This window comes from Crotalus tigris, unplaced genomic scaffold, assembly GCF_016545835.1.
Source record: "Crotalus tigris isolate CLP2741 ecotype Arizona unplaced genomic scaffold, ASM1654583v1 scf7180000024362.2655971311:6658466, whole genome shotgun sequence".
Classification (NCBI taxonomy): domain Eukaryota; kingdom Metazoa; phylum Chordata; class Lepidosauria; order Squamata; family Viperidae; genus Crotalus; species Crotalus tigris.
In genome coordinates, this window is record NW_024100530.1 from 2,293,124 (window position 1) to 2,432,717 (window position 139,594).

Genomic DNA, 139,594 nt, shown 5'->3' on the forward strand with positions numbered 1-139,594 from the left:
CTGAATTAAAAGATGGAGAAAATAACTACACAAAAGGAGAAAAGCAGTTGTGGGAATCAGCCGGATCACACCACTTTGGCAGAACGGGTAGCTAATTTTTTATTGCCCAGGCCCAGAACGGACTTCCAGAAGCAGCATCCGGTTGTTCACATATTTGAATCCCACCACTGCAGAAAAGGTTTAGTAATGTTTTTCAGGTACCTGGATATATTGTACAATTTTGCATGGCGATATGGGCATATCATGCCGTGATGATGGTAATTTACAAACTCTGTAATCCTTCTCTTCTTTAGACTAGGCATACCCAGTTCTTGCAATCATTCATCGTATGGTTTAGCCTCCAGCCCCTTCATCATCTTTGTTGCTCTTCTCTGCGCTCTTTCTAAAGTCCCAACTTCTTTTTTTTATCATGGTGGTACAATTGGACACAGTATTCCAAGTGTGGCCTCACTAGTGCAACGCGGCACTCTGTACTGTGGTATGAAGTACTGCAGTGGTTCTCAACCTGTGGTCCATAGAACGGGGGGGGGGGCTTTCTAATCACAGGGGGTCCCCAAAGGCTTGAAGAAATGTTAGTTTAAATCTTGAGTTACGTCTTGGGGGTCCGTGGCCACAAAAGGTATTTAAAGGGGGTCCACGGTGGAAAAAACGTTGAAAACCACTGAGGTACAAAGCAGTAACAACCAGCCACAGCGTTGCCTTAAAGATGTGTTTGATTTTCAGAGGCAGAATAAGAAGAGAGGTCCTCCATTTGAAACTTGGCAGAAGCTTTACAACAGCGTTTATGAGTTTCATAACAGGTGGTTGGTAGCAATATTTTTTATACCCGGTAATCTCAACTTGCACGCAAAATGCATCACGAAAAACAACCCACTAGCTCATTTTATTTTTATTTTCCTCCTTTTTTTGGGGAAAAAAAAGAGCTAAATACATTTAGGTGTCTCCTAGAGTTGTCCAAATGACGGTCCTCATTTCTTACAAAAAAAAAAAAAAATCCCAAAAAAGCCAAATCAAGGTTCTTTCCTCCCCCAGTGGAAAAAAAATGCCATAATGTAAACAAAATCTACATTATGTAAAAAGTATAATTGTTTTTTTTAAGGTCTTTTGCCTTCTTGAGAGGGATAATCGGTGATAGGTAGATCGTCTTCAGGAGATTCCTTCTGAGGGTAGACAACAAAACAGATCTTCTGACCCCAGTGGGTTAAAGATTCTGAAAAAAAGATCAAAGAGATAGGTTGTCATTCTATTTTTGAGACTAGAGTGGGCATTATTAACTGGGAAGGCATTTGAACTCAACAGAGGAATAACACAATAACAGTTGAAAGGGACCTTGGAGGTCTTCTAGTCCAGCTCCCTGCTTAGGCAGGAAACCTTATAATATTGCAGACAAATGGCTGTCCAGTCTCTTCTTAATAGCCTCCAGTGATGGAGCACCCCAACTTCTGGAGGCAGGTTGTTCCACTGATTAATTGTCCTCACTGTTAGGAAATTTCTCCTTAGTTCTAGGTTGCTTCTCTGCTTAATAAGTTTCCATCCATTGCTTCTTGTCCTGCCTTCTGGTGCTTTGGAGAATAGCTTGACTCCCTCTTCTTTGGGGCAGGCCCTCAAATATTGGAACACTGCTATAATGACACCCCTAGTCCTTCTTTTCAACATCTGCTTTGCATACAGAGGATCCAAGAATTCAGTCCCATGCCTAAAATGTAAGATTAGACATTTGGGCCTGGCCCAAATTTTAATCCAGCATTTTGTTTCTCCCAGATTGCTCTGGATTATGCAAGAAATGGAGACCTCTCTCTCTTGCACCAATCTTCTCAAAACTAGCTTTGGGACCGATGTTGCCACAACGTGAACATGAACGTTGAAGGCCCATAAGTCTTAATAAGCAGGTCCTTCATCAATTTAGAAACTTCTCTGATTAGGATAATCAGGTGATGAGATGGCTCTTCCCTTTCTGACCTTGTCTAAGGCAGATTTCTGCACACCTGTAATAGTAGTCATTCGAGGAGCTACCTGGGCAACCAACCTTGAGTTCATGAGTGGATTATCTTTTATTTATTTATTTATGAGACTTATCTACAGCTTTAAGTGCGAGCACTCTCTAAGCGGTGTACACCAATAAGCAATGTATATATATATATATTTACATTGCCCCCAACAATCTGGGTCCTCATTTTACCTACCCCGGAAGGATGGAAGGCTGAGTCAACCTTGAGCCGGTGAGATTTGAACCGCTGACCTGCTGAACACATTCAGCTAAAGTGGCCTGCAGGACTGCACCCTAACTGCTGCGCCACCTCGGCTCTTGTAATCAATAGGTCTACTGGATGCTGCCTCCAAGGCTGTTTTCTTTTTTTTTTTTTCTTACCTGTTATTCTATTTACACACTTTGGTTTGTTTTTCCAGTACACTCCAAGAAAAAACACTGGCACTCCAGTTAAGATGATAACCAGTCCAATGCCACAGACCACTGGCTCAGAATAAAAACTGAAGATTAAGAGAAAGGCCCAAAAGATCAGGTAAGTGATTGGAACCAGAAGATTTACCTAAGAGGAAAGAAAATATTGGAAGGGTACAGAGAGTTGTTGTTTCTGCCCTAATTCCCTTGGTGCTGATAGACACCATTGGACCATCACTATGGACTCAGCTAGCCCAGTGGTTCTTAACCTTTTTGAACGAATCGCCCCCTTGAGCCAACGAGGAAGTTGTCATCGCCCCCCCCTCCCCCAACCTAACCTCTCAATCACAACATAGGAAATAATTCTTCAATTTATGCAAATGCTTTTTTTTGTTTTCTTTAAAATTGTCATCAGGACATATCGATGCAAATAATTTATTTCCAGTCTTTTCCCCATATCTCCCATATTCTGGCCAATGGCATGCCACTGTATGGGTAGAGGCTGCTGTGCAACGCGCATGAAGATAAGCGATGCGTCTTCACATGTGTACGGCGTTCTGTACTGAAGCTAGCTGGAGGGACATTTGAAAACACAGTTCAATCCACGAATAGAGATCATCTGATGTTTTTGTACGACAGATATACAGCGATTCACTGTGCGAAAAAATCTCAAAAGTGTCCCCAAAACTTCTCGTTCCATCGCCCCCATATTGCCCCCTTTTCGTTCTTTCACCCCCACGTCGCCCCTTTTCATTCCATCGCCCCCTTGAAAAACAAAATCGCCCCCTGGGGGGCAATATCGCCCAGGTTAAGAACCACTGAGCTAGATCACCAGGCAAATCCAAAGGCCACACCACTAGACAACACCCTACCCCACATTGATACCCTTGGCCAACGTGGCCACAAGGATGTAGATCTGGAGATGATGGAGTCTGTAGTCCTACTCATAAAGGTCACCAGGATCAGGAACGCAAGCTCATTTCTGTTTTTTCTTAATTCCTGAGCATACCTAACAATCTGGCAGGTACAAGCTGGAGTAATTTGACCTCAGAGCTTCCAGGCTGTTTAACGAGTGATGGTTATAAACGTGAGAATCAGTGGTAAGTTGTTGTTTTTTTTCAATGCCGTGCTAACTTCAAACGGTCGCTAAATGAATGCTCGTAAGTCGAGGGCAAGGAGCAGAAGAGGAATCAGACTGCCCCGCTATTTTTCACCTTGATGGGTCTGAAGATCTGAGGCTTCTTCCATCGTAGCACAAGCAGGCCTATGATTGTCACTCCGTAGCAGAGGTAGTTGATGAAGGACACATAGTTAATTAAGGTGTAGGTGTCTCCAACCAGCATGATGACCACAGTAGCCAGGCACTGGGCAGGGAGAGAAAAAGGAGGGGGGGTGTTCTTTAAAGGGAGAATTTCTGGAAAGAAAACGAAGGCAAAAACTTTCTCAAGTTAAAAATGCAGACCTCAAAGGATTGGGTGCACGATAAAAGGACTAGGAGAAGCTCACCCATTCAAATAGCTTAAGCCAGGGGTTTCCAACCTTGGCGACTTTGAGACTTGTGGACTTCAACTCCCAGAATTCCTCAGCCCGCCCAGAATTCCCCAGCCAGCCAGGAGAATTCTGGGAGTTGAAGTTCACAAGTCTTAAAGTTGCGAAGGTTGGAAACCCCTGGCTTAAGCTATTGCGAGGATGACAGAGCAACAATGCAAACCAGATGTATGGGAAAGTAAAAGATTACGGCTGTAACGTTAGTATCTTATTCTATTTTGCTAAAAAAGAGTTGGATGTCAATGCTTTTCTTGTCTTTTTCCCCTTTACCCTACACTTCTTTCTCTTCCCTTTCTCCTTCCTCGTTTTCCCAACTATTTTCACTTTCTTTTCTATTTTATATCTTAGCAATAGCAATAGCACTTAGATTTACATACCGCTTCACAGTGCTTTACAGCCCTCTCTAAGTGATTTACAGAGTCAGCCCCCAACAATCTGGGTCTTCATTTTACTGACCTCGGAAGGATGGAAGGCTGAGTCAACCTTGGGCTGGTCAGGATTGAACTGCTGAACTGCTGGCAGTCAACAGTCAGCAGAAGTAGCCTGCAGTACTGCATTCTAACCACTGCACCACCACGTCTTGATAATAACATTAATAAAGGAAACCAAAATATGACTGGGCAGCATACAATAATAAATCGCTATTTATAAGATTAGCTGCCAGTGGAGTCCTGTACTATTTCTTGATTGTTTATGTCCATTCTCTCTTTCATTCTTTCCCCAGCTACTTTGGGATCGCTTGGCTTTCAACATCTTGGGTATGTCTAGTTTAAGGAAGAGAAGGACGAGGGGGGACATGATAGCAGGGTTCCAGTATCTCAGGGACTGCCCCAAAGAAGAGGGAGTCAAGCTATTCTCCAAGGCACCTGAAGGCAGGATGAGAAGCAATGGATGGAAACTGATCAAGGAGAGACGCAACCTAGAACTAAGGAAAAACTTCCCGACAGTAAGAACAATTAACCAGTGGAACAACATGCCTCCAGAAGTGGTGAATGCTCCAATGCGGGATATAGAAAAGGTTGGGAGCCGCTGCACTAGAGTAATACAACTACACTTTGGCTACTACTGAGCTCAATGTGGCTGGTCTTACAAGATGTATTTTGTATTCAATTAAATCAAAAGCATTTTGATTAGCTACGTTAACCAATTCTACGGGTACCGAAACACCTACGCAGACAAGGAGAGCCGGAATTGGGGTGCAGTGTTTGACATGGATCATGGCCAAGAGACTTGGTAAATGACCTTCTCGGGCACCGGAGAAACACAGCCTAGAAAAAGAGAAGAAGAAGAAGAAAAACACTCCTAAGCCTGTTTTATTTTAGGCCCTTTCAACAAACACATAGTTTAACTTTCTTAGTGGAAGAACTGAAACTGGTGGAAGATACTGAAACCCAATGGGGAATATTTAATACTTGGGGGGAAAGATTCAGTCTATTACTTAAGAGTGACAAGTGACAAAAATGGGTATTTCACACCTCCAGTGTTCTGCTTAGAGGGATATTTTCTTACCACATTCTGGTATTTTCCAGATGTGATGGATTTCAGCTTTGGGTAGCCACTCCACTGTTTCATGGATAAAGTGGAAGAGGAGAACATAGATGTTGGCTTAATATACTTTAAAACATTGGGATGAGTAAGGAGGAGAAGAAAAGTCAATGGTTTCTAGATGGTTCTCAGTCGTGTGATATTTCTCCCAAGTTTGTTGAATTTCTGGACCCCCTTCCCCTGTTTTATCTTCACAAACTCTCTGATACAATTTCTACCAAGAATGGTTAGTCCAAAATCCAAGCTCCCCAAGAATGAATGAATGGGATTTGAATGTTCAGTCACGGGCATCTGTTAAAAACCACGGTGATGTCACATGATATGATTGAGATGAATTATAAAATCCACATAATTGGTGATATGATATGATGTACTGTATATGATATCACTCAGGCCTGCTCTGCATGCTCATAAGATTAATATTCTATTACACTAAGTGTTTTCAAAAGAAGTGGCTCAAAACAAAATTAAAATCTAATCAAACATGCTGATCCAGCAATTGCCCCAAAGATTTTGCTCTGAACAGTTCACACAAACAGTACCATTCTCCTGTTCATGTTAGCACAATTACTAGCCAACTGGTAATGTATATTACCCCTGATGCTGAATATATAGCCATTCACTGCCTGCTCATCTCCTCATACTATGCTGATTATTTGCTGATGATGATCTTAACCTCCTTACATTTGTCAAATTTCTTTTTAAAATGGCTCCAGACATTTGGCATCACCTTATCAGGACAGCACACACAATCTTACATTCATATTGTCCCAAAATCTTAACTGCAGAATTAGCACCATGGGGACTACTTGCAACTTGATGGCAGAACATGAACATGGCAACTTGCATGGCTAACTAAGTATATTAAGAGTGCCATGTCCTAAAACTCTGTTCAGCATGAAACACACCAGAACATTCCAGCTAGGAAAGCAGAGATGTTTCCCCTCCCTCTTCCCAAAGTAAATAAATAAAAAAAAATGCTCAGGAAAAATAAGCAAACAAATAAATCGTACTTTATCTAACCTTGAGGAGGTAAAAAGGTATCCATTTATTCCTCCAAATGTAGACAATGCCACAGACACTGGCATAACCCAGGAAAAATAGCCCAGTAACTTCTCACCAAATGTCTAAAGCAACAAAAGGCAGGAGGAGGGATGGAAACGAAACATAAATTGCAACGCACCAAACAAAAAGCAGAATGATTCCCTTCAACGAATCCCAACCTGAAGTCAAATCCCAGGGTATGTTTTACTTACTACCGCCACAGCATTGGAAGACAGGAGTTCTTGGGGTGACATGGCCGTGAAATAAGCAACATTGGTGAAGGTGTATACAAAGGTCACCAGGGGAATGGAGATGAATATGGCACGGGGTAGATTCCTAATTTCCAAAACAAAAACGGGGGGGGGGGGGGACTTGATCAGCGTTGATAAGCAAAGCCCGAGAAGCAAAACCCAACATGGACATGGATTATGGTCAACAGGCAAAATAGGTATAATGTGAACGAATTGTATGCAACAGTAAGTTGCAGGAACGTTAAGCTAAATCACATCCACTGTGTACATGCCGAAAAAGGTGAACAGCCAGAGCACAGATTGGCATTCTTATAGGACAATGTCTATCTCCTCTTTCTGATGCTGCTGCAGTTCAGTGGATGGCTAACAATTGGAAAAATCAGTAAATATGTTGTCATGGTTGATCATATTCCCTAGAAGCCGGAAAGTCGGGCAATTTTAAGGTGCCAGTCTGATTAAGTATAATGACCATTGAAAACCCAGATGCTGAACATTTGCCTTGGTTAGAAGTTAGCAGAACAGGCTTGTTCTTAGCAGCACGATTCCCTGTCCAGCTATTCTAAACCAGGCATGTCCAACCTTGGCAATTTTAAGACTTGTGGACTTCTATTCCCAGACTTTAATGTGGACTGTGGATTTCAACTAGCAACTTTAAGACCGGTGGACTTCCAACTCCCCAAAGTCCCCAGCCAGCCATGTCAAGGTTGTAGCTGAAGTACACAGGTCTTAAAATGGCCAAGGTTGGACACCCCTGTTCTAAGCTTTCCCATCTTGTCTACTTCTTCCCTCTCTTCCTATTGGTATCATCTCACCTTCTTTCCTCAAGCCATAAGGAAACCAATCACTGGGATCCAATGATGCAGTAGGACAACAGTTGGGCCAAACCTTGGCCAAAGCGCATAGAAACACTTACCTGCGTGGCTCAACCAGTTCTTCTGTCACATAATTTAGGAAATTCCACCCACTGAATGCGAAGGAACCTTGGAGAAAGGCTAGCGCCAAATGTCCCACAGACGGGGTCATCCAGAAGCTAAATGCATTGCTCGGTATTAACGGTTCATAGTTTCCTATAAGGAGAGCAGAGTTTAGTGAAGGCATCGCCAGTTCACACAAGCACATCATGTAGAGTCAAAAGAAATCAAGATGGCAGCTGGTCCTGTGTGATTGAAATCCTGTCCCTTTTTAATGTAGATCACATGAAAAAAGGATGGGGTTCACATAATGGAGCCCCGGCTATCCTGTTGAGTTTTTGATTCTAGCACACAGAAAAGTGAGGGAATGACTACAAGAGAAGGCACCATTATTGCCTCTGGACACAACCATTTTTCATCTTCCCTTTTAAACAAGGAACTCTCTCACTGCTGGAGAAAGGAGAAACATCTGGAGAAGCATCACAAAAGAAGATGGCTTCCTTTCTCCAGTGATGAAAAGCACTACTCATTTTTTCTAACCTCCCTCTGTTTTTTCTAGAGCAGAACTCTCTGGAATCAAATCATTTGGGGAAAAAAGCCCTCTTTAAAATAAAACATTCATGCCCCGTAGTCAATTCAAATCTTTTGGCAATCCTAGTTGCACGATGCCTTCTACTTTTCCCCTTCTTCCTGTCATTCTTTCCTCTACCCTCATTTTTACTCTTGTTGAGCCAAATTAAACTCTGGTGATTTTTTGGGCAAACATCCCTGTTCTTTGCAACATGTTGGTGACAATATAAAAGTGGTTTTCCTCTTTTCACTTCCTAGTCTAGTCCATCACCCTGGGGTTGATGGTGAGTTTCCATCAAGCAACAATCTTAGATCCAACTTAGCCCTTCCAAGACCAGCTAAAGTCAGGGAGATGCTGTCATAGCCTCCAAAAAACTGTTTATGGGGATTCTCCGTCATCCAGATCATGGTTGTCCCAAAGGTGCCTTTTTCAACTGGACTTTGTTTTTCCTTGAAGATGTTTCACTTCTCATCCAAGAAGCTTCTTCACAGAACTGAAGAAGCTTCTTGGATGAGAAGCGAAACATTTTCATGGGAAAACAAAGTCCAGTTGCCTTTTGAAAAAAAGCATCTTTGGGACATCCTCCAAAAAACTATTTTATCAAACGGTGTGACCTTTTACATCACCCAATTGTCCTGTCCCTTTTGTGGAAATGAAGGTAGAATGATTAGCAGACATAAATTGCTCCCAACAGTTGATTACATATGAAATTCACTGCCCAAGGCACGCCTTGGAGCCCACCATGAAGCTTATCACAGATGTTTTCAAATATCACTCATTATAAAAACACTGGGATGCAGGAGTTTTCTAAAAAGTGTTGAATTTCATGCAGAAGACCATTTAAACACCAGGGTTTTTGCATCAGTACCTTTGAAGATTTGCACAAAGCCAACAGTTATGATAAGACCCAAAGCCAAGAGTTTTCCTGCTGTGAAGATGTCCTGGATTCGTGTGGCCCACCGAACGCTGGAGCTGTTCACCCAAGTCAACAGTGCTAGAGATCAGAAAGCAGAGTTCAGTTCCTCAAAATGGAAAGCAAAAACAGGGGGATCTGCAGGGAGGAGTAAAAAAAAAAAAAAAGTCAAGATGGCAGCTACAACTACATGGTTGAAACCCCGCCCTTTATGTAAATGCATGTAAATAGGGAGGGTGGTTTTGGTCCCACAGCCACAGTTGCCACCATGATTTTTTTTTTACTCCCCTGCAAATACATCTCAGCAAAAGCCACATCAATGTACAGGCTTGAGCATCACTGTGTATTTCTAATTATGACCTTAACATGATCGCAAAGATAAATAAGGTTTTTGGTATGTCACGTCATTACGCTTTTCTCCTCCTTTTCCATGGAAATCTTTCAGTTTTGTTTTCTACAAAGGGTGTGGTCAATGACATGTCTATCTAATCACAGTGGGTAAGGTCAAACTTGTTAACCTCTTTTGGGAAGCCTGGAAGAACAGATAAATGGGCCTGTGTGAATAGATATACTTAACCCTCTTTAAGTCCAGTATTCCAAATGGGTCCAGCTACTCCAGGGTTACTTAGTACGTGACAAAAGAGCGGCTAGGCTGCCTGCCTGCAGGTCAGGAGAGCACTTTGGAAACTGTTGTAATTTTATCATGAAGCACAAGAGTCTCTCTGTGCTCCCCCACCTCCCGTGGGACACTAGGAGAGGTGATAAAATATCTACCTTCTATGCCCATCCCTGAGAAAGTCCAGTTCAATTCTGAAATGTCACCTCCAAGTACTTGCAGAACAAAAGGCTCCTCTTTCAAGATGCTTCCATTGCCAGGACTTAATACAGGTTGTCCCCAACTTACAACCATTCTTTTAGAGACCATTTGAAGTGACAGGGCACTGAAAATGTGTCTTATGACCATTCCTTGCATTATGGCTGTTGCAGCATCCGCATGGTCATAGCATCAAAATCTGGGTGTTGGCAGGTGTTTACAATGGTTGCAGTGTCCTCAGGTCACGTGACCGCCATCTGCAACCTTTCCAGCCATCTTCTGATGAGCAAACTTAAGGGTGGGGGAGGGGAATCCTGATTTGCTTAATGACAGTGTGATTAACAACTGCAGCGATTCCGGTAAGAGCCACGGCAAAAAACCCCGTAAAACTGAGCTCAACTCATCAAACAATTTTGTTGCTTAGCAACGGAAATTTTTGCCCCAGTTGTGGTTGCAAGTCAAGGACGACCTGCATACCAACAGGCAGAGGTGTGTTTTGCTTCCCCATTTCAGAGAAAGGCAGGGCTATTGATAGCCCCGAGCCCAATCAGAGTCTTACAAGACAAAGAAAACCGATGATCAATCCATACTTACACAAACACACCATGGAGAGAACTCGTGAAGCTTTGTAGGGTGGGATGCAATTGGGGAAAACTGGCTGTAGCACATAGTTAGAAAAAGTCAGCGCAATGACAGCCAGGCTGGTTGGGTACATGATAAGGACTGCGCTCCATAGCAGTAGAAATCTGCAACCAACGGAAACAATTCAAGATCTCTTGCTCAAAACAAGACTGCCGGGCAGAAAAGCACGTATAGGCCAAGTGTTACAGAGAGAGATTTGAGGGGAAAGGAGTAGAGGAGTATCCTGCTGTTCATCTGGTTTCAATCTACTCTCTGAAGGAGAAGGGGAGGCAGAGTTAAACAAGTCATCAGCCTAGAATTCTTACATTCCCACAAAGGATCTAATTCCAACCCCTCTTGAATTCCACTGACTCCTATCTAGATCAATTTAGTGTTGAATTTAGTTGACTAGATTTTTGTGTATAGGCTTGAGCAAAAACTCTTCTGAACTGCAACTTAGCGTATTGTCATGATTCTTCATGCCTGACACTGTCATCCCACTGGCATGGTTAAATGAATATTCCATAAGGCTACTGAAAAATAACACGGCAGAACAACACGTTAGGAACATGTTCTCAAAAGGCATCAGGAAAACATTCGCTAAGGACTGAGTAACAGGGATGATCCACTGGAGACCACTGGACTGGGAAGCGAATGGGAGAGGTAATGTAGTGTTGCAACTGCACAGTCAACAACCCATCCCTTTTGCTGCATGTGCCACAATGTTCACAAAAGGAGTAGGGCTTTGGTCCTGCAATTATTACCATATTTTTTCCGTGTATAAGATGCTATTTTTTCCCTGCAAACACCCTGTTCAAAAATCAGGTGTGTCTTATATAAGTGCAGTGTCTTATACATGGAAAAAATAATGGTATCCTCCACAGCCCAAGGCGTGCCTGTGTGGGTTGCCATGCCACCTGGTGCAGGGGTCAAGCCCCTATAGCTTGCCACTAATGGGAGGGGGAAGGGGGCAAGATCATCGGCCGCCCGAACTTCTGGATTTGCCAGCTCAGCTGTTCGGAGCTCCGCCAAACAGCTGATCGGCGCAGAGAAACTCGCATGCCAGAGCGTCTTATACAAGCGTGCGTCTTATAGACGGAAAAATAGGGTATTATGATTAATTTGTATACATTAGCCATCCAACTCCAGTGGATTCTGCAGCAATCCCTTCACCTCCTTTTCCTCTGCTGGTGCCCGCTGTTGAAATTGGATCATTTGTCTGGATAGGTTACACGCTTGTGGTTATTGATAAGAAATTCCTACATTTCCAATTATTGCCATATTTGCTCTAACGATCACCTGAAAGGTGGCACGTGGTCAAACTATTCCTTCCATTGTCCATTACAGGGGGAGCAGGAAATCTGCATTTCACTTAGGGAATTTGCTATTGTAAGATTGTCTGAAATGCTATAGGGTTTCCTGCTTGAGCAGGGGGTTGGACTAGACGACCTCCAAGGTCCCTTCCAACTCTGTTATTTTGCAGGATTCACTCTGGGTCGGTCACCAGGACCAGAGGTTTGTCTTCCGAGTTTTTGGACTTGTGCTGGAACCCATTTTTCTCTCTCCAGCAGCTAGAGAGAAGTTCCCTGAGGATGGCCTTCTGAACGCTAGGCTGCATTAACAGAGGGATAGAATCAAGAACACGCAAAGTATTAATACCACTCTACAATGCCTTGGTAAGGCCGCATTTGGAATACTGCATCCAGTTTTGGCCACCACGATGTAAAAAAGATGTTGAGACTCTAGAAAGAGTACAGAGAAGAGCAACAAAGATGATTAGAGGTCTGGAGGCTAAAGCATACAAGGAACGGTTGCTGGAATTGGGTATGTCTAGTTTAATGAAGAGAAGGACGAGGGGGGACATGATAGCAGTCTTCCAGTATCTCAGGGGCTGCCCCAAAGAAGAAGGAGTCAAGCTATTCTCCAAAGCACCTGAAGGCAGGACAAGAAGCAACGGATGGAAACTAATCCAGGAGAGAAGCAACCTAGAACTAACGAGAAACTTCCTGACAGTGAGAACAATTAACCAATGGTATAACCTGCCTCCAGAAGTGGTGAATGCTTCAACACTGGAAGTTTTTAAGAAGAAACTGGACAGCCATTTGTCTGAAATGGTATAGGGTTACCTGCCCTAGCAGAGGGTTGGACTTGATGACCTCCAAGGTCCCTTCCAACTTTATTATTATTATAAGATTAAAACTCTGGTCCCATGACCAACCCAGATTGGATCCTGCAACATTATCCTGGGACATATATATTCACCTTCATTAATTTATTATTCTGTAAGATGTGAAGCTGAGGGCCAGTAAGTTAGTAGGCTGTTAACAACAACAACAAAAAAAGCTGACACCATTTCACAGAGGATAAATCTGTTAATATTAGTGGAACGTCCTTGTTCAGAAGCAGTCACCCATGAATAATAAATGCAGGGGGTAAACCACCACTTTCTCATTGATTATTCCTTGAACCTGGATTGAGTCTCCTAATGTTAACATATTTGTCCCCAAGTTACACATTTTCTGAGCTCAGTTACAAATCAGATGGAAAACCTTTCCCATTTTATTAGGGCCCATGTTTCTCTGTACTGCTTCTTTCGAATTTTGAAAAGATGATTTATATTTATATATTTTATATTTATATTTAAGTGTTTTAAAAGCTGCAGAGCCCATTTAACTAGGAGCCCATGCTTGGCTACCCCAAGAGCAACTGTAGCTCTCGCTGAAAATAGATTTGAGTCCTGCATGGCAATAAAAACAGGGCCCCGTAAAGAAAGGCAAGATTAAGGGATCTCCCATTTGAATTATGGTTGGCTGAAGGAGGCGTTAATTCCTCCATAAAGCTGAATTTTCAAATGCTGCAGATTTCAGTTTTTATATCTCTATTTAAAACTCTTGATTCGGTCCCTTCCTTTCCTGCAATAAACATGGATTTCTAGAGCTTTGGAATTTATCAGATGTTGCAGGAATAAAGTCTTTCTTTTTGTAGGCGTTTGTCATTTAATCCTGGAGCTTGCAAACCATCTTCCCCAAAGGCAATCTGGCTTATTGTGCCCCTATAAATACAAGTTGGCTCCTGCTTATCTATCAGCACAGACCTGCCCTCCTTTCCCTTCCCAAAATCCAATCTGTATGCAGATGTTTTCTGCTTGTCTGCACAATACCAGCACTCCGAGACTCTGCTGTAGCAATATTGCACAGTCCATCAGTCAGGCATTCAATAAACGTTCTTCCTTTGTAAACAGATGGCTGGGGATGCTACTGAATCATGGGCCGTAATAAGTTAGGTTTAAAGCCTGGGTCCTCGGCTGGAGAGCCCTGATGCGGGGGTCCCTCAAAAAATTGCTGTGAAATTGGAATTTAAGTTTGAAAGAAGAGAGGAAAGGTTCAAATACTACTGCTCCCCCCTTACAGGTGCCTCTAGTTAGAGTAAAGGATTGCCAGGTGTTTTTTTTTTTTGCCATATTATCAGGCACAAAGAATCAGGCCATACGTTAAATTGCAGTTCAGAAGCTTTGTTGCTCAAATCTGTACTCTAGAATCTAGTCAACTAAACTTCAGTAGTAGATTTGCACCAGATAAGGGTCAACGGAATTCGAGAGAGGTTGGAGTAGGACCATTTGTAGGAACATAATGATTCCAGGTTGGTGACTTACTTAACTCCACCTCTCCCCAGCTCTGTCAGCTTTTCTCCTACCTAGATGAATCTTTTAAGAAAATCAACAGAGGACACAATATAAGACACTGCAATGTATTTATTTCATTTCCACCTTGCCTTTTTTCCTGCAAACCTAAGGTGTATGTGTGTGTGTGTGTGGGGGGGTCTTCCCTAATTTTGTTCCTATGACAACAACCCCATGAAAGAGATTGTTTGGGGAGGAGATGTTTGAAGCAACCAATGGATTCCAAGGTCAAATGAGGACTCAATCTCAAGTCAGTTCCTAGTTTTGTATCAGAAATATTACACAGATCTGCTCTGTGGGAAGAACTAATGAAAGAAAATTCACGGCTGTGATTTTAGACCCTTATGACAACATAGCTATCCACCCTTATCCTGAAGTCACACTTACCCAGCTAATCCACCGAAAATGTCAGTGACGTAGGAGTAGTCGCCTCCTGATTTAGGAATGGTAACTCCTAATTCAGCATAACAGAGAGACCCAAGTGCTGAGATCCCGCCACCAAGTATCCATATTATGAGTGCGAGTCCCACTGACCCAGAATGCTCAAGAACTCCTTTGGGTGAAATAAAGATGCCAGAACCAATAATATTACCTAAAAGAAAAAAAAAGGTGAAAAGATATGGTTAATATTCACAATCTGCACCAAAAGGCAGCATCAAATAGACCTTGGCTGACCTTGAAAAATCTGTGCAATACTTGGACAGAAGACCATCTTGGAAGCTGTCAATGACATCTACACTGCAGCTGAGAAAACAATAACAGATGAAGAACGGTTGCAGGAATTGGGTATGTCTAGTTAAAGAAGGAGTAGAGGTGACATGATAGCAGTGTTCCAATATTTGAGCGGCTGCCACAAAGAAGAGGGGATCAAATTATTCTCCAAAGCACCAGAAGGCAAGGCAAGAAACAATGGATGGAAACTAATCAAGGAGAGAAGCAACTTAGAATTAAGGAGAAATTTCCTAACAGTGAGAACAATTAACTTGTGGAACAGCTTGCCTCCAGAAGTTGTGAATGCTCCACCACTGGAAGTTTTTAAGAAGAGATTGGACAATCAGTTGTCTGAAATGGTATAGGATCTCCTGCTTGAGCAGAGGGCTGGACTTGAAGACCTCCAAAGTCCCTTCCAACTAGGTTATTCTGTTAATTCTGTCTTGTGTCATCATCAGCCCTTGAGTTTGACACAAGGGAGGCTCAACTGCCAATTTCATTTCCTTACAGGATTTTGATGGCCAAATTCACACATGATGGCAGGCCAGATTAATTGAAAAACCTCTAGTGACATGTTCTACCATCACGTATCAAAAAGAAATAAACCCTCTGTGCATATAGCTATCAAAAGGTTGTCTGCCTCTTAGTGTAATATGCAGCCTATTATGTTTATCTCATTTTACGGCTGCGTCTGTTCTTGGTCATCATTAGTGCCAACAACAGCCTTCTGAAACTTGGCAACTTCAGATGTCTTAGACATTATCCCAAGCCAATAAAGGATTCTGCTCATTTGCTTGCATGCTCCACGTACGACCCTCAATTATATGCAAGTGTTAGACTGAATTATTTCCCCTTCAGTGTGATAAAAGATTAGAATAGGATTGTGCTGGAGACCTATTTGTCTTTTGCTTAGTGCAAGTAAAAAAACAGTGTTTCCAAACACCATTATTTCTACACTATTTGAAGAAGAATAAACAAATATCATATGGGACCACCAAGCCATCACTCCCTAAAACTTGAATCCATAAAACTAAAATGTCTAAGAAATCTACACATTAAAGTCATATTTTAAAAAGCTCAAAAACCAGGAGCACAATTATACAAAGACAATTTAAACCATTGTGAGAATACCATTTAAAAATAACCGGAGGGCTAGCGCATTCTTCCAATCAAAACCTCTTGAAAACTGGGTTTTCAAGTCTTGCTTAAAAGCCAGAGGTAAGGAATGAAACTGCTTTGGGGCCACCATGGAAAAGACCCTGTCAAGAGTGCCATAAATAGATTTGCATAACCGATGTTACAGCTCATGTTCATCAAAATGTAGGTGATCTTAAATGTATATATCCTTTATACTAGAGGTGTCAAACTGCCGGCCCACGGGTCGGATGCGTTATGCCAAAACCGCACCCACCCCATTGCCAGCAATGGAAAAAAAGACATGATATGTCACATCACATGACATTGCGAGTGTGACACCCATTGTCTATGAAGTACAATTGATGGCCACTGCAAATAACCGATAACCACTGATGCTTTTTGAAGAGAAGTCACAGGTCAGCAATAAATAAGAAAATACTGAACATTAAGAAAATATTTCTGCTTTCCCCAAGAACAAAACAGTGTACAATTGGAAATACGTCAGAGAGACCATAGAAAAGTGTTCTAAAGAGAATTTTAATCTTGTAACTAAATGACTTTTTTTGGTAAAGACTTTAGACCCAGCCAAAGATGAGTCTAATTAACATTCAAAAGAACTTTCTCAAAGGAAAGCGGTCATCTTGGTCAGAATGCTAAACTAGTCAGAGAAAACCTGACCTTTCCAGAGCATACTGCAAGGGCCGCAATACGAAATAAGTGGGATCCTGAAAACAAAAACAAGAGATGGACCAACTGGTTTGGATGTTTCTTTTCAAGGTCACGGATTATGTAAGGAGATGCTAAGGAAGCATGAGAAAACTTGGCTGGCCTAATAATGGTCTTTTAATAGAAATGTATCAGGTCAAAGCTAAGTAAAAATCATGCAATCTCGTTTTCCAATTTTGTTTGTAACCTGTTTGTTGCCCCTATGGCAGTGACTCCCCACTGAAGGAAAACTTTTAGTTTTCAGAAGAAAGCCAAATGTCAAGAAAGTGAGCAGCATCAACAATTTTATATGGGCCGGGAAGAAACCAAGGGTTAAGTTTAAGATATTATAGGATGCTCGAGAAAGAGGGGGACTTAAGACACCAAATTTGAAATTATATTATGAGGCAGCTGCCTTAACTTGGTTAAGTGACTGGCTTAATTTAACAAATATGGATATTCTTTTTTTGGAAGGCTGGGATTTAATATATGGTTGGCATGCATACTTCATTTTTAACAAGAAAGTCGATCGGACTTTTAGATCACATATTTTGAGGAATGCCTTACTTCGTGTCTGGAAAAAGTATTATTATAGATTAAATTATAAAATACCTATCTGGGGGATTCCCAGACATGCAATTGAGGGAACTTCTAAGGGGATAAATTTTGATAAAATTTTGTATAAAGAATTGTTAATCTGGTCTGGTTTGAATTGGCATTTGAAATCCCTAGATGTATTAAGGCAGGAAAATATTCTACAGTCATGGTTTCAATACTTACAAATAGTGGATAGATGGACTGTAGATAAGAAATAGGGAATAACATTAGAAGATAAACAATTGGTTATTCACATTAAAAATCAGAGCCCGGCTCCTATAAAAAGAATTTACAATGTGTTATTAGAGTTAGATTCGGAAACAGAATTGGTTAAAGATTGTATGATTAAATGGGCTCAGAATATACAGGAACTGATTTCATTGGACTTATGGGAGAAAATATGGACTAGAAATGTTAAATTTACACAAGCTCAAAATTTGAGAGAAAATTATGTAAGGATGGCTTTCAAAAGCCAATAAAATAAAAGGGAGTAGCACGGCTAAGGAAAAGGGGGGGGAAATGGTGGACTGCATTGTTTGGCGACCCCCATGAAATGGTCGTTTGACCCCAAATGGGGTCCCGACCCACAGGTTGAGAACCACTGGTTTAGACACATATGTCCATTTGTTTTAATTTAACTTACTATCTCCACGTCTTAAAAGAAACATTCACCATTACTGATTATTGAAACAAACAAAAATAAAACAAACATCTTTTTTGCCTAAAATACTTTGATAATGTTCTCCAAAGCCAAGATGGGTGGGTATGGGTAGCATTGGCAAACACAGCAGTTGGACATATTTGATCTTAAAGAAAGCTGTTTTTGTTCCCAACAACTTTGAGAAATTCCGCTGTAAATCATTCCAGACCCAGTCATTCATCTGTCAGCATGACTCGCTGTGAAACTGCCAAGGTGGAGAAGACCTTAGATGATCTCCCACAGAATGCCTAATTGTCCAATACAGTACAGCCGCTTACAATAAATGCAAGATAGTCCAGCGAGTGATACTTTGTTGGGGAAAAGAAAACAGAAGTAGCTTGAGTTTAGTTCCGTTTCACTGAATGAGCATGTTTTTTATTAAGACATCCTTCAACTACAGCTTGGAACGATTAGCCTCTGCCCTGGTGAATTTTGAAACATTTTCATCAGAGTATTTAAAATGTAACTACGCTGTATCATCCAGCTAAATGGCTTGTCACCTCTGTCAGAAAAACCTTAGTGAGCAATTCTATTCACTTGCTAAAGTTTGGGACCGAAGACAATATTTGATGGCAGAGAAGGGTGACAGCATGATTATGGAGATTCAACAATAATTAATAGCTAATAAGTACATTCAACCTTGTAGCCTGGTCAATTGTGAGAGAAGCTATGAACTATAGTGCAGTAAATCTGGTAGACTGACTTTTCCTATTTCTACATCTATAAACTTGTTTGGAGAAAATGGTTCTGATTGAGCTCCATCCAACTAGAGCTTTGGTTCTGCTCATGTCCAATTTTCAAACACAGACAAACAATTCCACACTTACAATCACAGCGGGACTGGATTCAAGGTAGGAGGATCCTGCCATGACCAGTGTATGGTCCTTAATGTACCAATGACAACAATGACCTTGAAGATTATCTGCAGGTTTGAGAGATCACCAAGTTAATCAAAAATACAGAGATGCCTTCGAGCAGGGGTGTCCAACCTTGTCAACTTTAAGACTTGTGGACTTTGACTCCCAGAATCCCCCAACCAGCATGGACACCCCTGCTTTAGGAGGAATGTTAGATAAGATCCACCAGGACTCAACGCTCCCAAGCCATTCTGATTTGCAATGAACTATTGCCCTTCCCCTGATTGACTCTTAACCATGAGCTTCATCTTCTTATTGACAATGGCCATCTTCTTGATTCCTTTACACAGGAAGACTCTCAGCATTTGAGTATATAGGATTCTAGCCAGTTGTGGGATTCAAATATGTGAGCAACCAGTTCTCTGTTTGGATGCCACTTCCGGAAGTCCATTCTGGGCCTGGGCAACAAAAAAATTAGCTACTGGTTCTGCCGAAGTGGTGTGAACCGGCTGAATCCCATCACTGATTCCAGCCTTAAAATATTACCTATCATTCAATCTTTTGATATATGCAGTTGCCTTCTCACAGCTGCTTTTAAAAGCTGTCTCCAGAACTTCTGCATGGATGTGTAAAGTTGCTTTGCTTCGCTGGTGATCCCAACAAAGTATTTTGTGTGTACCATACTTAGGGACTGGATACGTGGAAGCCTTCCCCAAAAATATGGCTGCTTTAAGCCTTGGAGCTTCATTCACCCCAACGTGCTTTGAAAGCATCCCCGTCCAAGGTTTTGCACAGCCCTAAACCTCTTTTGAATTTAGCAATGTGGAGGCCTCACTTTGTTTACAGTCAGGAGAAGTATTTTCCTGAGTAAGATCTAATTTTAAATTATCTTCTGTCCACTTTGCTTATAGACAGTTCTTAAATAGTTCCTTCCTTTTGCTATGGGTCATCGTTCATTCTTTGGTTAGAAACGCATATATTCTGTGATGTGTGTGTTTAAGCTTCTTCCGACTCCTCTGCCTTTTCTTCTTTTTCTGACATCCTGCTGCTCACATCTTGCCAATGTTAGGTGCTGCGGCTTGCATTTTATTAGGTGGTTAAAAGAAATGTTGCACAGCTAGTCAAGGCGGGATACAGTCTGGACAGTTATGCAAGGGATTTTCTTGAGTTCAAATGGGAAAAGCAAATCACCAAGGCAGGTCTGGCAAAGCAAAATAGGATCACCTTTCAGCAGGTCACAAATGAGAGTGAACAAATATGCTGCCAATGTTCCATTTTCATCAGATCAGTGGTAATCTCCCTGGAATCCATCCTTCCCCGTTTGATTATTTTGCTATTTATTTTAAAACGCTGCTCTTACAAAAAAAGGACTGGGAAAAAGAAACAGGACTAGACAAAACAGATTCCTTCTTCCAGAGCAGTGGTTCTCAACCTGTGGGTCGGGACCCCATTTGGGGTCGAACGACCATTTCACGGGGGTCGCCAAACAACGCAGTCCGCCATTTTTTCCCCCTTTTCCTTAGCGGTGCTACTCCATTTTATTCTATTGGCTTTTGAAAGCCAATAGAATAGACTCTCTTGAATAGAGTCTAATTCTATTGGCTTTCAAAAGCCAATAGGAATTGTCCAGGCTGTCTCTGCCCTGCTGAGCCCACCAAAAGTCCCATTCTGCAAACGGTGCTGCACCAGTTGAGTAGTCCTCGACTTACAACTGGTTGGGGGTCGCAGCATTAAAAAGGTTGAGAACCACTGTTCCAGAGTGTTTTAAAATGATTCAAACTAGCAAGGTATATAAGAGGAGGCCATCCCGAAATAGAACATTATGGTTTAGCTTCTGGAAAATTATCAGCAATGAACTGAAACATTACTGAGAGGACTTCAGTACTTGCTAAAGGGTAAACTAATCATCATCATATTTTCTTCTTTTTTTAAAAAAAGAAACTATACAAGTTAGAGGATCTCTTAATGATATACCTGAGTCGGAAGAAAGACAGCAAAGAAGATCTGTTGAACTTGGGGAGTGAGAGGATAAGTTTAAAGTTCTCAAAATGTTGCATGATGGCTGTTAGCATCCTTCACTATGGACTGCTGAGAATTGTAGGGTGCCAGTTTGCCATTCCTGGTTTACCACTAAAAAGTGTGTTGCCTCTTTTGCATCAAGAGCCTCATAGAATATTGCAGAATATGGTGATGGTGAATTTGTGGCGGAGAGAAGGATGAGGAGAGCAACAGCTCCCCTCTAAAATGAAAGTGAAAGCAGGCCAAGGTGCTTTGCAGGGGGCAGATCCCTCCAGAGAAGAACCATTCCCATCAGGCATCATCTGTTGCCATCCTGCAGTGAGTTGTTTTTGTTTTACTTAGCCCGATGGATGCACTCACAACAATACTTTGAAATGTAATGTGGCTTGTTCAGCAGAGACCGGTGAAAACAAAACCTACATAGAGTAATGAATCATTTGGGGGAAATTAATGGTGCAAAAGAGGTAAGGATGCACCTTGCTTTTGGGGGAGTAGAAGGAGCTACTCCTGGCAGACTCCTTGGACATGTCCCTGCACTTTTTTTTGACAAGATTTCAGAAGGGATTTGTCATTGCTTCCTTCCTAAGGTGGAGAGAGATAACTAGCCAAAAGTCACCCAGTTGGCTCCGTCCCTAAAGTGGGACTAGAACTCACAGCCTCCCAGTTTCTAGCCTAAGAAGTTCTAATCATTATAAGACCAAAGATGTAAAAAATTAGTACCAACAGAAGAGAATATTTGTAGCTCAGGGTTAAACTGTGGGGTCCTTGGTGCTTGGCCTATAAAGAATTCTATTCTATTCTATTCTATTCTATTCTATTCTATTCTATTCTATTCTATTCTACTCTACTCTACTTTACTCCTATTCTATTCTATTCTATTCTATTCTATTCTATTCTATTCTACTCTACTCTACTCTACTCTACTTTACTCCTATTCTATTCTATTCTATTCTACTCTACTTTACTCCTATTCTATTCTATTCTATTCTATTCTATTCTATTCTATTCTATTCTATTCTATTCTATTCTATTCTATTCTATTCTACTCCAATTCTATTCTATTCTACTCTACTCTACTCTACTCCTATTCTATTCTATTCTATTCTATTCTATTCTATTCTACTCTACTCTACTCTACTTTACTCCTATTCTATTCTATTCTATTCTATTCTATTCTATTCTATTCTATTCTATTCTACTCTACTCTACTCTACTCTACTCTACTCTACTCTACTCTACTCCTATTCTATTCTATTCTACTCTACTCTACTCCTATTCTGTTCTGTTCTGTTCTGTTCTGTTCTACTCTACTCTACTCTACTCTACTCTACTCTACTCTACTCTATTCTATTCTATTCTATCCTATTCTATTCTATTCTTATTCTATTCTATTCTAATCAGAGCTTGGTGGTTTTCTTGCAGACGTTTTATTACCAAATTAGGTAACCTCAGTGCATTGATGATGTTACCTAGTTTGCTAATGAATCATGTGCAAGAAAACCATGAAGCCCAGAGAGCACCAAGGACTCCACAAATTAGTTCCTTAAAAAAATAATCCCTAAAAGTGTGTCCACGGCCCTTCCTCCTTTGTATCTTCTTCCATTCAAATGGGATCCCAAAGCTACACCCTTCTCCCAAAGAACTCAAATCCTTGGCTTTACACAAAGATCTGCTTTAGAGTCTGATTTCTGGAAGTTCAGCTTCAGCCTTCAAGCACTGAGCTTGAAAAGCAAAATACCGCCAGCGACTGCCGTGCTTTTCAATCACATGGGCAACATGAGATTAATTAGTCTTAAGGCCAAATTTATTAATTTCCTCCAAGGCTTCACCCGGGGCCAACTGGCTTTGCTTCCTTCCAGTTGCAGTGGCATTTGAGGGCACTGTAAAGAGTTCTTGATTTTTTTATAGGGCACCGAATCCTGTAACATTACAGATCTGCAATGAGGCGGGGGGGGGGGAAAGTGAGCCCAGTTTGTATTTTCTAACAGTAGTCCTGGAATTTTTGTAGCAAATATTTTCATCTAGAGCGCAAACAAGTTGTTCCTCCAAGAAGCCAAGGTGTTTAAGCTTGCCAGGTTCTGGGCAAGATGACACCTGCACATTCACACAAAACGTATCACCCTGTTCTAACTGTAAGGAAGGCAGATCTTGCAATGTGCAGTGACTTCATTCCTTTAAGAACAGACTTCATGTTGGCTAGGAATTTGGAGTTGAAATGTGACCTTCTCCACAGCCCTGGTTTGGGATGATGGAGACGGCACAGCAAAATATATCCAGGGCATGGCTGAACGTACAGATAGTCCTCAAATAACGACCACAATGGAACTCAAAATTTTCTGTTGCTAAGTGAAACATTTGTTCAGTGAATTTTGCTGCATTTTATGACCTTTTCTTTCTTGCCTGTTAAGTGAATCATTGTAGTTGTTAAATTAGTTAAGGGAATCTGGTTCTCCCATTGAATTTGCTGTCAGAAGGTCGCAAAAGGGGATCACATGACAGCAGTGGTCATAAAGATGAGTCAATTGCCAAGCATCTGATTTTTGATCATGGGGATGCTACAACGGTTGTGTGGTCATAAGTCACTTTTCTCAGCGCTGTTGTGATTTGGACTTCGATTCAGTAGAATATGACTAGAGTCCCATTCCAAATCTGAGAAATGGCTATTTTTCCCCCAATGGATTGAAAGAAGTTGTAAACATTCTCCAGTAAATAATGGTCTACGTTCCTCCTTTTAAAACAGAGCGGGGGGGGGGGGGGATGAACGGTTCAATGCAAACATTTATTCTTCTTCTTCAGACTGGCACTACTTTTACTTCCAAATATATCGTTGAGGCTCTGCATCTGCTCAGTTTGCATTTGAGAAAAAGTTTTTGGATGCTATGTGAAAATTAGCAATTGCAGGGAGACCTAGGAGTGCATTAACAAATTTGTTTTCTGTACCCACAAGGGCTCAATTAGGAACACCGTGGTGTGTGTTGTTCTGTTCTCTTCTTTCCTTTTGCCAAGAAAATTCTAATTAGAGCCCATTATTATTTTTCACATGGACTTCAGTTTTGTTTTTGACTCTTTGGAATCATACAGGTGAGCTGGTGAAGAGAGCTTAGAGCAGGGCTTTTCAACCAGTGGTACGGGTACCACCTGTGGTACATTGACACCTGGCAGGTGGTACACGGCCATCCTAGAAAAGTGGTAGCTGGGGAGGGGAATGAGCTGAACCGGTGGCAGCACCGCACAAGCCTGAGCAAGAGATGGCTGGAGCTGCAGGGCTGTCAGGGCTGAGCGGAAACGCCAGGATCAGCACTTCTTCGGGGCTGTCAGGGCTCAGCGGAAGCGCCAGGATCAGCACCAGGCTCCAGCTGGAGCTCAGTGCTGATCCTGGTGCTTCTGTTGAGCCCAGAAGAAGCGCCAATCAGCTGGAATGTTGCAGCATCTCCAGGGTCTTGTGATTTACATTCAGATGCTTGGCAATTGATTCATATTTATGATGGTCACAGTGTTCCAAGGTCATGTGACGTGACCAAAACCTGCTGCAACCACCCAGCAGATGGGCGGAATAAAAACCACACCCACCCCACCCCACCCCCGCTGCCAATCCTCAACAGAAATGCTCACAACAATGAAAACCTCAGGCAGGAGGAAGAGCGCCACCGGGCGGGCAGGCAGGTGTCTTGCTCGGCTGTGGCTTGGGGGGCACTTTTTTCAGTGCTATTGTAACTTCGAACAGTCACTAAGGGAACTGTTGTAAGTCGAGGACTACCTGTACTTTATCACTTTTTTCCCTTTTTGGGGGGGGGTCATTAAGTTTTTGACACCTTGCTAGGCGACTGGTGGTATTCGATATTGCCATATCTTAAAAGTGGTACAATGGGTGAAAAGGTTGAAAAGCCCTGGATTAGATGTCCTCCAAGGTCCCTTCCAACTACTACTACTACTACTACTACTACTACTACTACTACTACTACTACTACTACTACTACTACTACTTCTTCTTCTTCTTCTTCTTCTTCTTCTTCTTCTTCTTATTATTATTATTATTATTATTATTATTATTATTATTATCATCATCATCATCATCATCACCACTATCTTGACTTTTTGACCACATCCCACAGACATTCCTTCCTGGTGCTTCCTTTTCAGGTTTTTAAAATTAAAAATGGCTTTTTCTCACACAACCATGGCCACTGGTCACCTCTCTTCCTGGTTTCACATTATTTTTATTGATGAATGAAGTTCTTTATATTATAGACATTGATGTTCTCTTGAGTTCCACAGCTTAAAATCCTTCTCCGTCATGAGTGCAGTGAAACAGAACCACCACAAAGCACAAGCAATCACAATGAAAAGACTGCCATGGCTAATTGGGTCCCACATCTCTGTTCTTCTGTCTCAAGTAGGCTTGGAACAAAGAGGAAACATCTAAGGGGCCCAACTATTTTTAAACTCAGATCTTCAAAAATGAAAGGCAGTAAGGTGCAGTGGCTAGATAGATTTTCTACCAACTTGAAGTTCTCTGGATGTATGTACTGGGACTAAAAGTCCCAGCAACTCAAGATACCATGGTGTGGAAGGTGACAGGCACACATGTCTATTTGTTTCCTTATGGCTTAAATTAACAGCCTAGTTTTCTCCAGAAGCTTACCCAAAGACAATTAAAACACCCTGGGTTGGTGTGCTGCCTTGGAAAAAGCCCTAAATAGGCAACGCAAAGCTGCTGTCACAAAAATCCAGCGCAAGAGGCTGGCAAAGAGATTATTGGTGGCATTTACATAATTGGAATGATAAATAAAAGCAGGGCTCTCTCTCAAAACTGCCCCCCCAAGGATCTGCTCTTTTCCAGAATGCTCCCAAGATTTAAAAAAAACAAAAACAACTCTCAGATTCTTGTGGTTCTTCTAGTTAATTCCCCCCCCCCTCGGAGACCACCGCAACATCTTCACTCATTAGTGATGCTCGTGTGATAGATTTAGAGAGGATTAGCAGAAGCACGGTTCATTGACTTAACCAAAGTTTCTGGCTTTCCGCAACTAAATCCACTGGCTTGGCCTGTACAACAGGATTGGCTAAAATGTGGTGGACAAATTGCAGTTCATAAGGTTGTGTGAACATAGTTAATATACTGAGACTCTCTATTTGGTCCCCCAATATCTGCCTTCAAAAATGGGAAGCATTATCAATCTAGGTTCTAGGTGAATAGAATAGAATAGAATAGAATAGAATAGAATAGAATAGAATAGAATAGAATAGAATAGAATAGAATAGAATAGAATAGAATAGAATAGGTGAAATGTATATTGCAAGTCCAGGTATGAGATACCATATGCTAAATAAATAAATAAGTATTAACAGAGCCAAAAGCTGTTTGAGGATCTCCAAAAGCTACTTAAGAAGTCAGGATTGACTGCAGGAAGTGGTTGAGTGCCCCCAAATCCAGCTGAGGGCTGAGCAATATGAGAAATGGTTCTTATCTCCAGGAGAAACCAATGTGGTTGCCCGTGGTTTGGGTGGAATTTGGAGGCCCCAAACCCAGGTTTGTATACTGTCTGCCAATGGGCTTGGCTGGCACAGCCTGCCAAGGCAACTTCAAACCTAACCCAACTAGCCAACTTTAAAACATGTGAATGAAGTGGCTGGGACATCAACTGAGGAGCTTCAGAATAACACAGTTGGAAGGGACCTTGGAGGTTTTCTACTCCAACCCTCTGCTCAAGCAGGAGACCTATGAAATTTCAGACCAATGGCTCTCCAATCTCTTCTTGAAAACCTCCAGTGTTGCCCCCACTACTTCTGAAGGCAAGTCGTTCCACTGATTAGTTGTTTTAACTGTCAGGAAATTTCTCCTTAGTTCTAGGTTGATTCTCTCTCTTCGATTGGTTTCCATCCATTGTTTCTTGTCTTGCCTTCTGGTGCTTTGGAGAATAGCTTGACTCCCTCTTCTTTGGGGCAGTCCCTGAGATATTGGAACACTGCTATCATATCCCCTCTCATCCTTCTTTTCACTAGACCAAACCTACCAAACACTTGGGGTCCTGTGAATCTTCATTTATTTATTTATTTATTTATTTATTAATAAAATTTATATGCCGCCCAATCCCTAGGGACTCAGGGCGGTGTACAAAATTAAAACAATAAATATAACAATAAAAATAAGAATCCGGCTGATTTCCAGCCCACCAACCTTCTCACATTTTCCACCTTAATCCTCCCCCCCCCCCGCACAAAACAGGAAAGCAGAATTTGACAACCAGGACAAACTCAACTTGCACGGGGCTGTGAGGGGGCGGGGAGGGGGGGGGGAGAAAGAGAAAACTCTCCCCAACCAAAAGACTTTCCAAAAAGTCTGGATTGAAAAGCAGAAAATCACCAAGTCTGCCAGGCGCCAGGAATTGGGAAAGAAAAGGTAAAAGGAGGAAGGGGGGGGGAACCTGGCTTGGTAGCCAAGATTCCCCCCACCCTCAATTTGTCCCCCTGAAGAAGAGAAAAGGGGAGGGGGGTCCTCCTCCAAGCAGCCTCGCGCCCCCCCTTGCCCCCCCTCTTCTTTTAAAGGACCCCCACCACCAAGAGCCACTTTCCAAGCGGGGGGTGGGGTGGGGAGAAACGCTTGGAAAGTGGGGGGGGGAGTGAGGGGGTGGCCCCCTCCCCCGGACCGACGGGGCCGCCCCTCACCTATGATGATGGCACAGGCGCTGATCAAGCCGATCTCCTTCTTGAGCGCCACCCGCTCCGGGTCGCCGCTGTCCGGGCTGGGCGCACGGGGGGCGCCGGGGCTGTTGGCGGGCGGCAGCGGGGACGACCGAGGCGCCGGCTGCTGAGCCGCGATGCTCTTCCGGAGAGCCCGCTCCTGGTTCTCCCCAGCCATCGCCTCCTGCCCCGGCCGCTGGTGCGGATCTGCCCTGGCCGCTGGCGCTGTGGCTCCGCGGGGCTCCGCTGGAGAACGGGGGAGCGGAGGCGCATGCGCGGCTCTGGCCCCATCGCCGCGGACGGGACCTTTGCTGGACTTTGGCTGTGCGGGGGGCGGAGGTGGGGGGGGCTGCCTCCCTCCCTCTCTGGGGCTGCGGAGCTTTGGGGACGAGGGGGGCTCCTGGAAGAGGGGGCGCGGGCCGGGACCCCTCCTTTGCCCGGACCTTCCCGGGAAGCCTGTCCTGCCCGGCGCGCAGAGCCCCGCGCCCTTTGCCGAGGGGGAGGGCGCCGGCTTTGGGAGGCTCCGGTCCAAAAGGCCGGGCGGGGGGCGGGGGGGGCCTCAGCTCGACCGGGGAGGGGGAGGCGTTTGCAGGGGCGCTGGGCAGGACTTGAGTCAGGACCGACCCCAAAGGAAGGGGCGAGCTTTGGAGTCCGCCAGAGCTCCGGCTCGCCTCCAGAAATCGTTGGGGCGCTCCATCGCTGGAGGTTTTTAAGAAGAGACTGGACAAGCATTTGTCTGAAATGGTGTAGGTTCTCCTGCTTGAGCAGGGGTTGGACTAGATGACCTCCAAGGTTCCTTCCAGCTCTATTCTATTCTATTCTATTTTCTATTCTATTCTATTTTCTACTTTACTCCTATTCTATTCTATTCTATATTCTATTCTTTTCTATTCTATTTTCTGTTCTATTTTACTCTTATTCTATTCTATTCTACTTTACTCTTATTCTATTCTATTCTATTCTATTCTATTGCATTCCCTATTCTATTCTATTCTATTCTATTCTATATTCTATTCTATTCTATTCTATTCTATATTCTATTCTATTCTATTTTCTATTCTATTCTATTCTATTTTACTCTTATTCTATTCTATATTCTATTCTATTTTCTATTCTATTCTACTTTACTCCTCTTCTCTTCTATTATTCTTTATCAAGCAAGGGCTGGCAGAGAGGAAGGAGGGTTTAGAGAAGGAGCAGAAATGCCCCACATTAAACCAAAACATTCGACATAAGTCATTCCACCCCCCCTTGTTTGTCTTTTTTGGGCTGAGGGGGTAACTTCCTGGCTGGTGTCTAACATAAGAGATTTCCATCCTCCAGGTCATGGTTGTCCCAAAGATGCTTTTTTCAAAAGGCAACCGGACTTTCTTGGGTGTTGTTTTTTTTTTCTTTGCAAACGTTTCCCTTTTCATCTAAAACGTTTCTTCTTCTTGGAGGTTCAGATGTTCAGTTCTTCAGAACTGAAGATGCTTCTTGAATGAGAAGCAAAACGTTTTCAAAGAAAAAAAAAACCAGTTGTCTTTTGGGGGGAAGTGCACCTTTGGGACTTCCTGGCTAATGAAAGATTCTGGAGAACTTGGGAGACGCTCTAGTGTTATTTGTTGGTCTGAATCAATGTGTTTCCCAAACTGAGATTAGCTCCCCATTATGCAGTTGGTAGACCATGACTCATCCACTAAAACAGTGGTTCTCAACCTTTTTAATGCTGCGACCCCCAACTGGTCGTAAGTCAAGGACTAAACCAGTCGTAAGTCGAGGACTACCCAACCGGTCGTAAGTCGAAGACTTTCCCTGCCCGGGAGTGCCGCGCATGCGTGGTGCTGCCCCCTGCGCCGGCCGAGGCGTAGCTGGCAAGCGGCAGAGACGGAGCAGGCCGGCCACCGGCTGGGCCACCAGCTGGCCCAGCCCAAGGGAGGTAAGGCACCTGCCGGAAAAGGGGGAAAAAATGGCAGACAGCCTTGCTTGGCGACCCCCGTGAAATGGTTGGTCGACCCCAAATGGGATCGCGACCCATAGGTTGAGAACCGCTGCACTAAAAGGACCCACCCCTGGCTCAAAAGCGTGCTCTCCACGGTCCTTCCTGGAACTGGAGCAAGGGAGCAAGTGAAATGCCACAGAAATTGGTCCCTGGACTGGTGCTCTTTGGCATCTCGGTCGAAGAGATGGAAGGAACGCGCATCAGATTGTCAGATGCCACCAAAGCAGATGCCACCAAAGATGAGGAGGCAGAAAGAAACTTCGGAATGAGCATGTTAGGATGCAGAAGCGGACTGAACGTCGTGGAGACTGAGAAGAAACAAACGCAGAGTTCTTCGCTTAAGAGAAACGAATCAGATGCCCACTTGGGAAATCTGACTTCATTACAATCCTGGCCATAAATCAAGAGATAAATCCTGGAATTGCAATTGAGCCTCAGATGAATATGTTATCAGCAACATGAGCTGACTGCTAAAAGAACAAAGGGAATCTTAGCTTGGAAGCGTGAAAATGCAGGTCGCCAAATTTGGGAAGTTCTTATTTCCAACGAATCTTGAATACCTGTGTTGCCTGATTTGCATTTTAAGAAAAGGTGAGAGGAACTAGGAAAAAGCTCTGGAGCAAAGCAACGGGGTCCCAAGGTCTTGGAAACTCAAGTAATTATGCATATTTTAAGAAGGCAATGAAAAATATCTGATTTGCTGAGAGGTTGGTACAGACTTACACCACTGAACAAATAGGATCATGCAATGTGGGAAGGACAGCTGAAGAGAAGACAGAAAAGTGTTCATTTGTCCTTCTGGGGCTCCTGTGCAAAATACCTTCTTGAGATAATAATAATAATAATAATAATAATAATAATAATAATAATAATAATAATAATAATAATAATAATAATAATAATAATAATCAGAATACTGGAAGGGACCTTGGAGGTCTTCTAGTCCAACCCCCTGCTCAATCAGGAGACCTATACCATTTCAGACAAGTAGCTGTCCAGGGTCTTCTTAAAAACCTCCCAGTGATGGAGCACCCACAACTTCTGAAGGCAAGCCGTTCCACTGGTGAATTGTTCTCACTGTTAGGAAGTTTCTCCTTAATTCCAGGTTGCTTCTCTCCTTGATGAGTTTCCATCCATTGTTTCTTGTCTCTGTTCTTTTGGAAAATAAGTTGACCCCTTCTTCTTTGGGGCAGCCACTCAAACACTGGAACAGTTGCTATCATGTCAGCCCTAGTCCTTCTTTTCTTTAGACTAGTCCAGGGGTAGGCAACCTTGGCTCTTTTATGACTCGTGGACTTCAACTCCCAGGATTCCTGAGCCAGCCATGCTGAGGGGAAAGGGAGAGGTTTCCTAGCTGAGCCATGCCGGCTCAGGAATTCTGGGAGTTGGAAGTCTACGAGTCATAAAAGAGCCAAGGTTGCCTACCCCTGGACTAGCCAGGCCCAGTTCTTGCAACCGTTCCTCGTGTGTTTTAATCTCCAGGCCTTTAAAGATGTTGGCTTCTTTGCTCTCATTGTCACTGCTGTGTCTTCTTCTGGGCCCATCTGAACCTGAGTCCTCCACGACTGATTGACAAGCCATGGTGAGACGTGAAAGGCAACCTATACATGGAGGACCACCTGACTGGTGAAGGCAACCTTAGGCATGGAGGAAAGATTTGTTGCTCTCTTTCTCACTCCTCTGTGTGCCGAAGAGGCCAAAATGAACTGGAAGCAGCAGAACCAGCCAAGAGGAGAAGGAATGCCAGGGCTTGGCAAGGAGCCCTCGTTGGCATGTGAACCTGCGGGGTGAAACCTGGTGAGGCTGAATTCTTGGTCCCAGTTCTTCAGCTATCAAGACAATCATCTCAATAAAGACTGGGAATCAGGGTGGGCAATTAGATTTTAGCTTTATTTTTTTTAGGTCTCAAGGGTCCTGGGGTGGGTGGGACTTAAAGAAGCAGTGAGTGAGGGCCGGATTCAAAATAGATGAGATCCCATTTTTTTTTCCAGGTTTCTCTTTCTGTGGAGAAAGTTCAGAGCACGTGTCTCACAGTATGGATTTCTTGAAAAGGAGGTGCCAGTTCAGAGGCAGCCATTAGACCAGGGACGTCCAAGCTTGAAGACTTGTGGACTACAACTCTCAGAATTCCTCAGCCAGCATGGCTGGCTGGGGAATTCTAGGAGCTGAGGTCCACAAATCTTAAAGCTGTCAAGGTTGGGCAACCCCAGCCTAGCACATCTGATGGACACCGATTGGACAAAATGTGGGAAGCAACAACAGCTTCAGAAGCTGGAGCTTGCACCTCCCTGGAGGGCACAGACTGCAAAAAGCCAAAGTTGGACACCCCTACATTAGACAGTGAGTTATTAACTCCTGTGTTATTGGCAAATATTTGCATCTTCCCTCAGGGGCCCTCCGCTTGCCCAGGAGATTGGGAATTTTAAGTCTCACCTCTTTGCCCTCTTGTTCTGATTTCTCAAATACAGAAACATGTGCTGGATGGCAATAAATTCTTCCATTACTTGCAGAAAATTAAGCTCTTAAGGAGTTTAGCTTGATTATGAAGCATTGTTGGTAGGCAACTGCACGCTACTGTGAATTAGCAGGAGGTTGTGATAAAGGAATTTAATTTATTTCCGTGGAACCCTTTTCAGAGTTCAGGATTTAAATGTTCTTGCTCTCGGCTGGGTTTATTTTAATCTGCTACTTTAAAGTCTTTGGATAGCTTTTTGTGATTTTTGAGCTTTTAAAAATGAATTCCTTTTTTCATTTCCTATTAAAATAGTTGCGCTGTGACTTGTACACTCAGATGCTGAAGGACGTCCCCACTGAAATCAGTGAAACTTGGTTAGGAATTTAAAAATAGACCCGGTTGTTTATTTTCCCTTTTGAAGAGCAGCTCATAGTGTGTCATCTAGCTATAAAAAGGTCCCTTTTGAAATAATAAAATAAAATACGCTTTCTTAAGGCTGGCCAGGACATTTTATTTATTTGTATCCTGCCTTTCTTATTTTTTTACCATCTGTTGGGCTAACGTGGACCAGGCTGGAATCCAAGGATAGATACAGGATGGAAACAGACATGAGGGAAACTTAATAATAATAATAATAATAATAAACTTGGAAGGGACCTTGGAGGTCATCAAGTCCAACCCCCTGCTCAGGCAGGTAACCCTACACCATTTCAGACAAATGACTGTCCAGGCTCTTCTTAAAAACTTCCAGTGTTGGAGCATTCACCGCTTCTGGAGGCAGGTTGTTCCACTGGTTAATTGTTTTAACTGTCAGGAAGTTTCTCCTTAGTTCTAGGTTGCTTCTCTCCTTGATTAGTTTCCATCCGTTGCTTCTGGTCCTGCCGTCAGGCGCTTTGGAGAATAGCTTGACTCCCTCTTCTCTGGGGCAGCCCCTGAGATACTGCAAGACTGCTATCATGTCCCCCCCCCCCCGTCCTTCTCTTCATTAAACTTCTTCACAGCATACCGGTAGTCCTTGACTTATGAAACCAGAATTCACAGGGCTAAGTGAGCTGATTGTTAAGGGAATCACTCCAATTTTATGGCTTTTGCCATGGCTGTGAAATGAATCCTTCCGGTTGTTAAGTGAATCATGTGATCATTAAACGAATCTGTCTCCCCCATAGACTTTTGTTGTCAGAAGCCAGCTGGAAACCTCACCAATGGCAATCACGTGACCCTGGGATGCGGCAACCATCCACAAGCCGGTTGCCACAATCATCCTGAGGCTGTTGTGAGTGCGAGGACCTATCATAGGTCACTCTTTTCAGTGCTGTTGTAATTTCAAGCAGTTGCTAAACAAATAGTTGTGAGTTAAGGATTACCTATGAACACTGGGACAAGACAGCAGATGTGTCTGAAGAGGAAATGAAGCAAGACCTCTAAATTCCTTAAAGACCTCAAATTCACTGTTGGGGATATTCTTACTATTTTTACTTATTATACTTTTATAAGCTTGTGGTATTCCAACCTGCGATTCACCTCACAGGGGTTTTGTTATAAGGGAAAGAGAAATTAGCTAGTTATTTACCAAAGTAATAAATGTGAGAGGAGAGGAGAGTAGAATAGAGTAAAGTAAAAAAGAAGAATAGAATAGAATAGAATAGAATAGAATAGAATAGAATAGAATAGAATAGAATAGAATAGAATAGAATAGAATAGAATAGAATAGAATAGAATAACCATTAATAGAATAGAATAGAATAATCATTAATAGAATGGAATGGAATAGAACAGAACAGAGAATAGAATAGAATAGAATAGAATAGAATAGAATAGAATAGAATAGAATAGAATAGAATAGAAATACAACAGAATAGAATAGGAACAGAACAGAATAGAATAGAGAATAGAATAGGAATAGAACAGAACAGAACAGAATAGAATAGAGAATAGAATAGGAATAGAACAGAACAGAATAGAGAATAGAACAGAACAGAACAGAACAGAATAGAATAGAATAGAAGTAGAGCAGAGCAGAATAGAATCAACCTACTTGGAATATCTTTACTTAAAGACGGCCTCCCTTGGCAAGCTATTATGATAATCATTCTACTGCTACTACCATAGTTTAAATTTACTCAGGACAATCTTGTGACATCAGTTTTGCATGCACACAAATTTGCACCAGAGCACCAGAAGTCTTCTCCCTACCCCCTCTGCCGTTCCCTCACTCCCCCATTAACTGGAGCTCCCTTGCAAGTTGGTGTGATTAGAAGGGGGAAAGGGGAAAAGAGATTTTGAAAAACCCATGGTAAAAAAGGCAGTGGTTACAAAAACCGGTCGGAAGGATGACCCATCCTGAATGCCAAAGAAATGGCAATTCTCTCTTTCCCTTTCTTTTCTTCTTTTTTTAAAGGGAAAAAAAAAACAGAACTTGGTGCCTGCCGACATTGCGGTATGCATTAAGATGAAGCAGGCTTTTGTGTTTTGCCTTAGCAAAGTTGCATCCTCCTCCGTCCGCCACCGCACATAATCCTCTCCTTTTGGGGGGAGGAGGGGGCGCGGGGCATTCAAACGACACCCACCTGCCAGCGAGCGTCTCCCCAAAGTCAACTTGCAGAAGTAATGGCTTCCTTTGGGCAGTCAGCTCTGAACATGCTGTGTTCCCTTGAATGACGGAATGTTGGGAAGCCAAAGACGGGGGAAAGGAAAGGAAGGGAAGTTCTTTGCAGAAAGATCAGCCGCCTCGTAGCAACTGGACAGGGAAAAGGGCCAGCCGGACCGGCCAGGTGCTTTTTAAAGAAGGCTTGTTGCCATCTTTGGCCTGTTTTTTTCCCTCCCTGCTTTTGAAATATTGGTGTGTGTATATATATGTGTGTATATGTGTGTATATATATATGAAGTGCATATGATTGAGAACAAGCTCTGAAAAGAATACAAAAGTTGACTTAGAACGCTGAGGACTAGTAGTGCTATATTCTTTTAAATTTAAAGGGTATATCTACTTTGTGCATCCAAGGGAGACAAAAATGCATTTACATATTCCTAAAGCCTTCACTTGTTTTTATTCTCAAGAAACCTCTTAAAGGTGGAAGGAATGAAATAGGTACAAAATATATTTTAGTTGATGGCATCTACTGCCCGAACTAATTCCTACACATATCTAAAGAGTTTTATCTGCAGTTGGATTCCTTTTCATTGCCCTCAAACTAAAAGAAAATTAATCTCTGGCCTCACATTGCCATCTCCTGGTAATAGAAGGGAAATGTTATGGTGCAAAACCTTTCGAAAAATTGTTCAGGTTTTAAAATACTATTGTAGTTTTAAAATACTGTTTCCTTGAAATCATGAGAACATTGAAAGTGAGAGAAGGGTAATATCTTAAAAGTGCAGAGGTTGAGAAACACTCTTCTAGACACCAATTTAGTTAGCCATGTGTACAGCAACTGGATTTTTTATTACATCTTAGCTTGTGTGCACAATAATCTGATTTTTATTAGGTCCATCTAGAACACCTTTGTAAACCATCTAACATTTAAACAATGATTACATTATTTTAATATCTTAATAACGATCATACAGCAGTCTAGGATTATAGTCACTTACCAGTGAAATAAATCTAAAATTTTAACCCTTTTATATATTGTGGTATAGGTTTAATTCTTTATTTTAGTCTTTTTTAAAAAAATAAAATAAAATTGAACATTCCAGATTTTTGCAGTTTTTTTTCCCTGGGGTTAATCTTTGGGCTGCCAAAATCCGACTGGCCACGAGAGGGCAGAAAAAAGGGACATGTTTCCATCTCTGCTTACCGCCACCTCCTGCTGCGCTGGCATTCTGCAGATTAGGTTGTTGTTATTGTTGTTAATTTCGAAGTCGTGTCCGACCCATCGCGACCCCATGGACAACGTTCCTCCAGGTCTTCCTGTCCTCTACCATCTTCTGGAGTCCATTTAAGCTCACGCCTATTGCTTCAGTGACTCCATCCAGCCATCTCATTCTCTGCCGTCCCCTTCTTCTCTTGCCCTCCATCTTTCCCACCATTAGGCCCTTCTCCAGTGAGTCCTTCCTTCTCATTAGGTGGCCAAAGTCCTTGAGTTTCAACTTCAGGATCTGACCTTCTAAAGAGCAGTCGGGGTTGATCTCTTCTAGGACTGACCAGTTTGAACGTCTTGCAGTAAAAGGGACTTGCAGGAGTCTTCTCCAGCACCATACCCCATGGACAGTAGATTAGGTAGGCTAACTCTATCAAATCTTTCCTTCTACCTGGAACATTAAGCCAATTTTGCTCGCCTGGATCTCTAAACATGGGTTCCTCTGGGCTTGTGACACTGTCTCTGGTACTTTGCAAATCGTAAGTCTAGCACAGGGCTGTCCAACCCGGGCAAATTTAAGACTTGTTGGACTTCAGTTCCCAGAATTCCCCAGCCAGCATAGCTGGCTGGGGAATTCTGGGAGCTGAAGTCCACAAATCTTAAAGCTGTCAAGGTTGGGTAACCAGCCTAGCAGATCTGATGGACACCGATTGGACAAAATGTGGGAAGCAACAACAGCTTCAGAAGCTGGAGCCTGCACCTCCCTGGAGGGCACAGACTGCAAAAAGCTCAGGATTTCTTCTGAGCATCTGCTCTCCACCTCACCCCAAAGGTGGAAAAATAGCCGGCTAGAGAGCAGCAACCCCTCTTCCTCCTCTCCTCTGGATCTCCCACCTCCCCAGAGACCCACACACCACTTGTAAGACTCCCCAGCCTAAATCACCCTCCGCCCAACCAAAATAATACGGGAGCTGCTTCCTCAGGATGGAAACTCTAGTCTAGGGAGGCTGTAAAAAAAAAAAAAAAAAATGTCCCCTGCCCACGATGTGGAGATGGTTTGCTTGGCCTGACCCCTCCCCCTCCTGTCTAGCAACCTCCCTCCCCCCCTCACAATGGCAGTTGGTACATTCCTCGGGTACAGGATTCAAGCTGGAGATCTATTCGTTCCATGAAGAGAAGGAGGGGGGGAGCGAACTGCTGCCCACCAACCTTGCACTTGGCACCGGATCCTCTTTTTCTCCCCTTCCCTCTCTCTCTCTCTCAGAATGGCATGAAGGGTGCTGGAGATGTGAGTAACCCTATTTTGTTCATGGCGGGGGAGGCAGGGCTTCACCCCAAGGCAAGGTGGCACCCATTTGGCTGCCAAAGCAGAGGCAGCCAGGGGCAAACAGGCAGGGAGGGAAGAGGTAGAGGAGGAGAAAGGACTAATTAGCCTTGGCGAGAGGGTGGTGGTGGTGGTGGTGGTGGTGGTGGGGTTGCTTCCACATTTAACCAGCCCCGTCCTTCTTCTGGATAGGATACGCAGCCATTGGAAGGGGGGGAAAAGCAAGGCATTGCACTTTGCTATGCAGAATAACCGGGAAGGGGGGGGGTTGGAGGGAGCTTGCTTCTTGCTTGAAAACAAAGCCTGCCATTTGTCCACCCTCCCCTTCTTTTTTCTTCTTCTCTTTGGTTGAAAGAAAGTTAGATCAAAATGGCAATGCAAATGGCCACGGTAGATGGATAGATCTTGCCCTGGGAAGGCATTTAAGGCAATACATATGACCTACAGGATCACAGTCAGAAGGCAGTCAGCATCTTTGAAACCGTGGCATGTACGGGCACGAGAGGGTGCGAATGAGAGTGTGGTTTAGGGAATGAGCCTTCTTGTTCTTAAGCTTCTGTCTTAACGTTCCTCTCTACGGTATATTGAAGTTCTGCCTTTCTCAGTGGCTTGGTTTGCCAAGGGTATATTTCAGCTAAGAGACTGGTGGATCCCGCTTGGGTGATTTAATTCATGGTTCCTTGTGACCATTATACGGAGGGAAGATTGGGCTGGATTAGTAAACCATGGGCGAGAGTATCAGGTGAACAGATTGAGAAACACATTTGGGCTTTGCCCTGACAACGGATGAAGATAAAAAAATCCATCTCTCCTTTGCTTGGTGGCATAAATAGCTTAACAGATCAGGATTCTATCTGCAGAATTAGAGCAATTTCCTTGATACAAAAGGGCTCTACTTTGTAATTGTCAGCTGTGAAATCCTCTTCCCACAGCTCAAAAAAAAAACAGAGAACTCATTTCAGAAGTGATGGTCGCCAGAGTTTGATAGCACCCCAAGCAGCAGTCAATGGGTATATCTTGAGAATGTTCCAAGCAGAAATAGATTCGGTGTGTGTGTGTGTGTGTGTGTGTGTGTGTGTGTGTGTGTGTGCCATCATTAGCTGGAGGTGGGAGGGAATCCATCTGGAATGGACAAAAACAAACGATAGGAGTAGATTTTTGGAAGGGCAAACTTTGTCTCCCGTATTCAGTCTTCCCACGTTCCCGTGAATGCTCAGATCTGAAATGCAAGTCCTACTGATTGCTCTAAGATCCTCATTGCTCTAGGTAAGTACAGGAAACAGCCCCAATTACAGTTCCCAGTGAAGAAGGTCCTTCATCTTTGAAATGCATTTTGGATTTTTAGGGCAGCTAAAGAAACACGGCTCTTTTCTCTCTCCACCAAACAGAAAACAATAATTCTGTATCAGGAAAAAAAAATCTTGACTCATTCTTTGCAAGCTAGGTGGGAAAAAAAGTAAGACGATCTTTGTTCAGAAGGTGCATTTTTGCCCTCCCTGGGGTGTGTGTGTGTGTATGTTAAATGGTGCTTACATTTGCATCTGTGCTGTCAGTCCTCTGAGTGGAGAGTCTAATTCCATCTTCAGACAATTCCATGGCTAATAAATAGCACAGACAGGTTGAAAAGATGTCCATGCCTTTTATTTTCAACTTTCGTCATCTGGGTGACAAAAGGGTCAGGAGCCGTGGTAGCGCAGTGGTGCAGTGGCTAGAATGCAGTATTGCAGGTTAATTCTGCCAATTGCCAGCAGTTCGATCCTGACCGGCTCAAGGTTGACTCAGCCTTCCATCCTTACGAGGTCAGTCAAATGAGGACCCAGGTTGTTGGGGGCAAATATGTTGACTCTGTAAACCTCTTAGAGAGGGCTGTAAAGCACTATGAAGTAAGTGCAATTTCTTTTGCCATATCTGCCCGCTCCTGCTTATTTTCTTGTTTGGCTCTGCTGTTTCTCCTTTGTTGCCAATTTTTTCTTTGTCTCTAGATATAAACATGGCCCGCGAGCCTAAATTGAGCCATACCAGGCTTGGTCAGAAGAGGCAGCACACCGGGAGTCTGTATCCGTGAGTCCACTGCACCCCTGTCGTTTCTCCCCCCCCCCCCATTGCTTCTGTTTTCCCCAAACCTAATCCTTGATTCCTAGTTTAAATTGCTTAGAATGGTTCCATTAATGACCCAAACCCAGGTAGGGCTGGAATCAAAATCAAATCTCCCTGGAGACTGGATTAGAAGTACCAAAATTATATTTCAGAGATGAGCATGCAAATAAGCAAGTTAAGACCAGTACATTGATTTTTAGAAGGTGAGAATTGCTTGAGGCACAGAACGTCCAGTTCTTAACTGCTACCTTCAAGGTCCCTTGTAGGAGCAGAATGCCTTCTTTCAACAGATCCTGTGCATTGTGTATTCATGTTCACAACTGAGGCTGGGTGGTGAAGGAAGAGGATGTAGTTTTCCCAAATGATCCTTGGTAGCAATATACAAAGCTAGCAGCAAATTTGAAAGCAAAGAAATAGGAGTTTTGGGGCAGGATACATTTCCTTCTAGTCAACCTTCCATCTAAGTACCTTAAGGACATAGTAGTTTCTCCTTGTCTCCTCACAACTATCCTACGAGATAGAATAGGATGGTTAGTGACCCCAAATTCCCGAATGAGATTCAGGGCTGTACAGAGATTTGGATCTCTCTCCAGTCCATCCATCCATCCATCCATCCATCCATCCATCCATCCATCCATCCAAACAATCAATCTTTTCCACATATTCTGGTGATGAGTTTCACTGAAGCCAGTGTAATATGGTTTCTGAAGTTCTTGGTATGACACAGATTGGAATGTGACGAAGAATCCCTTAAATAGAAGCCCACCTGTTTACAGCTCTCAGAATTAAAACTAACAACCTTGAAAACAATTAGCAAGTATGTTTCTATGACAGTAGAAACATCCTTCTTTCAAAGCTCCAGTGGACACTTCCCCACAGCTGCTTTGCACCACTCCTGAGTCAATGTTGCAACCATTGTTTCCAACACATCTGAACAAGTTCCTTCTTATTCAGATGTGGTACAGAAGGATTTGCTATGAATGCAGTTTTGAAACAGGAGCATATCCTATCATTGGAGAAATAAATGAAGCCAAAAGAAAAGAGAGAGCTGGGAGCTGTCCGGATCCTGATTTAGGTGTTCTTCTTTGGAAACGTGACTGCTGTAGAAGTCTCAAGATTTGAAGGATAATTTCAGGAAAATTTGCAAACAATGCTGAGGACTTGGGAAGGGAAGGTGGTAGCTGAATGAAAGGGTCCTCAGAGAAAGTCTACTTCATTACATCCAACGTTGATGTCCCACATCGGGACATCAAAGTTACATCTCTAGCCTGCGTTTACTTAGATTAATCCGGTCTTCCTCATTTGTGTCCTTCAAGATGTTTTGGGATTACAATTCCTGGAGTTGTCGGCCTTTCTGGCTGTGAGTTTTGGGAGATTTGGCCTCAAAACAACTTAAAGGCTGGGTTAGATAAGGATGGATTAAATTCATGATGGATAACAATTTCTTACAGGGACCAGTTCAAAAATTGGCAACTCTAGAGAGAAGAAAAAAAAGGCATCTGGGCTGCCAAACGTGTGTTCAGAGCTAATTTTGATCCAGGACTACTTTTTGGGCTTAGTAACCTAAAACAGGATTTACCCAGAGGGGATCAAATGCTTGTAGGCAGAGAAAGCCTTCACACACACACGTCATTCTCATTTACTTTGGCAGAGGATAATTTAAAAAGAGAATAGATATCGTGGAGACATTCTGACAGACGGACGGTGTGTGATGCTTGTCCTTAATTAAGAATATGTGAATATCCTACCTTTCATTGGAAAACAAACAGGGTAAAAAGGAGGTGAAATCCACAGTAATGGTGGAGATGTTGGCTGGCCTAGAAACCAGGAGGCTGAGCCTTAGGCATGAAACTGTCTAAATTCTAGTTTCAATTGTGGTCGCATGTGGAGGACTATCTAATCCTGTTTTCTACTTGCTTCTGAGCACTGCTAGGGAAAGCAAGCAAGCTCTTTTTCAGCAGAGAAGACCAAAGCAGGAAATTGCCCGCGTTGTACTGTGAAATTGACTAGATTGATTAGGTGTCATCAAGTCCTATATTATTTTTTTTACTTCCAGTGACCACATAGATTTTTTTTTTTTAAAAAAAAATCAGGACCAATTTCCCCATGAAATTGACTACCCGCGATGATGAAACGGACTAGATCAAGATTTCAGAGAGATTTTGCTTGTGAAGTTGACAGGAAAATAGACAAGGCGTCAAGGAAACAATGGAAGAATGGAGGCCAGAAAAAAATTGCAGTTTCTTTAAAAAAAAAAAAAAAGCTACATCACAAAAGCAGGAAAGAAGAATGGATTGTTTCAAAAGCTCAGCTGAAAAATATGACAGCAGCTGGAATGTGCAAAAGCGATGACACTGGAGACTGAAACCTCCACCTCCCACGCTGATGAGTGGCATGTCTAGCTTGGGCTCTAAACACAAAAGACCCTATGTTGTACTCTTTGTCCTGCGCCTATTGAGCCAAGAGCTTTTTTTGGAAACTAACACCGTTAGGGTGCTGCATGTAATTTAAAATGTTCTCCGGTGTCAATCCTGCTTTGCCTTGGACATACTTCTGCAACCAACATAGTTGATGGCCAAAGGACTTCTCCATCACCCAAGAATATTCATTGACTAAAGGAGAATGTGGAAGTATCAGTGCCATGAAGGATCCCTTGGTGGTGGTTCAACCTTGAATTTCATCTTTTGGGGTTTTGGGCTCTTGAAAGGCTTAAAGGGGTCAGTGGTCGGTTCATTTGTACATTCTGATATATTTTTTTATCTAATACAGGGTTATCCAACCTTGGCAACTTTAAGATCTGTGGACTTCAACTCCTAGAATTCCTCAGCCAGCCATGCAGACTGGGGAATTCTGGGGAGTTGAAGTCCACAGATCTTAAAGTCGCCAAGGCTGGATACCCTTGATCTAATAGGATAGTTTCTCTATATCTCTGGAGTTCCCAATAGTTGAAACTTGGGACAAGAAACCCAAATCGTGAACTTTTGGGTCCATCAAGTGCTACCAAGTCTGCGCAGTATTTTGTAATAGTTACTTATAACAGACAAGATGTTAGTGTAATAGGAAGGTGTGAAAATGGCCATGGTAGGCAGTGAGAATTGTAATAATATTAATAAGCTTTTAGTTTGAATGATATTAGTGTATGGTGTTAAGGGGCTGGCTGTGGAATAAAATTTGATTGGCTGAATTGGAGCCCCTGATCCTCTCTTGGACTAATCTGTGTCCAGGGCTGTTGCAGTGTCCCAGATTAATGGAGCCATTCCCTCTTGAAGCCCTCAGAGGAAAAGCAGGAGAGAAATGCAATGAATAAATATTTCATATCAAAGGGTAGGATCAACAGAAAAGCTGAGGTAGTATCTGGTAAAACTCACATGAAGTATTAGTACCACTTTATAAAACCTTAGTAAGACCACACCTGGAATATTGCATCCCCTTTTGGTCACCACATTACAAAAAAGATGCTGAGACTTTGGAAAAAGTGCAGAGCAGAGCAACTAGGATGATTAAAGGCCTGGAGACTAAAACATAGGAAGAAGGGTTGCAGGAACTGGGTATGGCTAATCTAGAGAAAAGAAGGACTAGGGTTGACATGATAGCAGTGTTCCAGTATCTGAGGGGCTGCCACAAGACAGAGGGGGCCAGGTTGTTCACCAGAGCACCAGATGGAAGGACGAGAAACAATGGTTGGAAACTGATCAAAGAGAGAAGCAACCTGGAATTAAGGAGAAACTTCCTGACAGTGAGGACAATCAACCAGTGGAACAGCTTGTCTTCAGAAATCGTGGGTGCTCCATCACTGGAGGTTTTTAAGAAGAGACTGGACAGCCATTTGTCTGAAATGGTATAGGGTCTCCTGCTTGACCAGGGAACTGGACTAGAAGACCACCAAGGTCCCTTCCAGCTCTATTCTGATTGACATAGTATCCATTGTATTTAGGAAGTCTCCACTCCTGTTTCAGCTTCAATCATATAAAACTAGGCAGAAAGCGATATTATCCTCTGGGCCAGCCCTGGATAAAATTCCACTTTCATGCTAAATAAAAAAAAAAATGGACCATCAGTTAGAAAACCATTTTCTCTGACAGCCATTTGCTTTCAGAAATGGCCGCAGATAAAAGAGCAAGCTTTGTGATCTTTTATCACACGTAGATTTCCTCCCACCGTTTGATCCTTTTAAGGGGCTGCTTTTTGCTGCCAATAAAAGAGATTAGTTGATGCAATAGACTGGGGGCTTTGATGGGATTTATGGATGTATTTATTTATTTAGGGCTGGGGAAGAAAGTGACTCGGTTGCAGACAGTATTTCAGCGGGAAGTCAATGCATGCAAGGGAGAGGATGGGATAAAGTGAAAAAAAAAGAGAGAGAGAGAGAATGCAGTTGTTGGAAGCTGTTTTTCCATCTCCCTGGATTCTAGTGGAATCTGGGAATCATTTGCTAGGAGAAACCTTGTGATGATCTCTGAAGTGAATCTGTTCTGAAGTGAACAGATTCAGAATCAGCTCTGAAGTGAACCTGTTTCTGGAGAAAAGATCTGGGCAAAGCGAACCAGGAACAGGCACAGATGTGTGGACTTCAACTCCCAACTGGGAATTCTGGGAGTTGAAGCCCACACATCTGAAAACTGAAGGTTAAGAAACACTGTCAAGGTCAGCTGAGGGCCCTTCGGGGTAGACTTTGGGGAACAATTCAGGTGACCAGGTTTTCGCAATACTTTGTATCACAAAAGAACTAATGGATTTTGGGGGGGGGAAAGGTCATGTGTTAAGCTTAACCAAGCACGGAACTAACCAAGCTTAGGGTGTGATCTGAATTAAATCAACACAGGTGGTTTAGTCTAACTGGCTACGTGGGTTGTGTGAATGCAGTCAGAGCCTCTTAGACATAACACATTGACATGAATTTCCTCTACAAACGAGGCTGCAGGGAGCTGATTATGTTGCTCAGGAGCCCCAGAATCTTGGGGGGAATCTAGAAAGCCCCTCCCCAGTTCCTGATCATGGGATCTACACGAAACTGCAGCTTAGGTGCCTTTGAGAGAACGTTGACCTGTCAAGGAGGTCTCATTTCAGTCATAAATTGGTCCCTCTGGACAGTGGAGCAGCCAACAGATGGAAGCTTGGAAAACAAAAGGCCTTAACAAAGAACCCAAAAATAACTTCCAGGGGAAAACAATAGCTTCTCTGCACAGCCTTTCTGGAATTCCTGGCTTGGTCCTTCCGCGTGGCTGCCAGCAGCTGCCTCTCTGTGCCTTTAAAAGGAGGAGGGTTGTTTTTATCAGCCATCATGTGTGGTTCGTAAATCCCTCCTGGATGCCAGTCTTGCTTTCTGCTCCATTTCAGGATTAGACATCCCGGGAATTGGTACCCCCTCCCCCTGCTTTCAGGTCTTTGGGTATGGCATGAGTTGGCACCAACTGATCTGGAGGAGCCGTGTGCCATTCTGAGGATAGAAGGGAGGTGAAGAACACAAAGGGGAAGGAGGAAGAAAACCTCAACACCTACCCAGAAGCACACTCTCTAGAATTTATAGAATTAAAGAAGACACAGTTGGAAGGGACTTTGGAGGTCTCCTAGTCCAGGGGTTGGCAACCTTGGCTCTTTTATGACTCGTGGACTTCAACTCCCAGAATTCCTGAGCCAGCCATGCTGAGGGGAAAGGAGAGGTTTCCAAGCTGAGCCATGCTGGCTCAGGAATTCTGGGAGTGAAGTCCACGAGTCATAAAAGAGCCAAGGTTGCCTACCCCTGTCCTAGTCCAACTCCCTACAGAAGCAGGAGACCCCATACCATTCCATTCTACACAAGCAGGAGACCCCATACCATTCCAAATAGCTGTCCAATCTCTTCTTGAGAACCTCCAGTGATGGAGCACTCACAACTTCTGGAGGTAAGTCGTTCGGCTGATTAATTGTTCTCGCCGTAAGAACATTTCTCCTTCGTTCTAGGTTGCTTCTCTCCTTGATAGGTTTCCACCTGCTACTTCTTGTCCTGCCCTCAGGTGCTTTGAGGAATAGCTTGACCCCGTCTTCTTTCTGACACCCTCTCAAATACAGTAGTACCTTGGATCTCAGCCGCTTTGAAACTCATTGAAAGCCTTTTGACGTGAAAATGTTGTCCCGGTGCTCATTTGTTTGGTACTCAATGCACCAGCTAGAACTTGTCAGTGTCAGCTACCACGTGACTCACTACATTATTCCTTAGGGGAAAATTGTGTTTGGTGTTCATCGCGCCTCCCGGGACCAATTAATGGTGAGTACCAAGGTACCACTCTGTTAGAAGCCTGCTCTCATGTCATCATTTATTATGGCACCAGCATCTCCAAATTAAAGCCTGCCCCAGCAGACGGCCTCTTCCCAATTCCTGTTGATCAACCCCTTTCGCTCCAAATGCCTGTGGGCTGGCTTCTCTTCCTCTTTGCAGCTGTTCTCCCAGGAATGGCCCTGGAAAGCGGAGCTGTGGAAAAGCACCTCGTTCCCAAGGGAGGCTGTGAGTGAGGTTTGCCTGAAAAACAAATTAGGGAACTCACCCAGTCTCTATACTCTGGATGTGAATATTCCAGGAGCAAAGGGGGGCAGGTTGGCCCGCTTTAATACCTCTGGGAGTGATTAGGAAGTGGTGCCTATTACAGGTAGTTCTCAACCTACGGCCACAACTGAGCCCAACGTTTTTTGTTGCCAAACAAGAGAGTTGCTAAATGAGTTTTGCCCCATTTTCACGACCTATCTTAACACAGTTGTTAAGTGAATCGCCGCACTTGTTAAGTTAGTAACCCGGCTGTTAAGTGAATCTGACTTCCCCATTGATCTGCTTGTCAGAAGATCGCAAAAGGGGATCGCGTGACCCCGGGACGCTGCCACCGTCGTAAATACGAGTCAGTTGCAATGAATTTTGATCACGTGACCCTGGGGATGCTGCAATGGTCATTAAGTGTGAAAAACGGCCACAAGTCACTGTTTTCAGTGCTGTTGTAACTTTGAACGGTCACTAAGCGAACTGCTGTAAACCGAGGACTATATTGCAAGAGCAAAGAGACGCAGGTTGGCCTGTTTTAGTGCCTCTCTGAGTTATTGGGAAGTTGCTGCCTATTAGTAGAAGAGTTGCAAATAAAGCTTTTGTGCTTTCACCAGGCACTTTCCACTTCCACTTTCAATTTCCAGGGTAGAAATCTATTTTTGTATCGTTCCGCTGAATTGTGTAGCCAGCACCCACATTAACGAGAGTCTAGGTAGCATGGACATTTAATACATTATGGTTATAGCAATGTTCACATTCTGCATCCATTCCCTGGTGCAATCACGGTGTATAGCACTGACAATAATACATCCTGAAGTAGAATATTAGTTCCACATGCTCAGCGTGATTCCTCTCCGTTTCTACTACAGTGCCCCAGTAAATGTCTCTAAAAGCCACTGTTTGCAAAAGAGGGTTGCTTTGCATAATCACGATGGTTTTTCTGTTCAAATACGATGTCTAAAGTGCTCTTCAATCGCCGTTGCTCTCCAGGCCATGTAGAAAACAAGCAAAAGAGCAGGAAAAACATGGCATATCAAAACTGAAACACGCATATTCATGATAGGGTTACTTCTCAGAAACTGAAAGACAATTTTCTCTCCTGCTTCTACTAGGAAGAGAAAGCCAAAGGGAGAAATTTCCTACCTTTGGAAAATTGGAAACATAATTCCATAGTTGTGGCTAGCAGCTGAGTCTGCCAGCTCATGATGTGAAAGGGAACACAAGCTAGTTTCTTTTCCTCTTGAATTTTGAAGGGGCTTAGAAGCATTTCACATTCATCTGAAGTGCAACTTCATCTACACTTAGGCAAGAAAAACCAAATGTACAGGTATAGTATAGGGGGTTCCTTGCTCAATAGTAGCAACTGTGAGAGGGCCCTCGGAGTCCTAGTGGACAATCACTTAAATGTGAGCCAGCAGTATGCTGCAGCTGCCAAAAAGGCCAACACAGTGCTAGGCTGCATTAACAGGGGGATAGAATCAAGATCATGTGAAGTATTAATACCACTTTACAATGCCTTGGTAAGGCCACACTTGGAATACTGCATCCAGTTTTGGTCACCATGTAACAAAGATGTTGAGACTCTAGAAAGAGTACAGAGAAGAGCAACAAAGATGATGAGGGGACTGGAGGCTAAAACATATAAGGAACGGTTGCTGGAATTGGGTATGTCTAATTTAACGAAGAGAAGGACAAGGGGGGACATGATAGCAGCCTTCCAATATCTCAGGGGCTGCCCCAAAGAGGGAGTCAAGCTATTTTCCAAGGCGCCTGAAGGCAGGACAAGAAGCAACAGATGGAAACTAATCAAGGAGAGGAGCAACCTAGAATTAAGGAGAAACTTCCTGACAGTTAGAACAATTAACCAGTGGAACAACCTGCCTCCAGAAGCGGTGAATGCTCCAACACTGGAAGTTTTTAAGAAGAAACTGGACAGCCATTTGTCCGAAATGGTATAGGATTTCCTGCCTGAGCAGGGGATTGGACTTGATGACCTCCAAGGTCCCTTCCAACTTTTTTATTATTATTATTATTATTATTATTATTATTATTATTATTATCATCCTAACACAAAGGTCAGTCTGGAGTGGCCAAGCCAGAGGAAGAGCAAAGAAAGATAAAGGAAGGGAGGAAAATCAATCTGGTCAGCCAATGTGACCCCATTTTAGAGGATAAATAAGCCAACATCAGCAAGGATGTTTCACACGGAATGCTGCAGGCAGCACAAGCACACCCAAACTTCTCCTTAGGATATTCAAACCATGAAATCTGAAGATCGACCTGAAAGTAGGAGAGGCTTCCAAGAAGAAATAAAATTCACTTATTCTGCAAAATTCAGGTAGTCCCTGACTCACAACAGTTCATTTGTTGGAAATTGACCCAAGAGAGAAACAACCTGGAATTAAGGAGGAAGTTCCTGACAGTGAGGACAATTAACCAGTGGAACAGCAGGAATTCTGGGAGTTGAAGTCCACGAGTCATAAAAGAGCCAAGGTTGCCTACCCCTGCCCTAACCAGAATACAGGTGGTTCTTGATTTACAGCCATTCCTTTTGCGACTATTCGAGTGACAATGGTGCTGAAAAAGAGTGACTACAACTGTCACAGTCCCTGCGCTTACAGGATCAAAATTCAGACCTCTGGCAACTGGCATGGATGTAGGAATCACCATTTGCAACCGTCCCAACCATCTTCCGGTAACCAAAGTCAGTGTAGGAAGTTGGATTTGCTTAATGACCTGATGCTTTCTTTAACAGCTGTGGGGATGAACTTAACGACCGTGGCAAAAATTGTTTGCGTAAGTGGACGTTACTCACTCAGCAACCGAAGTTCCAGTCCCCACTGTTGTAAGTTGAAGACCGCCTGCGTGGAAAAGTCAACAGGGGCGCCTTGCTCAAATGCTTTCCCATGTTCTTCTGAGCACCTTCCTAGTTCACACAAGCAGATATTTGTGAAATCTGTTGCGTAGAAGCTGTGCTACAAGTATCTGGCACTCATGAAACGGAACATTCTAGTTTAGTCGTGGAAAGAACACGGTCTAATATATTGCCCCAGAAACCATGTCATAACTGTGGAGGGAGCTCATGGACCTTTTAATAGTTGTGTACAGGAGGAATGTTGGCAGATGTGGTCAGCCATGCAGGGGGAAAAAACTCCACCTGTTTAAAATTCCATTTCCAAGCAAGACACAAACAGGTCTTGCAAGTTTGCCTTGTTGTTGTTATTATTGTTGTTATTATTATTATTATTATTATTATTATTATTATTATTAACCGTTGCAGCATCCCTATCGTCATGTGATTTACATTCAGATGCTTGACAACCGACTCACATTTATGATGGTTGCAGTGTCCCGGGGTCACGTGATCCCTTTTGTGACCTTCCGATAAGCAAAGTCAAGGGGGAAGCCAGATTCACTTAATAACTATGTTACTAACTTAACAATTGCAGTGGTTCATTTAATGACTGTGACCAGAAAGATCCTAAAATGGGATCAAACTCACTTAACAACTGTGTTGTTTAGCAACAGAAATTTTGGGCTCAGTTGTGGTCGTAAGTCGAGGGCCTCCTAGACTCTCCCCATTTCAAAAGCTTTTCACATGAAGCTTCTCCGAAAATCTGATTATTCTGATCCCTGATCGGATCTTCTGAACCAAAGTATAGAATTTATTACAGGCATATTCATTTCCTTTAGGAAAGAATATGAGTTGACAGCCTTGTGTTTTCCTGCAAAATTACTCACTGTGAAACTTAACATCAACAGTCCTGGAGAACAGCAAAGTATTGGGAGGGGGCTATTCAATTCGGTTTTAAAGAAATAAATCATGTTTTTTCCCCCCTTAAAGATGTTTTACACATTTCCCCCCACCTTAAAATCGAAGGAAGATAAACAGCCTAAATTCCAAAGTGGAACCACACACTAAAAGCTTATCAGGTCTGGCATTTTGCAGTGTTTGTTGATTAAAAAAGCAGATTTTTTTTTATTGCATTCCAGTCTTCCTTTATTCAAACATGCATGTAGGTGAATGGTTTTGCAGTGGTTTTTAATATAGACCTTCTTCAATTTGGGTGTGTGTGTGTGTGATAATTATCCTGACTAAAAAAAAACGATGAAGAATAGGACTAAGATTAAGGAGATGCCGGTTCAAATCTGCTGAGGAGATGGTGGGTTATCCACTCTGGAAAATATGCAAACATTTGTAAGTCTTTCTTTTTCTTTGCAGGAACTGTGATCTGGATTATGAGCTTTATAAAGACGATTTGCCATACAGGTGAGTTTAGGGCTTTACTCTCATCTCTTTACTTTGGGATTCAACCATAGAGGTGCCAACTTCCTTCGTATTATTTCTCCCCAAACATCTACATTACTTAGACTTGAATCAAGTCTTTAAAGCAGGGGTCTTCAAACTTGGCCCTTTTATGACTTGTGGACAGGGTTGGCTGAGGAATTCTGGGAGTTGAGGTCCACAAGTCATAAAAGGGCCAAGTTTGAAGACCTCTGCTTTAAAGAGACCTGTTGTAAATGAACTTCCGCTGCCTACCTTTCCTGTAGGATCTACGAATATCAGAAGATCCCTCCTCTTATTGGACACATTCCTATCAAGACTAGAAGAAGCCACCTAGGCACTGAAAGTAAAACCAGCCTGAGCCCACACACAGACTTAAGAAACAACAGCAATTCCACAATAGGACGTACAAAATGTGAGTGTCTGGGGACTCAGCTTTTGGAGAGAGATTTTGGTAGCAAAATGGTGCACTGAGCCATCTTGTAGTCCAAAAGCCATGTTAGTTTAGGGCAGTGTTTCTTAATCGTGGCAACTTGAAGATCTGGGGACCAACTCCCAGAATTCTCCAGCCAGGAATTCTGAGAGTTGAAGTTCACACATCTTTGAGTTGTCAAGGACTCTGCAAAAATCGGGACTCTGGTTGCATCTTTTCCAACTAATCCATTTTATTAAAAAGCAAAAAGCTTCTCTGAGCTATAGCTCATTCCATCAGATGCAAAGACCTGAACATCTTTGTCTAATCAAGGTTAACTATCCCTTTGTGCATCATACTGGCTGTCAAGCAGTCAGTTGGCTGAGCTGCAGTGGGAGCGCAGAACACCCTCAAATATTTAGGATGCTCAGCGGGGACTGGTGACCTGCTTGATGTTCATCTTCTCTAGAGAAAAAGGGAAATTAAGGGAAAGGATTAGCTTTGGGGGGCAAGTAGAAGACAGAAGGTGGTCTTCAAAGAAGGCAGGAGCAACGAAGAAAGAGAAAACAGAATTCTGGTTCCTTAAGGGAAAAGACAGAAGAGGAAATGTAATTTAACCTGGAGGAATGGTGGTGGAAATTTAGAAACTAAAGCAGCATTTCATATCGATCTGAACTAGCCAGCCAATTCAATCAAAGGCTAGAAAGTTCAGAGATAATCTCCAGGCTGTTCCTACACAGACTGGCTTCTTTGGAAGGGTAGGATTTCTGAGTTTAAAAAAACAACATTCAGCCTGCGCCAATTTGTGTGTGGTTGTGCTTGCAGATATGCACAGGGAAACAATTCTCCTGATCTTTATTGCTGTGCCTTCGGCAGCAGCTGTTTTCAGATTTCTGTGGTTTGCAAAGCTGGGAAATGATCCTGTTCATTAGCACGGATGCAAACGGCTGCTGGCCATAAAACCTAAAAAACGAACTCCTCCCACCCCCCCAGCCTATGTTCCCCAGTTCGGTTTCTGCAGAGGGTCTTTAAAAGGAACGTAGCTCATTCTTCTGTCTCTTCCCCTCCTCCTCCCCGCAGTGCGAGCGGAAGAACTGCACTCCATCAAAGGGGAATTAAGCCAGATCAAAGCCCAGGTGGACAACTTGCTGGAAAGCCTCAATCGGATGGATCAGCAGCGGGAACATCCCACAGGTGAGGGAGAGAAGAGTCTTATAGAATCAAAGGGCTAGAAGGGATCTTGGAGACCCTCCCAATAGCCCAACCCCTTGCCTAAGGGCAGGAGACCTTATACCAGTGGGGGCGAACCTATGGCACGGGTGCCAGAGGCAGCACTCGGAGCCCTCTCTGTGGGCACATGTGCCGTTTGCCCCAGCCTTGCTTCCCCCCCGTGGCCCCCTCCTCACCAGCAGACCTCCTGGAGAAGAGTCGCCCCCGAGCATGGCCCATATGGAGCAGTGCAGCCAAGGACATGGCCGCCAGGCAGCGTAGACAAGACTCTGCCCTCACACCCCATCGTGCACAGTTGATGCTGTGGGGCGCGGGCAGAGGGCGTGGCTGCCATGGGACTGCTGGCGATCTGCAGTGGGCCCTGGGCATGGTGAGTGCCCTGCGGGCAGGCGGGCCAGGGGCGAGGCAGGGGATGGAGTGGGGCGGAGCCAATTTTTTGGGCACTCAGTCTCTAAAACAGTGGTTCTCAACCTGTGGGTCGGGACCCCATTTGGGGTCGAACGACCATTTCACGGGGGTCGCCAAACAAGGCTATCCGCCATTTTTTCTCCTTTTTTTTGGCCACGTCCCTGGCACCCGTGATGTATAAGTGGTTGGGGGTCACCACAATATGGGGAACTGTATTATGGGGTCGCGGCATTAGAAAAGTTGAGAACCACTGCTCTAAAAGGTTCGCCATCACTGCCTTATACTAAGGGTAGACCCCCTTGGCTCTTTTATGACTCGTGGACTTCAACTCCCAGAACTCCTGAGCCAAGGTTGCCTACCCCTGCCTTATACCAGCCTGGATAAGTGGTTGTCCAATCTTTCCTTGAAAACCTCCAGTGATGGAACACCCAGAACTCTGGGAGATTGGCTGTTCCGTCACTCATTGTTCTCACTGTAGGCAATTTTCTTAGTTCTAGGTTGGCTCTCTCTTTAACAACCTTCCCCTCCCCCCCCTTGCTTCTTGTCCTGCTCTCTGGCGCTTTGGGGAACAAGCTGACACCCTCCTCTCTGTGACAGCCCAAGTACTGGAAGACAGCTATCATGTCAGTTCTAATCCATCTCTTTGTTAGGCTAGCATACTATCACTAGCATGTTACGACCTGCCAGGACCCAAGAATCCTGTTGATTCAAAACCCTCGCCCCGAGGTACAGGCAATCCTCGACTTAACAACAGTCGAGCCCCACATTTCTGTTACTAAGCGAGACAGTGGCTGAGTGAATGTTGCCCCAATTTATAGCCTCCTTTTCCAGGGTTGTTAAGTCAATCGCTGCAAGTCGTTAAGTTAGCCACATCATGGTTGCTAAGCGAAACTCGCTTCCCCGTTGACTTTGTCGGAAAGTTGCCAAAGGGGTTCACGTGACCCCGGGATGTTGCAACCGTCATAAATACGAACAGGTTGCCAAGCATCTGAATTTCGACCATGTGATTATGGGAGGACGCTGCAACGGTCACAAATCACTTTTTTTCCTGGCCGTGGTCACTTCAAACGGTCACTAAACAAATGCTTGTAATTCGAGGACTGCCTGCATTTAAAATGTGCCTCAAGGATGGGCGAACCCCCAAAATTCCCTGCTCCTTGTTGCTAAACCAGTAGGAGAAACCCCACAGCGAGCATCTCTTGATCGCGCAGGCACCAAGGACAGCAAGAGAAAACTCTTTGCCAGCGTGGATGCTTCCTATCCAGCAGCGGAACCGATCCGGATGAAGGACAGCGCCGAACAAGAGGGTCACAGCCCTCAGCAGGATGTTGATAGCGCAGAGGAGAGCACGGACACCGAAGAAGCCGCGGCGGTAAGTGGGGCTGTGAGACTTGTGCTAACGGAGCAGCATTATTCCACCAGATGGGATTTTACTGCATTTCCTTCACACTTCAGAGCATCCATCCTCATTTGCCTCCATGGCATATTTACGCTGCTGTTTCTCCTCCTTCTCCTGTTATCAGATGGCTCAGAAACACTGAGAGGGGAGGGAGGAGGGGAGGCAGGGAAGGGCAGAAACTCAGGGTAGAGGTGGACCAAACCATTCTAGAGGTCTTTGCTCTGGAACAGTGGTTCTCGACCTTTTTAATGCCGCGACCCCCCAACCGGTCGTAAGTCGAGGACTACACAACCGGTCGTAAGTCGAGGATTACTCAACTGGTGCAGCACCGTTTGCAGAATGGGACTTTTGGCAGGCTCAGCAGGGCAGAGACAGCCTGGACAACTCCTATTGGCTTTTGAAAGCCAATAGAATTAGACTCTGTTCAAGAGAGTCTATTCTAAAAGGCAACAGAATAAAAGGGAGTAGCACAGCTAAGGAAAAGGGGAAAAAAATGGCGGACTGCGTTGTTTGGCGACCCCCGTGAAATGGTCGTTCGACCCCAAATGGGGTCCTGACCCACAGGTTGAGAACCACTACTCTGGAAGGTAGCTTAGCTGGAAAACACCAGCTGAAAAGACCAATTTGGTCGCTGATTTAATGTCTGGGTGTAATCTGCTCGGGTTATTTATTTGTCAAGAGGGTCTGTGGAGATTCTCAGTCATCCATCCACCATCGTGGGTGTCCCAAAGGTGCTTTTTCAAAAGGCAACTGGACTTTTCCTTGAAGAGGTTTTGCTTCTCATCGAAGAACTGAATGAACTGAAGAAGCTTCTTGGATGAGAAGCGAAATATCTTCAAGGCAAAACGAAGTCCAGTTGCCTTTTGAAAAAGCACCTTTGGGGTATTTGTCAAGAGGTTGATGAAGTGAAAGAAGGAGAACCGGGGCCCCTGTAATTAGGGCAGGGGATCTCAGTTTTTTTAGGCTAAGGACCCCACAAGTGTGCGAATGTGCTTCCAAAGGGCGAGGACAAAGCCACAAAAGGGGAAGCCGAACCAAGAAAATAATGTCCCTGATTTAATTGCAATTAAATTCAACTTAATTAGACAATTAACGTTGCTTCTTCTGCATCTAATCACCGACTCCTTCCGTGACATTAACAATTACAATTTGGCAGCAGCATTCAGAAGATTCTGGAACCGACACAGGCTCTCAAGGGCAAGGCATGAAAGGGAAACTACACAAAGAAGCTGAAATGGAGTCCTTACTAAATATGACGTACACACACACAATACACACAACTTACCAGGGAGCCCAACATTTCCGTTGCTAAGCAAGACAGTGAAGTGAATTTTGCCCCGTTTTACGACCTTTCTTGCCAGAGTTGTTAAGTGAACCACTGCAGTCGTTAAATTAGTAGCACAGTCGTTAAACGAATTGGCTTTTGAAAGCCAATAGAATAGACTCTCTTGAATAGAGTCTAATTCTACTGGCTTTCAAAAGCCAATAGGAATTGTCCAGGCTGTCTCTGCCCTGCTGAGCCCGCCAAAAGTCCCATTCTGCAATCGGTGCTGCATCTGTTGAGTAGTCCTCGACTTACGACCAGTTGGGGGTCGCAGCATTAAAAAGGTTGAGAACCACTGGTGTAGCTCTTTTAACTTGTCTGCAGAAGGTTCACTGCTCAACATCTGAATGGAAAACCAGCAAAGATTCTTGAGATGCCACATCATAAACTGGGATTAACATTAACCTGATTCAGCCTATGTAGCTTCTTATGCCACATTTACAAATGCACCCTTTTTAAAAGTATACACTGCCCCCTTTGGGGGATGCTCATCCAAATAATTCTGAAGATGCCTTCAGAACGGAAGAGGTTTTCTCTTCCAACTTCTAATGGGTCTCTTTCCATATCACCCAAAGTTTAGGAACTACAAAATTGGCTCTTACAGCTCTAGATTTGGTGACCTGGTTCAGATGCCAAAGGAAGCCACGGTTGGCTTAAATCGGTCCCGCTTGACCTCCAATCTCTTTAAAAGCAGAGAAGCTGCCATTGGACGAGCTCAAGAGTTACCGTATGAGTATTTTGTTCCCTTGCAGGTGAGAAATCACACACCAGATTCCGAAGGAAGCAAGTAGGGATCCCTCGCCAAGCACTTCCCTTTCTCTGTGTTGCGTTTTCCTCCTGTGACTTCCGCTTGTGCAGACTCCGACATCGCTTCCTTGCCATCCATGCTGGTTCAGCTGCAGCATTGCTGCAGCCCCTGAGCTGGTGGAGAGCTTCCTGTGTCAACTCAAGGGTGGGCCTTGTGTGCTGCTGTAGATTAAAGACCTTAAAACAGAGGTCCAGGATGGGAGAAAGGGGAGAGGAAAAGCAGGCACCATGGCTCCCATTTGAACCAATCCTTGTTGCTCTGAAATAAACAGTAGCGATGTGCTACCGATCAAACCTGTTGTTTTTCTTTTATCGGTGCCCAAAGTGCAATTGCATGTCAGGTCCAAGATGCTTCGTGTCCAGATTAATCTTGTCTGCAGACATCAAAGGATGTAGTTTTGAAATTTGTGTTGCACACATCGGTCTGAGCAAGGCAGGGGAAAGATTTTGTGGCCTTGAGCACTTCTTTAGTTTACATTTCCTATTTCTAAAACCACCCATCTTCCCCAAAGAGGGGCTCCTAAGTGATTAATGACAGGTGCCATGGGCATTTTTGGAGCAGAGTCCTCAAGAGTGGATCTGAGTGATTTAAGGGGTAAAAGGCGTCCAAAGAAACTTCATCAAAACTGCACATACTGTATACCCTTTTCGCTTTGCTTACTCCAGGAATGTTTCGAAAACAATGTGTCATAAATGCCTGCATAATGCTGCTCTGTTCTTGTACTCACCATAGCTTATTTTAACCACACTTTACTGAATTAACTATAATGGCTGGAGCTACTGGTGACACTAAATCAGTGTTTTTCAAACTTGACAACTTCAAGATACATGAGCCAGAAATTCCCTAGTCAGCCAAAGTGGGGGGAGAATTCTGGTAGAGAGTAGAGTGGAGTGGAGTGGAGTGGAGTGGAGTAGAGTAGGAGTAGAACCGTGGTGGCGAACCTATGGCATAGAGCCCTCTCTGTGGGCACGCGTGCCGTCGCCCCAGTCCTAGGCCTCAGCTGGGTTTTATAAAACCTTTTCGCTTTAGGCCTCTGCTGCCGTGTGCAAAAAAAAAAAAAAAGATTCAATCAATCAGTAAATTTCAACTTCCTGCAGGGGAAAAAAAGATCTCGCAAAGTTGGAATTGACTGAACTTTTTAGTCCCACCCAGTCTGCCGTTATCACCGAAGCCATGCCCACCCAATGGGTCACGCCCACCCGGCACCCGACGATACATAAGTGGGTTTTGGGTTGCAGTTTGGGCACTCGGTCTCTAAAAAGTTCCCCATCACTGGAGTAGAATCTACTCCAGATCATCACTTGGATTTACGTAACACGCAGAATGAACTTGGGTTCTGACTTAAGGCACTTTACAAATTTATCCTAAGAATCAATCTTGCCAGATCAGGCTAAAGATGACCAATTATATATCTCTACAAAGTCCACAAAGTTCTCTACCAAATGGTATCAGAACCAGACGGTGGGCTTACTCTGTAGCCATAATAACTGGAGACCACTAAGGCCTCCCTCTTTTAAGAAACCAAAGCCAATGCCATCCTTTCACCTTGGCACTCAAAATGCCACCTCTTAGTCATTAGCCATAGGAATATGTTTCCTTTAGTTTCTCCCCCTGCTGGTTTTAGAGGACAACCTTATTCTCAGAATGGGTATCAGCACAATAGGTGGCTAGACCAAGAAATCAACTGCACACAAGGCTAAAACTACTTTGATTGAGATAGGTTATAATAACAGTCAAGGCCATGGTTTTCCCAGTTGAATGTATGGCTGTGAAAGTTGGAACATAAGAAAGGCTGAGCGGCAAAGAATTGAGGCCTTTGAACTATGGTGCTGGAGAAGACTCCTGCGAGTCCCCTGGACTGCAAGGCGATCAAACCGGTCAGTCCTAGAGAGATCAACCCCGACTGCTCTTTAGAAGGCCAGATCCTGAAGTTGAAACTCAAGTACTTTGGCCACCTAATGAGAAGGAAGGACTCACTGGAGAAGAGCCTAATGCTGGGAAAGATGGAGGGCAAGAGAAGAAGGGGATGACAGAGAATGAGGTGGCTGGATGGAGTCACTGAAGCAGTAGGCATGAGCTTAAATGGACTCCAGAAGCTGGTAGAGGACAGGAAGGCCTGGAGGAACGTTGTCCATGGGGTTGCAATGGGTTGGACACAACTTCGCAACTAACAACAACATAATAACAGATTCTTTCCAAGTCTGATAGGGCTGACCTCCTTCTCCTTATACATCTGTGAATTGGGGGGAGGTCTCTGCCTGATCCCCTTCTGAATGTTATCTCTCTGGGCTAAAAAAAGTTTCATGCACACATACCCCTCCACCTAAGCACAGTTCTTGCTTATTTGCATCAAAATATTATTATTTACTCTCTACAAAGAGAGGGAGTAAAATGTTTCCATACAAAGCAACTACTAAAAAACAAACAAAGCCAGCTTTATAAAAGAGATATTTTAATTATATAAACAAGACAACCGGTCTGTTGAACTCATGAATTTAAATAGCAGGCAGAAAATCAAGTCCCAGTAAATTATTATCAGAGAAAAAATCACATTGAATGAAAGTCAGGGGAGTGCCAAAGCAGACTCGAGAAGAGAAAAAAATTGTACTAACAAGGGTTCAGTGAACTTAGAAGAGGATCAAAAACAAGAAATAAAAGAGGTAGCAAAGAAGCCAGGATAAAAAAAAAAAACAAAGCAAAATGGGGAGACTTTTTTTTTTTCAATTTTGAGTAAGATTGAAAAAAATGGCATCAAAATAAAGTTCACCTTTAAAAACATCCACTTACACAAGCTACTAAATAAAGTATGGTTAACCACTGGATTACTCTGGGTTCACAATAAACAAAACAAGCCATGTTAGTGCACATTAAGCATAACCTGATTCCCCACAGACTTCTAAGACATCACCCCCTTTGTTTTGTTTTTAACTCGGTCATGGTTAACTGTGGTTTCTGGCGAAAACTCAGCCATCACTTCAACCTGACTTACTTCGCAAGAAACCCCGTCCACTTTTCATCCAAAGGACCCCATTAACAGGCCAGAGGCAGCCCCCATAGGACCAAATTTCAGCATTAAGAGAGGGGAAACAATTGTTAAGTTCAAGAGAAGCCTTCAGTTATCCAACAAAAAAAAAAAAGTCAACGGTGCAAAGTTAGGAGTCAAACAGCCACAGCTCAGGGTGCTTTCTTGGGGGAGACGCTGTGGCAAAGTTCACCCCCTTCTCAAAGTGGGGGGCTGGGGGGCCCCCAGAAAGTTTCCAGATTAAGTTCTAGGTGGATCAAGCAGGTCTCTTCTCGCTCCGCATCCGTCTGGCCTTCATCTGCTTCCTACGACGCGCTCCCGCTTGCGCCCCGTCTCCCGGTTCTCCGGCTCGCAAGCTCCTGCGCCAAAGCCCCGAGGGCGACTTCAGGCCGTTCCCGCGGGGGGCTCGGCCGTGTCCATGTCCGCGGGCTCCTGCCGCCGCTTGGCCGCCCGCAGGAGGCTCTGGCGCAGCAGCGGGTAAAGGCGCTGGCAGCCGTCGAGGCCCAGGCGGAGCGCTTGCGCCCAGCTGTCGGCCGGCCCGCCGTCGCCGCTGCCCAGCAAGCCGGCCACCTGGTTGAGGGAAGGCAGGAGCGCCACGGTGAGCCGGGCGGCGGCGGCGCGCTCCTCGGCCTCGCTGGGCTGCAGCCGCCACTCGGGCCCCGACGGCCCGGCCGCCCGGCTGAGCGCGCAAGCCGCCACCAGGTCGTAGAGCTCGATGCCCGCGTCGGCCAGCGCCAGCCCGGCGGCGCACAGGGCGGCGGCCAAGGCGGAGCCGCCGTCCTGCAGGAGCAGCGCGCTCACCTCCAGCTGCGCCCGCGGGTAGCGCGCCAGGCGCACGGCCGGCTCCAACGCCTCCTGCAGCGCCAGGCCCAGCTCCGGCTCCGCCGCGCCCGGCCGGCCGCGGGCGCCGCGCCCGGAGAAAGGCGCCCGGCGGAACTCGCACACCAGCCGGCCGCGCGGCTCGCCGGGGCCGCTCGCTCCTCCGCCGCCGCCGCCCGCCTCGCGGGGCCCGGCCACGGAGCAGAGTACCTTGGTGCCGCCGTCCAGCTCCACGTAGGCCGAGCCTTTGGCTTGGCTCAGCAGCCCCACGCGGGCGAAGAGCGGCTGCAGCGCCGACAGGTCCCGGCTGGCCGCCGCCTCGCCGCTCTCCCTCTGGCCGGCCGGCACGTAGAGCAGCGGCGACTGCGACTCTTCCGGGCCCGGCACTCGCCGGTGATCCAGCGGCATGGCCCCGGCTTTGGCGCGCCTGGCTCCGGAAGGGGAAGGGCGGAAGGCGGCGGCCGCCAGGCGCTCCCGGCAGCTCCCCCTGCCGGCTTCGGCTCTCCGCGGTGGCCGCTGCTTCTGGGCGGCGGCGGGAGGAGGAGGTGGATCCTGGCGCCCGGCTGGAGCGTTTCGACCGCTAGAGCGCTTTTGCGCACGGCTGGGATTGCGGGGGGCTGCAGTGCCACTGTCAGTTGCTGGGGCTCCCTCCAGGTAGTCCTCGATTTACAACAGTTCATTTAGTGACGGTTCGAAGTTCCAACGGCACTGGAAAAAAAGTGACTTAGGACCGCTTTCCACACTGATGACCGTTGCAGCATCCAAGTGATCACCTAATGAAAACTGAGATGCTTGGCAACTGGTTCATATTTATGAAGTGTGTCCTGGATTTTATGCAATCACCTTTTCGACTTTTTGACAAGCAAACTCAATGGGAAAGCCAGATTTATTTATTTATTTATGAGACTTATATACCGCTTTAAGTGCAAGCACTCTCTAAGCGGTGTACACCAGTAAGCAATGTATATATATATATTTACATTGCCCCCAACAATCTGGGTCCTCATTTTACCTACCCCGGAAGGATGGAAGCTGAGTCAACCTTGAGCCGGTGAGATTTGAACCGCTGACCTGCTGAACACAGTCAGCTAAAGTGGCTTGCAGTACTGCACTCTAACTGCTGCGCCACCTCGGCTCTTCACAACCGTGTTACTAACAATTGCAGTGATTCAATTGACAACGGGGGGGAGGGGGGAAGGTCGTAAAATGGAGGAAAACTCACTTAAAAACTGTTTCACTTAGCAACATAAACTTTGGGCTCAGTTGTGGTTGTTAAGTCAAGGACTACCTACATAAACCTCCCCGCTTGTGTTGCGTCGGATTCGTGCAAACCTAGAATGCCCTGGGACACTCCAGGGAAAGAAAAGTTGGACTTTGAAGTAGGATAGGAAGAGGATAGCTGCCTCTGAACTTCGGAGTAGGAGAAGACTCCCCAGAGTAGCAGTCTTGTAAAATGTAAAGAAAACAAAGCCTATTGACAAAATCAACCCAGAATTCTCAGGGTACAGATGATGGGGCTCAAATTGTCCTTCTTTGGACACATTAAGCAAAAACCAAGCTCTCTGGAAAGGGTTTTTAATTCTAGGAAAGATGGAACAGGACAATTAAAGAATCAGCAGTCAATTATGATGATGTAAGACTTGAAAGAACAAATTGAGGACAAAATCTGCTGAGTAAAAAATGACTCAATGGCCTGCAGGACAACAACCTCCAGAATTAACCAATTGGCTTTGTTTTTCTTTATTCAGAAAAATATTTCAGCAGTGTTCAACAAATCACTGTTAAGAGACAAATACCTTCTTGTTAAGCCATTTTATTTGGATGGGTAGAAGAAAACATTTTGCTAGTGATTGCAGAGACCACAACATCAAAATATTCTAACAAATTCCGGGTCTTGGCATGAAGGCAACGCTTTCTGAATTGGTTCTGGTAAGTTCTTGCTTCAAGGAATTGCAGGTGATTCTCAAAATACTTGGAATACGGCTGTTGTTCAGCCCAGACAGGAGTTAAGATGGCCAGCTGTGTTTTATTTAAAAAAAAAAAACCCACCCCAAAATCTCCCTGAAATACAGTCAAATCTTTCATTGCTTGACATAGGTCATCGAGATAATTTCGGCAAGCCTCTTATCAGCTTGAGTTACAATTTCAACAAGCCCATCATCCTTAACCACAGCTGGCTTCCTTGTCCAAATGTTTTCTACAAAGAAGATAAAGGAGAGTGGATTGTGTAAATCCAAAGCTTGCGCTCTGTTCCTGCCTGCATGCAACGTGCTGAACCAGTAAAATGACACACTTGTTATTTCCATTGTGCGATATACAGAGTCTGCTTGTTTTATTCAGCACTGGCCCTATCTGACCCCCCCACTGGTAGGGCAGGCTTGTTCTAAGGGAGGTTAAAACAATGAGGGAAGGGAGGTTTTCACAGTTAGAAAGAAGAAATGTGATGAGGGCAGGTCAGGTTCATCCCTGCGTATACTCACGTTACAATACCCCCGAACATTAATCACAGATGAGAAGCAAACGGCAGAATTCCCTTTAATCTGCACAGTGGCATTGCAATGAAGGATACACTGATGTGACAACTGGAGGGTGTAAAAGGAAGGCCAGTTCCTTAGCAGCAGGTGTCCTGAGATGGCATGGCTACTCCCAGGAGATGGAGCCCAAAGTGACACAGCTCTGGCCTCATAGCCAGATAATTGACTTTTCCAACCACCTCTCTGGGGTTTGTGCCAGATGGATGTAGGATAACCACCTGGGGTCTAGTCCTCCACCGAGAGCGCGAAAAGGAACGTCTAAGCTATTGGCCTACAGGCAAGGATCAGCCTTCCTGCCTTTGATCCCCGCTGGGGTTCAGTTCTTCAGCTCGCAGAGCTTCAGCTTGGCAAACTCGGTGGCCACTTGCAGCGCTTCCTCGAGGCAATCTGTGTTTTTGCCCGTAGCCTGGGCCGAGAGGTCTTTCCCTCCTCCCTTGCCATCCATCAGGACGGTGACCTGCTGCACCCACTCGCTGGCCTTCAGCCCTTGGCTGGCAACTTCCTGAAAGCGACAGAAGGGAATTTTTTTTAGCTCCGGATTGAACGGTGAGGCCCCTTGTTGCTCTCTGAGCTTGGTTGTTTCCTTGCAGACGTTCTACTATCAAATATGTTTGGAGACGAAATGTCTGCAAGAGTAACAACCAAGCTCAGAGAGCACCAGGAGCTCCACCACCACTTCCTGAAAGACAGAACATTTGCAAGTCTGCAATGAAACAAACCACGCTAAAGGAAAGTCAGATGCAATTCTCAGCATCCTTCACCAAGGGCCGTATAGGCTGAGGCTATTGGGAGTTACGATTCGAGTCATGTCTGGGGAAATCTCATAGGCTTTTTCATCGTTGCTCTAGATCAGGGGTCGGCAACCTTGGCTCTTTTATGACTGGTGGACTTCAACTCCCAGAACTCCTGAGCCAGCCATGCTGAGGGGAAAGGGAGAGGTTTCCAAGCTGAGCCATGTTGGCTCAGGAATTCTGGGAGTTGAAGTCCACGAGTCATAAAAGAGCCAAGTTTGAAGACCCCTGGTTTAAATATTTTTCCTCACAGTCACGTGATCAAAATTCAGGCATTTGGGCAGAGGTAGGCAACCTTGGCTCTTTTATGACTGGTGGACTTCAACTCCCAGAATTCCTGAGCCAGCCACGCTGAGGGGAAAGGGAGAGATTTCCAAGCTGAGCTAGGCTGGCTCAGGAATTCTGGGAGTGGAAGTCCATGAGTCATAAAAGGTTGCCTACCCCTGCTCTAGATCTATAACTTAAGAAGAAAAAGAATGGAACTCCTACTTCTTGAATTATCCATATTATTTCTCTCTGGCCAGTTGGTACCCACGGTCTCAGAGGGGCTGCCAACCTGGCTTACCTGAGGAACTTGGCATAAGCAGGTGATTTTGCCTGCTTCGTTATCCACGCTGAAAAGCATCGCTGCTGTCTCGGGAGAAAGTGTCTTCAAGAGCTTCAGGGATTCATTCAAGGCCTGTAGAGAAAGAGTGTGCTGTGAACTGGCATTTGAAGGTAGACCAGGAAAGAACTGAAAAAAAACCACCATCATTTGGCAATCAGGCTGAAGGGATCATTTCATGCCAAGAAGACGCAAGTGTGCGTGCAGCCACACTCTTGTCCTCTAGATGGGGATTAAACGTGCAACCTTCTCTCCGTGCTTTGTTGTTGTTCAGCTGCTAAGTCACGTCCGACTCTTTGCGACCCCATCGGCCGTATCTCTCTTTGCACCGCTGCCCATTCCACAACAGCACTAGCACTTAGACTTATATACCGCTTCGTAGTGCTTTAGAGCCCTCTCCAAGCGGTGTACAGAGCGCACTGCCCTCAACAATGTGGGTCCTCATTTTACCAACCCTGGGAAGGATACAAGGCTGGGTCAACCTTGAGCTGGTCAGGATCCAACTGCTGGCAGTCAGCAGAGTTAGCCTGCAATACTCCATTCTAACCACGGTGCCACCACAACCTCACAATTGTGCCGAGAAAAGAAGTACCTTAGCAGAAGCACCATTCTCCATTTCCAGAATGACCAGAGGCTGGTTGGGATAAGCTTCAATGAGCTGCTTCATCTTGTCCAGCACCTTGGAGAAGACAGAGAAGCATGAGACAAATGTGAGGTTGCCTAATTGAGGCCGCAAATGACAGAGACGGAAAAATGATGCTCCTTGTAGAGGCAAAGAGAGGGCGTACACTACATCAGGGGTCTTCAAACTTGGCAACTTAAGACTTGTGGACTTCAACTCCCAGAATTCCTCAGCCAGCAAAGTCTTCAAGTTGCCAAGTTTGAAGACCTCTGCTCTACATGTTGTACTTAGCCGGAGTCCCAATGCCAGAAGATTAAACAATAGATAGTGTGCCAGGTAGAAAGGCACACGCATGCGAGAAAAATAAATGCACCAACTTCTAAGCCAAGTCTGGCTTGCTAAAATTAAGATTCAAGACAGAAGGTGGGACAAGTTGTGACACAACCTTGGCCAACGTCAAGTTCTCCCAGATGTTTCAAGAGTTACGCATCCCAGAATTTCTATCCACTGTGGCAACAGTTAGGAATTCCAAAAGTTTTAGTCTTTGCACATTCAAACAACACCACCACCCCCCACATTGCGAATTGTTCTCTCAGGATTATGTTTCTAAAGATGACCAAGCTAAAGGTCCAGAACCTTTCATTCAGAAAGAGGACACCACATGATAAAAGAAACAGCCATGCTGCTCTTTATGATACAAGCAGCAACAGCACAGTTCTTTGCAGCTCACCACCTGCCTCCCTTTCAAAGGGAAATACAAAGAGTCCTCAACTTATGACCACAATGGAATCTGCCCATCAAGGTCATCATTTGTGATGGTCATAAAACGGGTCACCAGTTTGACTTACCCAAGTGGCCATGAAGTGAAATAGGCAGTCCTAAAAGAACCTCCAGGTTTGTTAAGGGAACTCACGGTTCGTTTTGGGCTGGTTTTGCCCCAAACCAGAAATGCCCATTTTCACCAAAAAACCTTGTAAAAGGTGGTCACGGCCATCAATGCCGAGCACCTGAAGTGCATTCACACGATCACGAGGTGAGGGGTGGACTTGGAACTTCAGAACCAGGTTGTTAAGTACCTCCAAGAAGGTCCGTCCTTAAGTTCGAACAGCTGCTAGCCAGTGTTTCTCAACCTTGACCATTTTAAGGCATGTGGACTTCAACTCCCAGAATTCCACAGCCAGCATTGCTGGCTGTGGAATTCTGGGAGTTGAAGTCCACATGCCTTAAAATGGTCAAGGTTGAGAAACACTGTGCTAGACAATCAGCCTGAAATCAAGGACTACTTTAGAACAATTTCTAAGCTCTTTGTGAGTAACAGCAGGAAAAAGAAAAGGGGCTCACGCGTTTCTGGATGTCGGCCTTGCTGGCCCGATCCAAATCGTCCATAATCTTCTTCAGCGCTTTTAGGGCCTCTCTGAGTTCATCCTTTTGCCATTGGGGAATGATGGCCGTAGCCAGGGCCTGCAAAAGGAGTCACACCTTGATGTTACAATTTCAGATCGGGTGGGTTCCCATTGCTAAAATCACAAGTTCTTTAATTAGGACTGGAACATTCAAGAAAGAAATCCGATAGATAGATAGATAGATAGATAGATAGATAGATAGATAGATAGATAGATAGATAGATAGATAGATAGACAGACAGACAGATAATGATAGATAGATAGATAGATAGACAGACAGACAGATCATAGGTAGGTAGGTAGGTAGATAATGATAGATAGAAAGATAGACAGAGACAGATAATCATAGGTAGGTAGGTAGGCAGGCAGGTAGATAGACAGACAGATAATGATAGACCGACAGACAATCAGGTAGTTAGGTAGATAGATAGATAGACAGACAGATTAGATAGACAGAAAGACAATAATCATAGATAGATAGATAGATAGATAGATATCATAGATAGATATCATAGACAAAGACAGAAAGATAATCATAGATAGATAGATAGATAGATAGATAGATAGATAGATAGATAGATAGATAGATAATAGATAACTTTTATTGTCATTTTTTTACTGTGGGCACATTGGCACACTTTAAAAATGAAATTTACTTGCTTGCTCTGAAAAGTACATATACATAACACACATTCAAACATGCTATGTACAACATATGTATACACTTTCACCCCTACATATAAATAACATATCAATATTAATCCCTGTCCATCCTGAATGCAAAATGGAAAGAGGTAGCTTTAGAGTTCCTAAGGTTAATACTCTATGAAATGAAACTGTGAGTGAATCTGGATGTTCTGCTTCGCATACCAGGAAGCCCCCTCCTCCCAGAAGGGAACAAGGAAAACGGGCTGTGAGGAGGATGTGTAGCATCCCAATCTTGCAGGCTCTGCTCAAGGAAGGCTTAGATGCCATGTCCTGGATGGAAGGGAAGGAACTGCCAATAATCTTTGCCCAGCGCAGACCACCTCAGGATATAGCAATAGCCAATAGCACTTAGACTTATATACTGCTTCATAGTGCTTTACACCACCTTCTGATCATGTTAGCATCTTGCCCCCCCCCAACAATCTGGGTCCTCATTTGACCGACCTTGGAAGGGTGGAAGGCTGAGTCAACCTTGAGCCGGTCAGGATTGAACTCCTGGCAGTGGGCAAAGTAGAATACCGCATCCTAACCACTGGGCCACCAGGGCTCCTGAATATGAGAGCTACTGAATTTGCATTTACTAAGCAGAGACCCTCAAGTGATACGTAGAGTCCTGCCTATCGTAAACTGCAACTCTTTAGCTAGTTTGGAGATGATCGGCCTCAACAGAGGATCCTAGGAGAGAGAAGCTACAATGGCCTTTTCTTTCCTTTTCTCTTTCCTTACCTCGCCAAGATCCGCAATCTCACGCTGGACTTCTTTGTTGGGTGTCGTCTGGATCTTCACTTTGGTTTCCAGGTCAGCCAGCTGCTTGTTCAGACCGTCTGCTTTCCTCAACGCCTTGAAGAGAAAAGGGATGCAGGCTTACAGAAGAGAAGAACACGTTCTCCCCAGCAGGCCTGAAGGGAACAGGTGGACCACACGTGTGAGCAAGGTCTGGTCTCTTAGCTTAAAATTAAGCAGAGATCCAATGGGTCAGATCCTGGTGTATCTAAACAGGTCAGGTTCTCCACTCGCTCAGCTTCCCTGGAGCAACTGGCTCTCTTCCTTCTCCACTGACCTTTTGTGCTTCGGCACCAGTGACGGCCACTATCCTCCGGATGCCCTTTGCTATCGCTTCTTCCGACACGATGGCAAAGTGTCTAGCGTGACTTGAGTTCTGCAAATGCCTGTAAAAACGTTGGAAGTGAAGAGGCTCTAGGTGAGTTTTCTTAAAACCTCTCGTCTCAGCAACGGAATAAAGGTCTGCATTTGCAGACCTAAATCTGCATGATTTGTAAGTTTTGGTTTCCCGACGCAGCCCCTCTTGGCGACCCCAGTGTACTCACGTGCCCCCACAGAATTCGACCGATGTGACGGCACCTGCTGCGCTGGAGGGATCGTTCAGCATGTCCTCAACCGGTATGCCAATTGAGACAACACGTACGGGGTCGGGGTAAGTCTCATCAAAGACGGCTCGGAGTCCTTGGATGGCCTTGGCAGCTGCCAGCGGACAGTCCTTGGCATACACAATCTGGGTAATCGATCAGAGGGACACTGAAGATTAGCAGATTGCAGGGGAGGGGATCCAGTACTGTTTCTTAGTGCAACAATCTCAAGAGCGGGGACATGATAGCAGTGTTCCAATATCTCAGGGGCTGCCACAAAGAAGAGGGAGTCAAGCTATTCTCCAAGGCGCCTGAAAGCAGGACGAGAAGCAACAGATGGAAACTGATCAAGGAGAGAAGCAACCTAGAACTAAGGAGAAATTTCCTGACAGTTAAAACAATTAACCAATGGAACAACCTGCCTCCAGAAGCGGTGAATGCTCCAACACTGGAAGTTTTTAAGAAGAGACTGGACAGCCACTTGTCTGAAATGGTATAGGGGTTCTGCCTGAGCAGGGGGTTGGACTAGATGACCTCCAAGATCCCTTCCATCATCATCATCATCACTATTACTACTACTACTATTATCATCATCATCACTATTACTACTACTAGTACTACCACCACCACCACCATCATCATCATCTGATTAGGGAAATTCAGTTGTCTCTCGTTATCTACTTGTTTTCAGAAACCAGAGAATTATATTCCAAAGGGATTCAACACAAGCGCACTGGCACTCTGTCTCACTGTACCTTGGCTTCTTGAATCATTCCATTAACAATCTCTTCTGCCTTCTTGATTTCCTGGGTGGACATGGCTCCCTTGGCGGTGAAATCAAACCGCAATCGGTCCGGAGCCACCAAGGATCCTCGCTGATCAGCTTCACCCAGCACAGAACGTAAAGCAAAGTTGAGGATGTGGGTGGCGGTGTGGTTGCTCATAATAGGCCTTCGCCTTGGCTGAAAGTAAGAGAGACATGACTAGAAATGTGAGGAGCTACAAGAGGAGGAAGGATCCTTCTCATCAAGCTGTCAACGCTGTTAATATAGGATATTATTGCTTTGACAAGATATACAGAACTGTCTGGTATTTTTAGAGTTAATTCAGATGACAGAGTGAGGGAGGAGATTCATAAGGAAAGCTCGGGAAAAGGAACGGAAGTGAATCTTTGCCCTCCGGGCTAATTGGAAGATGTGACTTATGACTGCAAAATAAGGGAAGGGTTTAGAAAGAAAAGTTAGACGCAAGCAAGAGAAATTCAGATTCTGGCATACATCCATGATGTGCCATCAATTTGTTACACTGTTAACAAAGGCTTTAGGATAAACATGCCTGGAAGTTCTTTGAAGTGTTTCATTAGTCGGAACCATGACACAAGGATCCCAAAAAGTCAGGATCTATTCTAGTCAGCCAGTTCTGGTCCATAAGTGATTTGGGCAATAGACTAGGGCAGGGGTCCCCAATCCCTGGGCCGCAACCCACTATTGGGCCATGTGCTGTTTGGAACCAGGCCGCAGAAGTGGTGGGCGAGCATCCCCACTTATGCGAGCAGCAGGCGAGCGCACGCACATACACACTCCGATTGCATGGGTGATGGGTGTGCGTGCCCACTGCTCGTGCAAATGGAGCTCTACACGTGCGCTTGCTGGCCACTTGCATGGAACCATCCCCTCTCCCCGCCAGTTCGCAAAGCCGGAAAGGTTGGGAAACTCTGGGCTACTGAATCAAATTTTAATCCAGATTTTATCCTTTAAAAAAAGGATTACAAGAAGAATCCAAGTCAAATTTCTTTTATCTTCTTCCCTTCTTGAGTCACTCACCTCATCAATAAACAAGCGCACCAAGTCTCCCACCTTGAGGGTCCCGTAGACTGTGCCCACGTGGAGCACGTAACCTCCTCGGACTTGTACGTTTTTCACCGTAAATTCTGTCTTCTGCAAAGCAAAGAGCAAAGCCAGCGGATGTGGTTCATCAAATCGATCAGGGAGGTAGATTAACAAAGACCGACCCCAACAAGCTGAGAGCGTGCTAAAGCCTAGATCCTGTTCTGATCATCTCTTACTAGACTAAAGAACCAGTTATGATCCTCCAACATGCTAGTTAGCAGACATTAAGGGGGAGGAGGATGGCTTATTTGTCCACAAAGCCCTCCCATTCCGAAACGGATCAAGGTCCCCACCAAATCTATTTGGCCAAACCTACATCTTCAGCACCATCGTCTTCTTTAACAAAGTAGCCTTCATCGTAGATCTGCCCACCCTGCTCAGCATAGAAGCAGGTCCGGTCCAGTACAACCCCACACTCTTGGCCTGTATGAACTTCCTCCACAAAGGTCTTTTCCCGCCGGAGAGCTTTCACTGTGGCCCCAGGGTTATTAAATTCTGCAGGTCAAAACAAAACACCCCAACAGGGTAAAAAAAAAGACAGGTGAGCTTTGTGTCACATCAGGAAGCAAAAAGGACCATGCAAAAGATGGGCAGGAACAGCCTTGACATTTTCAGAACGGACCATTGGTCCACTGGATGAGAAAGGAAACCCAAGAAGTTCTGAATCTGAAATCAAAGAAGGCCACTTGTTGGGTGTGTTGAAGGCAGGCCTTGTGCTAATGCCCTGGGACAGGCAGAAAATGTTGCACTAAAGGAACAGCCTGCAACTCACCATAGAAGCCTTCTGGATCCGACCGATAGTTATACTTCAGGGAATCGTCTGTGGGTTCCAGGTCTCTGGCACGGAGATCTTCAATAGCATAGATGTCCAACATGATGAGATCTTCATCGCCAGCTCCCTTGCCCTGGGACTTCAGCTGGAAAAGTAACAAACCCAAACATGAAGGTTGGATTAAGGGACTAAGGAACTGTCACAAAGAAGAGTCAAGCTATTCTCCAAAGCCCCTGAAGGCAGGACAAGAAGGCAACGGATGGAAACTAATCAAGGGGAGAAGCAACCTAGAACTAAGGAGAAACTTACTGACGGTGAGAACAATTAATCAGTGGAACAACCTGCCTCCAGAAGCGGTGTATGCTCCAACACTGGAAGTTTTAAAGAATAGACTAGACAGTCATTTGTCTGAAATGGTATAGGGTCTCTTGCTTGACCAGAGGATTGGACTACAAGATCTCCAAAGTCCCTTTCAACTCGGATATTCTCTTTTGATTAGATGAATTAGGACAAGATGCTTTGCTAATAAAGTCAGTCTGTTCCTTTCTGCATATACATGAACTATGTGGCTTTACTGTGATTGGTGGCTATTTACAATCAGGATGTATTTCACTTACATTCTGGTAAACTATTCAATCCTGCCCACCTATATAAAGATACAGGTGCTCTTTATGACCGCAGAGTTTCCACTGCTGAACAAAGCGGTTACCAAGTTGTGCCTGGTATTATCTTTTTTGCTGCGGCGGCTAAGTGAAATAGGAGCTGTCTGGGAAGGTTGCCAAGAGTGATCGCATGAACCCGGGATGCTGCAATTGTCGTAAGTACATGCCGGTTGCTAAGTGACCATGGGGATACCGCGAATCATAAATATGAGGATCAGTCGTAAGTCACCTTTGGCAGAGATGGCCAAATTGACCGCTTTGATTAAAAAAACACACACACACAAACAAATTACTTCTGTTTCAACTTGGACACCGCTTTTGGACTTTGTGCTTGAGGTGGGGGGGAAAAATGAAACTTTGATTTTGGGTTTTACCGATTAGGTATGTTTGTTGTTGTAGAAATGGCTAGTTTGTATTCTTAGGTAAAAGTAAAAAGTTTAGGTTTGATGCTGTTATCTCATTCTACTATACCAAAGGGAGTCGGAAGTCTTCCTTTTTTCCCCTTTGCCCTACACCTGTGGTGGCGAACTGTGGCGTTGCACGCAGAGCCCTCTTTGTGGGCACGCGCGCCCTCACCTCAGTCCTAGGCCTTCAGCTGGGTTTTATAAAACCTTTTCGCTTTAGGCCTCCGCCGTGTGAAAAAAAAAAAAGGTTCAATCAATCAGTTAATTTCAACTTCTCACGGAAAAAAAAAGATCTCGCAAAGTTGGGATTGATTGACTGAACTTTTTAGTCCCACCCAGTCTGCCGTTACCACCGCAGCCACGCCCACCCAATGGGCCACACCCACCCGGCACCCAACGATACACAAGTGGGTTTTGGGTTGCAGTTTGGACACTCGGTCTCTAAAAGGTTCGCCATCACTGCCCCACACTTTCCCCTTCCCTTTTCCCTCCTTTATTTTCCTACTATTTTCTTTTGCATTTTACATTATAAATTAATAAAAAGTCACCTTTTTGGGGGGCCCTTTTAACTTTGAATGGTCACTAAACAAATTACCACATGCTCTGTGAGACTGAGATTGCCGACTGGGTCAGCGATAGCCAAGCCCTACCTGAGCGGTCTTCCTTTCCTCCTCAAAGGCCTCCATGTCGACCTTTAATCCCTTCTCTTCCGCAATAAGCCCAGTGAGGTCCACAGGGAAACCGTATGTATCGTACAGGAGCCAGGCTGTGTCTCCTGGACAGGGACCGGAAAGAAAGAGCCAACAGTCAAAGCACCATGAAAACATCTCAATCTGCAAAAGGACACACTCTGTGAGGGTCATCCGGCCTAAGAGCTGAGCTTCCGTTTCTCTTCAGCCTCTCTTAAGCAAGAGGAGAAGGAAAAGGAAGGACCTGATGCACCATGCACAGAGAGCTGGCTGTGGAAAGAAACGGTAGAATGAAAAGTTTTTTTAACCGGAGGAAAGAAATCTGGTGGGAGTGAAGCAAGACCTTGGTCAGGCCTTTTCACACCAAAGGATGAAGGACATGTTATGGTTCCGACTAATGAAACCCTTCAAAGAACTTCCAGGCATTGTTTTCCTAAAAATGTCTTTACTTTGTTTTCAGAGGGTTGGCACAGCATGGAGGCATGCCAAGATCTAAATTCTCCTCCCCTGAGCACATATTTTGCCAGCTTATTTCCCTCCCTTAATTCACTGTCATAAATCACCTTCTCCAATCAGTTTGAAGGCCAAAGGTTCCCTTTGGGTTTTTTTGCAGCAGGGGATGTTTATCTAAAGTAATTCCCCACACACATTCTTTCTCCTCCCCTCCCAGCATCATCTAAGTTAACTCTAAAAATATCACACAGCTCTGTATATTTTGTCAAAGCAAGAACATCCAAAGTTAGCAGCGTTGACAGGACACTTGCTCCCTAATAATTACAGCCCCTAAGTTTGTGGTTTACATCATTGGTCTCCCACCTTTGTGGCTCAGTGGGCAGGTGGAGGCAGCAGCAGCGGTGTGGGGGGAAGGGATGGTTTCACCTGTGTGCGCCCCGCTTTCAAATTCAGCTTCGTGCATCCCGCACGCTCACCTAACACTTCTGTGGCCTGGTTTTGAACAGGATGCGGCCTGCCAGTGGGCTGTGAACTGGGGGTTAGGGAAGAGCAGATCGGCATGGAACCGGTTCGTGCCAGGCAATTTTCAAGGCGTTTACCCTGAATGTGGAAAGCTACCAGCCCAAACACATCAGCGTTCCCAAAACATCTTGGTGGCATCGCATTGGCTGGATTTGGACCGGTCACGGGGAGAAGGATGGGGAGTGAAGGAAATAGTTTTGTACTGATGTGCGGGAAGCTTCAATTCCTCCTGACTTTACTGCAAGCAGCATCTTTTAGTAAAAGTACCTTTCACATCAATCAACTGTAGTCGAGGGTTTTTCTTTTCTAAGGGATTAGACTGAGGCAGGTCTGACAGTTTCCTATCCAGCCCTACCATGTTATACTAACTAGTGACCTTTTGAAAGAAGTAAGACTATCCTAAGAGATGTGTAACTTCACATGCTGAGTTAATGGGGACTATTAATAGGAAGGGTAACATGTTACGTACCAGGGATTATTTTATTGTCTCCTAAACTCTGAATCTTCCTGTCCAGAATGCGGCGTCCTCGGTTGAGTGTCTTCAAGAACTGCACCTCCTCTTCGTTAATAATATCTTTCACCATGTCTGGATCTTTTGTTAGTTCGGGGAAGGCTCCACCCTGAAAAGAACAGGATTCAGTGATGGAAGGTCATCTCATTGGCTCAGCCATCCATGCATCAAGAGAAGTGTGAGGAGCAGCCTTCCTGAGGCTTTATAGGTAGCATGGAGACTACAAGTCCCAGAATTCCAGTAGTCCTGCTGGGCTTCCGGGTACGATTCAATTGTAACTGGAGGGCAGGAAGTTGGGGACCACTGCTCAAGGGCAAAACACCAGAGCAGGCTTACCAGGGACTGAACCACCACATCGACCAGTGTGGCGAAGAATCCCTTGGGAGCACTGAGTTTCTCATGAGCGTAGCGCACAGCACGTCGGAGGATGCGCCTCAGAACATACCTGTAGTAAGGAACAGGAAGAGGCAAGAATCTTTTACATTCTGGCTAGTCGTATTTCTGAAAACATATTTTCAATAATTAGGTTTTCCAAATCAAATGCACCTCAAAAAAAAAAAATCCCTTTGGTTTTAACCCAGCCCCTACCCCAGGGAATTAGGAGCAGCCTCACCCTCTGCCGGTGTTGTCGGGTCTCCCGCCATCTGAAAGGGCTATGGTGATGGTTCGGGCATGGTCAGCCAGAACTCGATAAGCCATGTCTATGCCATCAACATCTTCCTCACCAACCCGCCCGGCATAAGGTCGGCAGCCGGTCCCCTGTGAAAAAGAAGAAATGAAACCAGAAATTTTCATGAATGTGAGCCAGTGCCGGTATGTGCTTATTATTTGCTATTTACACCAGGAGCTTTGGTGGCGCAGTGGTTAGAATGCAATGTTGCAGGCTGACTCTACCCACTGCCAGGAGTTCGATTCTGACCAGCTCAAGGTTGACAGCCTTCCCTCTTTCTGAGGTAGGTAAAATGAGGACCCAGATTGGGGCCACATGCTGACACTGTAAACCGCTCAGAGAGTGCTGTAAAGCACTAATGGGGTGGTATATGGATGCTATTGCTATTATTTCTTGTACTGATAATCCATTTTTCCCTTGAGAGTTCCAAGTGCAGACTTAGAAATCTCCTTTCATTTTATAATCATCCGGTGAGGTAGGCTGGGCTGAGAGAGAATAACTGCAATTATAAGTGTATTCAAGCACTGTAACCCGTTGTAAATCCATACATGCATATTCTGCTTTTCCACTGAAACTGACCCTTTAAGGGAGATGACACCAGTACAAGACAATCAGGAGAAAATCCCTTAATATGTAGCCTTGGAATGATGGCAGCAATAAAGCAACATCTCCAATGTTCCAATGTCTAAGGGGCTGCCGGAAAGAACAGAATAGAACTATAAGATATAGGATATAGGATAGGATAGGATAGAATTGAATTGAATTGAATTAATGGAATGGAATGGAATGGAATAGAACTATATGATATAGGATAGGATAGGATAGGATAGGATAGGATAGGATAGAATTAGAACAGAACAGAACAGAATAGAATTAATAGAATAGAATAGAATAGAATAGAATAGAATAGAATAGAATAGAATAGAATAGAATAGAATAGAATAGAATTAATGGAATGGAATGGAATAGAATAGAACTATATGATATAGGGTAGGATATGATAGGATAGGATAGGATAGATGGATAGAATTAGAACAGAACAGAACAGAATAGAATTAATGGAATGGAATGGAATAGAATTAATAGAATAGAATTAATAGAATGGAATGGAATGGAATAGAACTATAGGATATAGGATAGGATAGGATAGAATTAGAACAGAACAGAATAGAACAGAATATGGAAGGGATCTTGGAGATCTTCTAGTCCAGCCCCTCGCTCAAGCAGGAAAATCTATACCATCTCAGACAAGTGACTGTCCGGTCTCAAGTGGTCAAGAACAAGAGGCCAACCTGTCCTCCAAAGCACCTGAAGACAGGACAAGAAGCAATGGATGGAAACTAATCAAGGGGAGAACCAACCTAGATCTAGTGAGAAATTTCCTGGCAACGAGAACAATTAAACAGTAGAACGACTTGCCTCTAGAAGTTGTGGGTGCTCCAACACTGGAGGCTTTTAAAAAGAATCTGGATAACCATTTAATGTCTGAAGTGGTATAGTGTCTCCCGTTTGAGCAGGGGATTGGGCTAGGAGACCTTCAAGTTCCCTTCCGATGCTGTTATTCTGTTCCATGACTTTAGGGCCATCTGTTATTCTGTTAAGCTCCATTGTTCCAAAACGCTTTCCGAACAGTCTGAGCTATGCTATCCAGAGGCCGAACCATGTATTGACCGACTGACCCGCCATGAACTCGGGGCCTACCTTCTGAATCGCCTCAAAATAAGGCATAAAAAGATCAGTGTCATAGTTGGACATTTTGTTCTGCAACACGGACACCAGCCGCTCCAGCCCCATCCCGGTGTCAATGCTTTTCTTCGGCAGTGGTTTCAACGTCCCGTCCGTTTCTCTGGCCCAAGAAGAAGAAAATATATATATATATATAACTGTTGGGATTAGGAAACACTAACAGAGATCCAGTCCTTTCTCTTCGTCCCAACTTCATGCAATCTAGAAGCTCCACTGGATTCATCAAGACCAGGTACTAAAAAGCAAATTCAAACTAACACCGAGCAATGGAATACAGGTAGTCCTCGAGCTATGACACAGTTCGTTTAGTGACTGTTCAGAGTTAAAACGGCATTGAAAAAAGAGACTTATGACCGTTTTTCACACCTAGGACCGTTGCAGCATCCCCAGGGTCACGTGATCAGAATCCAGATGCCTGGCAGCCAACTCTTATTTATAATGGTTGCAGTGTCCTGGGGTCACATAATAATAATAATAACAACAATAATAATACATCCTGCGACGATACCTGTAATACCATCAAACATCCACATCTGCCTATCCCAGGTCCTGGGTAAGGACTCGATAGGGAGACAAAATGCCAAATCCAGTCTGAACATCTGGCTGACTGTGCGATGATCCATAATAATAATAATAATAATAATAATAAAAGTTGGAAGGGATCTTGGAGGTCATCTAGTCCAACCCCTTGCTCAGGCAGGAAACCCTATACCATTTCAGACAAATGGCTATCCAGTCTCTTCTTTAAAACTTCCAGGGTTGGAGCATTCACTGCTTCTGGAGGCAGGTTGTTCCACTGGTTAATTGTTCTAACTGTTAGGAAGTTTCTCCTTACTTCTAGGTTGCTTCTCTCCTTGATTAGTTTCCATCCGTTGCTTCTTGTCCTGCCTTCAGGGGCTTTGGAGAATAGCTTGACTCCCTCTTCTTTGTGGCAGCCCCTGAGATACTGGAACACTGCTATCATGTCCCCCCTCGTCCTTCATTAAACTAGACATAGCCAATTCCAGCAGCCATTCCTTATATGCCTTAGCCTCCAGTCCCCTTTTGTGACTTTTGATAAGCAAAGCCAACGGGGAAGCCATATGCACTGAATAACCATGGGACTAACGGAAATTGAGGACTACCTGTGTACATAAATAAACCAATACATCATGCACATAGATGCCTAATATAAAAGCGGGAATGAATTGGTCCAGAGCTCTACGTCTGAGCGACTGGAAAGCCCACAGCTAGGAGACCTCAGGCAAAAGGAGATGGATTCCTGCGTCACCTGTTGAACTGTATGAACACCAAATTCCAGATCTCGAGCACGTTGGGATCATCTTGATTGACAAGGTGGGAAGCGTCTCGGTCCCCAATCCGATCGTAATGCATCTCGCTGCAAGGGCCACAGGGCCCGGTGTCTCCCATTTCCCAGAAGTTGTCCTTCATGCTGCCGGGAAGAATCTTACTCTCGGCCAGACTGAAGGGAGTAAAAAGTTCCATGAGTAACAACGAGTGAGGAACAAGTTCACACGTTGTAGCTTCAACGTTCTGGATTAATTAGTAGCCCGCAATATTCTGAAATCGCTTTTCCTCCATTTCATTTTTGTGCTCTCCAGATGCGAGCCTGGGAACATGATATTCTGAGAACGGCAGTCCCATCACTAATGGATGGGGCGAGGTTAAGAATATTGGTACCTGAAGTCCACTTATCAAGTTCTTTTTTTTTAAAAAAATAATATTGTTAGCACATTAAGTAAGGTTAAGATAGTGCTAAGGCAGTGGTTCTCAACCTTTTTAATGCCGCGACACCCAACCGGTCATAAGTCGAGGACTACTCAACTGGTGCAGCCCCGTTTGCAGAATGGGACTTTTGGCGGGCTCAGCAGGGCAGAGACAGCCTGGACAATTTCTACTGGCTTTTGAAAGCCAATAGAATTAGACTCTGTTCAAGAGAGTCTATTCTATTGGCTTTCAAAAGCCAATAGAATAAAAGGGAGGAGCACAGCTAAGGAAAAGGGGGGAAAAAATGGCGGACTGCGTTGTTTGGCAACCCCCGTGAAATGGTCGTTCAACCCCAAATGGGGTCCCGACCCACAGGTTGAGAACCACTGTGCTAAGGTATTTCAAAACTATATATAATGACAAGGAATACCCCACAAGAAGGGATAATGCTCCCTTCTTTTTATTTTGTGCAGCCAAATAATAAACGGCTTTGGAAGAATCCTAGTAAAAAATGGTGGTTTAAAACATCCAATACGAAAAGCAAGACAGACGATCCAGATGTGCTTTCTGAACGGCCTGCTTTCCACTAAACCAGAGCTTCTCATTTATTTATTTTTCTTTCAGGGTCCCTTCCCACTCTTAAAAATTATGGAGGACTCCAAAAAGAGTTGGATGGGACTGTAATACAGCATCATTTTAAAACAAGGCAAATAATTTCAATTTCACAGACTCCTTTTGGAGGTCTTGGGAATACACTTTAAGAAGCACTGCACTAAACTTGCTTCTAAATCACAATTCTTAATTCAAAAGTAACAACAAACCTGGGATCAGTTAAACCTGATTCCCGGTTTATTTATTTTTTTTCTTAAGAGCACAAGAGTTTGCATGGTGCAAAGGAAGGAGAAATTTTAAGGCACTGGCTAGTTTGGAAAGACTAAGAGAGGTGATATCTCTTACACCTTCGCTTCTTTTGGGAGGGGTTGGACAGTCAGATGTTAAGGAAGAATTTCCTGGGTCATCTCAACTCACCCGAGATCCAGCCAAATTTGTTTACAATCTAAGTCAGGCTCCAAGCCGGCTGCCTCGTTGCCACCAAAATAAGTCACATAGAGTCTTTCGATGGGGATGCCAAATTCTTTGGTGAGGAGATCCAGAGCAAGTTTGCAAGCCAGTTCCTGAGTGGACAGCAAAAAACAGGGCTGTGAAGGTCCTGCCAGACAGAAATATCTACCTCTTTTCTCTCTGTTCACATCTCCCCCCCTTTTTTAATTGAAAAGTTTTACAAAAGTTTACAACAAAACAACCCCAACCCCCCCCCCAACCTCTCCCCCTCCCACACTTCCCAGAGCTGAATACAGGGTTACAAATATGACAATCATAATCTAAATAACATTAACCAACTATATAAAAACCAAATCCATAATACACTTTAACTCTCTTTTAACATAAAATAAACAAATTCTAAATAAGCATAATACATAAACAAATTAACCTCTCCCTTTTTCTAAATGGTGCAATAACACCACCAAGCCATCATAGATACAGGATAGTCCCGTATCTGCCCACAGTCAGGGTCAAAATAGCCATTGCTAAGCAAGGCAATTTTAAGTGAGCATGCCTTATTGCTAGCCCATCTAATGGGTCAAAATCTCTATTTTCTTCAGTCTGGTTTGAAGTGTATTTGATGGGTCTGGAAATACAAGCAGGCTGCCTCTGTGTCTTTGAATGATCCAGCAGTAACCAAATCAACACCCCAAACATGCCAGATCAGAAGACAGCTCCATCTTGAGCAGACTGAGAAGTGCTTCCCTAGCTTTTACATAAGAAAATTTCCAGGAGACCAAAAATGCAAGAATTCTATGTGCAACAAGGAAACACAAGCCCCCCACAAACTACAACCCACCCTATGTTTTATGCCCGAGTTGAGAGCTTCCTGCTATGCTCCTGCTGTACCTTGAAGTAATCACCAAAAGACCAGGAGCCCAGCATCTCAAAGAAAGTGTGATGATACACATCCTTGCCCACATCGTCCAAGTCGTTGTGTTTGCCACCAGCTCGAATGCACTTCTGGGTGTTGACGGCTCGTGTCAGCTTTGCCATGGGGTGGGAAGGGTCAATTGTGTTGAGGAAGATGGGCTTGAACTGGGAAAACAATAGCAATTCTCAGCTCTAGAGTTTTGTGCAAACTAGGCTGAGCACATTTAATATATATATACATACATATACTATACATATACATATATATATATATATATATATATATATATATATATATATATATATATATATATATATATATATATATGGGTCAGCCCCCAAATTCTTGAATTACGAAAAACAGAGTACAATTTCCTCTCTTTTACGAGCGTCTGTTATCACTGACCTGGTTCATGCCAGCATTGGCGAAAAGGAGAGTAGGATCATCCAGAGGGATAGTAGCAGACGAGTGTACATAAGTGTGCTGGTTGTCCACAAAGAAATTGATGAAGCGTTGACGGATCTCACAAGCTGTCAGTGTCTCCATGGTGAGGCCTCTGGTCAGCACTGGTGAGACAGAGATGGAAAGAAGAAACACCAGCTTTGAAGAAAGTAACACAAAGTTATAAAAAGTCAGTCCCACTTTAGGCATAAAAGCTGGCTTGGCGATCTTGGGTCAGTTAAGTCCCCTTCCCCAGCCCATCCCACACCACAGGGTAGTTTTTGTCAAGAAAATAGGACGAGGAAGGAGCATGAAATATATTCGCCACCTTGAATGGCTGCTGGCCTTGGGATCAAATTTAACCCAGCATTGATTGACATCAGAAGTAAACTCCTAGTTGATATTAACAGGTCGAGCCGAAAACAAAATCTTTATCAGCCAACTGCTTAGGTTTACACAAAATTATTAATAGGTGAATTAAAGACTTGGCAGCTGCGCACTCAATTTCATTTTTCACAGTGTCACCCAGATGCCTCTGGGGTGCTCAGACAGCAGAAGAGCTCCAATTCCTTTCTCACTAATGGTGAGCTAAGAATTAGGATATTGTGTGGAGGATTTTGAGAAGGGGAATTTAACATGTAGAGGGATGGCAATACTTTGATTAGTTTCTGATTCAGTGTATTAGGCAAACCAGAAATCAATCCATCGAGTCTCCAAGTTTAAGGGTGTTGTATAAATACAACCTCTGAATTTCAGAGGACAGGTTAAAAACATGGTAAGACACTCTGTTCCCTACACAGCAGGCAAAGCAGATGATCAGTTGCCAACAGCCTCCACAAATGCAGAGTTTCCAAACTGGCAGAATAGAAATGTCCAACTGGCCAAACTGGACGGTGGCCAACATTTCTCAATCTAGTGTTTTTCAGAAATACTGTAATCCTCTGATCATCAGAACTTCAGATCTGTTCTTCTGCCCCAGGCTTTTCATTTTGTACAATGCCACCCAGATGCCTCTCAGGTGGTTTACAAAGTAGATGGAGACCAATTATTTCTTCCACCCTTGCTCCTGCCACCACCCAGTGTGTCTTCCAGACTGACCAACTCTGATGCGTTTTTATTTACGGAAGAAATGTAGAAGGCCACCCATCTTCAGAAATAACTCACAATCCAAAACAGTTTCTGAACAAACATAAAACTCTATTTTTTAAAATAAATCTAGAACAAAAGCCAAAGCCTTTTAACACATAACTGTCAGTGAACAACTGAGGATGTTTCCCCATAACGTATCAAACACTACGGCTTCACAAGGGATGCCACCCCTTAAACTACTATTTGCAAACCACAATGGCTAAGTTAAGAAGTCAAGTTACGACTTAGGACAAAGGGTGCCCAATGGGCCTTAAGGCACAGTATGTCACTTTGACCCAGTGCAGCTGGCCATAAATCAAATTCACCTTGGACACCATAAGCCTCAGGGTTGTAGTCCCAATGATGCTTTTTTTTTCTCTTCCAAAAGACAACTGGACTTTCTTGTTCTTTTTTTCCTTTTGAAAACATTTCGCTTCGGTTCTAGCTGACTGCTGGGGGAATGGAAAGATTTATATTCTTTGCAATCATCTGGTCCTCAGCATTTAGTCTTCCCATTCCCCGTTAGTCAGTTAAAACTGAAGATGCTTCTTGGAGGAGAAGTGAAACGTTTTCAAAGGAAAACAACCTCAAGAATGTCCAATTACCTTGAAAAAAAAAAAAAGCACCTTTGGGACAACCATGACCTGGATGATGGAGAATCTCTGTAGACACGCAGGGTTGGAGACCCACAAACACACACCCAGCAGGAAACCATCATGGGGCATTTAAGCACTTGAGCCCCCAAATCAGCAACCTAAACCCAACTCCTTTACAAGAGGAGGAGAGCTTGAGCAAAGGGGCAGAAAAGGAGTCCACTTTCCAACATGCCTACAAGCAACCATCTCACCGCCCCTTTTATTGAGCGCTTGGAGATTCAGGCAATCTATCTCCGCCCAGCCTACCTTGCAGGGTTGATGTGCGGATAGACTGAAGGGGGAGGGAACCCCTGAGGATGCCGCCTTTTCCGCCTGGAAAACAGACACGAGATGCTGGAGTGGAAGTAACGCATTGGTTTTATTTCTTCCCATTCAAACGACCCCCAATTGCCTACCTGCCCTTTTCAGCCGCTCCCCCAACCCGCGACGTCGCTGCCAGGAGCTGCGGCGGCGTTTTCGCTACGCAACCGGGCAAGAGGCGGGCCTTTCTTTATTTCGCACATCCTATTGGTCTGTAAGTTGAGAAGCCGGGTAGCTATTGGTCCAAAGTCTTGTTTGTTATCTTTTAAAAGGGGCCGAGTCACGCCGACTTGCCAGCCTTACGGCATGCGGAGATTGAAGGATTTTTAGCCCGGCTGATGCAATGGCTGCGAAACCGAGGTCACGTGGCCTCCGTGGGAGGGGCTTAAAGGCGGCATGGGGGCCGCCATTAAGGGAAGAGACTGCCCGGGGGGGGGCGGGGCGTGGAAGGGAAGATCTAATTACAGAGAGTAGTTAATAATTCGAGATTGATTTAGTAGAATATCGTACGATGGGGGAAAGGACCATGTCGTTAAAATGCACTGTTCTTTATATATATTTTTAAATATGAAAATAAGTCCTTTGAGTATTTTGCAGAATCCTTTTTTTTTTTTAAATTAAATTAAATGACCAAAGGAAGGCACCTTGCACCGTGCATCTGCTCGAGTTTTAAAACATTTTCTGCAACGTCCGTAAAAATAAAAAAATACAAAATTTGGTTCCTGGAACATTAAATGTGTATGTGGGTTTATAATTTTGTGTGTATGAGTGTGTGTGTGTTGAGGATCCTTGAAGCATGGTGCAAACATCCCATTGCATAAAATAAGAAAAAGCCACAATAGGAATTCTGAGTGATAATCATCAGCTCTAAAGATCATATAAACACTGAATGTTTAAATAAAACTGCTCTGAAGTAGCATGTTGTACACAAAAAGACTAAGGATCTCCAAGTCCAGAATGTGGGACAAACATCTGAATGCCAGATAATTAGCTAAATGAGCCAGAATAGGCAACGGTGTCCAATGGTGTGGTTAAAAAAAGCCAAGATGGGGGCATATAGGGTGGGATCAAAGCTCAACTTTTTTTAGGGGCAATTCATATAAAATGGGTGGAGCTTCAATTATATGGTCCTATATGCACTTTTTTGACCACATCCTGCAGTCTATTTCCATAGGATGGTGTTTCCCAACTTGGGCTGCTTTAAGATGGGTGGACTTCAACACCCAGAATTCCCCAGCCACTTGGCACATCATCCATGGACTAACAATATATATTAAAGTTTCATAAAGTCAACAGAGGCCCAGTGAATGAAACTGCAGTCAATCATAACCCTAGGAACAGAGAAATGATGTCATAATAGTAACACAGTCAGTGGGGAAAGTACAGCTTTGTCCTTACAGCTGCTGAGATGATTTTCCCCCAGGTATGAAAGGCATAATTCTAAATGAGATGGTGCCAGAGAAAGAAGGACGTGGAAAGTGCTATGTAATACTGCTAAATCTGCTTTGGGGGTGAGCATCAGTCATAGATTGCAACGAACAGGAGAAGTCTTTCTCTCCCCTGGTCTAAATTGTCCAGGGAACTATTTCTTGGGACTATTCCACTTGCTTCAGGTAAGATACTTGGAAGATGGTCTGATTAGATAAGGAATAGCAAAGCCAATCTTAAAGTTAGTGACACTGCGGGAACTTCCTAATCTGCTTTCGCTACATAGCCTAATAGAAATATTATATGTATACAATTAATTCAGAATAGAGCTGGAAGGAATGTCTTCCGGTCCAACCCACTTAAAACAAATAAAGACCCTATACCAGCGGTTCTCAACCTATGGGTCGCGACCCCATTTGGGGTCGACCGACCATTTTTCAGGGGTCGCCAAAGGCGGCAATCCGCCATTTTCTCCCCTCCGGGGGCGCCGCCGCGCATGCGCGCCGCGCATGGGGGCAGCAGCGCGTCTCCGGGGGGACCACTGTGCATGCCTGCCGCGCATGGGGGCGCTCCCGCGCATGCCCGCCACGCATGGGGCCCGCCGCGCATGCCCGTCGCGCATGGGGGCGCGCATGCCCGTCGCGCATGGGGGCGCCGCCGCGCATACCCGCCACATATGGGGGCCTGCGCATGCCCGTCACACATGGGGGCCTGCGCATGCCCGTCACACATGGGGCTGCGCATGCCCGTCGCGCATGGGGGTGCTGCGCATGCGCGTCGCGCCGCGCATGCGCATACCGTTTGTGTGACGGGGGTCGCCATCACACAAACGTTGAGAACCGCTGCCCTATACCATTTCAGAAAGATTGAGGGCAATAGAAGAAGGGGATGGCAGAGAATGAGGTGGCTGGATGGAGTCACTGAAGCAGGAGGCATGACCTTAAAGGGACTCCAGAAGATGGTAGAGGACAGGAAGGCCTGGAGGAACGTTGTCCATAGGGTCGCGATGGGTCAGACACGATTTTGCAACTAACAACAACAACAACAACCATTTCAGACAAGTAGCTGTCCGTTCTTCCAGTGATGAAGCACCCACAACTTCTGAAGTTGCACCGGTTAATTGTTCTCACACGTTAGGACATTTTTCCTTAATTCCAGATTGCTTCTCGTCTTGGTTAGTTTCCATCCATTGTTTCTTGTCTCACCTTCTGATCCTTTGGAAAATAGGTTGACTCCCTCTTCTTTGTGGCAGCCCCTCAAATACTGGGATACTGCTATCATGTCACCCCAAGTCTTTATTTTCACTAGACTAGCCATATTGAAATCCTGCAACCATTCTTATACAAAGATATGTATATGGTCCTAGGTTTAGCTTAATTTGCTTGGTTGGAACCCGGGTGATGTGAATTGGAGAAGCCAATTCCCTTAAATGACCATGTGGTTCTCTTAACAACCGCAGTGATTCACTTAACCAGGGGCGACTCCCTTTAACAACCGCCTTGCTTGGCAATGGAAATTCTGGTTGCGGCTTTTTAGTCAAGGACTAATCCATTATTGTATTTATATTTCCAAGAGAATCCCCTTCAGACTAGCCTAATATTAGTCACCTCTTCTTATCTGCAGATGCAGATGTCATCACCTATCCAAGGGGGAACAGGGTTGAAGAGCAAAAGTCAAGGGCCAAGATGTTTCAAGTAGCTCGGAATATCCTGGTGACTGGCACCAACCGGGGAATTGGATTTGGACTGGTGAAAGAGCTGGTGAAAATAAACCCTCCTCAAGGCCACATTTTCGCAACTTGTAAGAACCCTACTGGATCTGAATCAAAGGTATGTAGACCAGTGGTTCTCAACCTATGGGTCGGGACCCCATTTGGGGTCGAACGACCATTTCACGGGGGTCGCCAAACAATGCAGTCCGCCATTTTTTCCCCCTTTTCCTTAGCTGTGCTACTCCCTTTTATTCTATTGGCTTTTGAAAGCCAATAGAATAGACTCTCTTGAATAGAGTCTAATTCTATTGGCTTTCAAAAGCCAATAGGAATTGTCCAGGCTGTCTCTGCCCTGCTGAGCGCGCCAAAAGTCCCATTCTGCAAACGGTGCTGCACCAGTTGAGTAGTCCTTGACTTACGACCGGTTGAGTAGTCCTCGACGTACGACCGGTTGGGGGTCGCAGCATTAAAAAGGTTGAGAACCACTGATGTAAACAATTAACCGTAATTAAACATCTTTAAGATACGAGGTGGGGGAATGTACTGAGGTGGGTTTCCATTGCAGGCATGAATCAATTGAGGTATTTGGGGCAAAAGATTAAGCCGGGATGTTTTGAATCACAGTCCACCGAATGATGCAAGGTGGCTTGGCATTCAGACCTCACACTAAGACATCCCAAACCAGAAAACTCACCTGCTTTATGCACCTCATGCTGAACCACACTATGATTTTATTTGGGCTTCACATATCACACAGTGTAAGAGCCAAGTCCAGGTACTCCTCGAATCAGGACCACAATTTCAGCCCCAAATTTCTGTTGCTAAGTGAGACAGTTGTTAAGTGAGTTTTTGCTCCATTTGGCAACCTTCCTTGCCACAGTTGTTAAATGAATAGCTGGGGTTGTTAAGATGGGTGCACAGGGATTAAGTGGTTCCGGCTTCTAAATAAAACAGATAAAGGTGCAGATGTGGACTATTCTAGTCCACAAATCCTTCCAAGTTCCAGTTCATAGAAATGCATCCCAATTAATATGGTTGTGGATGCTTTTTTATATATTTTATCCATTCAACCTGTTCTTTTTCACATTTTCTTTCTCAATTGCAGGCTTTGCAGAGTTTTGCCAGTCAGCATGACAACACTCACGTGCTTCAGTTAGGTATGGGATCTTTACTCTCTGGGTAATTATTGCAATGAAAGCATTTTAACCCATTTCTTATGGCATAATACTTCAGGAAAAAGATGGTAAGCTTCTTGACTCCAGCGATCGAAACAACATACTACCCTATCTAGCATCATCAATTCCATGAGCCTGTCAGTCGAGTGCACCACACGTACAACATACTTACAGACTTAATTCTCAGTTTGGGGATTTTTATGTTGGTTTTTATAGTCCAAATGTACAGTAGTGGTACAGTCCCACGACCATTACGACCATTATGACCATTGTTACTGTCCCACTGAAGTGGTACCTATTTATCTACTCGCATTTGCACGCTTTCGAACTGCTAGGTGGGCAGATTCCATTTATCAGGCTGTTATCTAGGCTGCAGCTTTCCCCCCTGTCTCTGAAGGTCTTTCCCACATACCCTTACACTTTGCCCGCACGCCTCAAATTAGGAACCAAGTTGATTTTATTGAGACCTGTCCTATTAGCTTTCTCCTGTCTGTGGTAGATACGACAGACCTTCCCAGCATAAAGCGGGCTGCCTTAGCAGTACAATCCCAGCTGAAAGGACGAGGGCTCAATCTGCTCATCAACAATGCGGGCCGAAATTCCCAAGCCCTTTTTCTGGAAGACGTGGATCAGGAAGATATGCTAATGTCCTACAAGACCAACGCAGTGGGACCCCTCCTGGTTGTCAAAGTAAGTCTGGTTTAAGGTCCCGGGAGCTGTATAGATAGTCCTCAACTAACACCCGTTCATTTAATGACGGTTTGAAGTTACTAAGAAGAGTGAAAGGAGGGAAGTTGTAGTTGTTGCAGCATCCCCAGGGTCACGTGATCCGGATGCTTGGAAACTGGTTCATATTTATAACGGTCGCAGCGTCCCGGGGTCATGTGATCCCCTTTTGCAACCTCAAGCAAAGCCAATGGGGAAGCCGGGTTCACTTCACAACCGTGTTACTAATTTAACGACTGCAGGGATTCGCAGGGGCAAGAAAGGTTGTAAAACGGAGCAAAACTCCCTTAGCAACAGAAATTTGGGGCTCAATGGTGGCCGTAAGTCGAGGAATACCTATAGATGTGTAGAGTTAGGGGTAGGATTATGTGGCAGGAAGCAGTAGGGAAGGCCAAAGCTATGGCGGAGTCCACTTGAGATGGAAGGCCTGGTTAGTGTTAAGCGTGCCAGTGAGATCAACCGTGAGCCAACGGGATCAGAGGTGGCACCAAGAGAAAGCCATGACTTGGGAAACAAGAAAAGCCAGTGAGAATAAAAGAAAAGATCTGAATGAGATCCAGGAAGGAGAGAAATGTGACATTCCGGCCTACTGTTTCATATGTATTTTAGGAGTTCCTGCCTCTTCTGAAGAAGGCTGCCAAGGAGACCGTGGGAGACAACAAGGCAGTTGTCGTCAACGTATCTTCTATAATTAGCTCCATTGGGCAGGGTTTTAAGACCGCAACAAAAATTCCTCCAGAGTACCAATATCGTGTCAGCAAGGTAAGTCAGAAATTCTGTTATTTTGAACCTAGCCAACGAGATAGTCCAAGTCGTCGCTAGCCCTCCTGCCTGCCAGTCTCCAGCTCCAGGAGCCTCTGATCAGTGTGAAGTCTTTGTAAAGTGAAACTGGACCCGGGGCCAAGGTTCAGAAGACATGTGACCATTAGGGAAAGGACTTGTTAAAGTGATGATGAAAACTCAGGTCCCTCATGTGAAGGTTCACTTAAACGGATTTATTGAGGGTGGAGATTCGTTCTCCGAGCTTCTGGATTGGTTTCCAAATGTTTCATTACCAGGCTAGGGAACATCTTCAGCAGAGTTTAGAGCAGTGGTTCTCAACCTGTGGGTCGGGACCCCATTTGGGGTCGAACGACCATTTCACAGGGGTTGCCAAACAATGCAGTCCGCCATTTTTTCCCCCTTTTCCTTAGCTGTGCTACTTCCTTTTATTCTATTGGCTTTTGAAAGCCAGTAGAGTAGACTCTCTTGAATAGAGTCTAATTCTATTGGCTTTCAAAAGCCCATAGGAATTGTCCAGGCTGTCTCTGCCCTGCTGAGCCCGCCAAAAGTCCCATTCTGCAAACGGTGCTGCACCAGTTGAGTAGTCCTTGACTTACAACCGGTTGAGTAGTCCTTGACTTACGACCGGTTGGAGGTCGCGGCATTAAAAAGGTTGAGAACCACTGGTTTAGAGGATGTCGGCATTGGTGTTCTTCTTCTTCTAAGCGCTTTGTGTGGTCAGTAGATCTCGTGATGGGGAGGTCACATCAGGTGAAGGCCATATCAGGTGAAAGTCTTCTGATGAGTCAGGTGTGGGTCATCTTGGGTCGTCAGACCCATCACCTGACCTGACCTGACTCTCACCTGACATGATGTCCCCATCACAAGATCTACTGAAGATCTTGCAGAAGAACACCAACTCTGACATGCTCTAAACTCCACTGAAGATGTTATCTAGACTGGTAATGAAATGTTCATAAACCAATCCACAAGCTCACAGAATGAACCTCCACCATCATCCTATACCCCAATTACAGATTATTCATCAATATTGAAAACTGATTTATTGCTAAATGCCTATGGACAGGCATCTTCTCAACTAAGGATCAGCACCTCTTGGATCCACGGCACTTAAGGAGGATTGGCGTTACTTCACTTGTGGCTATGTAAGGAGTATAGGCTGATCCCTCTTTTCATCCCAACCCCCAGGTTCTGCCATTCATTCTCTCACGCTTTGTTTTATAGACAGCGCTGAACATGGTCAATGCCTGCCTTGCAGAGGAACTGAAAAAAGATGGAATTGCGTGTGTTCTGCTCCATCCTGGATGGGTGAAAACTGACATGGGATCAGAACTGGTACTATAAGATGGTGGGTGGGAGGGAATAATGAATGTTCTCAAAAATTTAGAAATGTAGTAATTGAGAGCCAGTTTGGTATAGTCACCAAGCTGGCTTTCATGCCTAAACTGGGACTAGAACTTACCGTCTCCTGATGATTAGCCCAAGATTACCCAACTGGCTTTTGTGCCTAAGGTGGGACTTGAACTCACAGTCTCCCACTTTCAACCCTGGTGCCTTAACCACTAGAGAACAAACTGGCTTTATAAATGAATATTTATAAAGCAAAAAGATGCCTTTGGTATATTTTGGGTCCATCTGTTTTGTTGATGTGTTATGTGTGTCAGGCTAAGTCCAAGAACGAGGTGGAACAGTTCATCCATAATTCAGTTCTTTGTTTCTTTACACCCAAGAGACAGACTCCTGCCAGGCTAAACCTTTACTACTCTCACCTTAACGGATCTACCTGGGAGATTTTAGGGAGTGGCTATCCTAGCTCTCTTCCTCTGTCTCCTCTCCATCTCTGGGCTGTGCTGCCTCTTGTCTCACCCCACTCCTGGGATGTGCTCGCTCTTCCCTGGGAAAGTGCCACCTCACCGTAGTCTTCACACCAGCTGCCCCTCCGTGGGTGTCGTCTCTCACAATGTGTGTGTACGCCCAAACTGCAAATTGAAGACTTTTCTTTGGAGTCAGCCTATTCAGAGTTCAGAACAGGTCCATAATTTAACAACAGCAACAACATACCTTATCACTCCTTAAGTTCTTGGTTAGAACTTGAACTGTTAAATTTTTACCAGTCCCAGACTGTGAATCGAATTATAGATTAACCCTAATGATATAATAAACCAGTTTGCAGAACCATAATTCAGCTTCTCTTTTCCCCCGCAGGCTCCTATGACAGTGGAGACCAGTACTAAGGGTTTGGTGAAGGTCATTTCTGGTTTAGATTCGTCATCATCTGGCACTTTTCTGGATTGGCAGGGGAAAAAAATAATCTGGTGAACAGATTATTGAGCTTCTCTGGGGGGGACGGGAGTGGAAAGCATCAGACCTTTGTGAACTGAAAGGAGAAATCTTCCCTGTGGTTTCTTCTGCAGGAGGAACCTGTCCCTAAACACAGTAGGACTGCCTCGCTGTTGTTTATTATCAATAAATGCACTACGGTCACGGAAAATCTTGCCATCACCTTTTATTACAAGTGCCACACGTGGGAAGGTTCTTTCCAGAGAAGTAATAGTAATAGTAGTAAAGTTGGAAGGGACCTTGGAGGTCATCTAGTCCAACCCCCTGCTCAGGCAGGAAACCCTACACCATTTCGGACAAATGGCTGTCCAGTCTCTTCTTAAAAACTTCCAGTGTTGGAGCATTTACTGCTTCTGGAGGCAAGCTGTTCCACTGATTAATTGTTCTCACTGTCAGGAAGTTTCTCCTTAGTTCTAGGTTGCTTCTCTCCTTGATTAGTTTCCACCCGTTGCTTCTTGTCCTGCCTTCAGGTGCTTTGGAAAATAGCTTGATTCCCTCTTCTTTATGGCAGCCCCTGAGATATTGGAATACTGCTATCATGTTCCCCCTTGTCCTTCTCTTCGTTAAACTAGACTAAACTAGACGTTAAACTAGTGGATGCTGTTGCTATTTATTTGTGCTAGTCATTTGTGTGAATCCAGATCTAAGGGGGAGAGGTTCAGAAGCATCACAAAGGATGTGCAAATTGGGTGGGTAGCAGACCGGAGGAGTATGACATCTTTTCTGATCCTTGGAGAGGCTTTTCCCAACCCTACAAACTTTGACACTTGACACATGTCAGGGGTTGGCCCCAAACACGCAAGACCTGTTTTCCCTAACAATTCTTCCCGCTGTGCTCTTGAGACTCCCATTCAAGGCTCTGTCACCGAAACAATGCCTTAAGATCTGCTCTTCCCAGGCAAAGATTTGCATGCCACAGCCTCAAGCAAATGAAGAGACTGTGTCAGAAGGAGACACACCTCTTTCCCGAGTCCTAACATTATATTTACTAAACCACCGAACAAAGTCCAGTCAGTACAAAAAGGTAAGAGTTCAAGTGAAAGGATGGCTCCATTAGCTCGTAGCATATTAGTGACTGGTTCCAATCGGGGAATCGGACTGGAACTGATCCAACAGCTGGTGAAGATGGCTGAGCCCCCAGAACTTATCTTTGCAACTTGCCGGACCCCAGCTGGACCTGGCGGAAAGGTTTGTAGAAAGCTATCATGATTGAAGAACAGGGAGAAGACTACCCTGTTGCTGTCAAAGCAGCTTTGCTTTAAGTTCTTCAGGGAGGTGGACACAAGTGGCTTCTCTCCCTCCTGTAGTTACCTTAATGTTGCTGCAGGAGTAAAGCTACAGAAGATAGCAGAACCTACAGAGATACTTCTCACCCCAAAGAAGTAAGACATAAAGCTCTTCTTTAAAAAAATATTCTTAGAAGCCCAGAAGAGAAACAAGACATTCACCTAGGCTCCAAACAGTAATATTTGCATGAACTTCCTTGCGGAGGAAATTCTACAGGTAAGCCAGCCTGCATAGGAAGCTCTATCCTTCTCGCAATTACTGTGGAACAGATGCCATCCTCTGCCAGAGGAGATTGAAATAGCAAAACAGTGAACTAAAGTACAGCTCTAAAACGGGATAGATAACGTTTTGGTGATTCAGAAGTGGGATGGGAGTGAGGTGTCAAGAGTCACACAAGGCAAGGCAATGATGTACAGAAAATGAGATCAGATCCAGAACCTGGGCAGAGTTAACAATTTGTTCACTGGATATTGCAGCAATGCTTTTGGTGTGTTCACTGTCTTGAGATGATGGGAGGCAGTGAGAAAATGCGAGCATGGGCCCTCTGGCGTGACAAAAACAGCAAATCACACACAGCTGCCAGCCACAGAAGGGCAACATGAACTAGAAAGCAAATTTAGAAGCTTTGCCAGTCTTAAAAGCCTGCCTGTCTTGACATGTTTTAAAATCACATCAGTGCACATTCACCGACATGAGATATGGATCAGGAACAGCAAGAGAAAACCTAGAGCAAAACCTTTTTATTTATTTATTTCACAACAAGCAGGCATCCAGCACGAACTGTTTTCAGAAACAGAGTCCTGGTTTTTGAACTTTTGAACTTTTTGAAACTTTTTGCTGAACAAAGAAAAAAAAAATGAACCAGTGATTTATGGATTTCAGGGCTAAAAAGGACTCAGGGATAGGAAACCAAAAGTTTTCCGTTGTTCCTTGGATCGTCTTCTCTTGTCTTGTCTTATTCTCTTTCATTCCAGATCTTGAATGAACTCGCCAGCAAGCATTCCAACATTCACATCATTCAGCTAGGTATGAGAGTGTTCCATTTTTTTCCTGTTCCAATTTGGCCTCCCTTTTTTTAAAAAACCCACTGGGAAATCTGCATGGACTATGGACAGTTTGACAGTGCCGTATGTGCGTTTTAGCTTCAAAATGTTTGTCTCCCAGTAGAGGTAATCCTTGCCTTGCTATCACACTTGAGCCCAAAATTTCCTTGGCTAAGCAAGACAGACGTTCAGTGAGTTTTGCCCCATTTTATGACCTTTCTTAACACAGTTGTTAAGTGAACCTCTGCCGTTGTTAAGTTCGTAACATGGCTGTTAAGCGAATCTGACTCTTCCATTAACTTTGTTTCTCAGGGAACCGCAACCGTCCTAAATGTGAGTCAGTTACCAAGGGTCTGAATTTTAACCACGTGATGTTGGGGATGCTGCAGTGGTCTTAAGTGTGAAAAATGGGGACAAGTCACTTTTTTTCAGTGCTGCTGTAACTTTGAATGGTCACTAAACAAATTGTTGTAAGTCGAGGACTGCCTGTATATGGTGTCACGTAGGCACAAGCTAGGGCTACCTAAAATTTGGTTCCTTCCCAACTGCCGACCCACAATCCTGTAGGTATCACACCAGCTTTTGGCTTCTCTGATAAGGATCCCATTTCTCTCGTATTTTCATGGAAGAGGTGGAGGATCAGTCCAGTGTGAAGGCAGCTGCTTCAGTGGTTGAGTCGCTTCTACATGGTAAAGGTCTGAACCTGCTGATCAATAATGCCGGTGTGAACTCTTATGCCACTCTGGAAACTGTGGAGCAGCAGGAGATGCTGTCTGCTTTCAACACCAATGTGGTGGGGCCCATACTTGTGGTTAAGGTAAGAGAATCATTGTCTCCAGTCTGGGAAGGAAACAAGAGTATGAAGATTTTGGTCCCATATATTATGAAATAGGGTAGATTAAACCAACACTGGAGAACTTAGGAACCTCTTAAGAGGTGTTGGATCACAGCTCCCAATATTTATTACCACTGACAGGTGTTTGGAGTTGTTTAGGTTGATGGACTACTGATTCCCATCCTGTCATAAATCTTATCCTATCATTTCCTATCGTATTATCATATCCTATCATGAATCTTATGATTTATGATCTGTGACTATCACTTTGTTTTTTGAATGTACACTGAGAGCTTATGCGCAGGGGAAAATTCCTTGTTGTCCAGTCACACTTGGCCAATAAACAATTCTCTTCTCTTCTGTTCTCTTCTGTTCTCTTCTGTTCTCTTCTCTTCTCTTCTCTTCTCTTCTCTTCTATTCTATTCTATTCTATTCTATTCTATTCTATTCTCTTATTCTCTTCTCTTCTCTTTTCTTCTCTTCTATTCTATTCTGTAAGTGCTATGTAGAATGCAGAAACTTCAGAGTTAAAACTGATGTGGGATCAGTGATCCCAGAAATGTAAAGATTGCTGGGATTTTCAATTGAATGTGTGATTAAGGAGATGTGAAAGAAATTAATAAGAAAGAATGGGGCCGCTGAAACCAAAGAAAATCGGAAGCAAAGGTAGCCTTAATCAACAAAAGCAATGGTAATGTCTTAGAGATAAATCAATGATGTTGATACTAGCCATTCAGTTCCTGGGTCATCATGCCCTTATTTCACAAATTAATGTATCTTGTTTCCTTCAGGAATTTCTGCCCCTGTTGAAGAAAGCAGCTGGAGAGGCAGCCATAAAGGAGATGAGCTGTCAGAAGGCAGCCATCATCAATATAACCTCCAAATTGGCCTCCATTGAACGGGGCTTTGAAGTCATGAAAGGACCAATGTACCCTTATCGTGCCAGCAAGGTAGGTTTTCCTTGGAGGTCAGGTCATTCCTTTCCTTCAGAAGAATTAGCTGGTGGGACAGCAGAACATACCTATGTGTCCAGTCAATCAGATCTTGGCTCCCATTGGGAACATTTCGTTTGTTCATTCATTCAACTTATATCCCGCCCATCTTCCCTGGATCTGGGTTGGAGTTTGTCAGATGGTGCCCATTTACTTATAATCAATGACCACCCTTTTAAAAAATGTGTTGCAAATGTGACACATATAAAAAGGGGGCAGACCTCTGTTTGTGTAGACATCATGCTGACATTTTGGATTCTGCTGCAGGCTACCCTGGTCCCATGTTGCTTAAATCTTTGCCTCTCTGTCCTTTAAATCTTCCACATCTGGACTCTTCAATTCTTTAATCCTTTCCCCTTTTAAGCACCTCTAGTTCTTTGAGATTACAATTCACATAAACCCTGTCCAATGCATCCAGAAGGTTAGGGAGTCATAGTTCAGAATATTTGAAAGAGATAAAACCCGTTTTTCTTGTCTGGTCAATGCTTTTGACAACAATGGTTTTATGATTGGGTCTAGGCAGCAGAGCAGAGAGGTTTCAAAAGAAAGAAAAGGGTGAGAAGCTGATCTTAAGATGTTTAATTATCTTTGCAGGCTGCTTTGAACATGGTGACGGTCTGCTTCGCTTTGGAACTAAAGGAAGACGGGATCTTGTGTACCTTGATCCATCCTGGTTGGGTGAAAACAGACATGGGAACAGAGCAGGTACCCCTGAAAGATGTAAGAAAGAGAGCCAGGGTTTACTACAGAGACAGCATCGGTCCCTTCTTGGAGCTGAGATGGGGTGATGTATCCATCTCATTGCCCCTTGATCTTCAACAGCTTTTCACACCGTTGACCATCATATCCTTTTGAACCAGCTTCAGGGGCTTGGAGGTGGTGGCGGCACCGTTTTGCGATGGTTCTTTTTTTTGTGACTGGTGACATCTACATGTTAGGTGACATCATCTATCATGTTAGATGAGGTCATCTATCAGTTTGGAGTCTGGTACCATCAGTATACACTTCAGCCCTGGGCCAGCCGAGTTAGGCTGGAGAATTCTGGCAATTGAAGTCCACACATCTTAAAGCTGCCAAGGTTGAAAAACACAACGCTATGCTATATAGCGGCTGTAGCAGCCCTCCATTTGTTGCTATTGTTTTAGCCAGAGAAGGAGAATGAATGGGTGAGGGTACAGGATTCAAGCTTTCTTCCATGAGGATAGTAACCCTGCCTCTCTTTCTCTCCCAGGCCCCTGTGACTGTGCAGAACAGTGTGCGAGGCATCCTCAATGTGCTTGCCAATCTATCATCGGCCTCCAACGGGGCCTTTCTTGACTGGGAAGGCAAAAGGCTCCCTTGGTGAGACGTGCTTGTCCTTTCCTCCAAGAAAAAGAAAAAAAAGGAGTTGGATATGCTCATCCTCTTCAATTTTTTTTTATTTTTGTATCGCTGTTGTATTTTTAGAGTTTGCATTGTGTATGATTTATATTGCATTTGTTGTAAATTGGCAGGGTCGCTCTGATTTTGATGGTCTAGAGCAGGGGTAGGCAACCGTGGCTTTTTTATGACTTGTGGACTTCAACTCCCAAAATTCCTGAGCCAGCCTGGCTCAGCTTGGAAACCTCTCCCTTTCCCCTCAGCACGGCTGGCTCAGGAATTCTGGGAGTTGAAGTCCACCAGTCATAAAAGAGCCAAGGTTGCCAACCCTGGAACTATAGAAATATGTTTAACCAACCAACTGAGATGGAAACTTTCACCAGGGAATGAGCTCCAGCTTTTAACTTGTTTGTATTGTAGCTAAGGTCCTTGGCCGGAATCGGCTTAAATTCTAAATTAGTTGTGGTTTATGATCTTACCTCTACTGGAAATCACACAATTCAAAGTATTCTCCAGCTCTTTGCTTTTAAATTATTCTTACTCAGTTGCTATATTGTTTTTATGGTGGTTTGCATAATCTGCCACATTAGACTGGGTTTGGCATTTTGGTCCACCTATCGATCCTTTTCCAAGGACTTGGGATCGGCAGATTTTGTTGTTCGATGGTGTTAGAGGGATCGTCGTGGGATGTAAGCTATTCCAAGTAAAACTGCCTTTTGCAACTGACAGTTGATTTTCCCAGTGTTAATGGTGTTCAAATGGTATTCCAGGTGTTTTGGAACTGAACCCAAGGCACTTGTTACTATTAGTACTATTATTATAATCATGGTTGCTTGTACAACCAGTCAGAAGTTTAGACTGGATTTGGCACTTTTATCTACCTATTGAATTCTAAGGACCTGGGATAGGCAGATGTTATTATTTGATGGCGTTAAAGGGTGGCAGGGTGTAAACGATTGTTATTATTATTATTATGGTTGTTTCCACTGTCAGATGTTTAGATTGGATTTGGCATTTTTATCATCCATCAAGTTATTACTTTTGTTAGGCATATAATTTTCTTTCGACAAGCACCAGTCTCAGCTCTAAGTCCATGTTTTGCTCTCCGTGCATGAATCCTGCTGCTTAAATTACCTGCTGTTCAACAGTGAGGTTAGAGAGTCACATTTTAAAGACCTTAAACATTAAAAAAAAAGAATGTGCGAGCAAGTATTTATCGCCTACAGGCATACGGTGATAAGGGAAAAGATACAAAAACATTTTGCAAAATATGACAGAGAATGTTCAGTTTCCAAAGACTGCAATAAAAACAGTAGACCTCCTTTTCTGGATCTCTTTCACGGGGCCACTGATGTTAACATGACATGATTCATGATGTAGTAGTACAATATATCTCCTGTTCCTTCCACTCATAGATAGGTAGATATGAAAAAAAAATACACCAAATTGAAACAATCTATTGTTAAAATTCAAAATTTGGGCTCTGCCTCTTGCAGGGCCAAGTTCTGAAGGCCTTCTGTAGTTCGTGGTCCATGGAAGGCTTACCAGGAGATCATGTTCCCTTCCCAATCCAGAAAGCTTCCCACAGATGATAATGATAAACTAGCTAACCCTTTAAGAATACCTTGCACGCTGACTTCCTGTTTGGGTTGCAGTGGGTGCAGGCACACGAAGAGGCTCTCTCTCTTCGTTACCTGCTTTTCCTCTGCCGGTAGACCCTCAATTGGGTTGAACACCTTGGAGGGGTGACTACCGATGAGGAGGACTCTCATTGATTGCGGGGCGAGGAGGCAGCTCCTTCCGTGGTCCGAGGCAGCTCCTCAGGACCAACGGAGAGAAAGATTGGCTAGTAACATGGCCAATTATTTAGCTGCTCCAGCTGAAAGTCAAAAGAACATCTAAGCATTAAGAAACCATCGTGGATGATCCAGGTGAGACTTTTCCCTCTCTCTTTCTGCCTAACTATTCTCCTGTCAAAAGTAAGGTGACCAACCGTCCTCCTTTAGGGAGGACAATCCTCCTTTTGTAAGTTCTGTCCTCCCTCAAAAAGTGTCCTCCTTCATGTCCTCCTTTTCGATATTTGAAGACTAATCTGCAGGGATTTTTTCCCCCTCATAGAACGCTCAGAACGGCATTCCGGCACCTTTTTTTGATGGTTTTTTTTTTTCAACTTTTGTATGAGCTGTGCTACTCCCACTATTGGCTTTCGAAAGCCAATAGGAATTGCTGCTGAGCGTGCCAAAACACCCGGCTGGCAAACTTTGCACATGCAAGTTGTCTGTATTATTGTTGCAATGAATAAAATGTTTCTTTTATTTACAATATTTTTTTTCTTCAATTTATTTATGTCCTCCTTTTCATTGTAAAAAAGTTGGTCACCTTAGTCAAAAGCCTTTTGGAATTACTTCCCTGCTTTGAAAAAGCTGCCTTTATTTATCTGTGGAAAAGAGCTTTCCATAACAAAGGAAAAAACTTCTTATTGACTTATTTTTATTTTTGTTTACTTGGGGGCCCTGGAAAAATCCTTATCCTAAAACTTTATTATTATATCTTCTAAGCTGGAGAATAGTGCCTTCCTATGTCTTGGACTTACTTTTTTAAAGGGATAAATCATTATTGTTTGAAAAAAATAACAACAACTCTATAAGAAGCCAGAAAAGAGACTCCATAGCTCTCTGACTTTGCTAATCTCATTCTTGATGTCTGGAAGAGACTTTCATAGTTTACTGAGGACATCTTGTGGAGAAATTTAACTTAAAAGTTAAAAAAAAAACAATAAAATTTGTCAAAAAAAAAAAAAGAATACCTTGCACGCTCTTCCAGACGATCAAAGGTGCCTTGAGGAAAAAAGAGAAAGGAACAGAGGTTACCATCCAGAAAGGACAGCATTTTGAGGAGTGACTGATGGATTTGTGTGTTTCTGTTTGTGTGTGTGTGAGAAAGACAGGGAGGGAGGGAGGGAGCTGGCTTTCAAATGGTTTTAAAAAAAATACAATTCATACCCACACTACAGGTAATCCTTGACTTACGACCGGAATAGAATCCAAAATTTCTGTTGCTAAGCGAGACATTGGTGAAGCGTGTTGTGCCCCATTTTTACCACCTTCCTTGCTAAGTGAATCCTTGCAGTTGTTAAGTTAGCAACAAGTTTGTTAAGTGAATCTGCCTTCCCCCCTTGACTTTGCTTTTCAGAAGATTGCAAAAGGGGATCACGTGACTCCAGGGCACGGCAACTTGTTTCTGCAAGTAGAATCGTTGTCTATAGGTGCAGAGTCTACAAACCGAGCCTCTGCCTATTCTGATTTTATTATTTTACCTCAGCCTGGTTGACTTGCACGGATTGCCTTTCAACTACAATCCGTGCATTTATGACAGGCTGCAACAAGAACCCTTAACTGCATGGTACATAATTATCTCTTTCTTGCAACCCTTTCTGAATGGTGACTTCATTGTAGCTGCAATGGTTCCCATGTCAGTTTTCACCCAGCCAGGATGGATCGAAGTGCATAAAATTCCATCTTTTTTCAGCTCCCCAGCGAGGCAGGCAGTGACCATATCCAAAGCAGCCTATAAAGCAAAGTTAATCTTTAACAAGGTCAACTCTGCCAATTCTTTCTCCTGCCAAAAGCTAAACTTCTGATTCTTTGATCCAAAGAGCAATTTCAGTTAGAGTCAAGGGTTACTGGAATTCAAAACTAGCAAGTGGTGTAGTTGGATAAATTCTGGTGGCTTTTGTTCTCCTAGCAGACTGCTTCCCAAACCTGAGTGAAATTTATCCAAAAATTGTGTAAAAATGTTTTTTCTTGTATGTAACCGCAAATGAACCTCCTACAACAGGGACATTTCAATGGACTTAAAAGATTTCCACGTGTACAAAATATCTTTCCCCGGTGTTGTGCAAGATATCTAAAAAGACTCCCCTATAAAAGGAGTATAGTCAAGGCCATGGTTTTCCCAGTTGCAATGTATGGCTGTGAAAGTTGGACCATAAGAAAGGCTGGGCGACAAAGAATTGAGGCCTTTGAACTATGGTGCTGGAGAAGACTCCTGCGAGTCCCCAGGACTGCAAGGTGATCAAACCGGACAGTCCTAGAGGTGATCAACCCTGACTGCTCTTTAGAAGGCCAGATCCTGAAATTGAAACTCAAGTACTTTGGCTACCTAATGAGAAGCAAGAACTCACTGGAGAAGAGCCTGATGCTGGGAAAGATGGAGGGCAAGAGAAGAAGGGGACGACAGAGAAGGAGGTGGCTGGATGTAGTCACAAGCAGTAGGTGTGAGCTTAAAGGGACTCCAGAAGATGGTAGAGGACAGGAAGGCCTGGAGGAACGTTGTCCATGGGGTCACAATGGGTCGGACACAACTTCGCAACTAACAACAACAAATAAAGGGAGGCAGTAAAAGGGGAATGGCGTTATAATACAATAAAAAACAAAACCTTTGAATCTCCCACCTTGGGTCTTTCTAGCTGCTTGGTCACCGCTCTGCTGTTGCATTTAAAAGCTCTACAGATCTATGCAAGGGAAATGTGAGCATAAGGTGATTTTGGAAAGAGGGACTGTTTTCCAGAGCCCAGGCTATAATGACATGTTGCCATGACAGCTGGCTTAGGTGAGATAACATCTAAAGGCGATGAGCGTGCAAGATGACAACTGTTTCTAGGGAACCGAAGGAAAGAGTCGTGGCTGGCTGCAGCATCAACATTGCAAGGCAGGATGAGGCCAGAGTTCCTGGGGGGGGGGGGAGAGGAAATGCATCAGCCTGACTCCAGGTCTGCAATGCCAAGGAAATTGGATCAGCTGCAGCTTCAGCGACGCCAAGGGAAAATACCAGCTTGGCAGCAGCCATTTCAAAGAAGCTGGAGCAGACCTTAAAAGCTCTGCTCTGAAAAGCAGAGGTAGAAGAGGGGTCTCTCTGAGCTTGCTTGTTTTCTTGCCGACGTTTCAGATGTGCGCTGATGATGTTACCTAGTTTGGGTAATGCAGCGTCGGCAAGAAAACAAGCAAGCTCGGAGAGCACCAAGGACCCCTCAATTTCAACCCTGGGCTACAGATGTTCTCCTTTAGAGGTCCACCACCACCACAGACACTTAGCCTGAGGTGGTGGTACAAAGCACAGGTGCGAAAAGAAAAGATGTGAGCTGCGAAATAAATCACCGGCTCTGTGACAGAGGCCAGCATTAATTTGGGTCCCTTTTAGATATCTGCCTGCACATTCTCTGCTTCATTAAGTTGTACTCTGCCCTTAAGCCATCTAGCCAGAACAGGCAGTGATCCAGTCAGTGGTATCGTCCATCATACTCAGAAGAATATTATGTCTTTTAAAAGAATACTCAATTGTTCCAAGCTACATTTGAAGATCATCCTTCCTTTCTCTCCCTTTCTTTTCCTTTCTTTTTTCCTTCCTTTTTCTTTCTTTCATATTCCATATTCTCTTTGTCTCTTTTCCTTCCTCCCTCCCTCCTTTCCTCCTTCCCTCTCATACTCTCCCTTTTTCTTTTTCTTTCTTTCTTTCTCTTTCTTTTTCTCTTTCCTTTCTTCTTCCTTCCTTTCTTCCTTTCATACTCTCTCTCTTTCTTTCTTTTTTCTTTTTCTCTTTCTTTCTTTCTTTCTTTCCTTTCTTTCTCTTCCTTCCTTCCTTCTATACTCTTTCTCTCTTCTTTCTTTCTTTCTTTCCTTCCTTGCTTCTTTCCTTCCATACTCCCTCTTTCTCTTCTTTCTTTCTTTCTTTCTTTCTTTCTTTCTTTCTTTCTTTCTTTCTTTCTTTCTTTCTTTCTTCTTCCTTCCTTTTTTCCTTCCATACGCTTTCTCTCTTCTTTCTTTCTTTCTTTCTTTCTTTCTTTCTTTCCTTTCTTTCCTTCCTTCCTTCCTTCCAACACACATACACACACTCACAAACAAAAACGCACACACAAACACACACAGTCTTCTCTCCAATCTCCTCCCTCGCTAAGCAACAGCAGTTTTTAAAGCCAGGTGTGGGCAGTTACCTCCTGAAGTTCTGCCCAATATAGGCAGCAGAACATCAGAGAAGAGAAACCGTTTCTGGAAGCCAAGGCAGATGACAGTGACGAAAACCTGATTCATTGAACTCAAGGTGCATAACTTTCCCAGTTGGAGTCACACCACCAAAGCAGATGGAAGTGCTGAATCCACGCAGTGTCCTGGTGACGGGATCTAATCGGGGCATCGGCCTGGAGCTGGTGAAGCAACTGGTGGAGAAAAGCAACCCCCCAGAATGGATCTTTGCCACTTGCCGTGACCCAGAGGGTCCCCGTGCAAAGGTGAGCCCTGGAAGGAATCAACGGGGGTTAGTAACTTTGCTCTAATGACAAGCAAAGCATGCCTTGGGTGGGAAAGGGCTTGAGATAGAGATCTCCTGCAAACATTCTCTTCCCTTCTGCAAATAATTTAACTCCTGCCTCCTGCTTTCCTTTCGGCTCAGCCTCACATTCTTCACCAACCTCAAAAGCTTCTCACATCTGTATCTTTCAGAGCTTGAAGAACCTGGCTGCCCAGCACCAGCACCGAGTAGAAATCATCCAGCTTGGTGAGTTCCTAGTTCCTGCCCTGGCTTTCAAACCGGGCAACATACAGCCCTTCAGCTATTGCTGCCTCCTAACTCTCAGCATTTATTAATATTGTCCTTCCTCCTGGATTGAGAGCCACCCTCTGGTGGCTCAGCAGCGTCTGGATGATCGCTGGTTGCCCCCTCACTCCAGTTCTTATGGGCTAAGACAGTGGTGGCGAACCTATGGCACAGATGCCAGAGGCGGCACTCAGAGCCCTCTCTGTGGGCACGCGCGCCGTCGCCCCAGTCCTAGGCCTTCAGCTGGGTTTTATAAAACCTTTTCGCTTTAGGCCTCTGCCGCCGTATGCAAAAAAAAAAGGTTCAATCAATGAGTCAATCTCAACTTCTCGCAGGGAAAAAAAAGATCTTGCAAAGTCGGAATTGATTGATTGCACTTTTTAGTCCCACCCAGTCTGCTGTTACCACCGCAGCCACGTCCACCCAATGGGCCACATCCACCCAATGGGCCACACCCACCCGGCACCCGACGATGCATAAGTGGGTTTGGGGTTGCAGTTTGGGCAGTCGGTCTCTAAAAGGTTCGCCATCACTGGGCTAAGAGCTGACTTGTATGGGGATTATAGAGGGGGGGGGGGCTTTTGTGAGACGGAAGTATGGGTAGCCCATGACTGAGCCCAAAATTTCTGTTGCTAAGGGTTGTTAAGTGACTTTGCCTCAAATCACTGTAATTGTTAAATTAGTCAAACTGTTGTTCAACAAATCTGACCTCCCCAGTCGCCAAAAATGAACACCCAGGTCCCCGGGACATTGCAACTGTCATAAATATGAGTCAGTTGCCAAGCGTCTGAATTTTGATTACGTGACCGTGGGGACGCTACTACGGCCGTAAGTGCGAAAACTGGCCGTAAGTCACTTTTTTCAATGCCGTTGTAACTTTGAACGGTCACTAAATGAACCTGTGGTAAGTCAAGGACTATTTGTAGACATATCAAGGCACATCTGTCTTGTATTTACTGCAGGAATTTGTTTCGCCTGCTTCATGGGTCTGTTGCTCTGATTACAATCCTTGAAATGGGATTGTAAAGATCTGGTGGTTTCTCCTTTCTCCCAAAGGGTGCAATAGTCCAGATCTGTTTCTGCCAAAAAAGCTGTAAAAATGAAGCAATGTATTTGTTCTCTGTCATTCTGAGATTTTAAGCTAGATAAGATTGTGCATAAGCACTTAACACTTGCATAATAACATTTAAAAAAAAAAATAAGCCACAGGTTACCATAATAGGATAGGACTGAATAAGGCAGACATGTCAAACACAAGGCCCGGGGGCCGGATGCGGCCCGCAAAGTGGTTTCATGTGGCCCGCGAAGCCATCCTGGAAACAGTGAGGGAACGGCCCCCGCTGCCTTGGCCCTGGCCCAGGCCAGCCGGCCGGGAGCCAATGTACAATTTTGTGGTGGCCATCTACGCTGAAACGCATTCAGTCTCCCTCTGACTTTGCCCTGGTACCCATCATGAGCAACCTGGTTAAGGAGAGCAAGCACAGCAGCAGCAGCCTTGAGGAGGAGGTAAGTGCAGCTGGGCTTGGTGCCGCGAGTGCTCGAGGGCCAGGCTGGGCTTTTGACCTCTGCTGCCCAGGGCTCCGGGCAGCACCCACCACCATCCAGCCCCCCCTCATGGCCTGAGAGGAACGGTGAGGCTCCTCCAGTGGACCATGCCTTGGCACTTGCCCCGGCCCAACCCCCTTCTGCCAGAAACCTGCAGATCTGTCCCACTCCTGCCCAGGCCCCCACAGGCACTCTTGATGCGAACACTGTAGAGCAACAAAATAAAAATAAAAGTAAATAAAAAAAAATAAGAGAGAGAATGAGAAATGCAGTGAAGTGAACATTCTGTAGTTCTTCAATCAAAGCATCCTTTTGGAAAGTATAGAATGCTATATTTTCATAAAAGTCCCCCATAAACTATTGTTCTGATTCTCCTGCTCTGCCTTTTGCAACTATATCTTGCCATTCTGAAAATTATGGCATCTTCTTGGGAGGTGCAAACGATCCAGGTGAGACCTGTCAGGTGAGGTTGAGAAATGCTTTTCTAATGCATATAGAATTCTGATACTGTATATAAAAAAGGCAGTTAGGTGTCTTGTTGGGTGACAGCAGTGTTACTTCATCACTAGGGATTTGCATCACTTACAAAATCTTTCTCATCTCTGCTTTAGACACTTCTGATCCATCCAGCATCCAAGCTGCTGCAGCCACAATTACCGAACGTCTGCATGGAGCTGGGTTGAATCTGTTGTTCAACAATGCTGGAATAGTAAAGCCATCCACTGTGGAATCCGAGACACCAGAAAACATGTCAGAGGTGTACAATACCAACGTCATTGGTCCCATGGTGATGGGCCAGGTAGGAGATCTCTCCTTTTGACTAGGTCTTACTTAGCAATAGCACTTATATATCACCTCGCAGTACTTTATAGCACTCTCTAACCGGTTTACAGTGTCAGCATATTGCCTCCCAACAATCTGGGTCCTCATTTTACCAAAGAATGGAAGACTGAGTCAATACTGAGCCGGTCAGGGTCAAATTCCTAGCAGTGGCAGAGTTTGCTGCAATACTGCATTCTAACCACTGCGCCACCACGGCTCTTTCACTTTATTCTAGGACAGTGGTTCTCAACCTTTTTAATGCCGCGACCCCCAACAGGTCGTAAGTCGAGGACTACTCAACCGGTCGTAAGTTGAGAACTACTCAACTGGTGCAGCCCCGTTTGCAGACTGGGAATTTTGGCGGGCTCAGCAGGGCAGAGACAGCCTGGACAATTCCTGTTGGCTTTGGAAAGCCAATAGAATTAGACTCTGTTCAAGAGAGTCTATTCTATTGGCTTTCGAAAGCCAATAGAATAAAAGGGAGGAGCACAGCTAAGGAAAAGGGGAGGGGAAATGGCGGACTGCGTTGTTTGGCGACCCCCGTGAAATGGTTGTTCGACCCCAAATGGGGCCCCGACCCACAGGTTGAGAACCACTGTTCTAGGACATAGGGAGTATATTGAAACTCAATCTGCCACAACATCATGTCTAATTAGTCCTTCAAAAAAAAAAAAAAAGACCTAGAATAAAAGAATGTCCAAAACATTAGATCTCTCCAATACAGAACTCAGAATGTCCCTAATGCAGGAAGTCCTCAACTTACAACAGTTCATTTAGTGAGCGTTCAGAGTTACAGCAGCATTGAAAAATGAGCCTTATGACCCAAAGGTGCTTTTTCACGAGGCCACTGGCCTTTCTTGTTTTTCTTTGAAGACGTTTCACTTCTCCTCCAAAAGAAGCTTCTTCAGCTCTGACTTATAAAAGTACAAGACAGTCTTTGATGAATAATTTCCGGACTATCATTTGCAGATTCCCAGAGTGAGTTTTCCATATCCGGCAATAGCGTGACGCTGTTTTTAATTTTTTGCCTCTCCTTTTTCAGGTCTTCTTACCTTTGCTGAAGAAGGCATCCCAGGAAAGTGTCCTGAAAGGAATGAGCTGCAGCAAAGCTGCAATTGTTAACATATCCAGTGACTGCGGCTCCATCAGCAATGTTCTGGGATGGGATATTGGGCAAGTCCTCAGCTATCGCTGTAGCAAGGTGTGGAGAAGATTTGGTCATTGCCTGTTCTGGACCATGTAGTTCTGTATGTTTGAAGGTTAAGTGCTGTCTCCTTAAGAGACAGCTTGTGGGAAATGTAGTTTAGCTAGTCAGCTATCTCATGTTGTCAGGTATGTGGGAGGAGTTACTGAGCTCATCACAGGATTTCCTAGACACAAGCCAGTTCGGAATGTCTTTTGTCTCAGAAAGCATGGGGTCACCAGCATGTCTTCGATGACCCCAATTCATAATGTACAAGTGGTATGGAGGAAGCATTAATTTCTCACCTATGGGAATGAACAGAGATGTATTGTCCAGAAGCAACCAACAGAAATGCAAGTATTTCCTCTGAATAAATATATTTCTATTTTAAAATCATTTCTATTGAGTTTATCTGTCTGACCCAGTTTTACAACGCAATTTAATTCTGGTTGTCAGAACAGTGAGAAATTAATGCTTCCTCCATACCACTTCTACATCGTGAATTGGGGTCATCTGAGACATGCTGGTGACCCCATGCTTTCTGAGACAAAAGACATTCCAAACTGGCTTGTGTCTAGGAAATCCTGTGATAAGCTCAGTAACTCCTCCCACATACCTGATAACATGAGATAGCTGACTAGCTAAACCAAATTTCCCATAAGCCATCTCTTAAGGAGACAGCACTTAACCTCTATTGTCAAACCATAAGCCCCTATTTCAGGCAATGCCTCCAGAAAGTGTTAAGAATTTATCCATGGCGTTGCTCAACAGATGGAGCCCGGCTTATCCTGCTATAGCTAGTGTCAAGGCAGAAACAAGTGAACAAAGATAGTCACAAAATAACCTAGTCCCATGCCATGATGGCCATTAGAATTGGATTGGATTGAATACAGGTAGTCCTCAACTTACAACAGTTGTTTAGTGACCATTCAAAGTTACAGTGGCATTAACAAAGTGACTTATGACCATTTTTCACACTTACAACCGTTGCGACATTTCCAGGTTCATGTGATCAAAATTCAGATTCTTGGCAACTGACTCACATTCATGACAGTTGCGGTGTCCTGGGATCATGTGATCATCTTTTGCTACCTTCTGATCAATGGGGAAGCCAGATTCACTTAGCAACTGTGTTCCTCACTTAACATCAGCAGTGATTCACTTAACAACAGTGGCAAAAAAAGGTTGAGAAATGGGGCGAAACTCACCCAAATGTCTCACTTAACAACAGAAATTTGGGGCTCAGTTGTGGTTGTAAGTTGAGGAGTACCTGTATGGCATCCAGTTTTGGTCTCCAAAAAGATGCTGAGACTCTAGAAAGTATGCAGAGAAGAGCAACAAAAATGATCAGGAGACTGGAAGTTAAAATATAAGAATGGCTGCAGGACTTAGGGTTTGGCTAGTTTAAAGAAAAGAAGAAATAGGGGAGACATGATAGCAGTGATCCAGTATTTGAGAGGCTGTCACAGAGAAGAGGGGGTCAAATTATTCTCCAAAGCACCAGAGAGCACGACAAGAAACAATGGTTGGAAGCTGACCAAAGAGAGAAGCAATCTGGAATTAAGGACAAACTTCCTGACAGTGAGGACAATTAACCAGTGGAACTGCTTGCCTCCAGAAATTGTGGGATTTTTAAAATCACTGGAGATTTTTAAGAAGAGGCTAGACCAGTGATGCTGAACCTTTTAGACACCGAGTACCCAAATTGCAACCCAAAACCCACTTATGCATCGTTGAGTGTTGGGTGGGTGTGGCTCATTGGCTGGGCGTGGCCCATTGGCTGGGCGTGGCCCATTGGCTGGGCATGGCCCATTGGGTGGGCATGGCTGCGGTGGTAACGGCAGACTGGGTGGGACTAAAAAGTTCAATCAATCAATTCCAACTTTGCAAGATCTTTTTTTTCCTGTGAGAAGTTGAAATTGACTGATTGAACCTTTTTTTTTTTTGCACACGGCGGCAGAGGCCTAAAGCGAAAAGGTTTTATAAAACCCAGCTGAAGGCCTAGGACTGGGGCGACGGTGCGCGTGCCCACAAAGCGGGCTCTGAGTGCCACCTGTGGCACCCATGCCATAGGTTCGCCACCACTGGGCTAGACAGCCACTTGTCTGAGATAGTATAGGTTTTTCTGCTTGAGTGGGGGGCTGGACTAGAAGACCTCCAAGGTCCCTTCCAGCTCTATTCTATTCTAGTCTGATAAAAAGGACTAATAGTGACATGATAGCAGTGTTCCAATATCTAAGGGGCTGTCACAAAGAAGAGGAGTTCAGCCTATTCTCCAAAAGAATTGTTGTAAGTCAAGGTCTATTCCAAGTGTGGCCTTACCAAGGTATCATAAAGTGGTACTAACCCTTCGCCTGATCTTGATTCTACCCCTCTGTTAGTGCAGCCTAGGATTGGCAGCTGCAGTACAACTTATAATATTCTTTGCAGGACTAGGATGTGCCACTCATTTTCCTGTTTCTACAATGCCCCTCTTCTAGGCTGCTTTAAACATGCTCAGCCGATGCCAGTCTCTGCAACATGCCAAAGATGAGATCCTGTGTGTTGCATTGCATCCTGGATGGCTGCAGACAGACATGGGAGAAATCCCTGAAATCGTAAGTGGCTTGGAGCAGAATCTCTCTCCTCATGAAATTAATACATCTGCCCAGTGGTGGGATTCAAATATGTGAACAACCGGTCCTCTGTGTGGATGCCGCTTCCAGAAGTCTGTCCTGGGCCTGGGCAACAAAAAATTAGCTAGCGGTTCTGTCGAACTGGTGCGAACTGGCGGAATCCCATCACTGCATCTACTGCAAGGATCTCCAATCTTGGCAACTTTAAGATTTGTGGATTTTAACTCAGCCTGAGGAATTCTGGGAATTGAAGCCCACAAAGTCTTAAAGTTGTCATGGTTGGAGACCCTGATCTATTGTATATGAGCTGATACGTTAACATGCTATTACATTAATTCACTTTCTGGCTTTTCAAACTTTTTTTTTTTTAACAGCCAGGAAAAAAAGCCTTGGGATTGTTCTTGCAGCTCAGTTGAACGGGGGGGGGGGGGGGGACCCCAATTTAATGAAGTAACATTCTTTCTTTGATATCAGGAAAACCATTTGATCATTGAATACTGTTTGCTTTTATTGTCATGAATTTAGCAAAAAAAGAGTATTACAGGACAAGAAAGTCCTACAAAAAAACATATCATATATTTCTTCAATTCTTCTTTTTTTTTTTTAAGGAATATATTTTGTGGCAATACATTTTGTTCTCTGTTCATTAGACTTGGTGAGGATTATTTTTTTTTTAACACAAGAGGTTGAACAGTCCATTAAGTACGCAATTGCCTCAGATAAAAATGAAAAAAAGAATGAAAAAAGTTATTTCACAACAAATTAAAACTTTTACAACATCAGTTGCCTTTGTTGACAGTAAGAGAAAGGGCGGTAAAAATAAAGTATGCAAAACACAAAAAATTGAATTTGCAAATAAATTAGGAAAACTGTTGGCATATTTCATTCTTCTTTTTTCCTTCCTTCCTTCCTTCCTTCCTTCCTTCCTTCCTTCCTTCCTTCCTTCTTTCTCTTTCTTTTTTTTCTTTTCTTTTCTTTCTTTCTAGTTGAGAGCCCCAACTACAGTCGAGGATGGTGTACGAGAAATTCTTGAAACACTTGCCCACCTCTCCGAGAAAGAAACTGGCACTTTTGTGAACTCGGATGGAAAACCTCTTCCTTGGTAATCCAGCAACTTTCAGTTAGCCTGCCTTTTAAGAAGAAGCCCTGAAGACCCCTGAAGACTGGCCACAATAAAAGAGTTTTGATTTGTAATGTTCCTTAAAACAATAAAATCTTCCCTCTGGCCAACTGGTTTGGGGCCCAACTGGGAGTCTTTTATGCTGGCGGAGTAAGAGAGAAGATCCCACTTCGTATACTTGGTTATTAGTTTTATATAATTCATGTTAATGTTAATGTTTTTATATTTCTGCTTTTCTTCTATTGCAGCGGTTCTCAACCTTTGGGTCACGACCCCATTTGGGGTGGAACGACCATTTTACGGGGGTCGCCAAACAACGCGATCTGCCATTTTTTCCCCTCAGGGGGCGCCGCCACGCATGCGCATCGCGCATGGGGCCGCCGCCGCGCATGCGCATCGCGCATGGGGGCACTGCCATGCATGCGTGCCATGCATGGGGGCGGCCCGCGTATGCAGCCACGCATGGGGGAGCCGCCGCGCATGGGGGCGGTGCTGCGCATGCACGGCACGTCCTTATGACCGGGGTCACCGTATAAAAAGGTTGAGAACCACTGTTCTATTGCAAGCCACCCAGAGTCACTTTGGGTAGTGAGATGGGTGGTGTATACAGGTAGCCCTTGACTTACAACAGCAGTTCTCAACCTATGGGTCGCGACCCCATTTGGGGTCGATCGACCATTTTTCGGGGGTCGCCAAAGAAGGCGATCCGCCATTTTCTCCCCTCAGGGGGCACCGCCGCGCATGCGCGCTGCGCATGCGCAGAACGTTTGTGTGGCGGGGGTCGCCGTCACACAAACGTTGAGAACCGCTGACTTACAACAATTCATTTAGTGAATGTCTGAAGTTACTACAGGACTGAAAAAAGTGACTTATGACTGTTGTTTCAGATTAGACCGTTGCAGCATCCCTCTCTTCATGTGATTTACATTTGGATGCTTGGCAACTAATTCATATTTATGATGGTCATAGTGTCCCGGGATCACATGATCCCCTTTTGCGACCTTCTGACAAGCAAAAATCAATGGGGAAGCCAGATTCCCTGCTACTAGCTGAGAGGTAAGCAACCTTGGCTCTTTTATGACTCGTGGACTTCAACTCCCAGAATTCCTGAGCCAGCATGACTCAGCTTGGAAACCTCTCCCTTTCCCCTCAACATGGCTGGCTCAGGAATTCTAGGAGTTGAAGTCCACGAGTCATAAAAGGCCAAGGTTGCCTACCCCTGTACTAGCTCAACAATTGCAGTGATTCACTTAACAACTGTGGCAAGAAAGGTCGTAAAATGGGCCAACATTCACTTAACCACTGTCTTGCTTCGCCACAAAAATCTGGGGCTCAATTGTGGTTGTAAGTCAAGGACTATCTGTAAACTGAATTAATAAATAAAATAAATATAATAAAATAGTATTGGGGGGTGGTGGGGATATAAAAATGGTAACCTGAAGCCAAGCCATTGTGTTCTGGATAACGGAAAATGAATTATTGGTTTATGTTACTCAAGTGGTTTATGTTACTCAAGAAAACTGATTATCTAGAGATTTAGGATGGACCCAAAGAAGTATTTTACAGCCCTAACTTGCAACAAATATCACTTGCCCTTGAATGAACTATTGTTGACTGCCATTTAAAGAGGGACTCACACAACTGGCGGCTTGGGGTTTAAAATCCTTTCACCTCAGGATTCTAAATCATTTCTTAATCAAATGTAGAATATCTGCAACTGAACTAATCACGCGGAATAGTGACCACGTAAGTTTCCCTGTTTGAGAAGACATCCCTTTAACAAACACAAGTGCTATGTCATTAACTGGCTTATGCTGGCTTAAAAAGGACATATTCAAAAAGGTTAAACACACCAAATCACGGCTTGGGCCATAACTCTTCCTGTGCGGAGATAATATATGGCCGTGGGACACTGCAGCCGCCATAAATATGAGTCAGTGGCTAAGTGTCTGAATTTTGATCACGTGACCATGGGGATGCTGCAACAATCATGAGTCACTTTTTTCAGTGCTGCTGTAACTTTGGTCACTAAACGAACTGTTATAAGTGGAGGACAGCCTGTATAAAATCAACAGAAAGAAAACAAAGGTAATAAGAAGGCGCCCAACTTTGGAAAACAGAGGTTATATACAACGTACCACACAGCAAAGCAAGGCAACACACTTACAATATAGTTTTCCAAGAAAAGGAGACAATCTTGCAATAACAATAATAACAATAACAGCAACAGCAAGAAGAAGAAGAAGAAGAAGGAACCAAATAGAGACGAATACAGACAACACGAATATTCAAAATTACGACAGTGCTGGGAAAAAAAAGCTGATTTACGACCCGTCTTGGAAGCCGCAGGGCTCGTGAGCATTCCCCGCAGTCACGTGGTCGCGATTCGAACGCTTGGCAACCGGCGCGGGTTTAACTCTTACAGTATCCTGGCGTCTCCCGATCACGTGACCCCCCATCGGGCTTTCGGGAGGCGGCGCGTGCCTTGTCACGTGGCCGCGTCTCCTGGGCACGTGACCGGCGCTCGCGGCGTCGAGGAAGCCGAGATGCTTGCCCCGTTCCTGGTTAAAAAAAATGTCACCTAATCTCGGCTTGTCTCCTGGGCGGTTTTTTTTGCCTCCCTCTTCAGGTGAATGTCCTTCAAAAATGCTTTTTTTTTGCCTGTGAGGTAAAATAAAAGCAATTTGTCATGCTATGAGTGTTAAGCAGAGGAATTGGCGCTGGAGCTTTGGCAGGACACAGCAGTGTAGGGCTTGTGGCTTCAGCAGGTTCTTCTGACAAGTTCAAAACGGCCCTTTAAGGCAGGGCTCTTCAAACTTGGCCCTTTTAGGACTTGTGGACTTCAACTCCCAGAATTCCTCAGCCAGCATGCCTGAGGGGTGAGGAGCTGCTACAAAAAGAGGGTGGGGGGTGTCATGCTTTTCTCCAAAGCACCTGAGGGCAAGACAAGAAATCATGGATGGGAGCCCCAAAGGTGCTTTTTCTTCCTTGTTTTTCTTTGAAGATATTTCGCTTCTCATCCAAGAAGCTTCCTCAGGTCTGACCTGGTGGTGGGGAAGGTAAGGATTTATCTTCTGAAGAATATAAGGGCTGAAGAAGCTTCTTGGATGAGAAGCAATACATCTTCAAAGAAAATGTTTCTTTTCTTTTTTGGTTACTCTTATTTATGGGCGCTCCATCACTGGAAATTTTTAAGAAGAGACTGGACAATCACCTGTCTGAGATGATATAGGTTCTCCTGCTTGAGCAGGGGGCTGGATTCGTGGTTCACCTCTTTTCACCTCTATTTCTAGAAGCTCAAAGGATGGAAGATCAAACATGTCTATGTATTCAGAGCAAGCATAGACACATAGAGCTAAAACCAATTATGTATTCAGATTTGGAAGGGAAATCTGATATTGTGAGTATTATGTAAGCTTATGCCAACAGTTTATTAAGTTGAATGCCTAGTAGCCAGCGATTGTTGTTGCTCTTTGTTGTTGTTGTTAATTGCAAAGTCGTGTCCGACCCATCGCGACCCCATGGACAACGTTCCTCCAGGTCTTCCTGTCCTCTACCATCTTCTGGAGTCAATTTAAGTTCACACCTACTGCTTCAGTGACTCCATCCAGCCATCTCATTCTCTGTCGTCCCTTTCTTCTATTGCCCTCAATCTTTCCCAGCATTAGGCTCTTCTCCAGTGAGTCCTTCCTTCTCATTAGGTGGCCAAAGTATTTGAGTTTCAACTTCAGGATCTGGCCTTCTAAAGAGCAGTTGGGGTTGATCTCTTCTAGGACTGACCGGTGCTGGAGAAGACTCACAGGAGTCTTCTCCAGCACCATAGTTCAAAGCTCTTTACTATGTTCATAGTAACTAGTTACTATGTAACTAGTAACTAGTTTACTAGTTCATAGCTCTTTACTATGATTCATACTTTTTTTTTAATGAGAGATCAAAAAGGTTGCTCTGTGCAATTTCATAGAATCGGCATGAGTGTAAATAAATACACATGTTTGTGTAATTAATATTGTAGACATTTACCAAGTATGAAAAGTATTATCAAGATGTTCTCTTGAAACATTCTCTATTTGTCTGGTGTGCCTCTTTAAACAGCTAAACCCTCCAGATTATACTGGTGTGCAGGTACTCCTATTTATGACCACAATGGAACCCAACATTTCCATTGCTAAGTGAGACAGTTGTTAAGTAAGTTTTGTCCCATTGCATGACCGTTCTTGCCACTGTTAGGTAAATCACTGCAGTTATTAAGTTACTAACACAATTGTAAAGTGAATCTGGCTTCCCCATTCACTTTGCTTGTCAGACGGTCACAAAAAGAGATCATGTGACCCTGGACACTGCAACTGTCTCAAATACATGCCAGTTGCCAAGTGTCTGAATTTTGATCATGTGACCATGGAAACGTTGGAAGTGTGAAAAATGGTTATAAATCACGTTTGTGAGTGCCGTTGTAACTTCAAACAATCACTAAATCAGTGGTTCTCAACGTTTGTGTGACGGCGACCCCCGTCACACAAACGTTCTGCGCATGCGTGGCATGCGTGCGCGGCGGCGGTCCCATGCGCGGTGAGCATGTGCGGCGGCGCCCCCTGAGGGGAGAAAATGGCGGCTCGCCTTCTTTGGCGACCCCCGAAAAATGGTCGATTGACCCCAAATGGGGTTGCGATCCATAGGTTGAGAACCGCTGCACTAAATGAATGGGTGTAAGCTGAGGGCTGTGTGTAGTTTTCACACACCTCTCACTCTTTTGCCTTCAAAATATTCAAATGGCATAATGTCATTCTCAGCCTGGGGAAGCAAAGAAGGGAACAAAATGGAAAGTGATATGAGACGAGAATGAGAGAAGATATCTTGCCATCCTGGTGAAAATGCATGAGGCAGGAACTTCAGGCTCAGCAATATTGCCAAAGCATCTGGTAAGAGTCGATTGAAGCTCGTTCACTTAAAGAAAATGGGATTCCCAATCAAGATGAAGCAATCTCTCCACTGACCAAGCGAGAATCTTCTCTAGCTAGCTTCTTCCAGAAACTCAGAGTGGGGAAAGGATAGACTAGAACAGTTGGCTTCTTTATACAAAAAGAGAACTTTTTATTTTTTCCTTTCATCTATGCCAGCGGTTCTCAACATTTGTGTGACGGCGACCCCCGTCACACAAACATGCGCATGCGCGGCGCGGCGCACATGGGGCGGCCCCCATGCGTGGCGCACACGTGGGCGCCCCCACGCGCGACGCGCATGCACGCACCCCATGCGCGGCGCGCATGCGCGATGCCCATGCATGGCGTGCATGCGCAGCAGCCCATGCGTGGCGTGCGTGCACAGCGGCGGCCCATGCACGGTGCGCATGCGCGGCGGCGGCCCCATGTGCGGCGCCCATGCGCGGCGGCGGCCCCAGGGGGGGAAATGGCAGATCACCGCCTTTGGCGACCCCCGAAAAATGGTCGATCGACCCCAAATGGGGTCGCGACCCATAGGTTGAGAACCGCTGATCTATGCAATGAATTGAGGAAATTGAGAAAAGAAATCAGATTCATCAGAATTCATAGATAAGTCATTGATTATAAATCTCGGTCTTTTTTGGGGACCCCCCAACAAATCCCTTGTGAGTATCTCAAAGTTCAAGACCACAACTTGGTTGCTTCTGTCCTTGGCCAATACTTGCTAATAAATTGACAGTTTATTGCTAACAAAACAGTTTCAATCAGTTTTATTTCATGCATAGCAGTCTATAAAATGTTCCAGATGGCCTTTTTGCAAGAGAACTACAGTTTACGTCTAGACTCATTTCACCCGACGTGGAGTTGGGGAAAAAGTCATCCTCTTGGGCTTCAATATATGCTTTAGATTTTAGACATCTGGAAGAAAATTCTCCAGTACAAAATGGCTGCTTTGCAGCTGCTGCCATCCAGAAATATTCAGACCAATCATTGGGACCTACGGCCTGAAAGAGTCAGACAGATTAACTGAAGCAAGGGAGAATTGGAGCACATGCAGCAGAGCAAGATATAATGAGCACTGAAGATGGAAATCTGCATTGCCTTTTATGAGAACATTGCCTTTCAGTGCAGAGAAGCAGACTCTTGATTGTCTCACAGGGGAACAAGATTCCCTTCCCAGTTCACAAATGTGCCAGTATTTTTCTCAGAGAGACGGCCAAGGGTGTTCAGAATAGCTTGCAAACTCTGCTCCATTGTCAGTGGGGGTGTTCCCTGGAAAAAGAATAGGCAAGGGATGAAAGATGTTGATAGTGAAAATAGCCTAAAGGCCTAGTAAGATCAACTGAGAGAATTCAAGGCAGTGGTTTAATATGGTATATTTCCAAGTTGTATCAGCAATAAAATATTACTAGATAAGAAATTATATCAAAGAACAAGTCTTGATGAAGTGAAACCAGAGTAGGTTTTGGAAAGGAGAGTCCTGTTTAATTTTTCAAAATTATCACAAAATTATTTAACAGGTATGCTTTTATGTCAACTTCATAATTAACAGAACTATTCATGACCCAACTGAGTTGCCTTGTTCGTGAGAGGGGCAGCATATAAATCTAATGTATAAATAAATTGGCCCATTTTGAAGGAATTGGCCACTGTATCATAAAGAACCACTTAAAGGAGTTGAAGAGACTCAATTTCACATGACTGATTTTTGGTTCAGGTTTCTACCCATTTCCTGACAGGAATGATATATTCTGTATACAATGAATACAGTGGTACCTTGGTACTCAACTGCTTTGAAACTGATCGAATTTGATTCTCAAATGCATTTTGAGATGAAAATTTTGTCCTGGTACTCATTGTTTGTTTGGTACTCATTGTACAAATTAGAACTTGTCAGTGTTTGCTGTCTTGTGACTCACTACATTATTCCTTGTGGAAAAAATTTGTTTGGTACTCATCATTTTTGACATTCATCATGCCTCCTGGAACCAATTAAGGATGTGTAATTTAAAAAAACCCTATCCAATAGCAGCTAACATAAATTCACTGATAGTGATGTCGAAAGTTGATCCAGAAATGTAATATTCTGGTGATCACAGAAATGTTCAGATTCCTTCAGGACCATATTGAACCTCTTCTGAGACCACAAGATTCCAGGGGCCATCTGGCTGTTTCTAGAATTCGAATCTATCAAAGGGAAAGTGTTTCATGGCATTTGGTACATATTATTTCAGACACAGACTGAGTTAAAATAAGACTATCTCAAGAAAAACTCAAGCACTACTTCCTGAAATTGTTTAGACAAAATTAATTCCAAAAACTGCTGGACCATTCCTGGAATGGCAAGATCCAGGAAATGATTCAGCATAATCTGGAGGTTTTTTGGAACGTTCCATTTCTAGTAGAGATGTTTATTTTGATTGTATAAAATTCAGGTGTTGTTTTTTTCCTCCAATTCGCTTACCATTAAATTTCCCATGTCAGTCTGTACCCATCCAGGATGCAACGCAACACACAAAATCTCATCTTTGGCAAGATGCAAGGACTGGCATTTAGAGAGCATATTCAGAGCACACTGTGAGGAAGAGAGGAAGGGGAAGATAAATGAATGCTTCATCTAAGTTCTCAAGGATGCCAGACCATTCAAATGTGCTCTTCTCCTCCTACTTGTGATAAAAACAGAATTGACTTTTACATTCTTGGGTCATGAGTTCATCTGTACCTTACTACAGCGATAAGCAATGACGTGGCCCCGCTGCCATTCAAGGACACTTGTAATGGAACCTGCTTCACTGGAAATGTTGACGATGGCCGCTTTGCTGCAGCTCATGCCTTTCAGGGGACTTTCTTGAGCTGCCTTCCTCAGCAAAGGAATGAACCCCTTGAGGATGAAAGGAACAAAATGAAATTCAGTGGTGAAAAAAGTAAGGTTCTACATTTAGGCAAGAAAAACCAAACGTACAGGTATAGTATAGGTGGTACCTTGCTCAATAGTAGTAACTGTGAGAGGGATCTTGGAGTCCTAGTGGACAATCACTTAAATATGAGCCAGCCGTGTGCTGCAGCTGCCCAAAAGGCCAACACAGTGCTAGGCTGCATTAACAAGAGGGATAGAATCAAGATCACGTGAAGTGTTAATACCACTTTACAATGCCTTGGTAAGGCCACACTTGGAATACTGCATCCAGTTTTGGTCACCAAGATGTAAAAAAGATGTTGAGACTCTAGAAAGAGTACAGAGAAGAGCAACAAAGATGATTAGGGGACTGGAGGCTAAAACATATAAGGAACGGCTGCTGGAATTGGGTATGTCTAGCTTAACAAAGAGAAGGATGAGGGGGGACAGGATAGTAGTGTTCCAGTATCTCAGGGGCTGCCACAAAGAAGAGGGAGTCAAGCTATTCTCCAAAGCGCCTGAAGGCAGGACTAGAAGCAACAGGTGGAAACTAATCAAGGAGAGAAGCAACCTAGAACTAAGGAGAAACTTCCTGACAGTGAGAACAATTAACCAGTGGAACAATCTGCCTCCAGAAGCAGTGAATGCTCCAACACTGGAAGTTTTTAAGAATAGACTGGACAGCCATTTGTCCAAAATGGTATAGGGTTTTCTGCCTGAGCAGGGGGTTGGACTAGATGACCTCCAAGGCCCCTTCCAACTTTATCATCATCATCATTATTATTAGAAGGGCACTCAAACCTTCTGCAAGGAGAGTTGAGACATCTCCCAATCAATATAAATCCCCCCTAAAGACCCCAAAGATTTGGCAATAACTTACAAGAAGATGTCAGAATTGTCCTGTAGCCTAACTAAATGGAACAAATTTAACATCCCTCTTTCAATCAACATAATTTTTCCATCTTATACAGTATCCATAGTCTATCATACTCTGAGCAGCTACTGGGAAATTTTTTTATTGAGGTCCTGGTATCCTATTCTTCAAGGAGTTCAGGGAGCTCAGGATTCATTCTTAAAACCATGAATCTGGGGGGAGGGAGGTTGGGAAGAGAGGGAGGGAGCGGACCAAAGTCCCTCAGGGAGTTCCCTGGAGAAAGTCCAGATGTATATTCTTGCTTTGACATAATATGCAAAACTGTCTGGTGTTTTGAGAGTTAATGCAGAGCAGAGGAGGGAGGGGGGAAAAGCCCGGGAAACAAAAAGGAAGTGAATCTTTGTCCTCCAAGTTAATTGGAAGATTTGAGTCATGACCCCAAAAGAGGGGAGGGGAAATGCCTGGAACGTTGTGTGCAAAGGGAAGGGAAATTCAGATCTTGGCATACCTTCATTATGCCGTGCCGACATTTTGTAACAGAAATAAAGGCTTTTAGGAAAATCAATGCCTGGAAGTTCTTTGAAGTGTTTCATTAGCCAGAACCATAATACCAGCATCAGCCTGGAATTCCTTAGTCCAGAAAAAAATCCAAACATCCAAAACCTGTTGTCTGCAATAACGGCCTCTAAATATTCTTTCAAATCAGAGAGGAAAGGAGCACAAAGTTCCCTTACCTGGACGACTATCATGGGCCCAATCACGTTGATTCTGTAGGTGTTAGCCATGCTCTCTGGTGTTTCAGTCTCCAGGCTGGTAATATTTATAATCCCTGCATTATTAATCAAGAGGTTCAATCCAGCCCCTTTTAGGCATTCTGTAACTTTGGCTGCAGCAGCCTTGACGCTGGATGGATCATCCACGTCTGCAGGAAAAAAGAAATGTATAGTGCAGTACTGCAGGCCACTTTAGCTGACTATGTTCAGCAGGTCAGCGGTTCAAATCTCACCGGCTCAAGGTTGACTCAGCCTTCCATCCTTCCGGGGTAGGTAAAATGAGGACCCAGATTGTTGGGGGCAATGTAAATATATATTCATTGCTTACTGGTGTACACCGCTTAGAGAGTGCTTGCACTTAAAGCGGTATATAAGTCTCATAAATAAATAAATAAATTGCACAGTTGTCCAATAAATATACTTGTATTTTGTTGATTCTGCTCTTTCTATTTTCTCACCTACTTTATAATACGATGACTTTCCTGAAGAAACAGGTGTGAGTAGTCTCAAGATTGCAGAGTTTTGTCATCTACTTATGCTTTTGAAACATGTTGGTATTCTTCACGAAGCCAATAAGCTTAAGACAGTATGGTCAGTTCATACATTTTATTGAACTATAGATAGGATAAATCTTTGACCTGAAGCCATAATTTACTGAAATCATGCCCCCCTCTTCCTCTGAAACAGCATGTATGAAAACAGCATGATTGATAGGGTTTCTGTGTTGCGTTCCTGTATCTGTTCATGTTTGTAAATCTGGTTTACAGCTTGGTACATCATGCACACCTATTAAATTGTAATTCCCCTAAGTAGGTGTTACAGAAATGTTGTTCAACCAGTTATGTGACTTAGATGGGACTGAATGGCTGAAAAACAACAATTCCAACTATATATTAGTAAAACGTTGCATCTAGTATCCTCTTTAAGCCAAATGCTGATTGGAGCAGCTAGGTGGATTATCACCCTTATTGGATATGCAAACTTCTAAATTTACTGTGAGCTTTGGGTGGGAGTTCCTCCCAATAATACCCCAAAATTTACTGCTAATACTATATATAAATTTGACAGAAGTAGAAGAGAAAGTACAAAACGCCATCAGTTATTGCACGGATATTGACCTTCCAATACATCTGCCCAGCAGAATGCTTGTTTCTTTGATAGCAGATCCAGCTGTTTTTGGAATTCTGCCTAAACCATATAAACTACCGATTGTAATGCAAAGCAATGTTTATGTCAAGACTGCTAACATCGGATGTTCTTGCTTGCCATATATGAAGAAGCAAACCTGTTTTATTTAGCCTGTATAGCACTTCTAGAGTTAAGGCAGATAGTAGTAGTCTAGAGGATGGGAAAGTATGCAAGTTAACCATAACAATGTCTGAGCACAGTGTGGCCAAGGTCAGCCCAGCTGCAACGGGAGGGACACCTCACACTTCACATTAATTGGAGAATGTGATTGATGACTGTAAAATGAAGGAGTGAGTTATGCTTTGTTATGGATGCTTGGGGGAGGGAGGATTCAGTTTCTGGCTTAACTTTGTTAGTGCCGAAGCTATGCAGAATAATAAAAGATTCTTTTAGAGGAATAAGCCTCAAAGTTCTTTGAAAATCTGTTTCTTTCGGAACCATGTCAGTTTATCTGCTCTGATGTGGGTGTGTGGAACTAATGCTTACTTGGCATGATCTACCCTGTTGCTGAATTTCAGTTGTTTTCCCTCTCAGCTAAAGCAAAACCAGAGGTATTTTCAGGACACATACCCAATGCCATGATGACAATTTGTGGGTGTTTAGCAGCCAAATTCTTCAGGTCCTGAAAGGAAAAAAAACCCCAAATTTAGTGCCTTTCCCTTTATAAAAAATACGTTTCCAATACAACTTTTTTTTCATGTCCTAGTAGATCTTTTCCATGTGCAAAATCTGGAGGGAAGTCATTGAGGAGAGAGGAAATTGCTGGAAAGAAGCTTAGAGGTGGGCAAATAGGCAGCAAATTTCATATTACAATAGTTTTCTATCCCTTTCAGGATTTTTTTTTTTTTAATTGTGAAAAGCTTGTGCAACCCAACGCTACCACGGACTCCAAAAGAGACTTAGCAAAGTCTCTTTTCTTCTTTCTGAAGAAAATATGAGAAATGCTAGATGAGACCACACGAAATATAAAATGTGTGGAGAAACATCAGTAAGTTCATGCTAATGATAGCCCTTTATTTGCTGGAAGCCAGGAAGACTTAAGGAATAAAGTTGATCTGATGCTTAGAAGATTTGAAGGCAACTGTGGAAGAGCTGAGGGAGCAACTAATACCACTGGTGATATACTAGTATGAGCTTACAAGACCTCATGGACGCTCCTCCTGACAGGCAGTTCTGGTAAAGAGTGCCCATTGTGTCCCAAAGGCATACTCAGAAGCGAGTGAGGAACTGAAAAAACTACAAGCCTTTTTCCGGGGAGTTCAGGGGTAGCACGAGCCTTCTAAGTTGGTCCTGGACAAAAAGTTCTCATGCTGAAGCAGCACATTTTGCAAATGGCTTATTTGAAATGGGATAAGAATTAAAAACAAAACGTGATGAAGTTCCACATGTGCTCTTAGGATTTACAAATACTGCAACCATTGCAAGTATCTTCCAATCAATTGATTGGAGAAATTAAGCTCACCATCATTCATCTCTCCCTAATTGTGCAAAGAGAAGCATTGTTAAAACGTTTAGATATAACCATTTAACAAACTCTTATATTTCTTTTTGTCTATCGTGTCTAACCCAATCATGCATCGCTACCAAGGAGATAAGTGAATTTCCGTTAAAGAAAAAAAAATCTTTGTTCTTCCCACATAAAGCTGAAGATACCCCAGGCCTCACCTGAGCACGGGGTCCAGCCGGGTCCCGGCAAGTGGCAAAGATCCATTTTGGGGGGTTGCTCTTCTTTGCCAGCTGCCTGACCAGCTCCAAGCCAAGTCCCCGATTGGAGCCGGTCACCAGAACGCTGTGTGGATTCAGTTGCTCCATCTCTCGTTGACAGCCCAGACTGGCTAAGAAATTGCTTCCTGCACTTCCTTAAATATTGTTGCAGATGACGTCATCCACCTGCAAACAATATTTCTGAAGAAAACCAGGAAGGAGGAATTTGGCAAACATCACCCGGGTTTTGTCCTATCTTGCTGCAGGTTTCTTTCTCTTGTCCCTATTCTATGCAGCTGTTTCTCTTTTGTTTGTTCAGTGGGAATGTTTTTATTTAAAACGTATCTTCTTTGTTTTCTGCCCTGAATAAAAGTTCTTAAAGCAATTAAATCCATCAGACACAAGATGGTTTTAGCCTGAAAATCTGAATGTTCAATGCTTTGGAGATTAAAATAACGAAGAGAAGGACAAGAGGGGACATGATAGCAGCATTCCAATATCTCAGGGATTGCCACAAAGAAGAGGGAGTCAAGCTATTTTCCAAAGGCCCTGAAGGCAGGACAAGAAGCAACAGGTGGAAACTAATCAAGAAGAGAAGCAACATAGAACTAAAGAGAAATTTTCTGACAGTGAGAACGATTAACCAGTGGAACAACCTGCCTCCAGAAGCGGTGAATGCTCCAACACTGGAAGTTGTTAAGAAGAGACTGGACAGCCATTTGTCCGAAATGGTGTAGGGTTTCCTGCCTGAGCACGGGGTGGACTAGATGACTTCCAAGGTCCCTTCCAACTTTATTATTATTATTATTATTATTATTATTATTATTATTATTACTACTACTACATGATTCTCAGATACAGATAGGTAATTTGGAAGGTATTTTTTGAAAGCCTCCTTTTTGACATCCCTGTGAAATGGACTTATACTTCAGTGAAGAAAGATATATCTTGCCCTCCTATTAAAAAGAGGGGCTGCCTAGTCAAGTGAGAAAAAAGGCAAAAAAGCTGTTTCTTAATATAACCCCTCCTTTCAAATCTTGCTTTCATTGGTTGGAATAGAAAGAAGTTCTGGAGTTGAGACCCAAGAAATACTTCCATACTAATTCCATAGAGTGTCCCATTTCTCATCTCCTTTTTCTGCAGGACTCTGATGAAAGAGTTGCAACCAGAAGAGAAATAATGAAGGATGGGACCTCTATTAACCATTAACACTAAAATTTGCTTTGACTCTTAGGAGAAGAATTGGTATATATGTTTGGCAGTAGACAACAAAGAATTTCTCAGGAAACAAACAAGTATGAATGTAAGCTCTTTTGCAAAGTTTTATAAATTTTTTTATTTCATATTTATTCATCACATTTCCATTATTTTTAAACTGAAGAAGGATGATTAAGTTCATAAAAGATGTCCTATAATGAAAGCATTGAAAAATGTTTTCATTACCAATCATTAGAAATATGATTTACTTACTGGCTTACATGAAATGTTTATGTCTCACTCGTCTTTTGTAAGCATAATAATAATGTATTGGATTACAACATAATAAAACAGATATCAGGAATTAACATTTAGCTGCTATATCTTGGATTCTCACCTTTAAGCGAATTTAACAAGTGACCCAATTATTTCCAAGCAGCAATAATATTCTGGAAATTGCCAGAATCACCATAACATAATGTCTTTAGTTGTATTCTAGAAGGTGGCTCCGGTAGACACCATACTTGATGTTCTCAAACTTATTATCATTTGATAAGCAGGCAGTCACCCTAAAGGAGCATTCTTCTTCTGCCTCTTCATAGTGCCTTAGGAAAGCCCAAAAAGAGGTATACAGCAGCACTCCTCTAAACCAAGGATGATTAAGGCTAGGTGAAAATTAAAACAATATTTTTGAAAGATTATCTGCATCCAAATTGCCTGGACATGTTTTCTTCAGTATGCCAATGTTCCCATAGGCACATGTAGGGTGGTTCTTGCTTCACCTCTTCTAGAAGCTCAAAAGATAGATCAATTCAGTCATTCTATGAGCAGGTATAGAAACATAGAACTCGAGCCAATTGTGCATTTATATTTGGAAGGCCATGTCTGGACTTGTGAGTCTTGTGTAATTTTACATCAAGAGTTTTATGAACGTGAAAGCTCTCAGTGGCCGGCAATCTCTGTCCGATACACTTCTTTATCAATGAAGAAAAAGGTTGCTCTGTGCAACCTCATAGAATCTGTGTAACGCTGCTAACAATGGATGTTCTTGCTTGACAATAGATGGAAATGTAGCTATTTTTTCTCTATCGCTTTTAGAGTTCGTTGATGCTGGGAGAGGGAATGTGGATGAAAGTCCAGCTAGTCATAATAATAATAACTCAGCCGTGGGAACCCAAGGTTATTAGGTCCAGAGTTGATAGAGATTTGGGGGCTGGAGAGCTGGGGAGAAAGCCTGTGCTTCAAGTTAATTGGGGAATATGATTTATGACTGTTAATTGGAGGAAGGAATTGTGCTTTGCTACTTTGTGGCAGGAGAGGAGAATTCAATTTTTTGGCTTCAGCTATGTAGTGCCGACACTTTGTTTCTCAAATAAAAGATTCTTTAAGGAAAACAATGCCTCAAAGTTCTTTAGAAGAGATTCATCTGTTGGAACCATGACAATCTGCATGAATGTAAATGAATAACAAATACCCCCAAGTATGTAATTAGCATCATGTTAATTAAAACAGTTTTTGTTATCTAGATGTTCTCCTCCTTTAGTATGTTACAAAATAGGAATTAGTTCTTTGCAAGAAAGGTAGATACCAAAAAATATATGTTGGATAACTTTTGCTCTAAGCTAAGGTGACTATTTTGCAGAAAGAAACAGAATTGATTAATTACATTTGTCAATAGAGTATTAGATGGCATTTCTGTACCCAAACAAAAAAATCTTTAAGGAACTAATTGCTTAGAATACATTAAAGCAGGGGTGCCAAACTGCCGGCCCGTGGGCCGGACACGTCATGAGGAAATTGCGCCCACCCCATTGCTGGCAATGGAAAAGTTCCGATATGTCGCACAATGTCATGTTTAATATGTCTGCTTAAAGGTTTATTATATTGCATTGAAAATTGATACAGAAATGGCTGTCTTTTTATAGAATTTTTTGAACAGACTGTAGCTTTTGCATCAAAAGAGCAGGTCAGCAGGACAGCAAAGATGCTGTCAAATTTGAAACCATCTTTAGGTTGTAGCCCCGCTAGCTCACTCCAGCCAACTCTCTGCCCTAAGACTTCACTCCGACATTTGTACTCTTTCCCAGAATATTATTCCCAATCGCAATTAAGTCAGGAATTTTGCATCAGTGTGGTTTAGATTCCAGAGGTCTGGAAAATAATTATCTTCACATTGCAAGACAGAAGTGGATACTTTTGCAGACTTTTGCCTAGATACCTGGAAGTAATGTGGAATAATAAACAATCACTAGAATAATGATGTGTCTGCATAATTACTGGAATAATGCTGTGTTAGTAGTATGTGACTAACTAATGCACATTGCACTTGGATACAATGTATGTAGCAAACTCTCTTCATTGTGAGAAACAAACCTAATGTATTACAATATGTATTTCAATGTGTATTCCTTTGTTTCTGAGAAAAGGAATGTATAAAACTGAAGTCTGAACCCGCCCTCGGGGATCAGAATTGCTAGTTGCTACTGCTTCTGAACCTGCGCAATAAATCTCTCTGCTAAAACCCCCTGGAATTCGTAAGAGTCCTTTTGTTTTCCGCAAGAGAAGTATCTAAACAGATCAGATCAGATCAAACAGGGCCTGAAAGATCCTGACTGAGCAAGCCACCAGACAGAGTAACAAAAGAGAGTTGGAGCACATGCGGCAGACTGGGATATAGTGTGCACTGAAGACAGAAAGTTGCAGATTCCTGGTTGTCTCACCAGGGAATAAGATTCCCTTCCCAGTTCACAAAAGTGCCATTATCTTTCTCAGAGAGACTGCGGAGGGTGTTCAGAACAGCTTGCAAACTCTGTTCCATTGTCAGTGGGGGTGATCCCTGGAAAAAAAGAACAGGCAAAGGATAAAACAAGTTCATAGTGGAAAAGAAAGTCTAAAAGCCTAGGTGAATCATCAAGCGACAGTGAATTCCTTAACACAAGGGTCCCCAATCCCTGATCTGTGGTCTGGGGCATGCTGCGCAAACAAGTGAAGCCCCATCCACGTGAATTCCCTAACAGCCAAGAAAATCAGTCCTGAATGAGATTCTATCTGGATTCCATTCTCCAGCTGCTGATAGGAAACCTAGTTGTAGAAGGAGATCTGGGAAGGATCCAGGAAAATTCAAACTAGTTTAATACATTATGCATCGAACCTTTATTTGCAAGAAAACATGATAAAAAATGAAATTATACCAAAGGACAAGTGCTGCTGAAGAAGAACCAGGACAGGTATGAGAAAGAGAGTCCTGCTTCGCTAACTTTGGAGAGTGGCTAATTCTAATGCAGTGGTTCTCATCCTTTTTAATGCCGCGACCCCCCAACTGGTCGTAAGTCGAGGACTACTCAACCGGTCGTAAGTCGAGGACTACTCAACTGGTGCAGCACCGTTTGCAGAATGGGACTTTTGGCGGGCTCAGCAGGGCAGAGACAGCCTGGACAATTCCTATTGGCTTCTGAAAGCCAATAGAATTAGACTCTATTCAAGAGAGTCTATTCTATTGGCTTTCAAAAGCCAATAGAATAAGAGGGAGTAGCACAGCTAAGGAAAAGGGGGGGGGGGGAATGGCGGACTGCGTTGTTTGGCGACCCCCGTGAAATGGTCGTTTGACCCCAAATGGGGTCCCGACCCACAGGTTGAGAACCACTGATCTAATGGAATATATGAATGTTCTTGAGGTAAAAGGGGAAGAGATGCTGCCTATGAAATAATTAGAGGAGCCCCCCGGAGCTTAACGGTCGAAGAGACAGGAAAAAAAGACCTTCCCTAATGGATCAAGCAGTAAAAAGTGGTTGTTGGAAGCTTGTACCTTCCCACTTGCAAGGCTCTGTTAATGTGGCCTTACAATAAAGTAGACTTAGTTCATCTAATCCTGTTTCCACTCAGGTTTACTTGGGAGGACTCACTCACCAGCCACACATTAAGAGTTTTACTTGCATGTCATTTTGTTACCGGAATCACTCTTGATTTTAATGACTAATGGAAAACGATATCAATCTGCATCTTCCATCAATTCTTTATGGCAACTGCGCATTAAAATTCTTTATCTAGAAGCCGATTTAATTTTCAGCATGCAGCAAACCTCCTTGCTTTAACTCCAATGTTAGCTGAGATGATAGGATTGTTAGGGTTTTGCAGAATTGTTGATCCGGGCATGGAATATTCTGAAGAATTCTGAAATATTTCCTTTGGGGCCATGACGTTACTGGGATGGTTGAGTGGTTTCCCAGGAAATTAATTTTCCAAAAGGTTCAGAGTGTTTCACACACAGTGTTCCAATGAAGCAGGCTTCTTTGTGGTCTGAAGTACCCCCGGAAGCCTTATGAATGCTTTCCAATTCAGAGATTTATTTCTAAAACCTACCAAACAATCCCCAGGAGAAACAGCAGGTAGGGCGTCATCCAGTGGGAACAAAGGATTTCAGAAGTCTTCATAAGGTTCCACTCCTAATCCAATTAATCTTGCCCACACTAGCTTTTTGGCTATTATATGAAAGTTGTTTTTTCTGCAATTCACTTACCAGTTTGTTTCCCATGTCAGTCTCCACCCACCCAGGGTGCAATGTGATGCACAGAATCTCATCTTTGGCAAAGTGCATGGACTGGCATCGAGTGAGCATGTTCAGAGCAGACTGGGTAGGAGACACAGAAAAAGAGAAAATAAATGAATGGCTCATCTGAGTGCTCAGGGATGCCAGGCCCTTCACAGGTAGCTTCTGTAGCTGAAGGTCTGGCTGGGGCAAGATGTTGAACACCCCCCCCCTAAAAGCCTGCAGAAGATAAGAACATTAAAGACATGCTATCATCTCCTCCCACTCGCTTCTCCCAGGTATGACGCAGTGGGGTTGGACTCGATGACCTCCAAGGTCCCTTCCAACTGTATTATTATTATGGATCATCGCACAGTCAGCCAGATGTTCAGACTGGATTTGGCATTTTGTCTACCTATCGAGTCCTTACCCAGGACCTGGGATAGGCAGATGTGGATGTTTGATGGTATTACAGGTATCGTCGCAGGATGGAAGCAGTTCCTAATAAGGCCGCCTTTTGCAATTGACTAATAGCGAATTTGTCAATGCCAATGGTGTTCAAGTGGTGCTCCAGTTGTTTTGGGATTGCACCTAAGGAGCCTATTACTATTGGTACTACCCTTGCTTGCTTTTGCCACATTATTATTATTATTATTATTATTATTATTATTATTATTATTATTATTATTTCTTTTCCTCCCTCAATCCTGTCAGCAGGGATTCCATATTGGTTGACAGAAGGAGCAGAATGTCTGTTCAGAACCTTAGGTGAGCCCACTAGGTACACATTCTTGGTCTATATTTGGTGAAAGGTGTTGTGCAAGGAAAGCTTATGATTCCCTCTAAGCTCACATTTGATAGTACACCTGGAAGTATTTTCAGCACCACCAAAAGCCTGCTTATTGGCATCTCCTCCTTCGCAGAGCAGAGGGAAGGAAGGAAGGAAGGAAGGAAGGAAGGAAGGAAGGAAGGAAGGAAGGAAGGAAGGAAGGAAGGAAGGAAGGAAGGAAGGAAGGAAGGGAATTTTCACACTTGTAAGCTATGACAGTTTATAGAAAATTTCTAATATTTTGCTTTTATCTTGACAGCTGCAGAAAACGTTCTCCTGATCTACTAATAGCAATAGCAATAGTGCTTAGACTGATATACTGCACCACAAGGGAATCAGTCTTGAGCTTACCTAGGCTTTAGTGAGCTGAGTCAGTTGCCTGCTGATTACTTATCATCTATTGGGGAGTGGAAAAGATACTGGCGTGGGAGTGCCCCCCAGTGCTTGATTGCCTAGGTAGGATAAACGGCACCAGGAAAGGATATTTTTTAAAGTCATAGGCCGCCTATCGGTAACTTATTTCTCAGGAAGGGTCCATCATTTTCACACATCTCTTCCTCTGAAAAATGACCAGTCGTTTGTATATCATGAATCGTGAATTAGCAGCATCCAAAGGCTTGGTTTTTACAGACCTTTCCCGTGGATCTGAGAGGCATTTGAAATGAAACTACAGGTAGACCTCGATTTACAACCATTCTTTTACTGACTGTTTGAAGTTACAACAGCACTGAAAAAAAAGGAGCTTATGATTATTTTTCACATGACTGTTGGAGGATCCCTGTGGTCACACGATCAAAATTCGGACACTTGGCAACTGGCATGATTTTATGATGGTCGCAAGGTCCTGGGGTAATGTGATCGTGCGACCCTCTAACACAGGGTCCCCCAACCTTTTGGGCACCAGGGACTAGTTCCATGGAGAGAGGTTTTTCTGTGGATCAGAGGGGGCGTGGTTTCACGTGCTGGCTGCATCCTGCAGGTGGGGCTTTGCTTGTTTGCATGGATTGGTTTCTGGCATGCCGCAAACTGGTGTTGGTCCACGGACTGGGGGTTGGGGACCTCTGCTGGGGAAATCAGATTCACTAAGCAGCCGTGTTACTAATTTAACAGCTTCGGTGGTTCACTTAACAACTGTGGCAAGAAAGGTCATAAAATGGGACAAAGCTCACTTCACAACTGTCTTGCTTAGCAATGAAAATATGTGGGCTCCTTTGTGTTCGTAAGTCGAGGTTAACCTGTAACTGAATGTGAAATTGAAATTCTTACCCTTAAAGCCGATTCCCTCAGCTTGTCCCTACCTTGCTGCAACGATAGGAGATCAACTCATTCAGATTCCAGCCAAAGAGGTTTGTCATGGAGCCACACTCGCTCGTCATGTTGAGGATGGCTGCTTTGCTGCAACTCATGCCTTTCTGGGGACTGTTTTGGGATGCTTTTCTCAGCAAGGGAAGAAATGCCTGAGAAGGGAAGGGAAGGACAAAGCAAATGAAGGGCACCCACTCCCTCTGCAAAGAGGATCTGGGATGGCTCTTAACCAATGAAAATTCATGATGCAAGATCCAAAAGAATCCATCAGCTGATCACCAATAAATATCAGTAGTGTGCCCTAGCCAGATCAAATAGATCCATCCCTCTTTCATTTCTGCTTCAACCAACCCGATCTTTTCACCCTCACTATATCCATTGCCTATTAAATATCTCTTGATTGTGCAACTATGGGACATGTTTTTTATTTCATTTCATGTGTTTATGCCCCGTTTAGGGGCTCATGGTGTAGCCTTTTAATCTCAACTGGGTGAGGTAGTTCCTTGGGGTTGAGGCTGAGTGAGTGGCCCAAAGTCGGTGGACAAAATCTATCATCCACACAGAGTTTTTTTTAGTCCAGAACAAAATCCAAACTATCTAGTATCTATTCTGCAGAACCCTTCCATCCAAATGGCCAATTCCCCCCACATCAGCGGACAATATATTATCTTTACCTGAGTTACGATCATGGGCCCAATAACGTTGGTTTTGTATACCTCCGACATGTTTTCTGCCGTTTCTGTCTCTACGGTGCTCAGCTTTAAAATCCCTGCATTGTTAATCAGCAGGTTCAGTCCAGCCCCTTTGAGATGTTCTGTGACTTTGGCTACAGCAGCCTTAATGCTGCATGGGTCAGTTGTGTCTACAGCAGGAAAAATAAACACACATTATCTCATTATCCCTGGCTTTGTACGCCATACAATGATTCAGTCCTAGTGAATTTACCAGTATTTTGCTGAAATTTTTTAAAAGTGTGATTAGTCTCATTACTGTCAAGAAAGGTGGTTGATTGATCATTTTTGAAATGTTCATTAATGGAAATCCAGTAAGTAATTTAAACAGCTGAGAGGAAACCTTGTAGGAAGCCATGGCTTATTTAAGCCATGTTCTGCTGAGAAACCCACTCCGGTGTGCCAGCTGATCTGGTTTAAGTTAGTGTTGAAGAATACATCCATAAATGATTTATGCAGACTATGGAGATCATATAGAAAGTTGCATTTACTATTATGTCTGATCTCATCTTTTTTCTCCTTTCTTCAATTTTAATGTTACATCATTTAACATTAACATGGACCTCTACATATTATGTTTTTTGTTGGTTTGATGAGATGAAATAACTTTAGAAAGTCCTTTAAAAGATCAGAAGGATGCATCACCTATTTGCTCATGATATTTATCCAATGTTGGAATGTGCCGCGTTTATGCTTGGATATTAACTCTCTGGTGTGTCTACCTAGCAAAATATTTCTTTCATTGTTTATTTTGCCTAAACAATTAATTATATTTATATTGTATAAATTATATTCAACCTTATATGCTGTCCATCCGCTTTCCACAATGTCTTGGGGTGTTTTATAATGCAATTAAACAATTAAAATTACAAGAATTAAGTGGATCAAAAAACAAGGGCTTTGTGCAGAGTTGGGTGGTTCCTTCTTTTGCCACTTTACCAGCCCCCTCCAACAGTGAATTGTAATCTATGTTTGTCTACTTCAATTACCATATATTAGTGCCTGGTATGCATAGTCTAACCTGGTGTTGAAATTCAGCTTCATTCTTTTCCCTCCCAATTCATGAACCAAAAATGGGATTTTTAGTATACACATACCCAGGGGTATTATCACAATTTGCCGATGTTCAGCAGCTAAATTCTTCAGGTCCTGAAAGACAGAAATATTCTTAAACTCTCCCCACTTAATTGTTCCCCACTTAATTGTAGTATTAACCATACTCTGCTAACCTTTTTCCAGTACTGTGTCCATGATTTTGCCTTAACCTCATTCCCAGGTCATGATGAAACGATGGTTAAATATACCTCTAATACTACTACATTACAACAGTATTTCCATTCCTACTGTTCTCAAAAAATTCTCCTATGCAAAATTTCAAGTAAATATTCTTCTCAAGCTCTCCTCTCCAAGTATAGAGCAGCTAATCTTTTGACAAATTTCATTGATCATCCAGTTCTGCAGCAAATCATTCAATTATCACAGCACTTACAAACCTGTGACAAAATAATTTTTGTCAGCTCTGTATCTGAATTCATCTCATTCCTTCTTCCTTTTCCCAGACTTGAAAACACAGGACACTTTTAATGAACTTCCCAATCAGTTGATTGGGAAAATTAGCCTGGCTGCAATTCATCTCTCTCTAATTCAGCAAAAAAGAAAAATAGCATCACGAACTGAAGAAATGTCTCGAACGAGAAGTGAAATGATTTCAGAGGAACAACAACAAAAACAATGACGTCCGGTTGCCTTTTGAAAAGCACCTGTGGGACAACCATGATCTGGATGATGGAGACTCTCCATAGACATCGCAAAAACAGTTCAACTATAGCTAATTTTTATTTAACTTATACAATGTCTTTATCTCCCATCATGCCTAACCCAATCACGTTCCCATCACGACCACCTAGGAGACAAATGGATTGCCTTAAAAGAAAAAATTCTTTGTTCTTCCCACTAAAACTGCAGACACCTCGTGTCTCACCTGAGCACCGGGTCCCACTGGATCCCGGCAAGTGGCAAAGATCCATTGTGGTGGGTTGCTCTTCTCCCCCAGCTGCTTGACCAACTCGAAGCCAAGTCCCCGGTTGGCCCCGGTCACCAGAACACTCTGTGGATTCAGTTGTTCCATCTCTCTTGCCAGCTTAGACCCAACTAACAAACTGCGTTGTGCTCATCCCAGTTAAATCACATCCAGTCCTAGCTGGCCCTAATCTCTCCACCCTGAGTTATGTAAGCTACTTGGCTTCAGTGTCTGGTTCTTTGGACAAGAATGGGGAAAAAAGATCATTGGCCCTCACCCAGAGGCTGTTCTAGTGCCTTTTGTGTGTGAAGGTTTGGGGGTTTCCCCCCCCCCTCGTTTTTGATATTTCCAGTGGTGAATGTTTACTCATCTAAAGGATATTTGCTTTGCTTCCTGCCCTGAAAAAAAACGCTTATAAAAAAGTTGGTAAATTCATAAAAAAACAAAAAACAAATCTGATCTTATTTGAAAAGCTCATGGAACGAAGCCATTGATTAAAGTAATATCTACCTTGCTTTCTCCATAACAGGTTGCACTCTAGGGTTAGATTTAATGCAATAAGATGCTTCTTGATTCACAATAAACAGGGTGTGTGGTTTCTTAATGTTGCATGTCTATTGATCTGACTGTTTGTCTGCCTCCCTACCTGAAAAACCAATGCAACTGCAACAACAACAACAAAAAAGTTGCATGCTGTTTTGTGTAGAAAAGAGTTTAGGAATTCAAACCATGGGCTGTTGGCTGCTCGGCTAACTCTGTGGAGTATCAGGATAACAGAATAACAGAATTGGAAGGAACCTTGGAGGTCTTCTAGTCCAACCCCTTGTTCAAGCAGGAGACCCTACACCATTTCAGACAAATGGCTGTCCAATCTCTTCTTAAAAACCTCCAGCGATGGAGCATGCACAACTTCTGGAGGCAAGAGGTTCCACTGGTTAATTGTTCTCGTTCCTAGTTGCTAGTCTTTTCCCTCCTTCCATTGGATCCTTGTGCAATAGCTACAGTCAGATGTGGATTGATTAGGACAGAGGTCCCCAACCTTTTGGGCACCAGGGACCGGTTACTTGGAGAGAAGTTTTTCCATGGACCGGAGGGTGTGTGGTTTGGTGTGCTGCCTGCATCCCATGGATGGGGCTTTGCTTGTTTGTGTGGCCCAGTTGCTGGCATGCCACAGCCCAGTACTGGTCCACAGACTGGGGGTTGGGTACCCCCGAATTAGGACATCCAGGGACCATTTACACTAACATTTGATAGCATGATTTCACCCTGAAATTGGTGGCACGGTATCACACTGGAATTTAGAAGAAGAATTTAGCACTGATCCTTGCATCAAATAACCAAGTAGATCAGGACATTATCACAATATTTCACAAAGTGTGCAATGTTGCATTTATTATTCATTATTTGATTTTTACTTTGTCTTTCCATCTGGCAAAAATAATCAAGGCACAAAAATAGTACAAAAAGTAAAACGGGACGGGGGGGAGTAGAATGGATGTATTATGAGATGTTTTCATTATGTGTTATACAATCTATTTGGCAAAGAGTCATTTGGGGAATTCCTGTTGCCAAAGAGAGTTGCCAAACTAACACAAACTTTTGAATCTCCAACTTCTTAAGGACAAAACTCGGGGGGGGGGGAACATTTTGGGTTGCTCACAATTGACTTTGACTTCTCATGATTAAATAAATTCAGTTCTTTCTTTCTTTATAATATTCATACATTGTCAACTCTCAAGTGCACAGAATTAAAAATACATTTTGACGATAATAAAGTCATAAACACAACACTGCAGGGACTACAACTAATTTGGCTGCTCATCGTAAGCTTTTGAATGTCTAAATTAATAGAAGCAATTTTTGCCTAAATCACAGCAAGTCTAGGGGAAAAAAAACCAACAACAATGCTGCTATCAAAAGCCTTTCATCTTGGTTGTCAGAAATGGATTCTTCACGTAAAGTCGGATTTAAAAAAAATCCATCTATTTAACAATGTTTGTCATCTCCCTGCAGAAATATGGTTATCTAAGAATGCCCTGCAGAAATACGGTTATCTAGGAATCTGTCACGCTTCAGAATTATTTTGAAACAGACTGAGATGGACCCAGTGGTGGGATTCAAATATGTGAACAACCGGTTCTCTATGCGGATGCCACTTCCAGAAGTCCGTTATGGGCCTGGGCAACAAAAAAATTAGCTACCGGTTCTGCCAAAGTGGTGCGAACCGGCCGAATCCCACCACTGGTGGGATGTGGTGGGGAGGTGGGCCTCTGGAAAGGAGGGCAATGCAACGGAGAGGAGTAAGAAGCAACTTAGCCCTTGTGTAAGAGAAAGAGGGAGAAAACAGACCCTACTTAATATAGTTCACATAGTATATTGTAGATGCAGGCAGTAGAGTCTTCAATCTGACAGCATTTTGTTCTACAGGTGTGAAACAATAAAGAACTCAGCTTGGAAAAATGGCCACCCATCATTCTTACCTTTGGGCCTGACAGCTAACAAGAATCTGAACATGAGTGAATAATGTGATACAAGAGAAAGAATGTCTAACAAGCCATTCAGGTGAGTGTCTGTAAACTAAATAGTCCGTAAACTCATTTCTTCTGGGGAGAAAAGTCACACTGAGTAAGGAGAAAGTATGTATAGGTCTCTAAAGCAGTGGGTTTTTTTTACCTTGGGTACTTGAAGAGGTATGGCCTTCAACTCCCAGAATTCCCCAGCCAGCAAGAATTCTGGGAGTTGAAGGCCACACCTCTTCAAGTACCCAAGGTAGAGAAACATTGATCTAAAGGATGAAAAGAAATCTAGAAAAAGTACTGATGTGACCTAGACCAGGGGTGTCAAACTGCCAGCCGGATGTGCCATGCGGAAGCCGTGCCCACCTCAGCTCTGGCAAAGGGGAAAGAGTTGCTATAGGTCACGACACATCACGTGACATGGCGAGTTTGACACCCCTCACCTAGACTAAGTGGTCAAGCTGTCAGGAAAGTTTATCTGCTTACTGGCATCAGAGGTGACCATCTCCTCAAATGATTGCAGCCAGAAGAATGAAGAAAGCTCCAGCCTTGTAAACTCAAGAGTTAAATTGGATCTTAAAAGTGATAGCATTCAATTGTTGAATTTTGTGTAATCTTATCTTTTGTTCCTCCATTAATAAATCTGATTAGAGAAGTTTCTGTAAGTATAGCTGTCAAGAACTTGACATGTGGTTTTGGCAGCTTTGAACATGAATGTACTTTGCTTCACCTGAATAACAGTTTTCAACTAGTCTTGCCAAAAATGCAAAACATTTTGTGATCAGGGAAGCTATCTATATCAGTTACTTTGCAAGAGCACTTATGTAAGTTGATCGTATCTGGGCTTTAAAGGCTACATGATCACTAGATGGCAGCAGAGGGAATGGTTCAGAATCTCTTTGCTGCCAGCTTGTGGTTGTCTAGATTTTTGCAGCCCAGATATCAGCCTAATTCATAACATGCTCATAAATTTCCAAATGTGCCCAGCGACCTAAACACAATGAGTACAGTATACCCATCTCAGAGGTTTTTTGGCAGTAATACCAAAAATGTGACAATTTATATTTTATCTTGTTATTATGTAAGCTCAACCTCCAGAAGGCAACACAGAAAATAACACAACTGATTCATGATTAACACATTAAACTGTCCAATTAAAGACAGGAAACACATCCTGAAACTATTGCACAAAATGATTTTGTGTCCAGCACTCCGACATCTGGTTCAAACCAAAGATACCAAGTCATCTCTTTGGTATATTTTCCAGAGAATGTTTTTTTCTAAATGTTTTATTTTTGGTTACGTCAAGCTGGCATCCTTTTGATTAGATAAATCTCCACGCACTTTCAATTAATATCCTTCGGTGGCATAATGTGGCATTATGTGATCTTCCAGTTTCGTCTACTCAGGATGTATAAGTGATTGCTTATCTTCTCCCTGAAAAGGCATTTTGAAACATAAAACTTTTCTTGCCCAACCTTGAATTTGTAAAGGGAATATCCGTGTGAAAGAACACATTACACAACTGTAAAATAAAGCCTCCCCCCCCCAGACTTCCAATGAAGTTGGGCCCACGGCACCCGAAGCTTCTAAAGTCTTTACCTGGCCCAAAAGATTAACAATAATCATAAGTAAGTTTCATAGAAAAGAATGAATTAAGCTAGTCCTCGACTTACAACAGTTCATTTAGTGACCACTGAAAATTACAATGGCACTGACAAAGGGACTTATGGCTGTTTTTCATACTTACGACTGTTGTAGCATCTCCATGGTCACATGATCAAAATTCAGACGCTGGGAAACTGACTCATATTTATGACGTGTCCCGGAGTCACGTGATCAGCTTTTCCAACTTTCTGATGAGCAAAGTCAAGGGTGAAGCCAGATTCACTTAACAACCGTGTTACTCACTTAACAACAGCAGTGGTTCACTTAACAGCTGTGGCAAGAAAGGTCATAAAACGGGGCAAAACCCACTTAACAACTGACTCGTTTAGCAGCGGAAATGTTGGGCTCAATTGTTGTAAGTCACACAAGTTACTTTGGGGGAAATATCCCAATCTATGTCCTTTGGGTAATACCGTAAGTCCCGTTGTTCTCATCCTGTTGTTCTCATCCGGACAATTATGATGGTTGGATTTGAAAGCAACTGCTTCTTGAATGTGAACAACAATATGTGTAATAGCATTGTAAAAAGTGTGCTTAGAATGTTTACAACCAATAGGCAATTAACATACCCAATAGCTGCCTTTCAACTTTGGTTGTTAACAACTGCACCTATTGTTAAGCAATTATATCAAAAATTCAGAGAAGAGCAACTAAGATGATCAAAGGCCTGGAGACTAAAACATATGAAGAACAGCTGCAGGACTTGAGTCTGACTAGTCTAAAGAAAAGAAGACATAGGGGAGACATGATAGCAGTATTCCAGTACTTGAGGAGCTGCCATAAAGAAGAAGGGGTCACGTTATTTACCAAAGCACCAGAGGCCAAGATAAGAAACAATGATTGGAAATTGAACAAAGAGAGAAGCAACCTAGAATTAAAGAGAAACTTCCTGACAGTGAGGACAATTAACCAGTGGAACAGCTTGCCTCCAGAAATCGTGGAGGCTGCATCACTGGAGATTTTTTATTATTATTATTATTTTTATTTTTAACCAACAAAACAAAACAAAGCAAAACGTAATACATATGCACACACAGTATATACTCCTCCCCTTTTTTTAACAGCGATTACGTAACAATAATCTTCTATTATTTACATTTCCACCCCCCTTATTCTTCTTTAGAATATTTGTCCTTATTGCCCCGTTGTTTCTTATTTACATTTTTCTTCCTTCATATTCTACTTCTTACTAAGAATAATTCATATTATTATTATTATACATTATTATACACGTTTTCACTTTTGAGCTTTCCATATTTATTCTCCTCTAGTATTTCTAGTCTCCAACCAGTCATACTACTTGTTCCATGTTATATAGTACTCTGTGTCTTCCTTTTCTTTTATTTCTTTTGTTAATTTGTCCATCTCAGCACTGTCCAGGATTTTTCTTATCACTTCTTCCTCTGATGCTATATTCTCATTTTTCCAGCACTGTGCATATGCTATTCTTGCCGCCGTTATTATATGTAAAATTAAGTACCATATTTCTTTACTATATTTTCTGTTTAAAATACCTAACAAAAAGATCTCTGGTTTCCAGTCTACGGGTTGGTCTATTATTTCTTCGATCCATTTCCTTATTGTAGTCCAGTATTTTTTTGCAACTGGGCATGTCCACCATAAATGATAATATGTTCCATGTCCTTTTTTACATTTCTAGCATCTTGGTGAATTGTTCTGGAACATCTTGGCAAGCTTTGCTGGTGGAAGATGCCATCTGTAAAACATCTTCAACTGGTTTTCCTTGAATGCCACTGACATAGTCAATTTTATATTTATTTCCCATATTTTTTCCCATTTCCACTGGAGATTTTTAAGAAGAAGCTAACATTCACTTGTCTGAGAAGGTATAGGTTCTCCTGCTTAAGTGGGGGGCTGGACTAGAAGACCTCCAAGGTCCCTTCCAGCTCTATTCTATAATAATATATAATATCTGCCTCAGACACCAATGCGGTTTGTTCCTCTATCTCTCTCTTTTTTTTTTTTTGCAATCTGGATTAATTCCTGAAAGAGTCAATTGATAAGTGCCTCAAAGCCTTCCGCCATTTGGGTTGAAAATATTAAACAAGTGAGATGTTTCCAGTCTCATGAATTTAGCAACCAGGGCAGCTAAAAAGAAGAAGAACCAGCCAGGACAATTTGGGGACAAAAGTTCATGTAATTAACAAATAACGCAAGATAAATATTTACATTGCCCTGAATAACAGGATTGTCCAATTCCTCAAACAAGAAGACTGTTCGGTTGTTCACCATGGAAGGACTTTTCCTTCCCAGTTCAGAAAAGTGCCAGAGTCCTTTTCAGAAAGATGAGCCAGAAGGTTTAGGATAGCTGCTACACTTGACTCCGCTGTCATTTCAGCCTAGAGAAATGAAAATCATACTTATACTGAATAAAAACAAAAAAGAGACTGGTGGCCTTTAAGAACATTTATCAACAATTAAGCATTTCCTCAACTCTACTTTTCAAACTGATGGGCCAACTTTCATTGGACTTGCCATGGAACTGATGGTGATATTAATGTGGTATAATGAACAATCACTAGAATAATGATGTGTCTGCATAATTACTGGAATAATGCAGTGTGAGTAATATGTGACTAACCTAATGCGCATTGCACTTGGATACAATGTATGTAGTAAACTCTCTCCCTTGTATACATACCAATGTATGTAGTAAACTCTCTCCCTTGTGAGAAACAAACCTAACGTATTACAATGTGTATTCCTTTGTTCCTGAGAAAGGAAAAGTAT

At 43.7% G+C, this 139,594-nt stretch overlaps 10 protein-coding genes and 1 long non-coding RNA gene across 16 annotated transcripts in view; 4 read left to right on the top strand and 7 right to left on the bottom strand.

The window, feature by feature from the left end:
* Positions 1-576: 576 nt before the first annotated feature.
* Positions 577-27,965, bottom strand: SLC7A10 (solute carrier family 7 member 10). Of its 3 annotated transcripts, XM_039327497.1 has the most exons (12): positions 27,688-27,756; positions 14,971-15,039; positions 14,683-14,887; positions 10,590-10,741; positions 9,137-9,262; positions 7,700-7,853; positions 6,748-6,871; positions 6,515-6,618; positions 5,118-5,214; positions 3,613-3,762; positions 2,369-2,546; positions 577-1,210 (listed from the first exon to the last, which is right to left on the bottom strand). In XM_039327497.1, exons 2-12 carry the CDS (start codon positions 15,026-15,028, stop codon positions 1,095-1,097), a joined length of 1,464 nt encoding a protein of 487 aa, XP_039183431.1. In that variant the 5' UTR covers positions 15,029-15,039; positions 27,688-27,756; the 3' UTR covers positions 577-1,094. The 3 variants fall into 3 exon arrangements, 2 of the variants coding, with proteins under 2 accessions (XP_039183431.1, XP_039183430.1); XM_039327496.1 differs by lacking the exon at positions 14,971-15,039 and having other exon boundaries at positions 27,688-27,964; XR_005554785.1 differs by lacking the exon at positions 14,971-15,039 and having other exon boundaries at positions 1,074-1,210; positions 2,369-2,487; positions 27,688-27,965.
* An 8,999-nt stretch (positions 27,966-36,964) lies between these two features.
* On the top strand, positions 36,965-56,023 carry LOC120300931 (RNA-binding Raly-like protein). The gene is made up of 7 exons (XM_039327499.1): positions 36,965-37,223; positions 39,242-39,320; positions 50,087-50,134; positions 50,416-50,564; positions 51,642-51,755; positions 53,411-53,571; positions 55,675-56,023. The coding sequence occupies exons 1-7, from the start codon at positions 36,980-36,982 to the stop codon at positions 55,711-55,713; spliced, it is 834 nt and encodes a 277-aa protein (XP_039183433.1). The 5' UTR covers positions 36,965-36,979; the 3' UTR covers positions 55,714-56,023.
* A 2,142-nt stretch (positions 56,024-58,165) lies between these two features.
* On the bottom strand, positions 58,166-60,067 carry EXOSC6 (exosome component 6). The gene has a single exon (XM_039327498.1). It carries the CDS (start codon positions 59,977-59,979, stop codon positions 59,137-59,139), a length of 843 nt encoding a protein of 280 aa, XP_039183432.1. The 5' UTR covers positions 59,980-60,067; the 3' UTR covers positions 58,166-59,136.
* A 1,299-nt stretch (positions 60,068-61,366) lies between these two features.
* Positions 61,367-82,313, bottom strand: AARS1 (alanyl-tRNA synthetase 1). Of its 2 annotated transcripts, XM_039327529.1 has the most exons (22): positions 82,224-82,313; positions 82,075-82,140; positions 80,009-80,169; positions 79,579-79,767; positions 78,655-78,800; positions 77,189-77,380; positions 75,874-76,018; positions 74,116-74,261; positions 73,839-73,947; positions 73,461-73,611; positions 71,978-72,102; positions 70,262-70,406; positions 69,806-69,984; positions 69,424-69,537; positions 68,356-68,562; positions 67,562-67,746; positions 67,294-67,402; positions 66,960-67,073; positions 65,464-65,583; positions 64,093-64,179; positions 63,462-63,575; positions 61,367-62,607 (listed from the first exon to the last, which is right to left on the bottom strand). In XM_039327529.1, exons 3-22 carry the CDS (start codon positions 80,147-80,149, stop codon positions 62,422-62,424), a joined length of 2,904 nt encoding a protein of 967 aa, XP_039183463.1. In that variant the 5' UTR covers positions 80,150-80,169; positions 82,075-82,140; positions 82,224-82,313; the 3' UTR covers positions 61,367-62,421. The 2 variants fall into 2 exon arrangements, with proteins under 2 accessions (XP_039183463.1, XP_039183464.1); XM_039327530.1 differs by lacking the exon at positions 82,075-82,140 and having other exon boundaries at positions 82,224-82,311.
* Positions 82,314-83,494: 1,181 nt separating this feature from the next.
* Positions 83,495-90,426, top strand: LOC120300965 (C-factor-like). Its single transcript, XM_039327554.1, has 7 exons — positions 83,495-83,741; positions 85,180-85,385; positions 86,373-86,424; positions 86,942-87,132; positions 87,778-87,930; positions 89,176-89,286; positions 90,157-90,426. The coding sequence occupies exons 2-7, from the start codon at positions 85,242-85,244 to the stop codon at positions 90,268-90,270; spliced, it is 765 nt and encodes a 254-aa protein (XP_039183488.1). The 5' UTR covers positions 83,495-83,741; positions 85,180-85,241; the 3' UTR covers positions 90,271-90,426.
* Positions 90,427-91,314: 888 nt separating this feature from the next.
* LOC120300950 (C-factor-like) lies at positions 91,315-97,129 on the top strand. The gene is made up of 6 exons (XM_039327534.1): positions 91,315-91,479; positions 92,553-92,604; positions 93,251-93,438; positions 94,248-94,406; positions 95,043-95,153; positions 95,680-97,129. The coding sequence occupies exons 1-6, from the start codon at positions 91,336-91,338 to the stop codon at positions 95,791-95,793; spliced, it is 768 nt and encodes a 255-aa protein (XP_039183468.1). The 5' UTR covers positions 91,315-91,335; the 3' UTR covers positions 95,794-97,129.
* LOC120300951 lies at positions 95,013-101,930 on the bottom strand. The gene is made up of 3 exons (XR_005554787.1): positions 101,797-101,930; positions 98,614-98,644; positions 95,013-95,159 (listed from the first exon to the last, which is right to left on the bottom strand). It is a non-coding gene; the product is annotated as an uncharacterized LOC120300951 (long non-coding RNA).
* LOC120300948 (C-factor-like) lies at positions 101,678-109,761 on the top strand. Its single transcript, XM_039327531.1, has 6 exons — positions 101,678-102,090; positions 102,302-102,356; positions 104,552-104,739; positions 105,805-105,963; positions 108,426-108,542; positions 109,547-109,761. Exons 1-6 carry the CDS (start codon positions 101,944-101,946, stop codon positions 109,664-109,666), a joined length of 786 nt encoding a protein of 261 aa, XP_039183465.1. The 5' UTR covers positions 101,678-101,943; the 3' UTR covers positions 109,667-109,761.
* A 5,599-nt stretch (positions 109,762-115,360) lies between these two features.
* On the bottom strand, positions 115,361-122,206 carry LOC120300949 (C-factor-like). Its single transcript, XM_039327533.1, has 6 exons — positions 122,014-122,206; positions 120,919-120,970; positions 119,122-119,309; positions 117,340-117,498; positions 117,082-117,192; positions 115,361-115,889 (listed from the first exon to the last, which is right to left on the bottom strand). The coding sequence occupies exons 1-6, from the start codon at positions 122,158-122,160 to the stop codon at positions 115,770-115,772; spliced, it is 777 nt and encodes a 258-aa protein (XP_039183467.1). The 5' UTR covers positions 122,161-122,206; the 3' UTR covers positions 115,361-115,769.
* Positions 122,207-125,874: 3,668 nt separating this feature from the next.
* Positions 125,875-132,826, bottom strand: LOC120300988 (C-factor-like). The gene is made up of 6 exons (XM_039327596.1): positions 132,621-132,826; positions 131,737-131,788; positions 130,583-130,770; positions 129,902-130,060; positions 127,766-127,876; positions 125,875-126,085 (listed from the first exon to the last, which is right to left on the bottom strand). The coding sequence occupies exons 1-6, from the start codon at positions 132,765-132,767 to the stop codon at positions 125,966-125,968; spliced, it is 777 nt and encodes a 258-aa protein (XP_039183530.1). The 5' UTR covers positions 132,768-132,826; the 3' UTR covers positions 125,875-125,965.
* A 5,991-nt stretch (positions 132,827-138,817) lies between these two features.
* The window catches only part of LOC120300986 (C-factor-like), a 14,440-nt gene continuing 13,663 nt past the window's right edge, over positions 138,818-139,594 (bottom strand). For all 3 annotated transcript variants that reach the window (XM_039327593.1, XM_039327594.1, XM_039327595.1), the window contains exon 7: positions 138,818-139,203. In XM_039327593.1, the coding sequence (XP_039183527.1) occupies positions 139,090-139,203 (114 nt within the window). In that variant the 3' untranslated portion in view covers positions 138,818-139,089. The remainder of the gene's footprint in view (positions 139,204-139,594) is intronic.

Excerpts from the sequence above, each read along its gene's own strand:
- SLC7A10 (XM_039327496.1), bottom strand. The coding sequence starts at position 27,880 with ATGGCTGGGGAGAACCAGGAGCGGGCTCTCCGGAAGAGCATCGCGGCT. Across the intron at positions 10,742-14,682 it reads ATTTTCGGTGGATTAGCTGG|ATTTCTACTGCTATGGAGCG; the intron begins GTAAGTGTGACT and ends CGTTGGTTGCAG. Across the intron at positions 9,263-10,589 it reads TCTCTCCATGGTGTGTTTGT|CACTGTTGACTTGGGTGAAC; the intron begins GTAAGTATGGAT and ends TCTGATCTCTAG.
- LOC120300931 (XM_039327499.1), top strand. The coding sequence starts at position 36,980 with ATGTGGAGATGGTTTGCTTGGCCTGACCCCTCCCCCTCCTGTCTAGCA. Across the intron at positions 37,224-39,241 it reads GCATGAAGGGTGCTGGAGAT|ATATAAACATGGCCCGCGAG; the intron begins GTGAGTAACCCT and ends CTTTGTCTCTAG. Across the intron at positions 39,321-50,086 it reads CACACCGGGAGTCTGTATCC|GAACTGTGATCTGGATTATG; the intron begins GTGAGTCCACTG and ends TTTTCTTTGCAG.
- EXOSC6 (XM_039327498.1), bottom strand. The coding sequence starts at position 59,979 with ATGCCGCTGGATCACCGGCGAGTGCCGGGCCCGGAAGAGTCGCAGTCG.
- AARS1 (XM_039327529.1), bottom strand. The coding sequence starts at position 80,149 with ATGGAGACACTGACAGCTTGTGAGATCCGTCAACGCTTCATCAATTTC. Across the intron at positions 68,563-69,423 it reads TGCGCTTGTTTATTGATGAG|CCAAGGCGAAGGCCTATTAT; the intron begins GTGAGTGACTCA and ends TCTTACTTTCAG. Across the intron at positions 67,403-67,561 it reads GTCGAATTCTGTGGGGGCAC|GCATTTGCAGAACTCAAGTC; the intron begins GTGAGTACACTG and ends ACGTTTTTACAG.
- LOC120300965 (XM_039327554.1), top strand. The coding sequence starts at position 85,242 with ATGTTTCAAGTAGCTCGGAATATCCTGGTGACTGGCACCAACCGGGGA. Across the intron at positions 86,425-86,941 it reads CACTCACGTGCTTCAGTTAG|ATACGACAGACCTTCCCAGC; the intron begins GTATGGGATCTT and ends TGTCTGTGGTAG. Across the intron at positions 87,133-87,777 it reads GACCCCTCCTGGTTGTCAAA|GAGTTCCTGCCTCTTCTGAA; the intron begins GTAAGTCTGGTT and ends TATGTATTTTAG.
- LOC120300950 (XM_039327534.1), top strand. The coding sequence starts at position 91,336 with ATGGCTCCATTAGCTCGTAGCATATTAGTGACTGGTTCCAATCGGGGA. Across the intron at positions 91,480-92,552 it reads CAGCTGGACCTGGCGGAAAG|ATCTTGAATGAACTCGCCAG; the intron begins GTTTGTAGAAAG and ends CTTTCATTCCAG. Across the intron at positions 93,439-94,247 it reads GGCCCATACTTGTGGTTAAG|GAATTTCTGCCCCTGTTGAA; the intron begins GTAAGAGAATCA and ends TGTTTCCTTCAG.
- LOC120300948 (XM_039327531.1), top strand. The coding sequence starts at position 101,944 with ATGGAAGTGCTGAATCCACGCAGTGTCCTGGTGACGGGATCTAATCGG. Across the intron at positions 102,357-104,551 it reads AGTAGAAATCATCCAGCTTG|ACACTTCTGATCCATCCAGC; the intron begins GTGAGTTCCTAG and ends TCTCTGCTTTAG. Across the intron at positions 105,964-108,425 it reads TCAGCTATCGCTGTAGCAAG|GCTGCTTTAAACATGCTCAG; the intron begins GTGTGGAGAAGA and ends CCCCTCTTCTAG.
- LOC120300949 (XM_039327533.1), bottom strand. The coding sequence starts at position 122,160 with ATGGAGCAACTGAATCCACACAGCGTTCTGGTGACCGGCTCCAATCGG. Across the intron at positions 119,310-120,918 it reads AATTGTCATCATGGCATTGG|ACGTGGATGATCCATCCAGC; the intron begins GTATGTGTCCTG and ends TTTTTCCTGCAG. Across the intron at positions 117,193-117,339 it reads TTGCTTATCGCTGTAGTAAG|TGTGCTCTGAATATGCTCTC; the intron begins GTACAGATGAAC and ends TCTTCCTCACAG.
- LOC120300988 (XM_039327596.1), bottom strand. The coding sequence starts at position 132,767 with ATGGAACAACTGAATCCACAGAGTGTTCTGGTGACCGGGGCCAACCGG. Across the intron at positions 131,789-132,620 it reads CAGTGGGACCCGGTGCTCAG|GACCTGAAGAATTTAGCTGC; the intron begins GTGAGACACGAG and ends TCTGTCTTTCAG. Across the intron at positions 130,771-131,736 it reads AATTGTGATAATACCCCTGG|ACACAACTGACCCATGCAGC; the intron begins GTATGTGTATAC and ends TTCCTGCTGTAG.